This window comes from Hypomesus transpacificus, chromosome 18 (genome assembly GCF_021917145.1).
Source record: "Hypomesus transpacificus isolate Combined female chromosome 18, fHypTra1, whole genome shotgun sequence".
In the NCBI taxonomy this organism is placed as follows: domain Eukaryota; kingdom Metazoa; phylum Chordata; class Actinopteri; order Osmeriformes; family Osmeridae; genus Hypomesus; species Hypomesus transpacificus.
The window spans coordinates 8,271,274-8,410,356 of NC_061077.1; the positions used below are offsets into that span (position 1 = coordinate 8,271,274).

General features: G+C 41.2%; 14 protein-coding genes, 1 long non-coding RNA gene and 1 other non-coding gene across 27 annotated transcripts; 10 read left to right on the forward strand and 6 right to left on the reverse strand.

The window, feature by feature from the left end:
* Positions 1-630: 630 nt before the first annotated feature.
* Positions 631-7,137, forward strand: nt5dc2 (5'-nucleotidase domain containing 2). 2 transcript variants are annotated; one of them, XM_047041070.1, is made up of 14 exons: positions 631-1,244; positions 1,941-2,125; positions 2,204-2,278; positions 3,060-3,115; positions 3,357-3,450; positions 3,786-3,914; positions 4,735-4,795; positions 4,968-5,070; positions 5,195-5,296; positions 5,556-5,637; positions 5,773-5,859; positions 5,947-6,087; positions 6,332-6,396; positions 6,527-6,773. In XM_047041070.1, exons 1-14 carry the CDS (start codon positions 932-934, stop codon positions 6,603-6,605), a joined length of 1,572 nt encoding a protein of 523 aa, XP_046897026.1. In that variant the 5' UTR covers positions 631-931; the 3' UTR covers positions 6,606-6,773. The 2 variants fall into 2 exon arrangements, with proteins under 2 accessions (XP_046897026.1, XP_046897025.1); XM_047041069.1 differs by having other exon boundaries at positions 770-1,244; positions 6,496-7,137.
* A 268-nt stretch (positions 7,138-7,405) lies between these two features.
* Positions 7,406-15,105, forward strand: tbc1d25 (TBC1 domain family, member 25). The gene is made up of 7 exons (XM_047041041.1): positions 7,406-7,582; positions 8,263-8,372; positions 8,501-8,655; positions 8,744-8,868; positions 9,042-9,230; positions 9,752-10,027; positions 10,135-15,105. The coding sequence occupies exons 1-7, from the start codon at positions 7,538-7,540 to the stop codon at positions 11,857-11,859; spliced, it is 2,625 nt and encodes an 874-aa protein (XP_046896997.1). The 5' UTR covers positions 7,406-7,537; the 3' UTR covers positions 11,860-15,105.
* A 30-nt stretch (positions 15,106-15,135) lies between these two features.
* On the reverse strand, positions 15,136-15,208 carry trnaf-gaa. Its single transcript has one exon. It is a non-coding gene; the product is annotated as a tRNA-Phe (tRNA).
* A 504-nt stretch (positions 15,209-15,712) lies between these two features.
* Positions 15,713-19,095, forward strand: ndufb11 (NADH:ubiquinone oxidoreductase subunit B11). The gene is made up of 3 exons (XM_047041178.1): positions 15,713-15,955; positions 16,236-16,366; positions 18,868-19,095. Exons 1-3 carry the CDS (start codon positions 15,767-15,769, stop codon positions 18,995-18,997), a joined length of 450 nt encoding a protein of 149 aa, XP_046897134.1. The 5' UTR covers positions 15,713-15,766; the 3' UTR covers positions 18,998-19,095.
* On the reverse strand, positions 19,006-20,303 carry LOC124481267. 2 transcript variants are annotated; one of them, XR_006957629.1, is made up of 2 exons: positions 20,136-20,303; positions 19,006-19,616 (listed from the first exon to the last, which is right to left on the reverse strand). It is a non-coding gene; the product is annotated as an uncharacterized LOC124481267 (long non-coding RNA). The 2 variants fall into 2 exon arrangements; XR_006957630.1 differs by having other exon boundaries at positions 19,006-19,828.
* A 78-nt stretch (positions 20,304-20,381) lies between these two features.
* rhoaa (ras homolog gene family, member Aa) lies at positions 20,382-23,853 on the forward strand. Its single transcript, XM_047041165.1, has 5 exons — positions 20,382-20,484; positions 21,455-21,610; positions 21,752-21,872; positions 21,971-22,101; positions 22,314-23,853. Exons 2-5 carry the CDS (start codon positions 21,455-21,457, stop codon positions 22,485-22,487), a joined length of 582 nt encoding a protein of 193 aa, XP_046897121.1. The 5' UTR covers positions 20,382-20,484; the 3' UTR covers positions 22,488-23,853.
* Positions 23,058-26,474, reverse strand: tpk2 (thiamin pyrophosphokinase 2). Its single transcript, XM_047041147.1, has 8 exons — positions 26,191-26,474; positions 25,750-25,991; positions 25,579-25,642; positions 24,781-24,911; positions 24,564-24,682; positions 24,356-24,488; positions 24,179-24,275; positions 23,058-24,012 (listed from the first exon to the last, which is right to left on the reverse strand). Exons 1-8 carry the CDS (start codon positions 26,264-26,266, stop codon positions 23,966-23,968), a joined length of 909 nt encoding a protein of 302 aa, XP_046897103.1. The 5' UTR covers positions 26,267-26,474; the 3' UTR covers positions 23,058-23,965.
* Positions 26,475-26,929: 455 nt separating this feature from the next.
* Positions 26,930-29,632, reverse strand: tnnc1b (troponin C type 1b (slow)). The gene is made up of 6 exons (XM_047041175.1): positions 29,520-29,632; positions 27,966-27,996; positions 27,711-27,857; positions 27,483-27,597; positions 27,228-27,364; positions 26,930-27,064 (listed from the first exon to the last, which is right to left on the reverse strand). Exons 1-6 carry the CDS (start codon positions 29,541-29,543, stop codon positions 27,033-27,035), a joined length of 486 nt encoding a protein of 161 aa, XP_046897131.1. The 5' UTR covers positions 29,544-29,632; the 3' UTR covers positions 26,930-27,032.
* Positions 29,633-31,639: 2,007 nt separating this feature from the next.
* si:dkey-6n6.1 (uncharacterized protein LOC100170811 homolog) lies at positions 31,640-37,470 on the forward strand. The gene is made up of 10 exons (XM_047041054.1): positions 31,640-31,935; positions 32,131-32,247; positions 32,366-32,556; positions 32,729-33,278; positions 33,461-33,576; positions 34,368-34,503; positions 34,715-34,872; positions 34,993-35,132; positions 35,971-36,297; positions 36,881-37,470. Exons 1-10 carry the CDS (start codon positions 31,794-31,796, stop codon positions 37,056-37,058), a joined length of 2,055 nt encoding a protein of 684 aa, XP_046897010.1. The 5' UTR covers positions 31,640-31,793; the 3' UTR covers positions 37,059-37,470.
* An 11-nt stretch (positions 37,471-37,481) lies between these two features.
* bgna (biglycan a) lies at positions 37,482-41,881 on the forward strand. The gene is made up of 8 exons (XM_047041138.1): positions 37,482-37,715; positions 38,608-38,884; positions 39,209-39,321; positions 39,454-39,667; positions 39,826-39,936; positions 40,593-40,686; positions 40,822-40,960; positions 41,165-41,881. The coding sequence occupies exons 2-8, from the start codon at positions 38,635-38,637 to the stop codon at positions 41,360-41,362; spliced, it is 1,119 nt and encodes a 372-aa protein (XP_046897094.1). The 5' UTR covers positions 37,482-37,715; positions 38,608-38,634; the 3' UTR covers positions 41,363-41,881.
* A 132-nt stretch (positions 41,882-42,013) lies between these two features.
* dedd (death effector domain containing) lies at positions 42,014-48,526 on the forward strand. Of its 8 annotated transcripts, none has more exons than XM_047041121.1 (8): positions 42,014-42,118; positions 42,574-42,694; positions 43,012-43,051; positions 43,453-43,541; positions 44,220-44,901; positions 45,143-45,247; positions 45,344-45,481; positions 45,696-48,526. In XM_047041121.1, the coding sequence occupies exons 5-8, from the start codon at positions 44,322-44,324 to the stop codon at positions 46,097-46,099; spliced, it is 1,227 nt and encodes a 408-aa protein (XP_046897077.1). In that variant the 5' UTR covers positions 42,014-42,118; positions 42,574-42,694; positions 43,012-43,051; positions 43,453-43,541; positions 44,220-44,321; the 3' UTR covers positions 46,100-48,526. The 8 variants fall into 8 exon arrangements, with proteins under 8 accessions (XP_046897077.1, XP_046897079.1, XP_046897078.1 ...); XM_047041127.1 differs by having other exon boundaries at positions 42,032-42,118; positions 42,635-42,694; XM_047041123.1 differs by lacking the exon at positions 43,453-43,541.
* ugt5e1 (UDP glucuronosyltransferase 5 family, polypeptide E1) lies at positions 48,050-51,883 on the reverse strand. The gene is made up of 2 exons (XM_047041078.1): positions 51,163-51,883; positions 48,050-50,441 (listed from the first exon to the last, which is right to left on the reverse strand). Exon 2 carries the CDS (start codon positions 50,432-50,434, stop codon positions 48,809-48,811), a length of 1,626 nt encoding a protein of 541 aa, XP_046897034.1. The 5' UTR covers positions 50,435-50,441; positions 51,163-51,883; the 3' UTR covers positions 48,050-48,808.
* Positions 51,884-52,643: 760 nt separating this feature from the next.
* On the forward strand, positions 52,644-59,186 carry LOC124481176 (deleted in malignant brain tumors 1 protein-like). Its single transcript, XM_047041026.1, has 15 exons — positions 52,644-52,692; positions 53,214-53,258; positions 53,432-53,740; positions 53,860-53,883; positions 53,996-54,301; positions 54,479-54,496; positions 54,663-54,989; positions 55,185-55,196; positions 55,302-55,616; positions 55,718-56,041; positions 56,285-56,602; positions 56,899-57,222; positions 57,461-57,778; positions 58,022-58,339; positions 58,617-59,186. The coding sequence occupies exons 1-15, from the start codon at positions 52,644-52,646 to the stop codon at positions 58,943-58,945; spliced, it is 3,336 nt and encodes a 1,111-aa protein (XP_046896982.1). The 3' UTR covers positions 58,946-59,186.
* Positions 59,187-59,603: 417 nt separating this feature from the next.
* atp2b3a (ATPase plasma membrane Ca2+ transporting 3a) lies at positions 59,604-77,137 on the forward strand. Of its 3 annotated transcripts, XM_047041024.1 has the most exons (23): positions 59,814-60,048; positions 61,509-62,115; positions 63,373-63,570; positions 63,806-64,063; positions 64,368-64,493; positions 65,497-65,625; positions 66,372-66,440; positions 67,128-67,166; positions 67,351-67,515; positions 67,744-67,958; positions 68,166-68,408; positions 68,565-68,806; positions 69,086-69,320; positions 69,488-69,667; positions 69,925-70,012; positions 70,140-70,246; positions 70,442-70,633; positions 70,774-70,987; positions 71,095-71,306; positions 71,433-71,540; positions 71,757-71,939; positions 72,563-72,649; positions 75,817-77,137. In XM_047041024.1, exons 2-23 carry the CDS (start codon positions 61,896-61,898, stop codon positions 76,213-76,215), a joined length of 3,909 nt encoding a protein of 1,302 aa, XP_046896980.1. In that variant the 5' UTR covers positions 59,814-60,048; positions 61,509-61,895; the 3' UTR covers positions 76,216-77,137. The 3 variants fall into 3 exon arrangements, with proteins under 3 accessions (XP_046896978.1, XP_046896980.1, XP_046896979.1); XM_047041022.1 differs by lacking the exon at positions 66,372-66,440 and having other exon boundaries at positions 59,604-60,048; XM_047041023.1 differs by lacking the exon at positions 66,372-66,440 and having other exon boundaries at positions 59,815-60,048; positions 72,563-72,716; positions 75,817-76,342.
* Positions 77,138-80,871: 3,734 nt separating this feature from the next.
* Positions 80,872-97,531, forward strand: megf6a (multiple EGF-like-domains 6a). The gene is made up of 34 exons (XM_047041008.1): positions 80,872-81,231; positions 84,035-84,157; positions 85,580-85,705; positions 87,202-87,324; positions 87,531-87,653; positions 87,810-87,947; positions 88,091-88,213; positions 88,336-88,458; positions 88,559-88,735; positions 88,923-89,054; positions 89,138-89,266; positions 89,565-89,693; positions 89,793-89,927; positions 90,060-90,194; positions 90,903-91,028; positions 91,638-91,769; positions 91,959-92,087; positions 92,211-92,342; positions 92,447-92,575; positions 92,802-92,930; positions 93,323-93,451; positions 94,151-94,279; positions 94,381-94,509; positions 94,654-94,782; positions 94,871-94,999; positions 95,138-95,269; positions 95,378-95,506; positions 95,598-95,726; positions 95,831-95,959; positions 96,047-96,175; positions 96,263-96,391; positions 96,496-96,624; positions 96,745-96,873; positions 96,956-97,531. The coding sequence occupies exons 1-34, from the start codon at positions 81,069-81,071 to the stop codon at positions 97,030-97,032; spliced, it is 4,413 nt and encodes a 1,470-aa protein (XP_046896964.1). The 5' UTR covers positions 80,872-81,068; the 3' UTR covers positions 97,033-97,531.
* A 419-nt stretch (positions 97,532-97,950) lies between these two features.
* LOC124481235 (voltage-gated potassium channel subunit beta-2-like) lies at positions 97,951-117,433 on the reverse strand. The gene is made up of 15 exons (XM_047041141.1): positions 116,889-117,433; positions 109,811-109,854; positions 109,588-109,625; positions 109,113-109,192; positions 107,243-107,287; positions 106,370-106,414; positions 105,969-106,012; positions 105,799-105,885; positions 104,938-104,982; positions 103,402-103,487; positions 103,129-103,249; positions 102,898-102,992; positions 102,198-102,318; positions 101,703-101,791; positions 97,951-101,190 (listed from the first exon to the last, which is right to left on the reverse strand). The coding sequence occupies exons 1-15, from the start codon at positions 117,095-117,097 to the stop codon at positions 101,101-101,103; spliced, it is 1,239 nt and encodes a 412-aa protein (XP_046897097.1). The 5' UTR covers positions 117,098-117,433; the 3' UTR covers positions 97,951-101,100.
* Between the last annotated feature and the right edge of the window lie 21,650 nt (positions 117,434-139,083).

A 139,083-nucleotide genomic window follows, 5' to 3' on the forward strand; every position in this document is an offset into this window, starting at 1 on the left:
AGAACCACGTTTATTAGGCTCGTAGCCTAAACTGACCAAGAAAAACGAGTTTGACTGTTTAGGAGTAGGTTACGTCCGCCCACATTCCTCCATTAGGCTATTCCTTGAAGATCCCAGATTTTCTTGTTAAAATCACAGAAATTCTTGTCTTCACTTGTTTCGCTATGAAGCAGGGCCAAAGGTCTGAGCAAGCAAAATTCAAAGACGGAATATTGGCTTAAGGCCAAATACATATTTTTTTTAACGCTTTGGAAATTCTAGATTTGAAGATACAAATCCAGATTGAAAATTGGGTTTGAGTCTTTGAATAGCCTATAGTTGCCTATTTAGGCTACTTGAATATCGAGTGATCATGGACTAGGCCTATCTTACATGTTTTACAAAGCCATTTTACCTTTTTACCATGCACGAATATAAAAAGTGGGAACGAAAGTATTAAATATGTGAAAAGTAGATGGAGAGCAAAGGACAAATTATATGTCCCGAGTACCGACGTTATAACGAATAGTCTCGGCCTAACAAAGAAAAAAACATCTTTACGATTTTGACCATTTTACTTTCCATGTTTTTTGGTTTGTTTTACTACTCCAAGATTCACAACTTCCGTTCATTTAATTTGAAATGTTGCAATATGGCTAATAGAAAATTGAGGGTTATGCCACTATAAGTAAACAAAGATCTTCGTGAAATGAGAGCCATCGATGTTAGCCAATCATGTTGAGCAATCGCGACTGATAGGATGTTTAGCCAATAGTGGAATTCCAAGAAAACTCACCCCGCTTCGTCTTTCCACTGTTCATTAGTTCACATACAGGCAACAGACTTGAATCCAGACCTGGGATACCGGAGCGTATTTTATGGTTAGACCTGGCAAAGTTCCCTTGTAGGCACCAGCCATTTGTAAACAATTAGCCTAGTTTATTATTATGAAATGTCTTTCCGAAAAATACGCCAGTTAAACGGTGCGCTTGTGCTGAAAAGTGTAGTAAAAACACGTTTCAACCCCTTTAGAAGTTTTGCGGTTTCTTGTTTAAATGTGACATCAAACGGTTCAACTTTTAAATGTGGTGAAAACGGGACAATGGTAGGGTCGACACCCGTATCATCCGCATATCAGACTCACAGATCTGCTGAGGTTTCAAAGCCTGTTTCAGGACGGACTTACTGCTCCTCAGCAGCACCCAAGACTGACTCCAAAACTCACATGTGGTCAAGATACACTGAGATGAAAAGGCTTGTGCAGGGTAAGAAAAGACGTTTAAGACAGCGATTACATTACGCAACGTTTATGTTTTCTATCAGTCGTATGATGTTAACGCCTTTTGGATAAGACACCCAGGGCACTCTGCAGGGTTTGACTATTTTTTGTACACCAGCTGTTAGCAAACTGGTGGTCACGGGTCACCTGTAGATGGGGTCGCAGGAGAAGTATCTCGACATTCAAAAACGTATAATAGAAAAACAGCTGGTCGATCTAGATATGACAGAATGCTGCAGAAAATATTCAAGGCTACTGTATATTTCCTGAATTGCCCCCATTTCTTTCTAAAAATACAATGTAAAGCCAACGAGGGATGTAAACAAAGAAAACCATCATCGCTTTTCAACCAGTGGCCAAGGTCATGATAGCCTACAAGCGACCATCTCAGAGAGAGTTGTCCACTCATGCAAGCGCCTCCCTCATTAGTGCGGTGGTTAATGAGATACATTGTGGTAGGCTATTTTGATTGTCGAAAACCCACAAAAAAATATTACATCTTGAGATTATCACTCTTTTGCAATTGATTAATAGGCATAGGATCTCAAAGTCGTCTTTAGAAAGCAGAATGGAGTTGGCCAAAACAGTTAGGAAAAATCCTGGTCTACAAAACAGAAGCAGAATTCCTGCAAACCAATGTTGAATTCGGGACAAAGACTGTGCCATATTTTTCGTTCGATAGATATAATTCCCCCAGGTGTATGCAGCATTCTGAACCCCTCAACCATCTATGCCAACAATGAGGTGGACCTGGATCTAGTAGACATCTATGGCTTTGATTATGACTACACCCTCGCTCTCTATTCCAACTGCCTTGATGCCATGATCTTCAATACAGCTAAAGACTTTCTTGTCAAACAGTACAAGGTCTGTAACATTTTCAAAATAGCCTTATTGTTTCTAATGGATAAGGATATATCTAATAGTTTTAATATTTTCTAACAGTATCCTGAAGGCATCAGAAAGTATGACTATATTCCCAACTTTGCGGCACGTGGTCTGCATTATGACATTCAGAAGGTAAGTGATTTATATATCTTTTGACAGGTTTAAAGAGAATGCCTCTAAATGCTGAAAAATATAGCGTCATTCTATAGGTCTCTAAAAGTCTATCAATGGCCAGCAATTTTGCTAATTTTAGGCATATTATTCTCTAAGAAAGGCATCAGCAAAATAAACAATCATCATGGTATACACAGTACCTAACGTATCAAGCTTAATACCTATAGTATACAGTGTATACCTATAGTATACACTGTATACTATAGGTTACAGTATGTATTAGGGGTGTAACAATATATCGTGGAACAATTTATCGCAATACAAAGATTTTAAAATATGTATCGTAGAGTTATGACAATATTTTTACAATATGACGTCCGTTTAATCCTATTGCTTGAGCTTCCAGCACGCAACCTGCTCTGCACCTGCGTCATGCATGCATTCACTGTATTCACAGAAATTGCTTGAACTGAGTAAACTAAATTGTATGTACAACAAAGACAATTATTGAAAATGTTTAATGTTTTGGAAATAAGTCTGTTGAATTTCAGTTTAATTTAAAATGTTGTTCAAAATATCGGGAAGCGTATTGTATCGTACACCCAGTATCGTGATACGTATTGTATACGCAGTGAGCTGAGTTACACACCTAGTATGTATGTTACAAACATACATGGATGTTTGATGTAATGTTTTTTGCAAACTATTTTTTTTACTTTTGAGGTAGGGTATATAATCAGAGAAAATAAGAATATTGTGTATCCCCTTATGTTGACATCTGTGAGTGTTTTCCATACAGGGCTTCTTGATGAAAATTGATGCCTTTCATTATATCGAGCTTGGGACTGTGTACAGGTGAGAGGCTTGGCTATATTTTCTTGTTGCAGGCCATTCAGCTAACCCCTGGACTGTAATACCAACAATGAAGGGGAAAAGCTTTTCATGAACTGTTTACCTTAATAATTAATGAATGCTTAATATAAAAACTAATGTTTATGTGATATTTTTAATGTTAATACCACCTGTCTTACTTTTTTTTCTTGTGGTTAGCTTGTTGCTTTGATCAAAAGCCTTCAGAGATTGTTTTTTTCTCCAGAGGTTTAAAACCTGTTCCTGATGAGGAAGTATTAAAACTCTATGGAGGAACTCACCATCTACCTCTTCACGAAGTCAGTGACTTTTATGGCAAGGTCAGTACTTTTGAAGTCTATTCTGAAACCAGGTTAAATAATTTTAGAACTAGCAAACTAGCCACAAATGATAACTGGCAAGACAATGTACAGATATATCAGTAATTAAGACTGTGACTGACTTAAATTAGTTTAAACCCACTTCGCATTGGCCATTTGTCCGCTCTGTAAATGCAAAGAAGTAGTGGGTCAAAGTGACCCTAGATTGAGATTTGTTATTTTGATTGATACACTTGAGGAACATAGAATACATGTAATTAACTTTCATAGGAACAAATATGCCTGCTGGTACTAACATTTCAATGTCAATTCCTTACAACCTTTTCAACTTGCAGGGTCCTAAGATTAAACAGTTCATGGATGTTTTCTCTATCCCTGAGATGACTCTACTTGCGGTTGCCAATGACTACTTTATCTCCAATGACATTGAATATGACCCAGTCCATCTATATAAAGATGTTTCGGTGAGCAGCAGTGCAGTACATTTGTACACAATTCCGTTGGATCCAAACAAAGTAGTTCATTTGGGGAAAATGTGAAATACTTCTATAAGATGCTAGAGTTTAAGTTCTGAACTAGTCATAGAATTGCAATAATGGCAATACCGTAACGTGAGGCTTTAATCTTCCCTGGCTACTCCAAAGTTTTGTGGAGGTCTGCTCCACAAAAAAAGTTCCATTTTTGTCGAGCTGTTGATTTTTTGTCGTACTGTCTCTTTAAAATAATTGGATTCTAATGCTGTAGAGGGCCCACTAGAAACATTTAGGGAGAAAGAGAGACAAATTGTACGTCAGTAATTGCTTTCAGTCCCATCCAAATCCTCCTTTTTCAAGTAACAGAGAACAAGTTTGTTTTTTTGTCCCCAAGAGTCAAATTCTGTTTTCCAGTACTTGTCACTCACTTTGTTGGAACCTTAAGGGACTCTTTTGTGATTTTGGGCATGTACATTGCTCATTTATGTTCATACAACTGTATAAACAGTCAGAGGGACTATTGCATGTGGCTGGCCTGGAACACGCTAGTTTAACTGCTGATCTGTATGACCGGATCTTAGAAAAGCAATTATGTCAGTAATTATTGAAGTAGCAGAAATATGTTAGTGGCCTGCAATCATGTGATAACATCCCCAAACTAGGGACTAATAATAGTAATAAATACCTGATTGATCCACAAGTGGAAACTGGAAAATGTCAGAGATTTTTTTTTTTTTTTTCAATATTTGGTATTGTACGGATTTCTTGTTGATAAAAAGTCTCAATCAAATCTAAATGTATCTGACTACAGGATGCCATTGGGATGGTGCACATCCAAGGTTACATGTACAAGTGGGTAATACAGGACCCGGGTAAGCTTATTCTTATTTGTTGTAGACTCCTTACAGAAAGGCTTTAGAAACATTTATCTATTGCTTAAATGCTACAGACAATAATCATGCTCCAAGCATGGAACAAAATGTTCCTTCAGATGTGGGAAGTTTACAAGTCAGAGACATTCCTCTCCTCATCTCCCTACCCCAGAGAAATACATCCTCAGAGGACAGGAGACACAGGCAGTTTTACAACGCTTGGCCAACAGTGGCAAAAAGCTCTTCCTCATAACCAACAGCCCCTTTAACTTTGTGTGAGTAAAACTAGCTATCAGTCAAATTACTGGACCAGGTTTGAAAAGTACCATACATTTGAAGTAGCAAGCAGGTAACACTCAAAATATCTGATCAATCATTGTATTTTACTAATTGATTTAGTGACAAAGGGATGAAGTACATGATTGGGAACAACTGGAGGGACTTCTTTGATATTGTAATTGTTCAAGCTGACAAACCACATTTCTTCAATGACTGTGTCAAGTAAGTGTGACACTCATGCAGTCTATCATGATTACAGATCTACACACAGTCCTTTTAACCCAGGGGAATTATGTATTATTATATTTGTTTGAATACTGTCTTGTTTATGATATTTCACACTTGTTACAGTTACACACTGGGATTAAGCATTTTGCAGAGTACATTTTTGTTGCTACATTTGCATTACCTGTTCCATATTTTTCATGTAAAAAAAAAGACACAGTTTGTTCCAATTAACATCTGTACTTGCTACTTCCAGACCTTTTAGACTGTTAGATACCCATGGGAACCTAAAGTGGGACAAGATCAAAAGCTTGGATAAGGGGAAGATCTACAAACAGGTAAAGAACATAAATGCAATATAATGTTGAACATCTTTTAAAAATATATTTAATTTACAAGGGCCAAATATGTTATTTGTAAGCCAGTATATCTACTATCTTTGTAATGCTAATGAGGTTGTGTTTTTGTGGTAGGGAAACTTATTTGAGTTTCTAAGGCTCACGGGATGGACAGGATCAAAAGTGCTCTACTTCGGAGACCATCTGTATAGTGACTTAGCAGTGAGTGATACAGCTTTCAGTTTTATTATTGAGGATACGGATGTGTCTGTATGGTAAAGTGATGCTCAATTCCTGTGTGTTCTGTAGGACCTGATGCTACGTCATGGTTGGAGGACAGGGGCTATTGTGCCAGAGCTTGAGGTGGAGACAAAGGTGGCTAACACACACCAGTTTGCCCAGACCCTCACTTGGCTTCAGGCACTTACTGGTCTACTGGAGCGCATGCAGGTACACCTACACAGTAAACTGGCAATGATACTGCAGTCATCCAGAAAGCTGACACGGAACAATCATAATTATCCAGGTTCTTTATTTTGCACATTGAGTAAATTGAAGTCCAGGCTCCAAGTGCACCTTAACTGGCTGTGTTGCATTCCTGTATTGGGCAAAATATTGGCTACTAAGTGGCATGATTTACATTTGGTTTGATATTGATGGAATTAATGTCACCTTCATTGGCCTTCTTTGTTAGATACATCGAGATCCAGAGGCAAAAGAAGTTCGGAAAGATTGGTTGAAGGAGAGGGAGGAGCTTCTGTGAGTTTGTCATCCTCAAACAAGTCAACATCTCTTATTTTACACATTACAGTTTGAACATGTTTTGTAACACATTCTGTTTGTTGGACATCCTTATAGAGCTGTGACAAAGAACTTGTTCAACCCCCAGTTTGGCAGCATCTTTCGTACCTGTCACAACCCCACCTATTTTTCCCGCCGACTCTGCCGCTACTCAGACCTGTACATGACCTCCATCAGCTGCCTGTTGAACTATGACCTGTCCTACACATTCTACCCTCGTCGTACCCCGCTGCAGCACGAGGCACCCCTGTGGATGGACCAACTGTGCACTGGCTGCATGAAGACCCCCTTCCTGGAGGAGATGTCACAAATTCGTTGATATAGCATTTCCCACATCTCATGCATCTGTTAGAGATTTACTGAAACATAGAGTATAAAGTGTATTACTTTTTGTTGGGATGGTTATACTGTAGTTCTTTAAGTTAGGTTGTGACGGGATGGGTTGGATAGGGTACCTAGTGTAAATATGTGTAAACAATGGAGGAAATGTTTGACAGCATAGGCCCTTTGCATATTCACTAGTATTTTTATTTCAGATTAGACATTGTATTTTTTTTACCATTTTTAATTAACGGAAATATTTTAAAGCTGGATTTTATGTAAAGAAAATGTTATCGCTATTTCTCAAAATCTCAGAAAGCAATCTCATTTGTTCAATAAATGCCTCAACTGCAAACCAACACAACCTTTTGGGGACACTTGCTTGACTGAATAAAAAAATAGCATCTGCTAAATATGTGAAAAAAGCCTAACTAAGAAAGAAGAGAAAATTAATAGATATAGATGTTTTTATTATAGACGATTGTAACTGATTAGCCAAAGCAGAAACGACATCTTAAATATTAAATGGTCATAACATGATAAATAACGTTTTCATTGTGTCGGGTAAACCAGAGCCATGGCCCCTGGGTAAACAAACGTCAACAAGGCTTTTATTTTGAAGGCTACAATCGCAAAATAGGTTTTGTGCTGTACACGGAACGGTGAGGGAAAAACTACCGAGATGCCAACCGCTGTCGTTTCTTTTTAAAATGTAGTCTGTAGCTATCCAAGAAGAAACATTGTACACAAATATCGTATTTTGAGCGGGTCCCTCATCATGGCTGCCGAGGAGGAGAGGGGGGTTGTACGTGTCAAAGTGAAGGTGAGAAACAGTTATGATGTATTAGCTTTGCATAGAGAGCAGGCTAGCATTAGACAGGTTTCTATGTCAGTGTTGTCAAGCAGTTTAGCTAGTAGCCAGATAGCCGCATTTGCAATGTTAAGAGAATGACATCTCCCTGACTAATGGGTATTGGCTTAGCTAGCTAGACCTTAAAAATATAGTTTTGATGTGCTTGCTTGTTAGTAGGCTTCTAAGCTTTTAGATACACGACACCCATGAGTCAGATACTGTGTACTGGTCGCTAGTTAGCACACCATAGCTTTATTGTAAACTAGCTAAATTATCCAGTTAATGTACATTACATATAGAATCATAATACAACGTTAGATAAGATAAAATCGTAACAGCTCCCCTGGACTAGACTCATTTTCTTGTGACGTGGCTTATGACAGTACACCTGTTTTTTCCCCATGCTAGTCAGTTAAAGTGACTGTCAGCCAAATGAGTCATACCAAGTAAATATCACCATGCACACACACATTTCAGCAAAGCTGCAATTTGGCATTCGTTAGTTTGACACATCACAATCAAAGTGTAGACCTCACTGAACCCAGTTGTACAATTTGTTTGCGTGAATTCTTTGACCGGAAAATAATTTTATAGCCCAGGCGAAAGCTGTCCAGATTGGATGAGCAGTTTTCCCATTTGTCTCCCCTTAGAAATGTGAGGGAGTGCTACCAGTGGAGTTTCGTTCATTTGCAGTTGATCCTCAAATTACGTCGTTGGAGGTGCTACAACATATACTCATAAGAGCCTTTGATTTAAATGGGTAAGGGATATATGACTGAATTGGCTTAGATTATTAGAATTCAATACACCAGTTTCTGTTAGTTGTTTTGTCTTAATCTGAATTGGTGTTAAAAACCTTATGTGTGTGCTTTCTTGCTTTTTAACTAGCAAGAGAAACTTTGGAATAAGCTACCTGTCTCGTGACCGTGGAGGTGTGGAAGTGTATCTCTCCCTTCTGTCTGATTGGGATTTGGATGCTGCGTTTGTCAGTGCTGCAAAGCCTTATTTACAGCTCAAGATGGACATCAAGCCCTCTGAAGACAGTAAGATGTCTTGCAAACACTACTCTTGCTTATTGTAAAGCTCTATTAGATCTCCAAACTGTCAATCTTAATGTATTTTTGTCCATAGGTCCCCTAATGGAAGACTGGGACATCATAAGCCCCAAAGATGTGATTGGTTCTGATCAACTTCCTGGGGAGAAGAAGTCCTTGGCAGCCGCTGCTCTCCCCTTCACTCAGTCCCTGCTGTCCCAGGTTACTGTTGACCCTCTTCACCCTGTCAGCCTTATTTTTCCCCAACCACTCACTACAGCCATGAGTCAGATCCTTCTTCTAATGGAATTGCTCCGCTCCAATCCCCATTTTGCTTAAATGCCGATGGGTTACCCAAATGTAAAAAAATAAATAATCTGCCCCTCTGTTTTCAGATGGGTCGTACTTTGTCCAGAGTCCAGCAGGCCTTGAGCTGGTCTTACTGTGAGGATATGAAACCTTTCAAGCCCCCTCTAAGTGATGCAGAGTTCCACAGTTATCTTAATGGCCAGGGCCAGCTGTACCGCCCAGAAGAACTGAGGTTACGTATCTATCATGGTGGGGTGGAACCTTCTCTACGCAAGGTACCATTATGAACTACATCTAGTTGACTTTACCTACAAACACATTTTAGGAACTGTGGTTTATTATCTAATTATGCATGTGCTTACTTCCGGGACCACACTGTTTGGCAGCCTGTTCAGGAGCTCACACACTTTTGTTTGTTATTGTTAGTTTTCTTGCTGTTCATTTGCCTTTCTTTATTTTGTGATTGGAATATGCACCTGGCCGGGATGAGAAACTTATGTCTGGGGGATCGTCGGATCTCTTTTTATTTAATCTGGAAGGTTTTTTGCCGGTGCACATGACGGGACTATTGATTACAGCCACACTTGTGGAATAGACCTTGAGGCTACTCCCCATTCAATAACATTGAATGTTTCATTGTCCATAATAGGAAATGTATGTAGATTAGAAGATATTCTTACTTTCTATTACGATTAATTGTTAGCTAGCTCCGTCGCTTAGTTAAGCAAGGTGTTAAAATTAGCTACGGTCATATTCACTTGGTCTCATATGTCATCTTCTGTTGTTCCCCAAACAGGTTGTGTGGCGGTACCTCCTTAACGTGTACCCAGATGGATTGACTGGTCAAGAAAGAATGGACTATATGAAGAGAAAGACCAGAGAGTATGACCAGTTGAAGAGAGAATGGACAGCCAGGGCCAGTCAAGAAGATCTAGAATTCATTAGAGGTAATGTGCTGAAGGATGTGCTGAGAACAGACCGTGCCCATCCTTACTACGCAGGCTCAGAGGACAGCCCCCACCTCACCGCCCTCACAGACCTGCTTACCACCTTCGCCATCACTCATCCACAGGTGTGGGTTTTTAACAATAAACGTGTATTTAGTAATAAGTGTCATTTTTGGGATATGTTCTTTTTAGGGTTTGTAGCAAGGGTTAATGTTTTTATTTTGTTTTGTAGGTGTCTTACTGCCAGGGTATGAGTGACATTGCATCTCCAATTCTTGCTGTCATGGATAATGAGGCTCATGCATTCATCTGCTTTTGTGGCATTATGAAACGCTTAGAGGGCAACTTTCGACCCGATGGCCAACTCATGTCTGTCAAGTTCCAGCATCTCAAGCTGCTTCTTCAGTATTCAGACCCTGAGTTCTATTCTTACCTGGTCTCTCGAGGAGCTGATGATCTGTTCTTCTGTTACCGCTGGCTGCTTCTGGAACTGAAACGCGAATTTGCGTTTGATGATGCCCTAAGAATGTTGGAGGTTGCCTGGAGTTCCCTGCCCCCTGATCCTCCTGAAACCGAGGTGGAACTCCTAGGCCCACCCTTGGAGACGGATGGTATGACATCAAGCAATGTTCAGGACCAAGCGTTCAAAAGGGACCATGAGGAAGATTTAAAGCAAAAAGAGAGGCAGCGTAGACAACACATGTTGAGACCCTCAAGAGAAGAGCCAGATGGATTAAGGAAGATAAACATAGAGAAAAACGAGAAACTAGTCAGAGGAGCTATAAGGGAAGGTGAGGGGGACTACGATATACCTTACGTTGGGAAAGAGAACAAAGTTGCACTTGCTGCTCCCTTTGAGAAACAGGCCAGTTTTGGAGAGTTTAAATACTACAGTGCCCGGAATGAAGACAGCTTTGATTTGGAAGATCGTGACCTCACAGAAGGCCCCGTTGAATCACAGCCTGTGTCCACTCTCCCAGTCCGGCAGTCCACAGAGGACAGTGAAGAAGATCCAGGGGAGCGAGCACCACTCATTAAAGATGATGACCAATCCTCTTCTCCAGAAACAGAGGGAAGGGGGGGCTCTCCCAGTCAACAGACTATATCCCCGGCCTCACTGTTTCCTTCTGGCCTGTCCAACTGGAAAACCAGTTCCTCTCCCTCGCCTATGTCCTCCCCTTCACCAACTAGTTGGCAAGGGGCCTCAGCAGACTCCCCATCACCGATGTATGCTTCACCTCCACTATCCAATGAAAGGGCAGATTCACCAGACCATACCTCACAGGTATTAGCTTCATTTGGCCCTGTGTTCAATGGGACTGGAGCCAGCTCGCCTACGACTCCCACAGGGAAGTCCTCTGTTCCTTCTCCCTCACTCTCCTGCCCTCAAAATAGATCTTTGCTCTCATCACCTGTTTTATCCTTTGGACGAGCCCCCTCGTTGTCAAGCAACAAGGCCTCCAGCACAGGCACCAGTACCCCTAACTCTACTAAACCAGAAAACACCACCATCAAACCCTGTTCTCTGCCTCCACCTCAAGAGTTTGGTAAAGGGAATCCCTTCATGTTATTTCTGTGCCTCTCTATCTTGCTGGAGCACAGAGACCACATTGTTAAGAATAGTTTTGATTATAATGAGCTGGCTATGCACTTTGACCGTCTTGTTCGCCGCCACAACCTTGGGAGGGTATTGCAGCGTGCCAAGGCCTTGTTTGCAGACTACCTGCAGAGTGAGGTATGGGACTCTGAGGAAGGTGATGAAGTCAGCTCAGACTCCCCAACTACAGCCACAGCTGCTCTTCACTCCCCCTCCCCCCCAGCTAGGTCTTTGTTTACCCCTTTAGCATCCCCACAGCCCTCTTCCCCAAACTCCACCTACAACCTTGCTGCCACCATACTATCACCTTCTGCCTCTATACCTTCTCCAAAGGCTACAGTGCCTCTGTTTTCCTCTTGACTTGATTGTTTTCATGTCCATGTCCCCAACATACTCAATGACTATTTTGGCCTGTTTAAGGTGTTTTTGCATCGGTTGTTGCCCATCAAATTTTTGATGGCCACCCAGATTTGACTGAAACAACATTACTATTACGAAGTCGTCCCAGACATCCTCTCAATGTCGCACCTCTAGCACTCTTGGAGATAAAAGTGATGGGTGATTTGTGATAATCAAAAGTTTTCAATACTTGGCCTTTATATTACTGAAGAATGACTGATTTTTTTTTATATTGTCCCTTATAATTTGTATTTATCAAAGATTAAAAGATTGCACCTCATGAGGTATAACGCTAAAACAGGTGATCTACATCATTGGGTTTGAAATAGATGATTGCATACAACATGAATGACATATGAATCCATTTGAAATACTTATTACTTAATACTGCACAGCTACCTTTTCACATATGTTTTTAGAAGCCTACACTATGTTTCTCCTGGAATTTAGAGAAACTGAGAAATATCAAATATTTTGTGTTGTTTCCTTCTAATTGATAGCCAACGTTTGGCAGAGAAAATGCCTTTTCACACTATTGTGCCTGAATTGCACTTTGTTGGCCAAAATTATTTTTCCACATGGTCCTCTCCAGCACAGTACCTGTGTTAGATACATAATTACGCCAGCACATTACAGTTCAGCCCTCTTAGTAGGTTCAAAAAGCCTTTTATGCGCTAATGCTTCCCATGTTTCTTTTTTTCTTCTTCTTTGTAATCAATATTTTGGTAATTTCACTAGCCACATTTCACCAAAGAATATTGGTTGTGAGATGTCATTGTTAAAAACTGAACCACTATGCCTAGAATGTTTTGCATTGCGGTGAGTAACTTGACATGGTATATTTAGGGTTAGATATTAACCCAGTTAACTTTACAGCTGTAAGGGCAGGTGTGGATACTGGCTAGGGGTTTAAAAAGTACTTTTACAATCAGTAGTCATTAATTGCTTGGAGTAAACATGGAACAAATGCAATTGAACTACAATAGTATTTGAATTTAATTGTCAGGCTACTTGGACTATTCTGCCATTTTCTAGGGATCTGTTAGCTTCAGAGACTGAAGTTATTTCCAAAGAAACAATGAAAGTGGCATGGTTTAAACTATAATAATGTAACATCTTCCTTTACAGGGCCATATGGGAAATTGATGAGTATTAGTATAGTTTAATTGCCATTTAGGAGACCAAGTCGCTGTAATGTCAGGCTTTAGATCAACAATGAACAGGATTGCATTTCAGGTTTATATTTACATTTTTGTTTTGCTTTTCAGGGGGCAATTGGTCTATCAATTTAAAGGCTGATAATATGCACTAGAAGTAAGCAGTAAAATAGTTGCAACTAACTTAGCCAACAGACATAGTGGATCAAAAGGAAGCCAGTGAGTGTTCAGAATCAGATTCACATTAACTTTCCATTGTTAGCCACTACTTCTGTTGTCTCAAAATGGTATTTCACTGCAAATCTGATGTAATTCCTTCCATTGCATAATGTTGTTTCAATTTCTCATTGAGGAGTGTATAATTGTGTACTACTTTACTGAAGTGTGGCAAGAGTGAGACATCAACTGGTTTTTCAGCCTTCTTACCTCACTTTAGTTGTCAGAAAGGGTTCCTTTTAGGACATGGTTATAATTATGTCAGTTTGAACTGAAAATGTATACACAAAACCCCTTATTGAAGTATAATCTTTACTACAAAAAGGTTTGTATTTAATGCATCAAAACATCAAATCAAAGTCAAATGTAGGTTTCTACCCTGGATGCAATATCTAAAAAAACTAAAACAATTTTATAATGTTAAAGATACATTTTCAATTTCATTAACGAGGTTCAATGAAAGTTTGAAAGTTTACTTAAAACTAAATAAATATTATCTCAATAGGTATAAATGTAACCAATGTATATAGCTAATACTGTTGTAGTTTTTTTGGTGTCAATTATTACTTGACATTGGATAAGATGTTCATGCTTTTCACAGTGTCTCATGGTAGCCCTTAATAATACAGGCCAAATTTGTCAAATTAATATTTGTTGCTCAGTGTAGAATGGGGATGTTTTAGGTTGGTTTATTTGTAAGTAGAAAATTGATTAGTACCTCAGTGAAAGCAAAACAGGCTTCAAAGTGACCTCATAGGATGTATGATAATATACACAAAAGTGTACAACCTTATTTTAAAAGGAATTACATTTTAGTAATTTATTTTCCTACCCTGTGTTGACAAGTTAACCATATTTTGTATATATCTTTGCTAATTTATTGAGCAGAAAATACAGAAACATTGCATGTAATGAGTTTACAATAGATGTAAACAGTAAACACTTAAATAATTATGTATTTTATTTCCAATGAATTGGCTAAGATTATGAAAATGTACAAAACTTTGTCAATATGGTGGTATTGTAGATAGGAATCAGTTAAATTCAAAATAAGTTGAATAGCTTGATGGATACTTTTGCAAGGTCTGAAATAAAACCAAACTCAATTCTCTCATATACATGAATACATATATAGTGATATAGAACTACCTAATCTTCAGTTAAGATTAACAAACGGTCTGAGATAATTGTATATTATACCACTAACTCACCCCAAGAAAAGATCAAATAAATTAAATGTTTGTGTAGGTTTTGTATGATATGTGGAAAGAATCGGAGCAGATCAAAACTAAACAACAATGCCTTTGGGTTAATGATCATGCTTGTAAAACAAGCTCTTTTTTTTTTTTAACAAAAGGATAGTTAGGCTCGAAAAAGACAGATTCTGGCATCTTGACACCACTCAACAACGTTGAGAGGAAGACAAAATGTTATGGAGTTTTACCTAAACTAAATGGTATATCCTAACCAATTTCTGAATTTGACAACCCCAGAAATCAGCCCCCAAGTCGAACCACTTTACATTCTTTATATTGAATATAAGTAAACTAAGTAAAACTTGAATTTCGCTCTTGTCCTTGAACTTTACTTTAGTGCATATTTTCTGTTTCAGTTCCAAGGATTAAAATGACCACCATGTCCTTGTGAAACTGATTGATATTGTAGAATACTGTATTCATTGAAAGTGTTTGGCATTTCAATTGTTTGTTTTTGTATTATAGTAACGTTATATGCCTATTTCAATATTTATCATGAAACTGATTAAAGATTGATCAAGTACATGTTAATAGTATGTATTTGTACAATAAACCTAAACGTCTTTTGGATAGTTCAACATTTGTCACTGGCCGTGACAGAAGCAAAATGCCGAAACCCGGGATCGAACCAGGGACCTTTAGATCTTCAGTCTAACGCTCTCCCAACTGAGCTATTTCGGCAGTACTAGTAGTGTTACAATCATCCACTTTACACAATTCAACTTAAAATTTGTATTAATAATACAGGTAATTAAAGGGCTCTCAAGACTCACGCATTTCAACGCAACACCATATATTTCTCACGCATTTCAACCATTTCTCACGCTGAGAAGTAACTTCCCGCTATACAATTAATGGACGAGGCGCAGGTTTGTTTCTTTCAGAGTTGTAGCTGTCTCGAGTTAGGCCTGTTGGAATGGAATTCCAACATTTGGTGGGTTTTATGTTTTATTTCCTAATTAGTTAGAACATTTTAAGAAATTTGAACATACCATAAAAAATATAACTACCTAATAAACCACATCTTTGGAAATCGCTAAACGGGTTTGTCAAAAAATATCTGATATTTAGCAATAATACAATTATAGTCCTGCAAGCACTGAGCAAACACATTTATTTTATGTTGCTTTTCACCTGAAACGAGAGAATGTCTGAAACTTGTAATTAACTAAAGAATAGCAAACAACAGACATTTCCGGTTCCGGGTCAAGTGTGACATTCAGTGTTTAGACAGCAGAAATGCTCGCTCGGTTGGTGCGTCTCGGGCCTACCCTGTCCCGTTTTCGCATAAATCCGGTTCTCGGGGTTCGGTTTGTATCCCAAACGACACCGTCCGGAGCTGCCGGTTCGGCCACAGTTTCGGATTTGCAGCCTGCACATGTCAAGGATAGTCATCATGGACACGCAGAGGTCAGCGCATACGAGAAGGTGAGTTGAAACGGAAACCGTCTCAATCATGCTTTTTTCCCTTTTTCTTTGATGTTAGTGATCCTACACTAACTATTTTTCGTTGTTTGCTGGTAGTGTTTTGAGGAAGGATGTAGTATTGCTATTGTCAGCAATAATAAGCAACTAATTCCGTCTTTAGCATTTGGTCTGTATTTGTGCCTTCGTGCTAGCCTTAGGTAAGGATTATAAGCATTTAGCGTTAGCTATGTAGTATGCATCACTGTTAAATGTGCCTAACGTATCTCTCTTGACACTACAGAATCCAGATTATCATGGGTTCTCACGGGATCCTGTTGTTGATGTGTGGAACATGAGGCTTGCCTTCTTCTTTGGCATCTCTGTGGCCATCGTTGTTGGGAGTACCTTCATCCACTATTTACCAGACCATGGGTATGTGTTCTTTGGAGGCAGGCAATTTACACACAAACATTTTCACAAACTCTGGAATGCCATCTATTGTGTAGTCAAATGTTAACTATCGTAGTTTAATTATAAACACACTTTAAGAAACAATATTCTCAATATTTGCGTGACACGAAATAACTACAGAATGTTTTCCAGTAGGAGCTAAATCTTTTTTTGCGTTTTGGACGTCCATATGGACGTCCATAGACTGACGGCGATGGCTGCTGATCTTTGCATGGATGGACGGACGGCGATGCTGTTCAGAGTGCCGTCCATAGAGGGAGCAGATATTTTGGACGGCGTCATAGCCGTCCATATGGACGGCGATGCTGTTCAGAGTGCCGTCCATAGAGGGAGCAGATATTTTGGACGGCGTCATAGCCGTCCATATGGACGGCGATGCTGTTCAGAGTGCCGTCCATAGAGGGAGCAGATATTTTGGACGGCGATGGATTAGCAGGGACGTCCCTCGTGCCGTCCATAGAGGGAGCAGATATTTTGGACGGCGATGGATTAGCAGGGACGTCCCTCGTGCCGTCCATAGAGGGAGCAGATATTTTGGACGGCGATGGATTAGCAGGGACGTCCCTCGTGCCGTCCATAGAGGGAGCAGATATTTTGGACGGCGATGGATTAGCAGGGACGTCCCTCGTGCCGTCCATAGAGGGAGCAGATATTTTGGACGGCATCATAGCCGTCCATATGGACGGCGATGCTGTTCAGAGTGCCGTCCATAGAGGGAGCATATATTTTGGACGGCGATGGATTGAATGTTTAGCAGGCTGTTGAGCTAACAGAACTGCCGAAGGCTACCATAGCATGTAGCTAGCTACATTAACTTTGGATGACTCAATCTTTTGTCAAGTTAATTTGTATGAATTGCATGTTAGTGCAATATTTACGCCTTTATTCTGTTTTTTTTACATAATCAGCAGTATGATCTCATGACAATATAGACTTGAAAAACAATATGTTATGGTTTGGGTTTGCCTATAGGCTACATTTATTTTAATTATTTCGAGAATTGTTAATAAAGACTCATTTAAAAGGTTAACATTGTGTTATGACCCTATGAAATACATTGCCATTTAGGTCTTTTAAACCGTCAGTTTAAAGTGTTTTATGGGTGGATTTGAAGCCACCAGTCAGTAGCTCCAATCTTGCGCACGAACTTTGCGCACGGAGACAAACGCAAAACAACAAACACTCGCTTGGAGCGGAGACCAATGCAAAACACAATACGATGTGTTGAGCCAAACCAAAGCCGTCAAAGGCTACCATGAATGTAGCTACAGCAACCGTGGATGACTCAATAAGTTTTGTCACGTTATTTTGTATTAATTGCATTTAAGTGAAGGCTATATATTTACGCCTTTATTTTATTTTTAACATACAAAAGTAGGCCAATCAACAATATAATCTCATGACAATACAGACTTGAAAAACAATATGTTATGGTTAGGGTTTGCCTAGATATAGGCTACATATATTTTAATTATTTCGAGAATTGTTAATAAAGACTCAATTAAGATTTTAACATTGTGTTATGACCCTATGAAATACATTGCCCTTTAGGTCTTTTAAGCCGTCAGTTTAAAGTGTTTTATGGGTGGATTTGGAGCCACCAGTCAGTAGCTCCAATGTTGCGCACGAACCACTTTGAGCGGAGACAAATGCAAAACGTAATAGCCTATGGGCCTAACACTCCAAATGTTAACCTTTTAAATGAGTCTTTATTAACAATTCTCGAAATAATTAAAATAAATGTAGCCTATAGGCAAACCCAAACCATAACATATTGTTTTTCAAGTCTATATTGTAATGAGATCATACTGCTGATTATGTAAAAAAAACAGAATAAAGGCGTAAATATTGCACTAACATGCAATTCATACAAATTAACTTGACAAAAGATTGAGTCATCCAAAGTTAATGTAGCTAGCTACATGCTATGGTAGCCTTCGGCAGTTCTGTTAGCTCAACAGCCTGCTAAACATTCAATCCATCGCCGTCCAAAATATATGCTCCCTCTATGGACGGCACTCTGAACAGCATCGCCGTCCATATGGACGGCTATGATGCCGTCCAAAATATCTGCTCCCTCTATGGACGGCACGAGGGACGTCCCTGCTAATCCATCGCCGTCCAAAATATCTGCTCCCTCTATGGACGGCACTCTGAACAGCATCGCCGTCCATATGGACGGCTATGACGCCGTCCAAAATATATGCTCCCTCTATGGACGGCACTCTGAACAGCATCGCCGTCCGTCCATCCATGCAAAGATCAGCAGCCATCGCCGTCAGTCTATGGACGTCCATATGGACGTCCAAAACGCAAAAAAAGATTTAGCTGCCTCTCATGTTTTCTCTAAAAGTCTTCCATAAAAAGACACTTCCCTGTGTGTTGGATATAATGTAATGCTAGCAACTCTGTTCTGAGCATGATAAAGGATTAATGATCAATATTTAAATGTACTTTTTCAGAATGAGGCAGTGGGCCCGGAGGGAGGCAGAGAGGCTTGTGAAACAGAGGGATGCAGAGGGTCTTGCTCTTATTGAGGAGAACTACTATGACTCAAGCAAGATTGTGCTACCTGGAGCTGGAGAGGAGTAGGATGTACATTAAGATTCTGTTTATTGACAAGCAACTTATTCATCTTGGACTGTACATTTGAACTTCTTGTGTAATAAAATGTTTAACATGCCTAGTAACATGTACTCTTTTTATTTATTTATTGTTTGATGCCCACTCACCTGGCTTGTGATGTTCTTACCATGCTGTATATGCCACTTTCATATTCAGTCGTCGTTGTCGTCCGTCTCCCAGTTTGACAGAACTGTTGTGAAGAAAACAAAACTACCTTTTGTTCTTTCATGGGAATTAACAGTGAAGTTGACATTGATAGTCAAATCATGTTTGACACATTTATGAAGGTAGATCATTATTCACTTCCGTTTCTCCACACCAGTGTTCCGGAGAATTCAGTTCCACTGTTCCTCCAGGGAAATCTGTTCCCCCTGTGTTCTCAGTGTAGAAGACTGATGTATGGATGAAACTTGTTATACATAAATGATCACAGTAACGTACATAACCAGAATCACTGTATTGCTTTATAAATGGCCAGACTGTAAACCACAGTGTAAAAGACTGATGTGTAGATGACACTTATCATAGGAGGGGGGAACCTCTTTCCTCAGGCCTCCAGATAAATCTGTTCCCCACATAATGGCCACTGTAAAATACATCACCAGCATCACGGTATTGCTTTATAAATGGACAGATTGTAATATACAGGGCGGGAAGCACTTTCCCCAGGCCACCAGGGAAATCTGTCCCCTTGTATTACACATTATGATCACTGTAAATTATGAATAAAAGATTTGCAGCCCAAAATTATAACACCGATGTACCTACTTATCGTACAGTACAATAGTTTATTTGTACCTGTAACAAATCATAAGGTTGTGTGTTAAAAACGACACACACAATAATACAATTAATAACAAGAAACCCAAATTAAACATGCGTCCGAACAAGACAATGCTCACGAAGAACTGTGCATTTTCAGTTCAAATTGAGGAACCTTAGTACTCTAATTTACAGTAGCGCTACTACTGTATGCTAGACGGATAAGCACTAGCTGTTACAGACTATGAAAACAGGGACTGACTAACTATTGAGCAATACAATTTACTATACTTTAAAGCCTGTGTTTGAGTGCAAATTTACTTAACAACATCAAGAAATGTACCTTATGCTCATGGAAAGTAGATAGAGTCCACTATAAAATAACACGCGATTATAAAAATCACATTCAGCTCAACCAAGCAACAATAAAAAACGTAATGATTTCGCGCAGGAGCAAAGAAGTGGGAACAGGGGAACTGAATTCTCCGGAACACCGGCAAAGGAACCCGGTTGGATAGGGCAATTTTGTTTTAGGTTTGTTGGCTAAATTATACGTCACTCATTCATTTGAAGTCGGTTATTGGTTTGCAGTTAGTGCCATGGGCGGATGTTATCGGCGTGGCACTGTCGGGGGCGGGGTTGAAGGGTCGGACAGGAAAAGAAAAGGAAGGCGAGGACGTTGAAATACAACGGTAAAAACGCTTTAATGTTATCTCTTTCTATATATTTTACTTCGTACAGCAAGTTCAACATAATTTAACTAGTCAGTCTGAAAGAATAAAAGGTCGAACGCTAGCTAAGAAGAGCTAGCTGTTGTCAGCTAATCTAGCATTGATGACGGAAACGATATGAACAGACAAACAAGTGAAAAGGCTTGTGTTGTGTTTCGGTAACACTATACAACCTAGCGTGGCAGGAAAACGCTACATTGTCAAATCAAGTCCAGGACAGTTGGCTAGATATCTACAGATCAACAGAAAGTGCTACGCTAACTAGCTAGATAGCTACTGTAGAAGCACCGCCACACTATATCCTTGCAAACAGTTGCATTGACAGTTAAACGTAAACTACCCGGCTCTCATATCATCTATAGCTAGCCAGCTAACGATTTGTTTAGCTAGATCGTTTGTGTGACAATCCCACTCTATGCTGTATACTGTTAGTAACTGGCAAGCTATTTGTTAAAATAATAATAAGATCTACTTAGTCAGTGTGGATCGCAACGAGTTATTAGTTGGTGCTAGCGCCAGCTAGCTTAACTATCATAGAGCCACCATCGCAGGCTAGTTAGCACTAACTGTGGGGTTGCTACCATGAAAACTTAAACAAATGTTATAAACGTTCCTGTATCAGTAGTGGGACCGAAGGAAGACTGCTAGTGTGGCGAACAGAACTGTACAGATACATCACTAGCTAATACTATCGAATGGGTGCGGCGTGTTTTGTACAGAGTGCCTCCTGTCTCGTGCATACAGCTATAATGAATTAGTTAACAAGATATGCATTAACTTTATACCGGTATAGCTGCTGCGTTGATCTGAATACAGCATAGTGGAAAGGTGTTACTGAAACCCCTGATCATAGATGTTCTTATTGTCTTCAAAATAAATGTTTTAAAGTTATTGAATGTCAGTGATCAAATTTCAATCTATGTTCTTTCAGATGGCTGCGATCCGTAAGAAACTGGTCATTGTAGGTGATGGAGCTTGTGGAAAGACTTGTCTGCTCATTGTGTTCAGCAAGGATCAGTTTCCTGAGGTTTATGTACCAACAGTGTTTGAGAACTATGTTGCTGATATTGAGGTGGACAGTAAGCAGGTGAGTGTGCTAATTAGGTCATCTCTTTTATGATATCTGGTATTATTGAATATGTTTTCTATGATCTACATAAAAATAGGATCATTTCTGCCCCCACAATAAAACAAATTACATAATTTTCTCTCCATTTGTGTGTTCCAGGTTGAACTGGCACTGTGGGACACAGCAGGGCAGGAGGATTACGACAGATTGAGGCCTCTTTCCTATCCTGACACTGATGTCATCCTCATGTGCTTTTCCATAGACAGCCCTGACAGCTTGGGTGAGATTTGGCTTGTACATTTTCATATTAACATACAACGCAGTGTATTGAAACCTAATTAAATACACAGTTAACAACAATTGTTTTGTCTAAAATAGAAAATATCCCTGAGAAGTGGACCCCCGAAGTTAAGCACTTTTGTCCAAATGTGCCGATAATTCTTGTTGGTAATAAGAAAGACCTGCGAAATGATGAGCACACACGACGGGAGCTGGCAAAGATGAAGCAGGTAATTTGGATTCACCAACCCTTCAACAGCAACAAATGGCTGAGAGTTGTGAACCTGCAGGATGTATTTCTTCTCTACTGTATTTTTAGCTCTGTGGCTTTTCAGGTTTAAAGCACTACCAGCATTTTCTCATATCCAGAACACTACATAGGATGAGATAATCAAGATTTAATTCTCCAGAAGATATTAAAATATCCCTTGTTCATACACAGGAACCCGTAAAGCCCGAAGAGGCGCGTGACATGGCTAGCCGCATCAACGCCTTTGGCTACTTAGAATGCTCCGCCAAGACGAAAGACGGCGTGAGAGAGGTGTTTGAGATGGCCACAAGAGCAGCTCTGCAGGCTAAGAAAAGGGGCAAGAAGAATGCCTGCCTTTTGCTATAAAGAGCTTGGCAATGATGGGAGTGGGAGGGTAAGGGGAAACCAATCAAGCAGAGGAAAATGCTGCACCTCTGCTTAGTCTCCATGCACGGAAGGATGGAGGAGGTTCCAGGGGGAACAAGGGAGTAAAAGATTTTTAAACCAGGCCAAAGGAAACGGAGCAGATGGAGGTTAAATGTAATGAAAAAGGGAGTTCACACATTTTTATGGCCAAGGTGATTGCAATCAGCTCTCAAATGAAGAGAAATGTGCAGTTTAAGATTTTCAATTGGGCCTCAGACAACTAGATGGCTGAGAAAATACATAATATATCTCTTGGGTAAACTTTGGTTCGAGTGTAGTAGTGCCCAGCACTACTTCAGTCTCTGATGGGGTGTGTGTGTGACAAAATTGATGTTCTTGATTGGGTCCTAAACCCCAGCACTAATGCTCTGGTTAAAGAGTTCTGCATTGTCAGAAAAATAGGGGATTAGCTGCATCAGAATCCATGCACATGCCTAACTTTCTCAGTGATCGCCCTGGCTTGCAGTGTCTGTCTGCGCTTGTCTTCCGTTTCTGTCCATAGGTATTTTATTTTTCTGTTCTCCCTTCTCATGGATAGACTAACCCCTACTGTTGTGTGGACCAGCTTCTCCTTTATGAAATATTATCATTGGTCTGATCTTATAGTTGATTTGATACAAGCAGTTTTGCATTATTTAAATAGCCAACATGTTTTTATTTGCCTTTTGAATATAAATTCATATTAAATGCATACACAAGTAACGATACTAACTGATTTTCTTATATACCTATTTATGTATTGTAATCAGGAATAATTTTAGAATTTGGTTTATCATTAGTTGGACTAATAATATTAAGATATAACCTACACTTGATGTGGACTGTCGGACACACTGTTGGGTTTGAAAGGGGATATCATTTTGTAACGAATGGTATTAAGGGTTTAGAAAATTTGGTATTTTCTGCTTGCATATTGTTTTTTGCCTGCATGTCAGGCTGTTAATCAGGAGTGACCCAATACATGTTTGAATTACTTATTTTTCACTCCATGCCAGTCCACCCTTTTTACATGTCTTTTACTCCCTTTTCTCTTGTACTGGACGTTTAATCTTTTTGTGGCATTCTACTGGCTTATTATTCTGTATTAGTTCTGCATATTTTGCTAAATCTAGTAACTCTAGTAAAAAAAACTGTAAAAAATATGCTTAAACTTGAAAATTCATGAAAGGAATATGACAAGATGTCAAACTACTATTGAATGCAAGTAATTTCTTAAAGATCTGTCATTTTTGAGGGGGACATTCTTTTGTACACAGATGCATCCTCACATTTCTTTGATGTTAAATAAATAAATTGTAATAGAGAATGGCTTGTGTTATTGTCATTGTTATTCATATGCAACTCATAAAATATGCAAATAAGACATAAAATATTACACAATGAGTTCTAAAATGAGCGCCCGATCTTCATTTAACTTTTTACAAAGTTTGGTGGAGTCCTGCTACAAATTCCTGGTAATGGGGCTCTGAAACAAAAAGTTAAACAAAGTAATTGCTAATTTACTGTTAATCATATTAGGGACTTGCCAATTGATACTAATAATAAAAGTTGCTTTAATATGGCACTTTGTATTTTAGGTCATATAAAACGAACCCACACTTGAGGGTGTACATTTATTTGTTAATACATACCTGTGTCAGGTTCTATGTAGGAGTGTCTGATAAGGAAGTCTAGGACCACCATTGCACAGTTTGGTTTAAATTCATTACTGACCAGCACTTCTTTCACCTGGAAAATAAATGATTGTGACTGAATTACAACCATAATCACCAAAAAAAATTACAAGTAAAAACGGCTTGAGAAACTACCTTGTCCATTGAAAGGAAGTAAAAATGTTGGACCTCTCCATCGCCTACTCTAGGCTGGAACTCTGAAGGAAGTTCTAAATCGAACACGAATTGGCACTCAGGGAACACCCCTTCTTCGTCCTCATAGGTATAGCTAGTCAACAAGGATGGTTAGTTACAGAATGAATTACACCTTGCTGCAGCATTTAGCTGTGAAAAAAGGACACACCTCACAGTGCTCACAGGACGGGCTGTCTCTGCAATGTCTGCTGGTATGCAAGCTTCCTCTTCACATTCTTTAACCATAGTGTGTTTCACACTTATACCTGCTGCCAGACCACCAGCTGCCTGGAAACAAGCCATCACAGAACCATTATGCATTTGTCAAAAATAATATTTACCTGAAGGGTAAAATTGGTAAAATTGTCAAAAACACAGAACCGGACCAAGTTGTCTAGTTTTCCTGGGTGGGTCTGCTTTGTAATGGAGCGTCGAGCCAACCACATTCTGAGTTCACCGTTCTCATCTCGACTGTATCCATTTACATGGACTCCATATCGTTTCACTCCAAAAAGGCCTAAATGACAATTCAATGAAACCCATTTATTGACAGGGAAAACATGAGGTTCTATATTGTGGAGCTTTGCCCCATTGGGAAGCTCTGCTCCTATTTTTTTACCCCTCTTCATTCATGTAGCCAATCACTGATGCCCAAAAATGTATCCACCACCAGATGCCCTATGTAAGAGGGTGCCAATCCGCTGCTCATTCTCCGTAAACTATTGTAAAAAACAGGGGCTCCACTCCACTCACAGAACCATCGTTCTATATCGTGGAGCTCCATCCCATAGGGGAACTCTGCTCCTTTTGGTTTAGGCGGAGGGAACAAGGCCAGATATACCCCCAGCGAGACCAGGTACTAACACTCAGAGTCTCAGTGGTACATCCAGAGGCATGCCTCCCTTGTTTATAAGTCAAGATGACTGTCAACACAGGGAGGTGGCGCGTCATAGAACCCAACTGTCCATAATTTTTTATTGTTTTGGGAGAATGAGCAGAGGACTGGTACCCTCTTATATAGGGCACCTGGTGGCAGAAACATTTTTGGTCTTCAGTGATTGGTTATGTGAACATAGAAGGGTAAAGCAATAAGAGCAGGGCTCCACCCAACTCTTAGAACTTGAGTTATCTCCATAACCATAATTTTGCATTTGGGTAGTACACATTTGAGCTCCACAACTTACTTGTAGCTGATCTCTCCATACACATCAGTGGAGTGTCACAGAACTTGGGCATCACTTCATACTTCTGGAAAGACATCATTGTGTACACATAAGTTAGTATTCATGTTAGTAAAAAATATGTAGTACCCTACTGTATGGGCAATGTACAAAATGTACTTAATTGTCTCTCACCTCATCTCTCCATCCTTTTAGGCATGTCAGTGAGCCTTCTTTTCTCAAAGTCTGAAGCACAGCATCTACTGCTTCAGACCTCCGACTATATGAATCAAGATTCTGGCAAAGGGTAATAGCCCCATCACGTGGTGGATTAAACACCTCAGAATAGTGAGTCAAAATGGACGCAACTTTGGAAGGCACCCATCCTACTTGTTCTCCTGCCACTTCAAACCGAAGGCATGTGGTACAGCTGGAGCCTACCGGACGAAAATAGTGTCATTTCGGTTGAGGAGTTGCTACAAAATGTGTCAATTTGATATGGTCATCAGGCTATTTTACACATTAGGCTACAAGGTAACATACACACATCCACCCGCCACAGACGTGCAAAAGACAGCAACGATGAAACCAAATATAATGTTGGAATATATAGCCATAGGCTACTCATCGTCTAACCTGGCAAATAAAAATTATTCATGCGTCGAAGCAATTGTAGCATTTTATCCGACCAGTTTGACCAAATATTCGCCATTTAGATTAACTGTTGTCTATGCGCAAACGAATGTCACTGAGTCGAAGTAAAAGTTTTCTTAACTGTAGGCTAACTGACAACATGTAGCTGACTATGTATGCCTAGGCTTTATGTATATGCACTTGGGACACTACCACTGTCAACAGAGCTCTATCGCCATTTCTTCTTCAGTGCGCAATCGCGCATGTGCATTGCAGTGGTTCCAACCTCCCAAGGGAGGCACACGGTTTATAGGAGACACCTAGCTATTTCCATTCAAAAAGGCAAATATGTTTTACTAGCGCACACACACAGACTTCACAAACGCAAGCCTATCAGTTTAAAAGACCAATGATGTGAAGCCATTAATGAACATAAACATAATCTGTTTTATCAATCATATTTATAATATAACTGATCACCACATACTGAAACTGTTCAGGCTAATTAAATACACTAATCTTATTTACAGAAAATCTCTTTATTGAAAATATACAGGAAATGTGGGTTACCTCTTCACATGTCTTAACTGCTGAATTTAGAATTATTTTGCAAATGTAATAAAGAAATGGGTACAGCTTCACTCAACTGTTGAACCTCTTGATGTGGTTGTTAATTGTGAATGTGTCATTGCTTTCCTGGGACAAGTTGAAGGTGGATGCAGTGTAAAGGAAAGGCAAGGAATTAAGAAGGTTATTTTTATTTATACGTCGTCCAAGGTGTCCAGGGAATGATGTCAGGTGGTGTTAAGCTAGTAGAGGGTTTGAGGATGCAGCTGTGTGATACATCACTCAACCCCCTTCATGAATTCCAGGAACTCTGTGGAAGAAAATAAATAAATCACAAACAGAACAGATGGATTCAAACATATCACTTGCTGGATACAAACTGATTAAGGTCGGGTATTGACTTGAATTATTTGAGTTCCTATTTCAGTAAAAACTACTTTAATTTAAAGAAAAGTGGCACTGCTAATTCTTACCATCATAGTCAATTTTGCCATCATTGTTTTTGTCTCCATCCTTCATCAGCTCCTCAATATCATCCTCTGTGATGGCCTCACCAGTTGACTCTAACATGGCCTTCAGCTCATCCAAGTCAATATAGCCATCTCCATTCCTGAAAACAACATCCATGAGGCCACACAGCTTTATCCTTTATGAAAACGACATTACGTTTAACTTGGCTGTGGTTTCCAAAATGTCCTGTTTTTGTCTCAAAAAGTAAAGATAAGTACTTGTCAAACATGCGGAACAGCTCAGCCAACTCTTCCTCTGATTTTCCTTTGCTCTCCTCCTTCATGCAGCGCACCATCATCACCAGGAACTCATCAAAGTCTACTGTCCCGCTCCCTGTAAACAGGTTTTGTGACAGTATACGTTGTTTACATTACAATTAGTGATTAATAACCTCACATGACCCATATCAGTTTTGTGATATATAAGATGTGATAATATTAACGCACCATCTTCATCCACCTCATCAATCATCTCCTGCAGCTCCTCAGGGGTGGGGTTCTGGCCCAGCATCCTCATCACCTTCCCCAGCTCCTTGGTGCTGATGCAGCCATCCTCTGCATCCTGGATGAAGATGTCAAACGCTGCCTTGAACTCTGGAGAAGACAACAATTAAATTCAGTTAAAATGGCCTTTTAAGTTCACAAGTTTTAGTGTTTTCTTATATTGAATCCAATACCTAATATATAAAGTACCACGCTTACCATTTTTCTGCTCTTCTGTTAAGTTCTCAACCTGTCGGGAAGAGAGGGTACATTTGACATCTAATATATTTAATTATCATTTTTGCTGAACATGATAGGTCTCATTCTTTCTTCTGAGCCTGTTTTTCTTGTATACCCATTTGGACAAATAAATCTTATCATTGCTTTTCTTATGTTAACTATGACCTATTTTCTTCACTGGTATCTTGTCTTCCAGCAGTCTTTCTACCGGTATCCCAGAAGCTCACTGTCCCTGTCCTTGAACTTAGCCCTGAACCTGTTGAGACCAGCCCTCAACCCTGACCGACAGTCCCACTGAAATGTCACAATGCTTTCTTCACCTACTATTCTTGTCGTGTGGTGAGGGGGGCTCTGGCAGCAGCTCCACTGATGGACATTTGTTTTAGCCGACAGCTGTCCCCCCCTCTTCCTCTTACTAACTGTCCTTTGTTCTATTGTTGTCAGGCAAAGAAATGTCAGATATGTCATACAACCTCAATGAACACTATCTTAGAGCTCAGGGAAGACAGCACTGAGACCCAATGTTCATAATGTTATGACTGATTTCAAGACTGTGTTTAATCTTTTGATCTATTGTGACAAACCTCTCGAACTTACCCTTGGTGCATTCATACCAAGACTATAATTTTTTAAATAATTAATTACAGTATATTTAGTCTGCTGAACCTCAGACAATCCTTTTCTTAACTAATTGCTGTTAATTTGGACATAGACATGTCAAATTGTCTCGTGGCAACAATAGATAAGACCTGGAAAACCTCAATATACTTGGTACTGTCCTCTATAAAAAGATGGTGTTAAATGACACTTGCACATGAGCTTCTTTCCCTTCATCTGATCATGTTTAGTTTTGGCTTCAAACACTCAGTTGTTGTGATTTACTCCGTACCAATTAATGGCAAGATTCATTTACATGCAATACTGTTCAGAACCCATTAACACCTTGTTTGTCACTGATAAAATGCATATATTCCATCCCTACTAGAAACAGAATCCCTATTACTGTTTCATGTTTCTCTCCTTTGGTGCTTGATAGTGGATGAGAGGTTATTTACATTGTCCATATCCATGGAATTCTGGTTCACCACTAAAGATGGTTTCCCAATGGTCTAATAACCTGTAGTCACCTCTGGCACATGTCCAGATTGTGTTTGTCCTGTAGATAACATCCTTGTACAGCCATTGTGTTAACAGTGTTAAAGTTAACACCTCAGTCATGATGGGTTGTTATTTTCACGTCTTCCTGTTGGTCCTTTCGAGCATTATATACTCATCCTCAACCTGAGCCAAAAAACACCCTGAGATAGTGCAGAGATTTCTCTACCCATGTTGCACCTCATCCTCTGTCAACAGGTACAATAGGACATTGAGATTATAGCACAACTGCAACTCCTTAATGTTTCAAATAATGACACAGTTAGGCATTTATAAAACAATACTGTCAATACATCAATAATGATGCAGAAGTAACTAGTATGAAAATATCTTTACATTAACTTTGTCTCAAATCAAGTTGTGTCCTGTATGACTCACCGCTGCTTTATATACATCATCCATGGCTGCTGGCCTGTCTCTGTCACCGTTTCACACACACACACACACACTGATTCTACTTCAGACACAGGACAAAGGCTGGAAGCAACACCTGACCCAGCCTTTATTGTTGGAGGAGAAATAACTCTGTCCCCCACCCCCTGCGTCATCCTACTGTTCTCTTTCCAAGAGAGAGAGAGAGAGAGTGCTATAAATAGAGGAAGAGGAGAGATGGTCCAACAATAGGAGAGCGTAGGCCTCACCACCAAAATTGGCGACATTGTCTCCCAGCTAGTTCTGGAATGAATGAGAGTCATGGTAGAATCTAGAGTTCACCTCAAGGCCAAAACATATAAATTGCACCAATGCACTCCTTCAATAAATGGAAATCACATTGTTTGAGGTGGGCCTCTACAGGTGGATAGCACAAATTAATGTATTCTGGGAGACTGGATCCCATCTCTTCCATCTCTAGGTTCAGGTTACAGAAATTTTTAACATACACTGTGCAATAAATATGGTCTTACTGTTCTCATAAGAAAACATGGTGTCCAGATAAACGTCATCAGACAAGTTCAATTCTGAGACAAACAATTTGCAAGAGCACATAAAGCAGGAGCTTGATGATTAGTTTAGTTCCCAGGCTAAAAAGAAAATGAGCCCTGTAGCATATGTATGGGCAGTCATTACGGCAATAGACTTGCAGATAAATCTATTTTGATGCTTTTTGTCCTTGACTGAAAATAGCTTACGTGCACAAACATCTCAGCTGTCGGGGAGATAGAGAGAGAGAGAGACAGACAAACAGACAGAAAGTGAGTGACAGAGAGTGAGAGAGATGCAGTAATAAATCTTTACTTTTCTTCTGGATAGACAGGCAGCACCTGCCAATTGGTCTTATGGATTTACTGCAGGCCACAGGTCAAGGTTCATGTATTTTACCATTAACTAAAATATTGAAATAGTACACGCAGTGATCCTTTATAATGCCTGCCGGTATATATATATATATATATATATATATATATATATATATATATATATATATGTATATATTATGGAACGCTGTATTTGCTTTTGTCAATAATTCTCACATGGATTCAAACGTATTATGTTTTGTATGTCAAAGGTAATATCTGCTTCTGTATTTCAAACAATAATGTTCTCAAAATAGAACACATTCCTCTGAAACTGACTTTTTCTGGTTTATCTGGTTTTTTTGTAGATATTCAGATGACTTGTTTGAACCCCACACTGGGTCTGTTATGCTTCATGTTGGCCAGACAGGCCCACAGGTGTCAACAGCAGGATGTTGTAGGAGTGTTTGCTATTTACTCCCTTTCAGTGGGTTGTGTTTGGGGAACCTTTAAAACAATCAGCAAACAGGATGTGGTAACCACAATGTAAAGTAAAGGCTTTAGTATGTTTTGGCATTTTGAAAAAGTGAGTAAAACCAGGTCAATGTTTGAATTTGTAAAGAACTGCAAAAAGGGAGATCCCCTGGCCATTCCAGGTGATTTCAGAGGGAAACAAAATGTATTATTTTGTATGTATGAAATATGAATATTATGGTAAATGTGCATGGTATCTTATTGAAGTTACTCACACGGTGTGTGTGTGTGAATTTATGAGGCTAGCCCATGGTGACAGTGTAGTGCATGAAGCTTATGGTCAAACAAGAATTTCTCAGGAGTGTGGGCTCTGTGACTCTGTGTCTTGCTGGATGGGGAAAGGGCACAAAGCAACCTTTCATTCAAACTGTGCTCATGTTGGAGAGTTTGCCTTGCTGCAATGTTTTCTTCCTTCCCCAAAACTGTACAGCATTCTACTGCTGGCACACATCCAATCGAGAGCAGATAAACTGTCTATCTGTGTCTGTCAGAGAGTTATGTAGGTTGACGTCACAGTAATACTTTTGACCAGCAATAAGTATGTTCTGCCTCAAACACATCTATTGATTTGTTTGTTTGGAACCACAGTTTGGTGGAGCCAAAAGAGAGGGTGAGGAATAGAGGTAGGTGGTTGCTAAAAAAACGAATGAAAGAGGGTCTTTGTCCAAAAATGTTTTCTCCCCCCCCCCCCCCCCAACTCCCCTGCTTCCTCTCTCAAATCCTTTTAGGTCGTATCACCTTTGAGTTTTTTGTGTGGTCAGAAAGCCTTTCTGGAGGGACAGTGGGTATATAAAGGTATTTCGTGATTCCAGATTCCTCATAGTCATTGGAAAGGCTTTCTCTCTCTCCTCTGACTGCCCTGGGGATTCAGTGTGAACTGACCATGGCTCGACTAGGGCTATTCTATCTCTGTATATGTGCAGCTGCACTCACTGATGGGAGAGCCGTCAGCAGCTTAGAAGAGAAGCGTTCACGCATCAAACTTAGGATAGCTGCTGATGCACCTGATGACTCTCTTCTCCCCGGTAAGTTTTACAGACATCTTGTTTAGAGCTTGGTCATGAAATAACATTACAAAAATTATTGAATTTAGATGAAGTAAAAGGCTGGAAAAAGTTGAATTGGCTATTCACTGCTGAGCAATCACAGTGCATATTTGTACTGACTTTAAATAAACGGTGTTTGCTGAAAAACATTGGTGCGTGGATGTGTGTCTGCAGGTCAGTGCCGGGTGAGTGGGATAGCTTTGTTTGATGGGGCTATGTGGTCGCCCGAACCCTGTTCCGTGTGCCAGTGCCAGAAAGGAACTGTCAGCTGTCACCCAGTTCCCTGTGCTGGTAGGCTAACAGCTGCCAAAACAACTACACTATGGATGTCACCAGTTAGATGGACTACTCTTTCCATCATCAACTATGTGATGGTTTATTCTACTGAAAAGCATTCTTTCTCCCTCAGGTATAAATAGCCATGTGGGGCAATCAGGTGCTCATAAAAGCAGAAAACCCTCACCTGGTGCAGTTGAGAAAGAGAAAATCACAGATAAAAAGAAGAGTCTCCAAAGGAGGGGGGGAAGTGCCAAATTGGCTGCTATACCAAGAGCACAGGAAATTAAACAGAGGAAAGAGACTTTATCTCCACCAAAAATTGTGAGTACTTATGTAGGACAAACGTGATTCTTAATTTGAATTGGCAGCCTAACTGTTTCACTTGAAGTAAGGATTGGCATTGAGGAAGTACTTTTAAATCTGAAGTCTGAAGATTTGGAAGTTGCAAATGACAGTTCAATAAAGTAGGTTTGAAAGCAAATGTGTTTTCCAGGTTGAATCTGCTGTTGTTTTGAAACCTATGACCACAAAGAGGAACAAGCAAGATGAGCCAGTGAAGTCGAAGATAAGGACATCCGTTGTACCTGTAACCAGACGACCAGATCCTGTGCCAGACCTAAAGATGACCAAAGACAGCCTTCCTTACCGGCTTTCAGATGAGGATGATGATGATGACGACGACAATGATGACCCTGATGATGATGATTATGATGATGATGACTACATTGGGAGAACAGCAGGACAATCTACACTGAGAGACACTGTAAGGCCTGCTGTGAGAGCCACTATAAGCCCCCTTTTGGCAATCACAACAGGTAGAGGGCTTACCACAGCAGGTGGTCAAGCAGTGCTGACCACCACCCGGAGACCAGTGCCCAGAGCACCAGGCCGGCCGGTAGTTACGTTCCCTCAGAGACCCAGCTTCATGGAATCTTTGCCTGCAGGATGTCTGCTGTCCGAGTCGTTGATAGCCTGTGGCAGCACTGGCATGTCCCACATACCCATTCTCCATGATACAGGGGTTAAGGCCCTCTACCTAGCAGGTAATTAGATGGAGAGATGATACTGTATGTATCATAATTTGAGTCTATCAGACATCGGTGCTTGGACTGTTAAGCAAAGTCACAGCATAGACACCGATAAAAGCAGTACACATTTTGTCTCATTTATCTGACAGAAACAGAAGGTTTTGTAAACTGTTTAACCTCTGCTTTTTCTCGTCCAGACAACAGAATAAGTAAGATTCCTCCGAGAGCTCTGGCTGGTCTGCCCAACCTTGAGTGGCTGGATCTAAGTAAAAACAAGCTGGATGACTCCTCCTTCGACCCAGGCCTCTTCCAGGTCAGTGATGGCTTGGCCGTTGATCCAGTTAGACCACTACTACACCGCCAGACCCACACTTACGCCTACAGATAGCAACCTTGTGTTAATGTAGACATTCTCATGCTGCACCTGGGAATGGTTGGACATACTAGGCTGCCATGCAATATAACACTGTGGTCTTGCGAAATGTTCCCAAAAATCTGACTTTCACAATCCAACAAGCATGTCACACTGATGTATGTGAGTGTGGTATAATACAGTTCAAATTTTCACACACAACAGTCATAAACTACGATATAGATCTTGTAGTTCCATGCTCAGGCGTCAGCTGTCTCCTTCAGGCCTACTCTGGCTCCCTTCGGACGAATCTCACTTACCTGTTGCAGAGAATATGAGAATATTGTCAGTCAACAGACAACCCACAACTAAAAAAAACTATAAATATTGGCATTTGTATATTATCACTGGGGTGTCAGAGTAGCTATTGCCAGTGGCATGCAATGATTCTAATTGAACACCTTGCTCATGTTACATTGTGCATGATGTTTACTGAAAATGGTTTTCAAGGGAAAAACTTTTTACAGTTCAATGAAAATAAAACCTTTGCAAAAAAACTATATGCCAGAATGTTCTTTTGGTTTGCACCATTCATTGTAAGGAGGACAAATCTTTACGGAGGAAGATTGTTGATTGTGAAAGTCCATGTTAACTTTGTAATGTTTGTGAAAGAACACAGGAAAGATTGATGTAATCATATCACAAATAGGACTGTTGTTCAAGGTGGGTGGAATGTTTGCTTGATGTTTCAGAATCTGACCAAACTGAGAAGGCTGATTTTGGATGGCAACAACCTGACCAAAATTCCTATGTTTCTCCCGCCATCTCTGCTGGAGTTAAAGATGAATGACAACAAACTCAGTGGCCTCACACCTAGCAGCTTTAAAGGTATGTGGTGTGCTTCATTTAATTTAATCTTTTTGTAATTGTGATTATTAGTAGAATTTTTACAAAATTGCATTTTTTTGTCATTGCAATGTACACTGAGCTGCACATAAATATACTGTTCTCTATTATTTCGCCCGTCTGCCTACCTGCCTTACAGAATAATTTGTTGTTGACATTGTAGTGTTGTCCAGTAAAGCATTTCACACTTAAGGTTTGTCCAAACTACTGACTCTGGAGCTTGAAGACAACCGTTTCCATGATGGGAATGTGTCCCCTTTGACCTTTCGACCCTTGAGGAAACTTATATATCTTCGACTGGAGGACAATAAGTTTCGTGCCATCCCCTCTGGCCTTCCAGTGTCACTTCAGGTCAGTAGTGAGTGGGACCTAGACCTCTTCCAGTGTCTTGACCACATGGCCTGAGGGCTGAGCTTTTAAACTGTTTTTAGATGCACCAGTTGAAGGCTGTAATGTGGCTTGTGTTCCTAGGAGCTTCATCTGTCTGATAACAGAATAGAGGAGGTGCATGCAGGCATTCTCAACAAGACAGTCCATCTCAGGGTGTTGGACCTTAGCCATAACCGTATCAGAGAGGACCGTATATCCCCAAGAGCATGGATCCATCTGCTGTAAGTGTTCATAAAGAATAACTCCTTGTTCTGAGACAAAGAACCTCACATACACTCTAAAAATGCAGTTCTTTGTTTGAATTTGTAATCCTTGACTGCCACCTTGAGGGCAATGTAGTGAATGTGGATATTCCCTTTTTTTGTAAATAACATCTATAAATATTAGTTAGAAATGTTGTGACATTGATTGTTTAACATTGAATATCACTCCTTTTAACGTTGTTTACACAAAATACATTTGGTTTAACACTATATGTTCATGTGATCCTCCTGGCAGATCTGGTAGAATAGAGAGGGAAATAAAATGTCTGCAGCACTCGGTGTAATTGCATCTTAGAAGAAAGGGGAGAAAAGAAAAACAAGATGGAGAGAGTGAAAAGAAATGGAGGTTTAAGGCCTGCTGATGTGGCTGAACACAGAATGGACAAAGTCCAGCTTTATGAGAGGTTCCAGAGGGAGGCAACCTCAAAGGGAGGAGCTGTTGGCCGTCTGACTTGATCCACAGGATCCTAGTGGCAAGGAAATGAGCTTTTAAACTTGTGCTTTTATGATATATTTGTGGATATCATATAATGACTCTAAATATGTCATTTTATGTTTTGACCCCAGAGTAAAGGAAGAGCTCTATAATCCTAGCATCGGAGCACCAAAGTTTAATGATTCCAAATGAAGCCTTCAATACTATTTAAAGACTAATGTCACAAAGTCAGAATCATAGTGTTTCACTCTCAAGTCAAAATGCTTAAATAAGACTCTGAATTTGGCTTCAGAAATATTAATTTTGGTCCACTGTAAGAGCTACAATTAATTTGTATCCTTTCTGTACTGTACGTGTCAGGAATCTGGAATTGTTGGACCTATCCCACAACAAGCTAGTGCACGTTCCGTCCTTTTTACCTGTGGCACTGCGTCAGCTGACCCTGCACCACAACCAGATTGAACGAATTCCTGGATACGTGTTTGGTCACATGCGACCAGGTCTGGATCTGCTCCACCTATCGAACAACAGGCTGCATGATGATGGGATCGATGATGTGTCCTTCCTGGGGCTGCATGCCTCTCTGTCAGAGCTACTGCTGGACCACAACCACCTACGCTCAATCCCCCGCGGCCTGCTCAAGCTGAAGAACCTGCAGCTTCTCCGCCTCAATCACAACCTGATCAGGTAGTCAAGGAAATCTTGACATGTACATGTGGGCACTTTCTTTATGTTAATGCCCAGAGCAACTGTCTCTCACTATGCTGTCCCAGGGGTTACGCTGCGAAGAACCTGGGGTGAGGGCAGGTGGGGGTACAAAGATCTAGATAATGATCATAATGTTCAATAACGGCCTTTCTTGAATTTGTGATTCACATAAAAAGCAATACAACTGCCTCTGGCTTCTCCCAAGGGCCACTTCCCCTCTGGACACTGTAGAAAAAAGAGATGGCCACCTACAGTAACTAACTATTGTGGCATATCCACATCTGAAATTGGTACCTTGAATTTCACTATGTAATTTCTGTCTCTTTCTCAGTAGTTATCGCTTTCAAAGTCAACCAGAAGTCCTTTATCATGTCAGAGCACCAGTATCTGTCTGTTGTGACTGTGTCTGCCTATCTGTGTGGTAGAACTTCAGAGAAGTAAACCGGTCTGTCTGCTTGTTTCTGTGTCTGTCTGTCTGTCTGTCTGTCTGTATGTACATATGTATGTATGTATGCATATCTGTGTATCTAACGGTATGTCCCTTGTCTTTTTCCACCCTCAGCTACATTCCACTCAATGCCTTGTGTGACACGCACGCCAGTGAAGACTCACCCTTGGTCTCCGTTCACCTGGAGTACAATTTGATTGACAGGCGCCTCATCCCACCTACAGCGTTCTCTTGTGTCAAGACCTACCATAGCATTGTTCTACGGCCCCAGAGTCATGAGGACCATGAGTAGTATCATTGTCTGCCCCCTCTAACCCTTCTCCACCGACCTGCCTTGTACATTGACTCAGTAGTGTCACATACCTTTTACTACGTTTTGTTTGATTGTTCTTGACATGTCTTGACAGTTTTTCATTTGTTAAACTGGTTCAGTCTGTTAAACCTTGTGATGTTCTTCCTATTTCCTCCTACAGGGAGATAGAGATGCAATGACCGTATAGTATTTGTCTTTTTAAGGCATTTGTATGAAGAAATACAAACTAAATTAATCAACACTTTGCAATTCTTACTCTGTGAATAGCTCCTCTCTCCTCTTTCTCTCTGACTCTCTATTTCACTCTCTCTGTGTTTCTCTCTCCTACATCGCACATGCGCACATCACCCACATCACCCACAAAAGAAACAAAAAGGGGCCTGGACAAACTGTTGGTCATAATTTAAAATAGATGTATCCTCTGAGTGACTACGTTTGTGGGTCATAGCAGGTATTGTGCAGAGCTTCAACTCAACTGGCAGACAGGCTCAAACAATCAGTATCCTCCCATGGAATGCAGTATAAAACGTAAATGAAGGTGGCTTGCTTAGATTTTTGAAGAACATATTTTCTGTTCTTGTTAATCTTATTAACTTTTAAACCAAATTTTTGTTTGTTTTTTTTACTTCTGAAACGGTAGGTGTATTTTGGCTATGATAATTGTTTCTCTATAGTAGACCTAGGATTACACACAAAATAATATATTAATGTTTTGAAGCAATGTACACTTAAGTCTAAAACTGTAATAGGTAACATATTTACTTTGTGTTTTTTGTTTGGAACATGGTAAAAAATAAGACATCAAAGTTATCTCATACATTTGTTTTAAAGAAATGTGACCCTGTGTTGACTACTGACAGATTTGGGAAAGAGTGACCGTATTACAGTAGAACTATAAAAAACTTTGCGGGACTGGCGAGTTATGTGGCTCTCTCTGTGCCTTACTGTGGTAAAGGGTGTGGGAGTTTGTGTCCTGAGAGAAAAAGAAAGAGTGGAACCAAACCATTCCCAACACGTGGCACTGAATTGGTAACTTCCAATTGTAGCAGAAATTTTCCACCTAAATTATCACATTTAAAAGTGATAATGTCACTAAGGACTGCTATCAAACAGAATAGACTTACATGTTATCCATTCAAAAATAATTTGACTTGTGCACTTTTATTGCACATGTCTAATATGTAAGACTAAAGAAGAATTGCATTGGGGACAGCTTTAACTCTTAGCAAATTCGTGAGAACAGATGTCATGATTTCAGACTCAGTGACCACATTATATTCACACTCCATGATTTATTTGCCTTCCAACTGTAACCACAAAATTGATGGTGCGTAAGATGTTTTTTTTTAAGTGACAATGACTTTGACATGAAGATAGATCATGTCTACTCTGGAGTCTGTATCAAAATAGATTTATATTATGCCAGATCTACGTGTGTCATTTAAATGTTAAAAGACAGTTTTTACTTACAGTGACTTTAAAGTGAATATCACTGTGAAACGTACTCTTGTTTTTATTCCCATAACAGGGTCACTTCAAGACTAGAGACCAAGCCATGCTTCCTTTCACAGTTCTACTTCTCCTGCTGTATGTCACCCCATTACCCATTTCATCTGTGGCCTTACCATACAAACAACAAGGCTTCTTGGATTTGGGGAAGAATTTTAATGTAGAGGGTTTAATGATGATGATGATGAATGATGAAGAGGAGGGTTCAGCTTTTGAGGAAGTACACCCATTAGAACACCCAACTTGCCCATTTGGATGTCAGTGTAACCTTAAGGTTGTGCAGTGCTCTGACCTAGGTAAGTAAATTAGCAGCTTAGGTCATCTGCCTCCATAATTATGTGGCAAAGACTCACACACAGCAACAATGTGCAAAACATATGCATTCAAAACAAAACGAACACACTTCAGAATTATAGCCTGATGATAAACAAAAGGACAGTAACATCATGCCCTTTAAATTGAATTTGAAACCGTCTGAAAGGACAGAAGTCATAGGGGGTGGTCTGCTACTAACTACTCAAACTGCATTATTTGTCTGACTTCTTAGTGTGGATCAATTGAATAAGTAAGCTTGTTGTGTGGTATTTGGGTGGTTTACCAAATGTATGTTGAATTTGCAGGTTTAGCCTACGTCCCACATGACATCCCTCCTGATACCAGACTTCTAGACCTACAGGGCAACCAGATAACAGAGATCAGAGAAACTGACTTCAAGGGACTGAGTAACCTTTATGTAAGTACCAAACTTTGTATTCTTCTTTTCAAATGGCAAGTACGTAACCCTTTGTGTCCCTTTCATTTTCCTGTAACAGAAATGTGTGGTTGGTTATTCTACTAAATGGCCTGATGCCATACCTTTATCTAGGCTCTGGTGTTGGTAAATAACCAGATCTCCAGGGTCCATCCACGGGCCTTCGTGCCTCTTAGAAGGATGCAGAAACTCTACTTCTCCCACAACTTGCTGACGGCTGTGCCCAAGAACCTCCCTCCCTCCCTGGTGGAACTTCGTATTCATGATAATAACATAAAGAAGGTGCCTGCTGGGACCTTCTCAGGCCTGGGCAGTATGAACTGCATAGGTATGACATTCATGCTTTCTCTTTTTTCATGAAGATGCACAGGCATGATCAATCAATCAAAAATTACATTAAGGGTTGGTCAAAAAGCTTTCAATAAAAAGCTTTCACGTATTTTACAGTACTATCACTATGTTGGCCTTCTGTAAATCTTTTCACAGAGATGGGCCGGAATCCTCTCAAGAACAGTGGGTTGGAGCCAGGAGCATTTGATGGACTTAAACTGAACTTTCTTCGCATTTCAGAGGCTAAACTAACAGGTATCCCCAAAGGTAAAAAAAATACTTATTTGTTATGTTGGCATATTAGATTTTATAATAATAATACATTTTATTTTCCAAGTCACCTTTCTTGGCACTCAAGGACATTGTACAGAGGTATATAAAAAAACATTAAAAGCAGTAGAAAAATTTGAAATACAACAACATTAAAAACAACAGAAGGAAATGCTCTACTCCCCATGGTGGTGAGACGGGCACAGGGGACAGACAGGTGTATGGAGGAAGAGGATCTTAGGGAGCTGGAGGTCGTGGGACCCTGGAGGAGATCAGACAAATATGGGGGGGTGAGGTGGTGGATGGCCTTAAATGTAAACTGGAAAATCTTGTATTGTATGCGAAACTGGACCGGGATCCAGTGGAGCTGTTGAAGGACAGGAGTGATGTGGTGGATAGAGGAGGTGCGAGTTATAATATGGGCAGCTGAATTCTGGACCAGTTGAAGTTTATGGAGGGATTTGTTAGGGATACCAAAAAGGAGGGAGTTGCAATAATCGCAACGGGAGGTGACGAGACTGAACAGGAGGTGACAAGACTTTATGTTTACAGTATGCACATGCAACATAATGTTTAATGTATTTTGCAATAGTCAGCCTCAAGCATATCCACTGGCAGGTCATACATTAAACTCATTTTCCCTCTCCTCTCAGGTCTCCCTGACAGTCTACATGAGTTGCATTTGGACAACAATCAAATTCAAGCTATTGAGCTTGCTGACCTGAGGGAATGTGAGCATTTGTATAGGTGAGTTCTGACTCATGCTTGCTGTTGTAGTTGCTGCCCTACAAACAACTTGATGGGCTTGTTAAGTTCATTTAACACATCCAAAATATATAATAGATTCCCTTGTGTGTGTGTGTGTGTGTGTGTGTGTGGTAGGTTGGGCCTTGGGTACAATGAAATTCGCCATATTGAGCATGGCAGTCTGTTTTACGCACAAAACCTCAGAGAGTTGCATTTGAACAACAACCATCTCCCCAGCATCCCTGCGGGTCTGCCTGAAATGAAGTATCTGCAGGTGTAGTATGAAAGGGGGTTTTGAGGTCCCATCATATGCATTACATTTGTGTATCAATGTGGCTGATAAGTGATGGTACCATGCTTTATAGACTGCAAGACTAGACTGCCATTTCAGAGGCTTGATACATTATGTTCCATTTAAGAAATTGCATCAGATCCAATGCATACTATTGTTAAACTTGTCTGTTGTTTTTCAAAACAGGTGGTCTATCTTCACTCGAACAACATCAGCCATGTTGAGGCGAATGACTTTTGTCCTGAAGGCTTCAGTATGAAGAGGACTTTCTATAATGGCATCAGTCTCTTTGACAATCCTATTAAGTACTGGGAAGTGGACCCCTCTACCTTCCGTTGTGTCAACGATCGAATGGCCATACAGTTTGGCAACCATAAGAAATAGTGTACAAGATTGTGGTGGAACTCAAGCAACTCAAGGGGAGATTTGTATTAGAGATCTGAGTCCTATAGTTAATTGTTATGGAGTGTTGAAGGAGAACCTAGGCTTCAGTTGCCAGACAAGTACAGATGATGGCATCAAAAGTCTGGGCAAGCAGGGAGGATCTGATTTTATGGTTAGGGTTGAAGGTTTAGATATACTTTAATTAAAACTTTAAGAAGTCTCTTTTGCATGCATGAAGAATATCATGGACATGATTATATAAATCATTTGAATATCATTAAGGGTTTAGATTTGTTCTAATGCAACTTTTTTAAATTAAGGTGTTGTAATAAGACAGTGGTTAGTGATTCGCGGTTTTCTGTGTTTTTTGTTTGATCTTTTATTTTTATTTTTTATAATTCTTCCGTTTGAGTAAAAACTTAATTAAAACTATTTCAGATTCTTTTTCAAATTTCTTGAAAAAGTTAATTCTAATGGATTGCAAAAAACTCACTATTTCTATTAAATATGAACATTCTGTTTTGTTGTTTTGTTTACATATATATCCTTGACATTTTGGAAATTTCATTTTGGTTATCATTTTATCTAGCTGTAGATGATAAAGGTCTGATCAAAAACTTTCATGCCACCGTCAGAAAGTGCTTCAAAGAAATTATAAGTAGAGCAACACGCCCTATTGGAGAGTCTTCAGATAAGGAAGCACGTTGTTTTAGCTTTGACAGATCATAGCAGCTTGCGATGGACTTTCAACAACAGGTGAGCATTAGAACCCAGGCTACTCATTCTTTATTTTCCTGCAGTTTTTTCCACATTATTAATTAATTTACATATTTGCCAACATATAGCCTATCACTGATGTGCTGTAGGTTAAACTAAAGAGCTCAGGTCATTCACACACCTCCGTATGGTTAAAAAAAGATTACTATAAGATTGGCTTCAGTAGAATCATATCAGAGTTTCGAAATATACAGGGACCACTTTGCATAGCTTTAATTATGGTATTGTAATTTAGACAAAAAGTCTGAAATATTGATTGCTTCAACTTTACAACCTTTTGTTGTTATAAAATGTCGGTAACATTTGTGTTTAAACAAGCCAGCACCTTGCTCATTTCACTTAGCTCGATCTTGTGAAACCTGCTTTCAAACTGGAATGGTGGATTTATCCAGGGTGGAGAATGGAATGCACTGTTTGTTGTTCTGTGTACACAGGTTGATGGAATTGAATCCACTGCTCAATTTGGAGACTTGATAGAATTTAAATACCCTATAGGATACTCACATTGGGGTGTATATGATGGAGATGGATATGTGATCCACTTTTCGGTAGCAGGTGAGTGACATGTTTTTGATAGAAAGGAACCTAAAAGTGAGGCACTATACATGTCTATCTCACTATCACATATTCTGACTAAATATAGCTAATGTGCTGTGACCTGTGTGTTAGTGGCTGTGGAACAAAGCTGTGTTACAAAAATAAATCAATTTAATTGCACAAGCTAGTCTTTATCAATTGTTGAAACATTGTCCACACAATAAACTAAATACAAGAAAGTTAGATGAGATGTTTGTGAATGCAATATAGCCTACGTTTTTCTTAAAACCGCCTCTAAAATACATTACATATACTTTTCTCCCATGATTATATAGATGAGAGCCAGTTGATGAGTAACATTCAACTATTCAAGAGGTAATCGTGGCTACCAAACCAAAACTTTTTTCTCACTGGAAGCGTCAACATGTTTATCTATAATTGTGCACTGATGAAAATCCCCCTAGATCATTTGCACGAGTATGCTTCTGAGAAAAATCATTTGTGATAAGTGATACTTAATTCGATAGTTTAGAATAGATTAATAGGCGGAGGTGCCGTCTGACGAGAGGCTAGATAACGCTACCAAAAAGGCTATGACGCTGCTGCATTCTGACGACGACAAGATTTGTCAAATTTCATCGTAACCCGGATGTTCATTCAAAACTGGACCGGATGTTCTTTCATTTTAGTTGAGATCACGAAAATGGGCATGTTAATTGTTAGCGTCCGTTCAGACAGCACAATTACTCAAAAATTCTGTATTTTCTATCTTTAAGAATTCGTGACAGGTTATGTAAACAGAAGGTCTCTTCAACCAAGAAACAAAAGAATCAAGCTAACAATTACACCCCCTTGGCAAGTTAAGGTAAACATCGTTTGGCTACAACTGCTGGGTTGCTAGTTAGCCAGCTATCTTGTAGCTAGCTACCACCACAACAAGAAATATATTTTCTGTTTAGCTAGCGTTACATTAACACGCATAGTGGCCAGACCAAACCGTTGTCGGGCAATCAGCTAGCTAGCTAATGGTGATTTGTTATGAGTGAAATCCATTCTAGCTAGGACTATAACGGGCGAAACTAAGGAATGTTCGAATAGCTAGGTTATCATGTTATAGTTCGCCTAGCTTGCTAATTAGATGGCTTGTGCTAGTAGATTAAATCAAACCTAGCTGTCATTCTTTTCGAAGCTTCAGTGTTGTTTGCATATCTCCTCCTAGCTACAGATGTCCATGACCTGATATGAAGCATATTCTGTTCAAACCGACATCTGCTCAAATGTTGTGTCGTGGAAGGTTCTCTAAAATGTCATGTGAGCAGTCTGCCCAAGGTTCAGTAAATCTGTCTTCTACTTAGCAAGCTAATTAGCCAATAAGCTACTGCACCATTTTCAGGTAGCTACTTTTATAGCTTTGTTTTTATGTGATGCCTGATATTGCTGAGGGTGAGCCATCTGCTAGTTTTGCTGTCAACTCAATAGGAAGTCTAAACTATTACCTCTATTTGTGGACGTCGGTGTTTATTCATTATTTTCTGTTTCTTAGGAAAGTTGTGGAAGTTCCTACCTCAATACCACACTAGTGATAAGTGAATTTCACACCGTCATCGCCCTCACCGTGTGATTTGTCGACCCCTGACACAAAGTGATGACCTCACAGCAGCACCCCCTCCCCAATGCAAACGTCAACCCTCCCTTGCTTGTCCCTCAGAACTCTTCAGCTCAGCAGGCTAGGCCTCACATTCACCCCAACCCGCTGGACTCAACCCACAGCAGTTCTGTGACTGCTCACTCTCTTCACCACAGAGGTCTAATGGGTGGTGTTGGGTCGTCATCTGTTGGAACCTCCAGTGGAGTGACAGTGAATCGGAATGCCTCATCCTCTAATCCAAACTCTGCCTCATCCCGGAGGCCCTCATCTGGTCGATTTGAGCCCTGGCCTGAGGAGGCTGTGGACAATGCCTATGGTCTATACTCACTTCACCGTATGTTTGATATAGTTGGAGCCCAGCTCACTCATCGCGACGTTAGAGTTCTGTCCTTCCTCTTTGTGGACGTTATTGACGAATACGAGCGAGGAGGAATCAGGAGTGGGCGAGACTTCCTATTGGCCCTAGAGCGGCAGGGTCGTTGTGATGAGACCAACTTCAGACATGTGCTGCAACTGCTGCGTATCATTACACGTCACGACCTGCTGCCCTATGTCACTCTCAGAAAGAGACAGACTGGTGAGTGAGGGTTGCGCACACATGAATACTTTTTTTTGTATTTATGTACTGAATGTATGTCTTTATATGATCAACCTCACATATACAGTGGTTTACCAGATCAGACCAAACTAAAATCTAAGTTTGATAACAAAAAGCCATTGGAAATTGCTCCTGAATTGTAGCTAGAAATACACCTAGCAAAAACTCCTAGAGGTTGTTTGCATGGCGCAATACAATTCTTTTATATTGTGTTTCTTAGTATGCCCAGACCCAGTGGATAAGTACCTTGAAGAGACATCAGTACGTTATGTGTCTCCAAGGGGAGGAGCTGAGAGCAGAGAATCTATACCACATAGAAGAGCAGGTGGGTGTGCAAATCTGCATAATACTAAGTTTATGTTGATCCTCTTAAACAATCAAAATGTAACATGCCTGCAATATTTGTTTTGTTCCTCATTAGGCCCCCAGCCAGTGATTTGCTGTTCCCCCTCGGGGCCCCAGGTTGGCCCTTCTCGTACAAAGCCAGCTCCCCCAGGACCTAGTCGCAAAAGGAAGAGAACCCACACCACAGGAGACTGTAGGGAGAAGCAAACTTGTGGTAAGGCCAGGATAATCCATTTAATCTAAGTCTTACATTTTCAGACTGTTAATAAGCCAATGATTTATTTGAATTAAAAAAGGCTGTTTTCTGACAGGTGGGGTATTCAGTGAGTGACCCTTGTGTTTGACATTGTGATGTCTGTGACAGAAAGCATCTACTTATATCTCATACCTTTTTTACTCACCATGATTCTCCACTCTGGCTCTCTCAGATATCCGCCTACGAGTGCGTGCTGAGTATTGCCAGCATGAATCAGCGCTCCAGGGCAACGTTTTCTCCAACAAACAGGAGGCAGTGGAGAGGCAATTTGAGCGCTTCAACCAGGCCAACACCATCCTAAAGTCCAGAGACCTGGGCTCCATTATCTGTGACATCAAGTTTTCTGAGCTGACCTACCTAGACGCCTTTTGGAGAGACTACATAAACGGCTCTCTGCTGGAGGCTCTGAAAGGGGTCTTCATAACAGACTCTCTCAAACAAGCGGTGGGACACGAGGCCATCAAACTGCTGGTTAATGTGGACGAGGAAGACTATCAGGCTGGTCGTCGTAAACTTCTGCGTAACTTGGTCACAGGGGGCAGCGGGGCAGGAGAGAGCAAAGAAACTGTGCCCTAACTTGTCAGTAACAGCAAATAGACCCTCCTTGTTCTGAAAAGAGAACTGCAACTTGATGGTGTGTGAAATCTTGGATATCTCTTCAATGGCTGTGAAGAGAGCAAGGAAGAGTTTCAAGTGAACATTTGGCTAATTGAGAAGTAAGAGTGGGCCCTACCAGACGTTGTCTACAGAGAAAATGGATAATAAAGTCATCAACACTCGTGTCAATCAATTATGGACCACATCACAGAACAGACAGGCGATAAGTGTTTCTTTTTTTTCTCAGAAGGAACAATAATAATATTGTAACTTGTTATTTGAATTCAGAATAGGATTAACATTGTCTTTTGATATCACCCAGGTCTTTGACCCAGTCATTCTCAAACTGACACCTCCTGAGGTTGAACTATTGCTCCACATTTCTAACAATTGAATAGTTCTTGTTTTAATCCCCCTAAACAAACAATTACTTTTGAATTTAGACACCATTTGAAATGAACAAATATTGAGTGTTTTTTTATTCTTTTCAACTAGGCTTTGACTGTTGAGACAAACCTTGTTAGAGTGGAGACAAAAGTGTGCATGTATGATTTGAAAATGTTTTATTATAATCCTGAGCTGACATTTTCAGCCATCATCACCATAATAATGCCGTTTTGCTTTGCATCTGCACCATTTACTTTTTTAAATGTACTTTAAAGTCACTTATTCTTAAATATCCCCAATAGTTGTCCAGACGTTTAGTTTATCATCTGACTTTCTCTGCCCTCATATGGAGTGAATCTGTGTTACCCACTGTATCTAATGCCAAAACTGACCCTCTTCCATTCTTCCAATGTAGACACACTCTCACTTTGGGTACCTGCAACATCAGCTTTCTGACTCCTATTTGCTTGACAAAGTTAAAAAATATCTAAAGTCAACACAATATCTGGATAAAAAGGACAGTATCACAAATGTAGGTGTGTTCTGTTATTTTACTCGGCATGTTGTTGCCCTTGCTAGTGTGCAAGACCAGAGTCAATTGGACCAAGGTTTGAGTAATGAAGTATCAACAATATTTGTTCTGTTTTTTTACTATTCATTTTGATGTGCTGCATAGAAATGAATCATAACTTGAAAAAATAAATCAGATCTTATACCACAGGTAGCAACAGTATTCCAGTGGTATATGTGACAATGTTACCTGAGTTAAAGAGCCACCAGTACTTGCAAAATGAGATGAGCATCAATGCTATTTTGACTGTGTTTACTTCATTCATATATCGGGTTGTGTTTCTGTAAGTGAAATGGTTGGATTAGCAATCTTTTTCAGTAGGACTCATAGCTTCTTGTAGTCCAGTGTGGGAAGAGGATTATGTGGATGTGATCACTGAATGTCAGGGAACATTGTTAACATTGCAAGAAAACATACTCTTGTCTCCTAGATTGCAGTTGTCCATGTCTATTTAACAAGGTATATTTTCCTGTTTGTCTACTACCAACCGACAATAGATTTCTCTCACATATGGTAGTATCAATGGGCAGAATACATCAGATGATTGTCAAGTCAAATGAATTGTAAGTTTTGTGGTTTAATTAATTTAATGTACACATTTTGACCCCTATTTGACAACTATTCTATATCATTGTAGGCCATTCACACCTGAAGCAGGTATACGATCCAGCAATTAACTACATTATTTTGACAGAATTCCCCCAAAATTAGTTAAACTCAGTCAGTAGTCCAACTATCATTGATTGGAAAAACAGGTTTAGAAAATGTCAAAAGAGTTGGATATTTTTTTGATGTACTGTCTCTAATTTTAGTATAGGTTTTTAGAAAGTGAAACTTCTTTCTCAATAGGAACATCACCATAGAAAAACAATTGAGCCACATGCAAGAAGCATGTCTCAAAAGTCCACTGTTACTATGGTTTTAAGACCATTCTCTATTTCCCAATGGAATAGAATGCAAAGTTGCAACTGGTATCTATTATATAGGTTATGTTTTAAGCGTCTGTCAGTAGATTGCATGTAAGTCATGATAACCCCCAGATACATAAAAAAGAAATGCAACTTCTGTAACCTGTAGATAACTCAATAGGCTGTCAAAAAGTCTAACTTTTAAATGCCATTATCTAGTAAACTATTGTAACTGTTGATGGATACCTTTTGTCAATTAAATACAGCAGATGGGAAGGAGCAATACTAATTTCAACTGTTCTCCTGTAGCAAGCAGTTAGACCCACCAATTAGGAAATTACATGAAAGCAAGAAATGCAGCAGCACATTGTTTGCCCATACTCTCGCCTTATGTTCTTTTAAATCATTTTATTTGTGTTGACCAAGAAAGAGGTTGTGGTATTACGTGAAGATGTACATGGTTATAGTTGATTGGCACATCTAATGTTTGTACAAATCAAAATTAATTTGTTCAAAATCAATAAAAATGTTCTATAATCAGTATTGAAACAATACTGTCTTGATTTCACATAAAGGTATATATTGACCAAACATGCCATAATTATAAATAAATATATCAAATATATGTATACATATTTATTTTTTAATGTTCATCCTAAATGCATTAACTAATTTTCATGCATTTCTTTATTTCTTTCAGATTTGGTCCTCCATAGGTACAGTGTTCAAACATGTAAGATCATTTTTTATGTTGATTTCAATCAAACACTCACAGATATGATAGATAGTTCACAGAAATGTTATTGAACATAGTTACTGGAGTTACTGCAATTTAACTTTTTTCTTGCTGATTATACCTTTAATCACTATCTTACAAGTCAGGCCAAACAACAGCAGTAGACAGGCCATAATACTGAGGAGGAGTGCAAACACGTCCACGTTGTGGAAGGCGTACCAGGGCATCTTATAGGACTCAGTGCGTAGATGTGATGCCCCCTTGTGCCTCATAACATATTCTAGCCAAAAGAGGGCACTGTCCATTGGTTTCATAGGCTGATCATGATGTAGCTTTGACATTCTAAGCATATTTTTCCTGTAGGGCATCTTCTCATTGAGGATGTCTCTTAGAGACTGTGTCAGAGTTTCCTCCTCTAATGCTGTCACGTCTAGAACCTTGGCAACCCCCCTGGACTTCAGACGCACCATGTTATCAAACTGGTCAAAAATTAGGGGAAGCCCTAACATTGGAACCCCGTGGTAGATCGCCTCATAAATCCCATTGGTGCCACCGTGCGTGACAAAGGCTTTCGTTTTAGGATGGCCTAGCAGATCATTCTGAGGTAGCCAGTCTACTAACATGGTGTTGTTACCTAGCTTAGATGGCCTCTCTCCCAGGTGTCTCCAGATTACCTTCTGAGGCAGGCGAGCAAAAGCCGCTGCGATTATCTCTGAGATTTCAGGAAGGAGGCTCCCTAGCAAAGTCCCCAAAGACATTACCACTACTCCATATTCCCCAGAACTCTGCACGAATGCCTCTATATCTGCTGGCAAAGGTTTAGAGGGCTTACACTGGAACCCACCTATGTAAACCACATTGGGCATTGTTGGGCGTGGAAACTCAAACACAAAGTCCACACGCATTAGCCAGAGATCAGCCCCCTGAATAAGAGAGTAAATATTGGAGTTTAGGCCTATGAAGTTATCACACACTCCCTGGTAGAGGGGTCTTGTTACAATGTAATCAATGTACAATCCAATGCCATAATGCAACATATTTTTCAGTCTATTGACAAAGCTCATCTTATCTGAAACCAGGGATCCAATAGTTGGAACATAAGACAGTGGTGAGGGTGCAATCGCAAAGTGTCCATCTGCATTGGTGATCCAGCGAACATTGAACACTATTGGTAGCTCTAAGTACTTTCCTACTATAACTCCTCCTGCAAATCCAGGATCAGTCAACATCAAATCAAAGTTTGTTTCCTTTAGTTTAGATACCAAAGCTTTGTTCTGTATAACCAAATGGGCCATTTCAGCACTGGCACGATGGGCATCCTTTAATAATTGAATTGCCTCTTTTTGGAGAGCAATGAAGGAAAACACTGAGCGTTCTCTTGTCCAAATCTCCAGGTTTCTCCTCAGGAACGAGGCCATGTAATCTGGGTCCTCCAGGTTACTAGCCTCCGAGACTGTCACAGTAACAGAGGTGTAGTGAGGAGCTTGCTCATGGACATACCAGCTTGTGGATGAGCGGACCACTGTTATTCTGTGGCCCCTCTGATGGAGATCCTTCAAGAGAATGTTCATGTTGAGCCAGTGGCTTCCATCCACTGGGTAAACTAGGATCTTGCCAGCATGACTCTGTGTCGGGAAGCCCCACAGAAGCCCAACCAGAAGAAGAAGAGCTGGTTGTGTGTGGAAGCAGGTTTCTACCCGAGAGAGTTGCATGATGTCTCTTGAAATGAAAATGGAAGCAGATGAGATATAAGTAAATAAGTAAGTAAATACAGAAGTTAAATTGATATGTTAATATGTACACTGTATTCCCTTGCATGCATACATTCTCACACAAATGTATACTCACAATCACACCCACCCACTCAACCACACACACACACACACACACACACACACACACACACACACACACACACACACACACACACACACACACACACACACACACTCACACTCACACACACACTCAAGTCTCTAAAATGTTGCTGGTGCTCGAAAGCCTCTTAGACAAACCACTGAGCTCTGCAGCTGCACACAGAGTAGGCTGTCAATGTAATCATGGACAAACATGGGGCGGGTGGCTCATTGGTCAAGTGCACATACCAAACAGGCCAAGGCCTTACAGCAGGACCCTCCCATCTCTCTCTCCTTTACATTTCATGTCACAGCAGAAATGCCCTAAAAAATCAATTTAGTCCCATTCAACATCTTGAATGTTTTCCCTCAAACCTAACCTGAGGTAACCTAAACCTATTCTGAACCCAAAGTCGGATCCTAAATCAAATCTTAGCTCCTTACCCCAACCCTTAATGTAATTCTGGTCACTAATCCCTATTAAAACCCCTGGAAATAGCATTTTCCCTAATTTACCATTCTTGAGGGGATTTTTGGTCACCAAGAATAGTTAAAAGAAATAAGTAAACAAAGGCACCATTTACCTGGACTGATAAAAACTGAAAAACTGTCTTGTTTTCTTCACTGCAGGTTTGGTTCAAGCATATTCAAATGGCTCGGAAGAGAGCTCTAAAGTTTTTCTTTTTTTTTGCAGGAACTGGTGAGTACAAGTATTAATGTCCACATAGGAAATCCAAGGCAAATATTGTTGTTTCAAAGGCTTCCATTTATTCCTTCCATGTCATATACATATTCTTCTGCAACAAAAGCTTTCAAAGCTTATACTTGAAGTATGCTGTTTTCGGGCGCAATGCAGGGGAAGTTAGCTCAACCTTTGACCAAGGCATGTTTTTCATGTTTCGACAGTGGGAGGTGCTTGATCTGATCTGAAGCATGTGTTCTAGAAAAACAATGCCTGCTCACAAATACAGATTATTCATAGGAGATTAGTTGCGGTGCACAAAAATAATTTATGTAATTGTGCTGATTAATAGAGATTCATCCTGCTACCAGCACATTCACGTAACATTTATTTTTATTTTATAGTATTAATAAAACGTAATTTGATTATAACCATCAGATGCAATCAGATTTTGTACACAAAAGCTAAGGTGAAATCCAGCTCTTGCCCAGAATATTCTCCCATCTGTGAAATTATTGACAATACATGACACTGGCATTGTACTGTACAAAAGCCAGGAATACCGCTATCATGCTCTTTACATGTGTCATTTGTTCTCAGCACATTTACTTTAACGTGTATTTTGTTGTCATTTACAGTAAGTCCAGAGGCATAGGTTTGTTTTCAAATGTGGGTGGGACAGACTTTTGGCTGCGGCCATTAAATGTAATTTTGATTTCCTATGCCCCACCCATGTTACCTACTCCCCTGAGTAAATCCCAAATGGCATCTTGGTGAATCAACATTTTCCTGTAAGTTTGCTTTTGCACAATTTGACTTTCTTGTTGGTTTAATTCCACAACCACAGAAATTGAATTCCGACTCAGATAACTTGAGGAACTATATTTAGATCAAATCATGCATTATCACATTATGGACTAGACACAAATCACTCAATGGCCGTCCTATTGAATGGCCATCAGGGAATTAAGATTTTTTTTTCTCATGGATTTGAAAAGGGAACTGAGTGTTCATTTAGTTATCTTGAAAAATATAATAGTTCTAGAAAAAAGTTGAACTATTGTAAATGTCTTGTTTGTGTTATCTAAACAGCTCACGTTGCCTCATGTGCCTGCTTATGCAATTTGATTCCAGTATATAAAGCCTTTTGTCTAACTGTTCTCCATTGTGCTTTTTATCTAGTGCACGCATATCTATGTCCAAAGTATATTATGTGGTTCCCCATCTATGAGTAATCTTCTTTGGAGTTTACACAATAGGTGTCCTTTTCTCAGATATCTTTTCTTCTTGTGAGAGAATGTGGTAACATGAGAAAATAAACAAAATCTGAGTATAAAAGGACATCTACACAATTATGTGTTCATTATTTTCACAACTTTGGCAATGGCACTTAGACCAAAAGAAAAGTGTTTTTTCACACTTCTGATTACAGGTAAGCAAAATATGTAAAGAATATATACCAAATGTTGTTTTGATGGATACTATACATAGCACACATTTATATCTCAAAGATGTTGTTGCTTGTATGTCTGCATTCCTTGACAGTAGAGAACCTTCTCCACATGCACTATAGATGACACTAGGCTTACATAAACAAACTGACCTAGGCTAACCATTATCATACTAGAGGTGCAATAAATGTGTTTAACCTTATCTGTGTTGAGTGAAAGATATGATCAAGTCTAGGGTCAGAGAACTCTTTAAGTTTCCACGTGCACGTGCACTCTACCTCTGGGATTGATCCCATTGACAGCTGATATTCAGGGGAGGGGACTTCTCACCGATATGTTTAAATGGTCTTACATGAAAACTTGTGAACCAGACAATTTTGTATTGCGATCAGATTTGTCTCCTTGCCGGCAAGCATTAAACTATTGTGCTTTCTTTGAATCCGACGACTGTGCATTACTTAAAATTATCCTAACAATGTAAGTCCTGTTCTTTTTCATAAAGTTATTTGCTACAGTGAGGGAATTCCTAACGGCCCCCAAAATGGATGTAAGTAAAATGATAAACATTTCATTTGGTTGTTGAAAATGTGTTTATTTCTTTTAAAGAAATGTTAAAAAAATAGAAATAACATTAGAAATATTTAGCTACCCCTACTGTGCAAACACATTTGAATAATAAGAAAATACGTTTTAGATTAAAATACCTTTTATTGTCTACAGTCGATGTACGTCTAGTGGATGGTCCCAACAACTGCTCTGGAAGAGTGGAAGTGTTGTATTCAGGCCAGTGGGGTACAGTGTGTGATGATGATTGGGATTGGATGGATGCAAAGGTGGTGTGCAGAGAGCTGGGATGTGGAGAAGCTCTAGTGGCCCTGGGGGAGGCTCACTTTGGACAAGGAAGCGGGGAGATCTGGTTAGATGATGTTAGCTGTACTGGGACAGAGGAGTCTCTGTTTGGGTGCAACTCTCGAAGATTGGGGTCACACAACTGTGTACACTTTGAGGATGCCGGGGTCAAATGTGTGGGTATGTATATAATACATACATTGATGTGCTCCTGAGCTCCAATTGGTTAAAAACCAATCGTGTTTCCTGGAGCTGACGTAAACTCTGTCTCCCTCTCTTCTTTGTATTTTTTTTTTTAGGTCCATCACTCCAAAATGTTCATTGTGAGTTATAAAATACATATTCTAATCAACATTGGATAAACTGTTCAACACAGGGAATGCTATTGTTTTGATCAACACTGTATTCTTGTTTCAATATAAATTACTCAAAAAGCTGAGAGAGTGCGCCTGGTGGACGGACCTGATCTCTGCTCCGGGAGGGTGGAGGTACATCAAGACGGGAGTTGGGCCACAGTGTGTGGCCGTAACTGGGGTTTACTTGATGCCAAAGTAGTATGCCGAGAGCTGAGTTGTGGAACTGCTCTGGGGGCTCATCCTGAAGCTTTCTCTGGCATGGGGACTGGTCCAATCCTGGAGGTGGTGTGCATAGGAAGTGAAAGGTCTCTACTTGAATGCAGATCACAAGAAATTGGAATAGCTGACTGTGACCATGGTGAAGCTGCCAGCGTATCATGCATGGGTATGTCAGCCAACAAATACTAACAAATAGCAAATACAACACCTATTAAGAATCAACTTCATCTGTATTTCTTAGGAAAATCTGTGATACATTGAACTCCAAATGTCTGATAGAAAAATTTCCTTTTTGAAATAATGCCTCTTTCTTCTGTTTTCATGACCATATGGATATTCAAAGGACCCCCAGGCAGAAACAGTGAGCTCATGTTGTAAATCTTATTTCATTGAATCAAGCACTTCACTAATGAGTTGGTCATGCTATGCTATATGAAAGCTACAGTATGTTTGTGTTCACTGTTCTGGATCCTGTAGCACTAATCTATATATTTTTTTACAAATAAATTAAATCCTTTTCTTTCTAGTGATGTCAGATGGCCAGTTGATCCGACTGATGGCGGGTCCTGATCATTGTTCAGGAAGGGTCGAAGTGTATCATGCAGGCCAATGGGGTACAGTGTGTGATGACGACTGGGATTTGAGGGATGCAGATGTGGTCTGCAGACAGCTAAACTGTGGGTTTGCAAGGGAAGCCCCTAAACAGGCATGGTTTGGAATGGGAATTGGTATTCCCATTCTGCTAGACAACATGGGTTGTGTTGGTGGAGAGGATTCCATCTTTGACTGCCAGTCCGAACCTGTAGGTCAGCACAACTGCATGCACCATGAAGATGCAAGTGTTGTTTGTTCAGGTAAGATTGTCACCATGTTGCTTAGTTTTGGGAACATTCTTTGATAAAAACGTTGGCATCTATAAGTAATAGTTTAATAACACTCAAGCACTTACATTTACAAAAGGCTAAATAAATATTTTCATGACATGCAGCTTTAATCTATTTGATTAATCAAATTGTTCCCCTTTGCTTTTACATTTCTACAATTACCAGTTTCACACATATGTAAGTATATTAATTAGCATTGATTATTTTATGTTCAGCCAAAGCACTAACAAGTGGCGTGTAAGCATTGACAACATATAAACAAGATGTCTTCCTCTAAAAAAGCTGGATCTTCCATCCGTTTGTCCGATGGCCCCAACAACTGCTCTGGGAGAGTGGAGGTGTTGTTCTCAGGCCAGTGGGGTTCAGTTTGTGATGATGGCTGGGATCTGCGGGATGCCCAAGTGGTGTGCAGAGAGCTGGGCTGTGGAGAAGCCCTAGAAGCCCTTGGCCAAGCCAGGTTTGGTCAAGGTTCTGGACGTATCATTCTCGATGACATGCTTTGCATTGGTACTGAGGGATCACTCCAGGACTGCAGTGGAAGTGAACCAGGAGTGCATAACTGTGGCCATAGTGAGGATGCAGGGGTCATATGTACAGGTAAGTGGACTTATAAAGATGAGGGTGACTGATAGACAAGCAAATGTATTTAAAATAGACAATTAAACAGATTATCTTTATTTTGTGTCGTATAAATTTAGATGTTTCCTTTGGCACCAGAGTGCGCCTGGTCAATGGCCCCAACAACTGCTCTGGGAGAGTGGAGGTGTTGTACTCAGGCCAGTGGGGTTCAGTGTGTGATGATGGCTGGGATCTGCAGGATGCCCAGGTGGTGTGCAGAGAGCTGGGCTGTGGAGAAGCTCTGGAAGTCTCTGGAATGGCCCAGTTTGGACAGGGGACTGGCTCCATCACCCTGGATGACCTGGCCTGCTCTGGTTCTGAAGACTCTTTGCTGCAGTGTCCCCACAACGGCCTGGGGAACCATAACTGTGGCCACCATGAAGATGCTGGCATCACATGCACTGGTAAGTGAGGTTCATGTTTAATCTCATGCAGTTAATTTGTCATTAAACCTTGTGCTAATAATACAGATACTATAGCATAGATATTTAGGTTGACGATGCATTATTCCGTCTAGATTTCATCCCAGTTCATACAAACACCTACTGTATGAGGAAGACTACAGTACATCTTTTCTTCAGATTGTATGACCCAAATGTTTTATTTAACGTCTGCTGCATCATCCTATTTCCCGTTTGTTACAACAGACAGTTTACCCAGAGTACGCCTGGTCAACGGCTCCACCAACTGCTCTGGGAGAGTGGAGGTGTTGTACTCAGGCCAGTGGGGTTCAGTATGTGATGATGGCTGGGATCTACTGGGTGCCACGGCAGTGTGCAGAAGGCTGGGCTGTGGAGAAGCTCTGGAAGCCCCACACCAAGCCTGGTTTGGTCAGGGTTCTGGACCTGTCTTTCTAACTGACATGCTTTATGATGGCACAGAGGGATCATTTCAGGAACATAGTGGAAGTGGACAAGGGGTGCATAACTGTGGCCACGATGAGGATGCAGGGGTCATCTGTACAGGTCAGTGGACTCAGGAATAAAAATAAAATGAAGCATTTTCTTTTAACTTTTGCGCTGTGGGAGGTCTGAGACAGATCAATGGTTAAAAGAAAATCTTTCACTTCATTTTTGTATCAGGTAAAGTTGTCGCAACACGACGGTTGGTCACACTGACTAAAGGGTCACATTGACCCGAATGTTACACAAGGGTTGAAAAGACAATAATTGTAAAAATATTAGGTGAGTGTCAAAAAATGACACAAAAGATTACACCTATGTTAATTGTTTTGGCTCTTTTTCTCTGTGTTTCAATATAGATGGTTCCCTTGGCACCAGAGTGCGCCTGGTCAACGGCCCCAACAACTGCTCTGGGAGAGTGGAGGTGTTGTACTCAGGCCAGTGGGGTTCAGTGTGTGATGATGGCTGGGATCTGCAGGATGCCCAGGTGGTGTGCAGAGAGCTGGGTTGTGGAGAAGCTCTGGAGGTCTCTGGAATGGCCCAGTTTGGACAGGGGACTGGCTCCATCACCCTGGATGACCTGGCCTGCTCTGGTTCTGAAGACTCTTTGCTGCAGTGTCCCCACAACGGCCTGGGGAACCATAACTGTGGCCACCATGAAGATGCTGGCATCACATGCACTGGTAAGTGAGGTTCATGTTTAATCTTGTGCAGTAAATGTGTCATTGAACCTTTTGCTAATGATAAAGACACTATACATATTTAGGTTGAAAATGCATTTTTATGTCTATATTTCATTCCAGTTCATACAAACACCTACTGTATCAGGAAGACTACTGTAAATCTTTTCTTCAGATTGTATGACCCACATTTTGTATTTAACATCTTCTGCATCATCCTATCTTCCGTTTGTTACAACAGACAGTTTACCCAGAGTGCGCCTGGTCAATGGCACCAACAACTGCTCTGGGAGAGTGGAGGTGTTGTACTCAGGCCAGTGGGGTTCAGTATGTGATGATGGCTGGGATCTGTGGGATGCCCAGGTGGTGTGCAGAGAGCTGGGCTGTGGAGAAGCTCTGGAGGTCTCTGGAATGGCCCAGTTTGGACAGGGGACTGGCTCCATCACCCTGGATGACCTGGCCTGCTCTGGTTCTGAAGACTCTTTGCTGCAGTGTCCCCACAACGGCCTGGGGAACCATAACTGTGGCCACCATGAAGATGCTGGCATCACATGCACTGGTAAGTGAGGTTCATGTTTAATCTCATGCAGTTAATTTGTCATTAAACCTTGTGCTAATAATACAGATACTATAGCATAGATATTTAGGTTGACGATGCATTATTCCGTCTAGATTTCATCCCAGTTCATACAAACACCTACTGTATGAGGAAGACTACAGTACATCTTTTCTTCAGATTGTATGACCCAAATTTTTTATTTAACGTCTGCTGCATCATCCTATTTCCCGTTTGTTACAACAGACAGTTTACCCAGAGTACGCCTGGTCAACGGCTCCACCAACTGCTCTGGGAGAGTGGAGGTGTTGTACTCAGGCCAGTGGGGTTCAGTATGTGATGATGGCTGGGATCTACTGGGTGCCACGGCAGTGTGCAGAAGGCTGGGCTGTGGAGAAGCTCTGGAAGCCCCACACCAAGCCTGGTTTGGTCAGGGTTCTGGACCTGTCTTTCTAACTGACATGCTTTATGATGGCACAGAGGGATCATTTCAGGAACATAGTGGAAGTGGACAAGGGGTGCATAACTGTGGCCACGATGAGGATGCAGGGGTCATCTGTACAGGTCAGTGGACTCAGGAAGATGAATTTGACTGGTGGAAAGGTTTTAAATTACTAAATAGCCTGGTGGAAGCAGCACAGCGTTAATTGATACATTATTTCGGTATATTGTAAAAATGCTGTTTTCCAACCCCAAATTAGGTGTTAGTTTACAGAAACTGTTATGGCTGAATTGTTTCAAAAATACAATAATTGTACACATATTTGGTGAGTATCAAAATAATGACTCAAAAGATCACACATGGGTTAATTGTTTTCATTTTCTGGGGGTTTCAATATAGATGGTTCCTTTGGAACAAGAGTGCGCCTGGTCAATGGCCCCAACAACTGCTCTGGGAGAGTGGAGGTGTTGTACTCAGGCCAGTGGGGTTCAGTGTGTGATGATGGCTGGGATCTGCAGGATGCCCAGGTGGTCTGCAGAGAGCTGGGCTGTGGAGAAGCTCTGGAGGTCTCTGGAATGGCCCAGTTTGGACAGGGGACTGGCTCCATCACCCTGGATGACCTGGCCTGCTCTGGTTCTGAAGACTCTTTGCTGCAGTGTGCCCACAATGGGCTGGGGAACCATAACTGTGGCCACCATGAAGATGCTGGAGTCACATGCAGTGTTTAAGAATAGTATTTTAAAATCCTTTAGATCAGTTACTTTTACAATGATGAGTCACACTACTGAAAAAGGCAATTCATTTGAGAAAGCATGTACTTTCCTGACAATAACATCCTGTTAAGATCTATATCCTGACCATATAGGTGTTTTTTGATTGCATTACCACACCTCCTGTAGTCACCCTTTTCCTAACTAATATAGGCAGAAGGCAATAGTCTCTGTTTCAGTACAAGTATATGAATTTGAATGCCTCGTCTTTGAATAAATCTTAAATAGCAAGCCCCCTTTTTCATCTGACTCAGAATCTCATAAAAATGTACCCGGTTCCCTTACCCCACTCCTGTAGCATGAGCAATATATTATTAATTGGGATGTAGCAGGCTGCATGGCTACCAATATTTATAATGAATGTAGTTAAAAAGACAACTTGCTAGAGAGTAAAAGTATAATTATGTAAATTAAGTGTTTAGGCCTCTTGAACAGTAGATGTAAGGATGTTTCTACAACATTGACTTACAGGCTAGGCCATATATATTTTCATTGTAGTCCTAAGATAGAGGAGGGGTTGTAGAGGGAGGGATGGCTACCAGATCGTCAAGTTCGGCAGTAGCAGCATCCATCCTCCATCCTCCACCCCTCCCCCTCACATCCGTCGCATAGAACAGCCCATTTTAACGGTGCCATCACCGAGTGCGGTAAACGGAGCATCTTTTCAACATGTAGACTAATTCTTTACCTCATCTTTTGGAACGTGTCCGTTTCATCTGTAACACTGTAAAATGAGCGCAACCATGACAAATTCATCAACAGGCATTCTAATAGCCTAAGAAATACCGGCGGTCCATAATTTAGGCTATGCAAACACGCAAATATCTAACCAGCATCATTTCATTTTCTTCCGCATTAGAGGAATTCCATACAGCCGTCTGTTCCACATCCTTTTTTTTTATCTCCTGTCTAGAAACAACAGATGGGACATCACGTCGATAGGCTTCACATCATGCACGTTTTTTCCTCCTGAATTTGAATTTAAAATAGAGCGAACCATAGCCTACTGGAATTCAGTTTTGTTTGTCTTAAAACTCCCCAACGTCCTTGGATATGGCCGGGTGAGTATTATTACAACCGATTACATCCTCATGATAATGGGAAACGATTATATTGACTCTTCATGTCTGTCATTGTGATTGAGATTATTTTCAGAATATGTGATTATTATTATTAATACGATTATTAGGCAATTGCTCCTTCTTTGGAAAAAATAATAGGGTTGGTTACTGCACATATAGCTACATTATGAATCAATGCAGTTGACAATGCAATAGATTGTGACATGTGAATCGCATAACGATGTAAAATGTTGCTAAGCATTTTATTATAGGCTACATTGACTAAGATAGTTATCATCACCTAATTGTATCAATAGCCTACGTTTATGGTGTGGTTTGCAATCGGAATGGGTCATGATTAGAATTGGTGAAGACATTGGCATGTCATGTAAGGAAAAAATGTCAGATCAGGTTTGTTATTCGGAGTGAGGTAAGCAAAAGTAATCTAAATGTCTTAAATGAATGAATCAGATCACAGCATGGAGATGTGTTCTGCTAACCGGTCTTCGGTGATAACCTTGTAGGCCAGCCTTCATATTCAATTTGCGCGTGCAACATTTTATGACCTTTTATCACAAATACATTTATTTTTATCTTAGTTGGTGTGTTAGCATGCTCGTACAAATAATTCATAATGTTAGCCTATCTGCATTAAATCATATTATTCCCTTCACAGTTATAATCAAGTAGTTATTAACAGATATAATGTGTTGATTATGTCTCTTATCTTGCAATACAGTCACCAGTAGATCGTTTACACTCAGATTTCAAGCACACCAAGGTTAACAACTGATATCTGAAGGTTACAAGCAAAGGGCACCATCACCGTTTTGGCTTTTCTGAGAATGATACAATTACATCTGATATCAATAGGTTACTATATTTAAATGTGGTTTTAGCATGCAAATTACTGTAAGTGTAAATATGAGAATCGTAATTATGTTTCGTGGCATGATGGAGAAATTCTCGCATCACTGAGATGACAGTATCCCACAGCTGTATGTCTGATCGCAGAGCATCATGGCTGTTGCGTGTTGCCTTGGTAAAACCTATTCTGGGATCGGATTGGCTATTCCATGTAAGCATCACCACAGGATTTGTGCATGGTTAGAAAGCGGTAGGATACTAAGCTGAAATGTCCATTATGGTGTCCAAGCCTGTACAATTGGCGTTTGAGGGCCACGATGTTTAGAGGGATCTTATTAGTGCACGTCAAATAAATAAAATGTAATAAGCACGTATTCGATGTGATTTTTAACGATGTGTTAAATAGGAGATTCCTTTTATACATTTGTGCAAATTTGACTGTATCTAAATTGTTTTCCGATTGCATATTAGGAACTTGCACTATACCTCTGTATATGTCAGTACACAATTTTCTCCAGAACCACCTTCTTATTTGCTTTTTAATTTTAAATTTCTCATCAGTGTTTCAAAATTCTCTCATTCCCGATTTTTAGATTATTCAAGCTGTAGAAGTCTCTGGTTCCACACCTCAAAACAAGCCAAATTGTCTCCATTTATTTGTATTGATAGGTTTCCCCCTAGTCATTTGGCTTGATAATATATTAGGATTCAAAGATAAAAGGAATAAAAACACATCAGGTCAATATATCTGATGCAATAAACATCTAACAAATCCTCCCCTAAACATCAACATATGCTTGCTGACACATGCCTTGGTATGGGGAATCCTAGAAGGAGTAGAAGAGGGAGTGACATGGGGGAACACTAATCCAGAAACCACATAGTCACTTTCTACCTGCCCTACACTGACACAGGTACATCAGAAGATCGTAGCTGTAAAGAGTTTTAAAGAGAGCTCACACTTATATCACCTAATAGCCATGGGGGACTTAGCCAACAGTTCTGTAGAGTTCCACCCCAAAAAGCAACAAGGTAGTGTAGGTGGAATGGAGATCAACCATGCGGGAGACTTTGGGGCCACCCTGGAGGATCTGCGGACACTCATGGAGCTAAGGGGTGCAGAGGCCATTCAGAAGATCCAGGAGAACTACACAGACACAGAGAGCCTCTGTCAGAGACTAAAGACTTCTCCAGCCGACGGTGAGTGTTATTTTGGCTTGTCTGCTTTTATGTCATCATCTAATTGAACCTTACAGCACCAATTTTTAGAGTCTTGATATTTCTATCCTGCCTATGTGCCAAGGGTCCTAAGTGGCAGGAAGATATAATTACTGTATTTAATTCAGTGTGAACTTAACACCTAATGCCACTGATGCTGTCTGGTTTGTCATAGTCTGAGATGGTGCGCGGGTTTATATGGAGTGAGATGTTCCATTTTTTGCTGTCGTCATCTACCATCCATTCTCTCTGTAGCTTTATAACAAACTCTGTCTTCCCAAACATTCTTTAATTTTAAGTTGCTAAGCTACAAAAGCAATCTGGTGGGTGTGAGGCAGAGATATAGACACCTCCTCTCATTCATCATACTGCAGCGCATATCGAGCAGGCTTGAGAAGAAATGGGGATTTGATTTGTCCATTTGCATACGATTTTACATTTGTAACTCCTGCACTCTTACAAATTTCAAATGAATGTCTTGAATGTCTTTGATTTAAAAGATTTTTTATTTAACATAATCTAATTCGGTAGAATTATTGTGCTATAATGATTGTGGAACACAGCACACTCTTTTGTTTCAGTGTAGGCTGTTTTCCGTTAAAAAGCCATATGTTCATGAACATATGATTACCATGGCAACTGACAATATTACCTGAATGGGTAAAGGATGACTTTTGAGGTGAATATTAATTGACAAAATGTATTTGGCCTTAGTAGTTGTGCCTGGTCTAAAATTCAATTGTTTCACTGTTTCACACATATTTGTGAACTTGGTCAAGGTTGATACAAGAGAGACCAACCCATCAGATATTATTGGGTTAAAAGAGACAGAGAGAGAGTACAGAAATGATGACAAGGTTGCCAGTAGCAGCAGGTGACGTTTGGCAGGGGACGACATGAAGAGTGTGTGACAGTCTGCCTGAGTGTGTGTGCCAGAGCACACACCCCACAGTGCAGCAGACACACACTGACTTAGCCATCTGTGCTCTTCCACCCCATCCATCTAATTTCACCAAGAGGAGCCCATAACCCGTGTCAGCACTTCAGTATTAGCATGTCAGTCATGTGACTCATCAACGTTGACAGAAACATGCATTTAAATCAATGTGATGATACAGTACTGCCTGCGATTATTGTAGTTATGTTAAGATGCATTACACTACCATCACGAGGATACTGGAAATGAAAAAAAACCCTCTCAAAAAGCTCTAATTCGTTTGCTTGGTTTCCTTCTCTAAGGCTTGTCCGACAACCCAGCTGACCTAGAGAAACGCATGCAGGTGTTTGGACAAAATTTCATCCCTCCTAAAAAGCCAAAGACCTTTCTACAGCTGGTGTGGGAGGCCCTTCAGGATGTCACCCTCATCATTCTGGAGATCGCTGCTATCATCTCTCTGGGCCTCTCCTTTTACCAACCTCCTGGAGAAGAAAGTGAATGTAAGTCTAACAATGAGCTAACCCAGCGAGCCACACTCCTGGCAACAGGTTCTTTAGAGTTCAGCTCAGGTTTACAAACACTCTCAATCCGCACTGTTGGTGCCAAAAAAGGGAATGGATAACAGAGAACTTGGGCTGATATTGAGTTAATAGGTTGTATCACATGGGATGGAGTATTAGATGAATGGCCTAAAATCGATGTCCTGCTTCTCTCTCCTTTCAACTTCCTCGGCAGCGTGTGGAAATGTGGCATCTGGAGCAGAAGACGAGGGTGAGGCGGAGGCAGGCTGGATTGAGGGGGCAGCCATCTTGTTGTCTGTAATCTGCGTGGTGTTGGTGACAGCTTTTAACGACTGGAGCAAGGAGAAGCAGTTCCGGGGGCTGCAGAGCCGTATTGAGCAAGAGCAGCGCTTTGCTGTTGTGCGGAATGGCACTGTGATCCAGATTCCTGTGGCAGACATGGTGGTTGGGGATGTAGCCCAAGTCAAGTATGGTGAGACCACAATCCTAAATGGTGCTAGAGGGTTTGGAGTGCCTTGAAACAAAGTGTATCATGTATCACACAGACAGTACTGTAGTGGAATGCGCTGAACAAGGTCACGTGGGCATTGATAAAAGCTTCTATCTTCAACTAATGGCATACATAATTAAACTAAATTCAAGTCTTCTTTTGTAACTCCATTTGCAAAAACGACAGATTTACAAGTAGATTTTGATGAGGAAGCCTTCCCCTCTCCCCAACCCCACATTGCATCTGTTCCTCATCCTTGTGTGATCCCTCTCTTGTTGCCCCCCAGGCGACCTGCTGCCTGCAGATGGAATACTGATACAGGGCAATGACCTGCAAATCGATGAGAGCTCGCTGACTGGAGAGTCTGACCACGTACGCAAGTCTGTGGACAAAGACCCCATGTTGTTGTCTGGTAAGTTGTTTGGACACAGTAATCAGGTTAGAGTTAGAATCTAAGATGGTACTAGAATGTTTGTTTGGTGCCTTCTGACAATATACATGTATTTGAACAAGCTTAATCCATTCATTAATGTGTATGTACCTATGTGTTTGAGTATACTTTAACTCCACATACATGTGATGACATATGCATGTGACTGATGGGCTGCCTGATTACATGCCATGTCTGGTGTGTCTGTTTGCCGGTTGCGCTGAGGAACAGAGAGAAGGGAAATCTCATTGCCTGTCTCGGTAAGGGAGTGCGTCTGACAGGGGTAATGGGATTGTAGCCTCTAGGCAGCTTCCTGAAGCACAGGGTCACACAGCCATTAGATCCACATGGGACCTGAGCTCATCCTTCTTTCAATAATGATCCCCTGGCCAGAGCTGCTTGTGACAGGTTCACTGGCTCCTTCACTGACTTCTTACTAGCTTCACATCTGGAATCTATTTGTTTGTGGTGACTTATGACTTAGAAGCAATATAGTTTACAATACAACAGGATATGACTAGCAGCAGTTTTTAATCTAGTATCTGTATATATTGTTTCAATGCTGTAGTTTTGAGCAGCCACACAGGATACATGTGAAAAGCCATTGCAGAGATTGAACTGTATACTTGCCATTCCTTGATGTACTGGTAATTACCGAGGGCAATTATACCATAGTTACTCCAGCAGAGAGCTCTGTGAATAGTGTCATCAGCCAATGCTGCCTCTGTGTGATGCTGTAGTCTAATTAATGGGAACATAATGGAGCTCTTTTGTACAGAAGTAATTAGATCACTGCTCAGAGGAGAAAAAAGGAAAGAAAGTGAGAAAAGGATGGTGATCTTTGTATTTGCTGCTCTATCAAAGTTAGGAGACAGTACCCTGCCTATAACAAAAGTCTACACCATGATGCTGTGTGTGTGTGTTTGTTTGTGTGTGTATATGTATGTGCATGGATGTGTGTGTGTGTGTGTGTGCGTGTGCTCAGGAACACATGTGATGGAAGGCTCAGGGAAGATGCTAGTTACTGCCGTTGGAGTTAACTCTCAAACTGGAATCATCTTCACTCTTCTGGGGGCTGGAGAGGAAGAGGAGGAGGAGAAGAAAGACAAGAAAGGTAAGACAGAATTACACTGAAGCGCACTCCTTCTAGATGTTCACTGTAATCACTGCTGGTCCTCAAATGTACATACATGTATATAGGGATCTTTCTGAATGTTGATAGGCATTAAAATTCCAATATATTGCCATTTATTTTTCAAAGTGCACATTTACAGACAACAATTACTGTGCATCGGCAGTCAAAATAGGAGTTATGAATAGAAACTGTAGCATTGAGTCATTCAAGATGTGAAGAATAGAGTGGTTTTAAGCTTTACAGTGTGCATGTGGGATGACATGGTAAAATAATCAGAAGAGGGAAGAGAAAGAACAGAACGTGGGAGAATTAAAGAAAGAGAAATGGGGGGGGGTACAAATACCTACTGCATAGTCCTCCTCATTCTCTACCCTGTCTCGCCATCTTCCTGATGTGAGGAGAGTGGTAGCTGTTTAATAATTCTATCCAGTAAAAGCATTGCAGTCTGCAGAGCAATCAATAATTGAATGGAAAGGGAGAGCAAGATGAAGCTGAGGTTACACAGGAGAGGATGCTTTGGGTTTTAGGAAAGCTTCAGTAAGGATACTAGCATCAGTTATAAAAACATATGTATTATTTACTGCTGTTCATTCATTCATTTTTATCCATTCTATTGTTTTCTGTTTACCATCCTTTTAAAATGTTTTAATTGTTTTTATACCTTAATTTAAAAATCTCTTATTGTCCTTGTCCCATCTGAAACTCCCACACTACCTCCCTGTCAGAGGGCAATAGTAGCTCAGCTATGCAGCAACCCCCTGCAGTCGAAGCAAAACAGATCCACATCACTAATGGTAGGTGTCTGTCCTACTAGTGAGATAGGTTTACTGAAGGGCCACACCCTTACTACAGGAAACTGTGAGCCCTTTGCACAAGTGGGTTGCATTTTGTTTTACAGGTTAGATTTTTAACTGGTATTTACGGTTTATATAATAAATATGTTAACTATTTAATCCAATAGTTGTTTTGTTTTGGCTGTATTTCTATTCATCTTTATCCTTTTAGTATGGGAGTAGTTACAATTACCTATTTAGTTTTACTACATTAAACTGTAAATATTTGATGAAAACAAGATACAAAACAAGATTTAAAAAAAAGATACAAACATTCCTGTCTCTCTACTGAGACAGGAATGTTTTGACATTACAGTGAGATAATTATACTGACGAAAATATCATTCTCACTCTAATCTGTCACTTTCATTTTGTCTTTTAATTTATTTTTGATTACTTTTAATGTTCTGTTAACTTCCTTTGCCATATTTCAACTCTGCGTTAAGTCATCCCTGTTGAATTCAGTCTAATGATGAACAGGGACTAATGTAAACATCAGTGCATTCAACGTTCTTTCAACCTGGATTTACCCATTTACTAATTTAAGTGCAATTTCATTTCAGCCCCTACAGTGAGTGACTTTTTCTTAACCCTGTTTGTCACATTCACTGTGATCTAAATCAATGCATTCACCTATCTCTTACACAGGCAAGCCAGATGGTACATTGGAAAACAATCAAAACAAAGGTAAGAAGGCCAGTATTTTCTTTTACCACTAAATATTGTTTGCATCATATTTATAAAATATTCTCTACCAATGATCCTAATCTGGGTAGGGTGTGTATACAGTAATAGCAGACATTTTCTGTCCATTTTTGGCCTTTTATGGTGACCTAATCACTTCCCAACTTTGTGGCACCCCGGACCCTAGCCAAGAAACAGGATGAGGCTGTTGCCATGGAGATGCAGCCCCTGAAGAGTGCAGAAGGTGGGGAGGTTGAGGAGAAAGAGAAGAAGAAGACCAATGTTCCCAAAAAAGAGAAATCTGTCCTTCAGGGCAAACTCACTAAACTGGCAGTGCAAATCGGGAAGGCAGGTGAGGCAAACTTAATTCAATGGCCATCATCCCTTTTCTCCTCGCTGACTTATTCACTTTCATGTGCTGACTAAGTATTCACTTTGTAAAATGTATTCCAAAAGTTTGCTGACTTCAAAAATGACCTGATGTAAACCATGTTTAAAACATTCCTTGCTCTAAGCATACAGTACCACATTGAGGAATTCATTTTGAATTAAAGCTTTCTGTTTGTCTTCTCTCCCTTAGGCCTGGTCATGTCAGCCATCACAGTTATCATTTTAGTGGTGTACTTTGTGATTGAGACATTCGTGGTACAGGGCAGGGAATGGCTCCCTGAATGCACGCCTGTTTACGTCCAGTACTTTGTAAAGTTCTTCATCATCGGTGTCACAGTGCTGGTAGTAGCTGTGCCCGAGGGGCTTCCCCTGGCTGTCACCATATCCCTTGCCTACTCTGTAAAGGTAAGGACACAAAACTGAGTCAAAACTTGGTGTGTGTGCGTGTATCAGTACGTATATTTCAGCTCCTCCCCCTCCCCCCCATCCTGCAACTGAAACAAGCACACAGAAACACCTAAACTCAATTTATTCATAAAACTGTTTCTTAATTACACCGAAAATGTAAGACTATACATGTGCCTCTCTCTCTGTGTTTCTGCCTGTCATTAGAAAATGATGAAGGATAACAACCTGGTTCGTCACCTGGATGCATGTGAGACCATGGGCAATGCCACTGCCATCTGCTCTGATAAGACTGGCACCCTGACCACCAACCGAATGACTGTGGTGCAGGCTTATACTTGTGACCAACACTTCAACAAGGTCCCAGATCCTGAACAGCTCAATCCAATGGTGCTGGAGATGCTGGTTAGCTCGATTGCTGTCAATAGCGCCTACACTTCTAAGATTATGGTGAGACATTGATTACCTATGAACCCAATCAAATTATTTGATATGGAAGCAGTATCCACACCCTTTCTATTCCCTCGTAATGTAATTTGCCTGTGTCTATGCACGGTAGTCTGTTTCACATTTGCAAACTAGGATTTTTAGCATGTCTCCTTCTAGCCTCCAGACAAAGAGGGCGGCCTGCCCAAGCAAGTGGGCAACAAGACGGAGTGTGCGTTGCTGGGTTTCGTGCTGGACTTGAAGAGAGACTACGCTCCAGTGAGGGAGCAGATCCCTGAGGAGAAACTCTACAAGGTCTACACCTTTAACTCTGTGCGCAAGTCCATGAGCACCGTGGTTCAGCTTCCTGACGGGTCCTTCCGCCTCTACAGCAAAGGGGCCTCCGAGATCCTACTCAAAAAGTGAGTCTTGAGTACAAACCCCCACCCTTAAATATATACTAATTGAGCCACTCGATGTATTTGTGTTACATCGGTGTTGTGTTATCGAAGCAAGTGAGTCCGATTTTGGTTGCATTTGATTAAGTTGTATTTAATCATGTCTATTATTGTGCACATTTTCTTGTGAAATGTGCTAGAAAGATTTGATTCGTGGCTACAGGATTGATGAACTTATTTCGTACTGAATGTGTCATAACTTCCATTACCTTCACCATTACCCATTTGATTTCTGTCTGTCAGATGCACGTCCATCCTGGCGGCAGGGGGGGAGAAGCGGAATTTCCGTCCACGGGACAGGGATGAGATGGTCAAGAAGGTGATTGAGCCCATGGCTTGTGATGGCCTGAGGACCATCTGTGTGGCCTACCGGGATTTACCTGCAAGTCCTCAACCTGACTGGGAGAACGAGGCTGATATCTTGACTGACCTGGTCTGCATCACAGTAGTGGGCATTGAGGACCCTGTCCGCCCAGAGGTAGGTGCCAACACAGATCAAATGAGAGGCCAGGAGAGTTGGGTGCAGCTCACCATAGTTTGATATGTTTATTCTACATCTCCACTGTAGTAGGGTTGACAATTAAGCCATTGGCAACTTGAAATTAGCATAAAACTACATTGTGACAAGATGTCTTTTCCAACCAGGTCCCAGATGCCATCAAGAAATGCCAGCGTGCAGGTATCACTGTGCGCATGGTGACAGGTGACAACATTAGCACGGCTCGTGCGATTGCTGCCAAGTGTGGCATTATCCAGCCGGGGGATGATTTCCTGTGTATTGATGGGAAGGACTTCAATCGACTAATCAGAAATGAAAAAGGAGAGGTACTTTCTCAGTCTTTTCTGTCACACCTTCAGGTTGTGCAAAATGCTTCTTCTAGGATCATGACTGGAACCCAAAATTATGTATTTTTGACCTTATATCAGTAAATAAGTGTGTATCAAGGTTTTCAAATAGTCTGCTTCTAATTATTTTTACTCTGAACATCATATTAACTATTACAATCATATTCTTGACTCAGGCATTTGAAAATATTTGTGCGGATCCTATGCGTTTGCCTTATCCACTCTAATTCTTCCAGGTTGAGCAAGAACGCATGGACAAGGTTTGGCCCAAGCTGCGAGTTTTGGCTCGGTCTTCCCCAACAGACAAACATACTCTGGTCAAAGGTGGGCCAGAGTGTAGGACCAGGCCTCCATTATCTAATTTTGATATAACTTTGTAAACATGGATACTGTATTGTTGCTAAACACAGTGAATCATTCAGAATAAGAGCCCAGCTATCTGTTCATGCAGGAATAATTGACAGCACTGTAACGGAGAAACGGCAGGTTGTGGCTGTGACAGGGGATGGGACAAATGACGGACCAGCCCTCAAGAAGGCTGATGTTGGCTTTGCCATGGTAAGAGATGGTGATTATGATGAAGATGATGATCCCTTGGAAAGTTATGTCAGATATTGCTATACTGGTACAATCTTACTAAAAAGCTAAAAATGTAAGAACAGAAAAAGATCCACATCTGTTGCTGCCTTACACAAATGCTTGCTCTAATTAGTCTGACAAGCCAAGTGTGTAACTTTTTCTTTCTCTGTGCAGGGTATCGCTGGTACTGATGTTGCAAAGGAAGCCTCTGACATCATCTTGACAGATGATAACTTCTCAAGCATTGTCAAGGCAGTCATGTGGGGGAGGAATGTCTATGACAGCATCTCCAAGTTCCTACAGTTCCAGCTGACCGTCAACGTGGTGGCTGTCACTGTGGCCTTCACGGGTGCCTGCATCACACAGGTACTCATGATCTAACTCAATTCAGGAGTATACAGAGTTATATGTACTAGGTATTGTCGCTACAAAGGGTTTCTCTAGCTTACTCTTTAAGATGTCTTTGTTCATTCACTGCACCTTTTTCTCCCTACCCCTCTACCCAGGACTCTCCTCTCAAGGCGGTGCAGATGCTGTGGGTAAATCTGATCATGGACACCTTCGCCTCCCTAGCCCTGGCAACCGAGCCCCCTACTGAAGCCCTGCTCCTGAGGAAGCCCTACGGTCGCAACAACCCCCTCATTTCCCTCACCATGATGAAGAACATTCTGGGCCATGGAGTCTATCAGCTCATCATCATCTTCACCCTGCTGTTCGCAGGTATGTGCTGGCTAGGGATGGGGAAAACGTGGAAATGATATTGAAAGGGCATGGAACTAAGAACCCTTGTTTAATTGTGTTTTTTGTACTCATTCAACATATTTTAGGGGAAAAGATCTTCAACATTGACAGTGGCCGCAATGCCCCTCTGCACTCTCCCCCCTCTGAGCACTACACCATTATCTTCAACACTTTTGTGCTAATGCAACTATTCAACGAGATCAATGCCCGAAAAATCCACGGAGAGAGGAACGTTTTTGACGGGATCTTTTCGAACCCCATCTTCTGCAGTATTGTTCTTGGAACTTTTTTAATGCAGGTGAAAATCTTTGGACGGTTACATTACCTTTTTCCTTCCTTGAAAGATTCAAATGATAAGTTAGATAGCGAGGAAACATGATGCAGTATAATGAACCATATTAACCTTATGTCTGGTTCTTTCCAGTTTGTTATAGTGCAGTTCGGAGGGAAGCCTTTCAGCTGTGCACCTCTCAACTTGGAACAGTGGCTCTGGTGTCTGTTTGTGGGATTGGGAGAGCTGCTGTGGGGACAGGTACTGCCCTAGAATTGCACCTTCACTTTCACTCTAGGGTTTTATTAGTCTTTTTGCATTTTTACTGTGCACTGCACCATATATACAACTAAGTTCTATAATTACACATTTCAGTTTGTGATTTTGGCTCTATAAATTGCACATTGAGTAATCATTGAGTAGGTCAGATATTCAGAGAAACAGCCACCCATAGCAAACCTGACTTTTTCGCTGCAGGTCATCACTACAGTACCCACCAGTCAGCTCAAGTGTTTGAAGGAGGCAGGTCACGGGTCAGACGAGGATGAAGTCATTGATGAGGACAATCCGGAGGATGAGGATGAGATTGACCATGCAGAGCGTGAACTGCGTCGAGGGCAAATCTTGTGGTTCAGAGGGTTGAACCGCATCCAGACTCAGGTACAGTAGTTTGGGCTCAACCATTCTCTGATTGCTGTCTGAAATATATAGAATTTGCAGTAATCCCCTTCAGTTTAGTCTGATGTTAACTATACTGTATCATGTATTTCACCATTTATTGGGTTTCGTTCATTATAAGATATTTAGCTTTCTTTTATATAACGTACACTTCATCTGCTATAACATCGGGTACAATATAACAGTGTAATTTAGATTCCCTTCAGTGTTACACATAAACATCATTAATTAATTTCTCTTAAACTGTATTTCTCATCTTTTCAGTATGATCTCAGATTCATTTACCGATCACAGGTCTGGTTCCCAACCATGTTTGGTATCTCTTCACACCTTTGAACCAAGAAAGAAGTGATTGAACTTTAGACAAAGTACAACCTCTTTAGATAAAAAGCATAATATGACAATAAAAGATTCATATAAATTCATTGATCCTGAAGAAAATGGAACTGATAAATACCAGAGACATTTGAAGCCTGTCCCTTGCCATCTTCATGTTCATGTTACAGCCCCTTTTATGTGCCCTACAGAGCCCTTAATCGTCTCAGTCAGTATACTTCGCCTTTGTCTTGTCCTCCCTGTAATGTCCATTTCTCTATCTCCAACAGATGGAGGTAGTGAGTACCTTCAAGAGAAGTGGTTCCTTTCAGGGTGCTGCACGCCGCCGTTCGTCAGTTCTCAGCCAACTCCATGACGTAACCAATATTTCTACTCCCACTCACGTAGTTCTCTCCACTGCCAATTCAACTGGTGCGCCTGGGAGTGAGTTTCTGCCATCCATTAACGGAACATAACAAAAGCTATCCACGCATCGTCCTGAAAATGAGCATGTGTGAAAATGTCCATGTAAAGTTGCACATTTGCCTGCCCCGAAATGCAATGAAGCATCAGAAAGATAGAGTGAGAGAGTGTGTGTGTGTGCCTGTGTGTTTGTGCGATTCACACTCTAGTGCTTGACCCACTGACTTTCTCATCTAGTTTCCTTCTTTCTTTCCTGTCTTTTTAAATTCTTTTTTACCGCCTTTTTACTACCTCATGACCTTAATCTGTTCCTTTTTCCTGCTGCTTTGTTTGGCTTCACACATTCTGTGATCAGTCTTTCAAACATGTTCATCTGCTCAGAGCTGGAAACATCCAACATTGTGAAACATCCAAGGTTATAAAAATGTAACAATCAATAAAAACAGTCAATAAGGTTATTGTGAAAACAGGCATTAGAATTTGTATTCATAAAAAAGTTAATTCCTACTGGAAAGACAGTTTATAAATCAAATGGACATACCCGTCACTGGTGTTGGTTATTTACGTTTACATTTAGTCATTTAGCAGACGCTCTTATCCAGAGCGACTTACAGTGAGTAGAGGGACATTTTCCCCGAGGCAAGTAGGGTAAAGTGCCTTGCCCAAGGACACAATGTCATTCGGCACAGCCGGGAATCGAACCAAGAACCTTCTGATTAATAACCCGACTCCCTTACCGCTCAGCCATCTGACCTCCGGGCGTGGGATATACAATCATCACAGCATTGAAGTTTATAGACAGTAATATACGTGTCATTTTTGCTGTCCATCGTTGTAAACAGTTCTAAACCTTCGAGTATACGCCTGCAACAGTTTTGGCCTGTTTGAGATGTTGCTATCACATCTTCTTCTTCAGGTCATTGTCACACATAGTTACTGTTAAACGCAGATACAGTACATTTATACAGTTGATTTAGAAAATAACCAAGTGCATAATTTGCCCTCTCGTGTTATCTTTCTTTTTATTCCTCTCTGTCTAGGTTCAGCACTTGAGTCAAGACATTAATCCTTCAAATGTGCCTCTGTTTTCAATTTTTATTCCTGACTTAGTTTCCATCCTGAATGCTGTGGATTCTTTTGGTTTATGGTTCTATTCTATAAACTGGATGTCTTAGTGGCTTTTTATCTCAGTGAAGTCATTGATGCCATCCCCTCTTAAGTCAATATGATCTAATATCAGAGCCACACTTTCCCTTTTCTTGGATTTTAGTTTAGCAACTTCCAGTTTCCCATCTAGAACAAATCAAAATATTTCTATCTGTTGTACTTAATGTAGCATTTTGTGGAAATGAATGTTCTCACACACCTTGTTAGTAGCAACAAGTTATTATTAAGGCCTACTTTTTATTACTGCAACACATTGAGTATTTTTTAATACTTAGGGGTAAATGCCAAGATACTTAATTACTGAGTTTAATTACTTTGCTGAATTGACACAGTTCAAATACATTGAATTTAACGCTGAACTGTTACTGATATGCTGTACATTGTTGTCATTAACCACATCTGTCCTCAACTTCAACATCCTCTTCCTTGTCCATTGTCATACAGTCACTTTACTGATTCATGTATTTAATCAACCTCCTTACCATTAACTTTGCCCTCTTAATCGCTGGTGGTTTTTCCATCCAGCTTCCTCAGTGGCAGTCAGAACTAAGCTAATTTGAACAGTTATGTTAAAGAGTTGTTGGCACTATACTCGAACGTTTACGACCTCTACAAGATTGAAGAATTATTGTCATGAAATCCAATTAAATGTATTTTTCTAAACGTATCTGAAATTGAAACAAGCAGGCTCCTTGGAAAACGACAAACTGATATATTTTATTAATCTTTTCTCTGTACTGTCTGATCTCTCCATTCCAAAGTGTAGTGGGTCGTGTAACTTCTTATCCATATTTAAGAGAAGTCTCTTGAGTTTTCTTAGACAAAAGGGTTACAATTGCTCACAGAATTTGTCTTATTGGGTGCATTGCTGGGAAAATTAGCCTTTGTAGCTTTGTTTGCTATGCTTGAGAAATTGTATATTTGCTTACTGAGATCCCATGCGCATACAAAAAGGAATCAAGGAATCATACTTACGATGTGTTATCTGCATATGCAAAACCTTCTCCTATTGATCTTAATGCATGTTTTGCATGCAAATGATTGCCTAAAGGTAAACAACAGGTATACCAAAAGTCTGGTTTACACTTCTAACTTTTGTAGAAAAAGATAATTTATTGAGCCATATTGGCCATTTTGTGGGCGTGACTGATCCTACCATTACCATTGTCTTTTCATCTGCTTGTATTTGAATGTCCTTTCTTTCTACAGCATGGCAGTGAATGAGGGTTTGAGCTCACTTGATCTGTCTCTGCATGCTCAGTATGCTTTTGGTTCTAGATTGGTCTTTTATACCCTTTGTCAATGTATTCTTGTCTCACTTTGCCTACTTTTCTCACGTGGCCTTCGTTCAGTGTTCAGTAATCCAAAGGTTTTCATATCAAATGATTTGTATGTGCTGTTTGCGTTTTTGTATGCAACAATTTTTGTTGTTGCTCATCTGTTCTATTGTTTTATGGCCCTCTTCACCAATGAATAATTCATTTGGTGCCTATATTGAACTGACAGCTGATTTATTTTGTGTGTTTAAGTTATATTTTTCCATCTTTACACTACTTTCTATAATGTTTTAAGAGTCTCCTAAGCAACAATATCACTGCACATACTATAAAGATGTTACACCATAGCATATACAGACATATTAATATCAATTCAGTAAAGTAAAGTGATTAATTGGGTTACAATTAATACTTAGAAGAGAAAACTTAACAGTTATCGTTGGCCATTTAAGTACGAATTATTGGTAGGCTAACACCATTATTAACCGGGAGGCAATCTGTTGTTTTGGCGTGAGATAATTACAAACTTTTACAACATATTTTTTTAGTTACGCCAGTTAAGCCAGAGTTAGCTACATTTGTAATGGCTCAAAATGCTAATAACATGTTCACTTCTCTGCCCTGCCTATTCCCTTTTGTGTTTGTCATTTTCCCATTATGTTTTTAACTCAACATAGATCCGAGTGGTGAAAACATTCCGTAGCTCCCTTTATGACGGTATTGAGAAACCGGAATCCAGGAACTCCATCCATGATTTCATGGTTCACCCGGAATTTCTCATCAATGACGTGGTCCACAATATCCCCTTAATTGACGAAACAGACATTGAGGAAGACTCAGAGCGATCCAACCGCAACCATGTTGGCCTGGTTCTTTGTCAAGCTCCTCCTTCCACTCAGTCTCCCCAACCTCCACCCCGCTCTCACCGCACCCCTGCTCGACCCTACCGCCAGCAGAGCCTCCCTGTTACCCTCAACTGCAACAACAACGCGGTCCAGAATGGTGTCTCCCTGACCCCAGAAGATGCCTCTTCTCGTCCCATCAGCCCGTTGCACAGCTTAGAAACATGTTTATAACTACTATGTTGAACAGGATTTAAAAGGCATAAAATAATACACCATTGACTATGATTGACATGGATGAAGACCTACATGGATTGAATGAGGAACAACTTGATATGGAAAGATAAAGTATTACCTGGAAATGGCATTGACAGGATGAAATATTGCTTCATGAGCCAACCCTTACCCCCCACTGCTTTTAGCCTGCACTCTCTGCTTCAGACCACACTGCTACCCTCTCCCAAACTCCACAGTCCAACAACACTAACCCTATCAGACTCTGGAGACACTTTTAAAATGTATGTCTATAGGCACGCAATAGAGGAGTGATTGGTGTTGTATAGTCAAGAATGAACTGGAATCAAGTCTTGTCATTTCAGTGACAATTGGGAAGTGTGATGGGGTTAATTCATTCTGCTTTTTAACAATGTAATTGTTCCGATTACTACTGTTGTTATTACTACTGCAATTACTACATTTATTACCACACTTATATATTCCAGTTAACAATGCTTCATTAATTAGCTTTATCTATCCATGTATGTATGATGTATGTTTGTATGTATTGTTTGTCTGTTCGCTTAACTGCTGTATTTGTCTCTTTGTTTTTCTGTTTTTATATACTCCTTCTGGTCATGTCCCCTATTTTCCTTTTCCGTGTTTACATGTGTTGTGTCTTTAGAAAGAAAAAGATATATAACTATACAAATGAAGTTGATACGTATGATAACTTCAAACACAAATGGTAATGAAATAGTACATATACTATAAAAAAGTACAAATGAAAAAGAACTGCTCATGGTCTGGCTCTTCTTGTCATGTAGAGATGTCCTGAATTCAATCATTGAATTGGACACCTCCATGACAAAGCAGAACACCTGAGAGTTTTTGAAAAATTACGTTGTGCATAAAGATTAAAGTAATTTATTTAAATGATTATTTTATTTAATCCATGTGTATTATCTTCATTTTGCCTTAATGAGACAATGATATTTATGGTCCCTTTGTCGACTTAAAAAGTCAAATCTTCATCTGATATTTGACAATATGTCAATAGAGACCGCTGCATGTTTGTTTGTAAATGTGTTTTTAGACCGATAGAATACTAGAAATAGACCACAATTTCCAAAAAAGGTTAAATATCACATGACACACATGGTGATGTCTGATTCTGTTCACAATACATCCTGCAGAGGGCACTCAAGACTTACTCATAGTGTTTACTCAGACTGAGTGCTTCTGCATGAGTGACAACTGACAAGGTCTGTGAATGGCCTGGTGCCTGCATGTTTTATTCACTGGGTCCCTAAAACACATTTAGTTTCTATGTATGTATGTCTTAATTTCTCACTAGTTAATTGTCACATCAGACAAAACTTATATGGATGCTAACACATTAAAATCCATAACAAATTTCAGACAGATTAATTTAGATCACATGTTGAAATTGTTTTTAAAACTATTTAGCAGCTACATTAGCTGTAAACAGACAGCTTTTTTTAGATTTAACAAAGCATATGCTACAGTTTATTGTATTTTATATGATGTATAACCTTTGCAGGTGTCTTTTCTGTAGCTGTATTTTTCAGGGAGCACTTTTCAACATCAACACAACAACTAAAAAGAAATCTGAAATGTGGACTGCAAATGATGGATATTTCAATTCCTTAAAAAGTCAAACACTGGGTCAGGTTTAGATTAATATAATCCCAGCCACTGTTGGTCCACATGAAGGTCCAGGGATCACCAAACCAGATTTCAGTGCCAGGGTGTCTCCATGCTCCAGCACCTTACAGAAAGCCTTTGTTTCCCTTAATCTTCCTAAGTCTGAGCTACCGTTGGAGTAAGTGATTTGCCTCGCCTGACCCTACTACAACAGAGCCTTAGATGACATCTGGCTGCTTGCACCTGGTCCAAAGAGACTGTTCTACCATTTTGAAGTAAGTAAGGAAGGGATTAAGGGGTAATAACTCATACTAACTACACAATGCTACCTGTCACTCTGTCATGGTTTGTTCCCCTTGAACTTGTAAAAGACTGTGAGGGTCAAGAAATCCGACAGACATATTCATATAGTCATTTAGCAGACGCTCTTATCCAGAGCGTATATTCACTGACAATACTCGCTCAGACAACAATGTGCTAACAGTGACTTCTTTATCTGCGCATATCAAACTTGGATGTGTTTCGTTGAACTCAAATAATGGCAAACCAGGAATTGTTTTGAAAAACAGGAAATGCTCGGTTTCAAATAGTGATTTCTGCAAAATACACTGCACACTAGCCTCTAGTAGAAAGCGTAGAAGTGTGAGAGAAGTGTTTGTGTTCTATTATGTTCTAAAATGTCACACTCAGGACTTCCTTCAAATTCAGAGCTTGTAATACTTGTTCAGGCCCATCACAATAATAATGAAAGAGATTACAAATGTGTATTTCAGTCAGTTTGCAGTATTAGGAGCTAACACAGTAAGCCATAATTCATTCTCTTCATAGCCAAGCTTCTGAAAGTGATATTGTATGTAACCCCGGAGGACTACAGTATGTAGTTCATGCATGTTTCTCCCCATAAATCAAACGAACAAGCACATTTGTTGAGCTTTCTGATGCCAGGAAAACTATCAAATCTTTTCACTGTGACAGAGACTTGGTTGCACTGACATCCTCGAAATGTATGTCTGTTGGTCTGTGCTGTCGAAAATATCCAGACAGAGCTCATTTTCATGTTGAGCAAAAGTTACTCAGTGTAAGAAACATTTGGAGAGACATTGTTATAGAACAAGAATTATAGCATGAAAGTAAAACCCAACCAACAGCTGTTTTCCTAAATGTCACCTATAGTCTCACCCATGTGGGTGATTCCTGTAAGTACGTTTTATTTAAAAACATCAAAAATCATGCCTTACCTTCTATTGACCTGAGAGGGAACCTGTCACTCAGGTTAAGAATACACTGAATTCCCCAAAGGAGAGTATTTTTGACCAGAAAATACTTGGCTAACATGTTAAGCACACACAATTTTTCTTAATCGACAATGCAAAACAGAGATCCCACATTAACCTTCTCACGGGGTTCAGTTCATTTAGGGTGCATGGATTGGTTGAGATATAGGGGAAAAAATAAAATAATGTCCACCACAACCATACCTACATTTGGAAACACCTTTTTCTAAAATGTCAAACTCAGAGGCAAAAAATGCTTATAAAAACAACATTCCAGAGGACAATGAATCCATGTCTTGGAGACAAAACTCCTTATGCCAGTTTGTACTTGAATACTACAAGTTAAAGCAACTCCCCAGAGGAAACCATTGTTTTGGGCCTCAAGTAAAATTGACACCTTTTTAGTTTTTTCTTAGTATTGTGTGTTCTGTTAGCTATATTACTTAGTTTGGGAGGGTCGATTTAGTAGTAGTAGCCCTTTACTCCTATGACAGTCAAAAAGTTGGTCCCCTCCTATTGAACTGAAGAGAGAATGCAGAGATTTGCAAAGCCGTTAATCATTAGGAATTGCGAATTTCGTGACTCCTGGGTGGTTTATATTAAGTCTTGGCTCTTTGGGTTGAAGGAGTGTTTTTTGTCTTGCCCTCAATAATAACAAGCAACCTTCAGGAGTCCTGTCTACATGCTCGTTTTACCAAACCACCAGTGCACATACGCGCACACAAACCAATCCATGTGACTGCTATAAACTTTCAAGCTTTCGTAAATCAATTCAGTTACCCTGTAACCTACAGTACAACTCCTGCTCTTAGTTCAATGTCAAACACTGTATCAGTTTTGTTTTTTCTTGCTGCATGATGCAAAGAAAATGCTGTGATGGTCAGTTTGACTGGATTCTCACTAGTTACTAAACAGAACTGCTCCCCAGTGCACTTTTAAAAAATAACTTTATAAAGGGAGGTCATAAAGAAGAGTCGACAGTTAGAAAGAGAAAGAGAGAGAGAGAGAGAGAGAGAGAGAGAGAGAGAGAGAGAGAGAGAGAGAGAGAGAGAGAGAGAGAGAGAGAGAGAGAGAGAGGAAATGGGGAGACAAGGCAATTAAACAGTGTTGAAGAAGTCCAAACCTGCTGGCCTGAGGACAGACCTATAAAAGACAGGAACCTTTTATCCCCAGAGCCCTCTGCAACTATGGAAAAATGATTATTGAATCAAGACCGATATCAAATCTTCAACAGCTTCACCTGAAAGCAATCTCTAGTCTGATCCATGAAAGTCTTTGGCATGAATTATGACTCATTGGAACGTCAGTCTCCTCTTTCCAGTCATAAAGACTATGCATGGCGATGTACAACATGACTCCTGTGAGTAAAACTAAACATAACATTATTTTCTGGATGGCATGGTAAAAAAAGCTTTTTCTCTGAAATGGTTTCCCATGGCTTTTCTGAACAAGACACCACACACAATAATAGATTTGCTAGATAACTCTAAGTTTATCTCAAGATCAATCCTAAATTAAATGTAATAAAGTAATTGTAATGAAAGTTCCTCTGGAGCAATGTGGCCATGCACTTCTGTTTGTAGTTGAACTGTAACTGCAACAGTAACTGTACCTGAGGGGAGAAAGGGAACGACAGGAGGAACAAGGAGGAGGGTGGACCTGCACTCAGTAGATGGAAACTGAGAGAGAGAAAAAGGGGTGGAGCTCTAAAGTTAAAGAGAGCAACAAGAAAAGCATGTCTGTCAAAGCTAAGAGAGAACAACTGAGGGAGACTTGGTAAATCGACCTGAAGTGCCAAAGAAAATTGTGTTATTACCGTGCACAGACTGGTCTCTGGCCTTGTGATTATCCTTCTCAAACAAACTATGGACAGTCCTGCAAAGGTTTAGATTTTCATGCATTATTTTTAAACATTGTAGCAGAGTGACCATGACCTACATTGGATGGTTCTTGCTACTTTCAGTGGGCTTGTTGAGTCAAAGTAGCCCATGTTTGGGAGCCAATGGACTGAACAGATACAGATACAACCACAGGAACTGCTATACCTGCTTCTATGGACACAATAGCTACAATGTGGGAGATACTGGTTCAGGTGAGTTCCATGTCTGCATGACCACATTTTTTATATTTAGCTCCTTCCATCTTTTTGGAGTGAGTCAAAGTCATCAAGGCTTTATCAAGGATTTTACATATCCATCCAGTTCCAAAATATATTAGCTGATGTAAATGGAAATCTGTCACCTGTCAGAGATCTTGGGGAATAAATCATTTACTTACAAAGTGAGTAGAGGAGGAGAGAGAGAGATTAGAGAAATAGAGAGAAAGATGACTGTGTTTCTTAATGTTTTGTTATTGTCTTATAAGTAGTGGATAAAACAGCATAGCCACACATACTGTGAAGACAATGTACAGTACTTGAACATGAGCTGGTGCAGAACATGATTCTGCAATGTAACCACAGATAACTACAGAGTGTGGTTCCACCTCTTGTGGTGATCCCACTGCATGTAAATACTGGCTCTGTGTGACCTTGAGGAAGCTCCCTGCTGGGCCCTGTTCCACAGACGCTTCAGGCCAGCTGTTAAAGACATTCAACAGAATGTTGTTGTGCTAGTCGCTGTGAATTTACTGATTTGTGATGAGAAGTCACTGGCACAATGATATCAAATTTAATGTAAGATCAGGGGAGATATCACATCAAAGGTCATTGTCCCTGAACCATAAAACATTGTTCTGCTGCATTTTGCCACATTTTAGTTTTATTTTGATGCATTCCTTTACTGATAACGAGTTTGAACTAAGGACAGCAAAATGGCACACAGCGTCGCTAAGTCTCTTTGGACTTCATCCCCACTCACTCCCAAGGGTATAAATACTGTGTGATGCTGCTCATTTCCTGATTTGTCTGCTGTGTGCAGTCTGTTTTCCATCCCTGTGCTGTCACAATCAGATTCAGAAGGGATTTTATTCGCCATGAATGTTTGCACAAACAAACATTCATTTGGCAGGGAGGTGCATACATTAAACATATAGGAATATTCTAACTTAAATTTGTGGACTAACCATACAAAAGGAGCAAAGTCTAGCTAATACTAAGGGGGGTCTAGCTAATACTAAGGGGAATACAAAATAAAAAACAAAATATAAGTAGCCATAATTTACAATTTATGCTAAAAGCTAGCAGATTCATCCCTACAGGCCTAAAGGATTACGAATGTTTGCAGATCCCTTGGGTAGGTGGTCCTCACTACTGAGTAATGTGGGAGGCCCATTGTTAGTGTATTACCAATTGAGGTTTTCATTTAGTGTCGTTATTTTTGACCATGTTTTATATTGTTAGTTACAAATGGGTTTGGATGTGTTTCCATTTTATTGGGGCTATGGATATGGATATTAAGGCTTTAACATGTAGATGTGTAATCCATTTGATGTGTCTGCTAATGTTCTTATGGCTGTGATTTATTATAAACAATGTCATGCATGAAGGAAGGGGCTTCTTTAGGCACTTTTTAATTTTTGTTCCAGACTGGCAGTCTTATCCCAGATGGTTATGGCCTTCAAAACAATATTCTCACCAAATTATGCTTAATACATCTGCCCCAATTGCAAATACTTACCCACAACATTAGAAAAACTCTTGAAAGCACGTCTGCTGCTAAGAGAATGTTCTGTAAATGTTTGTGCCAGAGCAGCCAGAAAGACATTTCAGCCCAGAGAGATGATGGACATCTTCAGGCCCTCAGGGGTCACCATGGCTCTTCATCTCCAATGGGAGCTCGGAAGCCCTTTAATCAGGATCACAGGAGGACTTTTCCAGGGTGCAGTTAGGCCCTTTTATCACAGGCCCCTTCTGAGTGGGCCAGACTGTCTGATGAGCCTCTTGGACAAGTACCTCTTCCTCCTTCAGAGATATTTGCTCCCTCTAATCAAGGTTGAAGGGACTCCTTCACTCTTTCAATACCCTACCCTGACCAGCCGTGGCTAACACAGCTTCATGGGAGTACTGCTGTTCATAACGATAGACATTGTTGTTCCTCAAGTGTTACAGTTAGAATGTAATGGCCAATTTGTGGATGTCAAGGCTATTGAGAAAACACCAGAGAGATGTGGATGTGATGTGTGGTATTATTAAATGTACATTATTTTAGATTCATTTGAGGCATTTTTGATAGATAAACAGTTTGTGAGATGCTGTATTGGATTCAGAAACATAGAAATTGCACATGTCCTAGAGTACAAGCCCTTATATATAAAAGGTAAGACTTATTTTTAGCTCCCATCTCTTATGGTTCCGCTCATTGGTCCTAACATTTCTTTGTTTTTACACTCTCCCTCTCCCTTCACCGGAATTACACCTCTAAATTGTTGCTTGGCTGTTAAGTGTAGGAGCCTCTATAATTTACAAGTTACAAATGGGTCCCATGCTCCACACCTTGGTTTACTGCTGTGAGAAAACAGATGACGTTTGGTCTCGTAATATCAGCGATGCTGGCATCAATAGAAACTTGGTCTTCCGTTCGTTTGGAAGCATTAAAACCCCTTGACTTCATGGCTGCCCTTGTCAACCACTTCATGTTCAAAGGGAACTTTCTCTTGTAATATGACCGAAGGTGTTCTCAAATTAAATTGTATAGGTTTTGTTGCAAACATTGCGTGTGCATTTGTTTGTTCATAAGCCCTCTGGTGTTTGCGTAACTAAATCCCCTGGTTTTGTCCATCTGCCTTCAGTTTCTGCCTGGCACCAGACAGGCATGCAACTATATTTCTTGCTGATTGCTCAGTATGTTTAGAGCTGGCCTTCACTGCAACATCGTGCTATAATACATTACTCTCCAAGAATGTACAGTACCACTAAACTGCTAAATCAGTGTCACTTGCTTGTTTTTCTCCCACAGATGTTGACGAATGTCAGGTCCATAATGGGGGATGCCAGCACCGTTGTGTGAACACCAGAGCTTCTTACTACTGTGTGTGCAACCCAGGCACCCGACTGCATAATGATGGACGAACCTGCATTGGTAAGACACAGGGTAATTGAAGAGGTCAGTTAAGGTTATGCTACTTCCACCGTTCTTGGTAAGCCGTCCATCTGGAGCTTTCCGAGGCTTGAAGCCACATCAAAGCAGAAAATGTGGGGTCCACCTTTCGCTTGTGTCAAACGGGAATCAAAGAGGCCATTGTTTTGGTAGGGGCAGAGGTTTCCCAGTATTTTCCAGTCTTGTCAGACCGTGTTTGTACTCTGGCTTATGAAGTACCACATTGTCTCTCACTTTCACTCTGCTGCTTTTGTCCATAAATCCCACTATCGTTCCTTCCAGCTTCAGCAATGTATCACAATATTTAATTCTCCATTCTTTCCTTATTTTGTACATGGACTCTCGGTGTACATGTTATAAAATAAATGTAGTTCTCAATAGGATAACCTGCTTAGATGTTAATGAAGGTCAATGTGTTAATGTGGCCATGCACTAAGCACCTGCAGTCACTGTCCGCAGATTACCCGATGAATAAAGTACCAACTACTAAAAGCGAGCAAACAATATGAAATAAAAAGTTATGATTTTCTCTATTACAAAGTACATTCATTTATGTTATTTAATTTGAAGTATGAACTTCAAACACTCAACCCTGTCCACATGAAAATCCAAATAAATCAGTTGGGGTTTCCTTTTCCCCCTTTTACACCAGAGTGTATTGTCCAAAGCCCTCATAGGCCCCGGGCATCATTCCTGTGGTTTGTGCTGAAGCCATACTACTAGCACCCCCACACAACTGTCAAAGAGGGAGGAGCATCAGGGAACTCTGAAGTCTCGTAAAAACTAACCAGTCACAGACCATGATAGGATTGTTTTTATTTTAATTTGAACAATCTGTCATCTTGATCACACATAACTGTATGGCATAAAGGGAGCAACAATAATTTAGCACAGTAACCATGAATAATGTTAAGTTACTAAGTCCTCCATCCTATACACACTTCTCTGAACTAAATCAGATGGCTTTTTCTAATGAGCCAGCAAGAAAACAGTTTGCTCCAACATTATCCTCCATGTTATTATTGGGTTTCTGTTCCTAGATGGAGCACCGAGAGGAAAACAGAAGAGTCTGAGGGTCGTTGAATGTTACATTCCAAAAAGGGAGTAGATGGAGTTTGTTAGGAAAAGTTTTCTTCTTTTGACTGTACCTCCCTTATTTGAGTGCAGTGTTAATAGCACTCATATTGTATTGGAGTTACAGTGTGAGGACCACTACTCTGGACAACTCTAGGATTTCTGTCAAAGTGAAAGCCAGTGCCCAATCATCTATCGTTATTGTGTCAAACCAGGATGACATAATTTAGAGTTGACAGGGCTGGCCTGGAATACAGGGTTGGACACCCAATCATGCACTAGCAAGCACAGTCTATCCTTGGTTCATATTTTCGTTCCTGTTTGTCTTAGCCGTCCTCTCTTGTGCCATCAACAATGGGGGTTGTGAGCAGGACTGTATCCAGCTGTCCCAGGCTCACTACCAGTGTCGCTGTAGACCCAACTACCAACTCACAGAGGATGGCAAGAACTGCAAGCGTGAGTATTAGATCAAAGTATGTATACAAGTGTATGCATACCTGAATGCAGAATGTTTGTGTATGTGTGTGTGGGGGGGGGGCAGGGGGGCATACAGTGACAATTTCAATTTCAATGTATCTATTTTGAAACCCACCAGCTGACTTATTTGCATTACTCAACTCAACTGTACGTGTTCACATTGGAATCCAGTCCTTGATAAGAAAAAAAACAGCTGATAAAAAACACTTTACATTACATAGTCAACCTTACGTTTTTGTCTCGACCATGCCAAGAGTATGAAATAAAACAGAACACTGGTCACATTAACCAAGCTTTGACAGCCTGTCCTTCTGCAGAAGGGGAAAACAGACTGATGTCATTCCTGCCAATAGAAGTCCATTTTAAATGGTTATGTCAGGTTTTGAATGTTCTTGCTTGGATGAGAAGACTTCAACTGAATTACTCACACAATTGTCAACAATGTTGTAGATCCAACTGAATTCAATAAGACCATTAGGTGACTGATCTTGAAAAAGACATGCATTAGGCCAATGTTAGCCACGAAAGTGAGAAAATACAATCATAGTAATGTATTAGGATGTGCAACAGAGCCAGAAATGTTTGGCGTTTGAACTGTAATAACAACAAAATTATTTATTGCTGTGTTTTTTGGCTGGCTGAAAAATTCCTTCACAGTCAACTTGTACTGTCTGACACATGACTCTACTTCTGAGTGTAGCCAGAGACAGGCTGGCTATCGTCTTGGTGCGTGCAGTGGCCCTGTTCTGTCAGATAGTAGACTGGTCTGGTCAAACTGCTTGTCTGAGGCTCCTTGATCAAGGATCCTTGCTATAACCATGATACAACCATAAGCTTGGCGTGGGCTTACGTGTATAAGAACCTGTGTTGGATCTTACTGCAACATAATTTGAAAAAAGACATAGGGTCAAATAAGCTTATCCAAATGCAGAAGCCCAACTATGTGCAGTATTTATGTTGTTTTGTCAGAATTGTCTTTTGTATCATCTAAGACTTAGTATAATTTATTAATAAATGCAGTTTTTGTTTATTTTATATATCGTTACAATTATAATGTACTGTAGGATTAAAGTAAAACATTTAAGCAAGAGCATGACATGAAATAAAATACATACAGTACTTTGTGTACTGATGAAGGTTTGGTTATTTTATATGTACTTTATATGTACGCCAAGCGGTCTTCGTTTCATATATGAATTTACAATAACAGCCGTTTTTAAAGACCAAGTGAATTCCATTACAAATAAAAAAATGATCTTCAGTTCAGCTAAGTGGAGCTCCGTTTGCAAAGCCCATCCCAGGGGCACAGACCTGGAAGTGATTATGGGTCATTGCTGTTTAAGGAAAATAACCACACACTCAGTTAACCCAATTACTCTTTTACTCCCTCCAAATCAGTGGGGAGAGAACTGGTTTGTGTGTGTGTGATGGTATGTAGGCTACTCTACACCGTAAACTGGTTTACTGTATTTTAGTGAGAAGTCCTTGTGCAGAAAGGAATGGAGGCTGCCTGCAAACATGCAGGAACATTGGAGGGCGAGCTCAGTGTGACTGTCGTCCTGGTTACCTACTGGGCCAGGATGGTAAAAACTGCCAAGGTAAATAAAACCACATTTTATAGTCAGACACATCATGTGCTGATTATTGTAACTATTATTTTTATAACAGTGATAGTGATGATTAAATACTGATGAGAAGATTGAGGATGATGACAGAACTATCATTGCGCAGCAGTGGTAATGATCTGGACAGCAGCGATGATGATGAAGCGGATGGTTCTACAGTGATTGTATGTGTTTTGCAGACATTGATGAGTGTGAGACAAGCCAAGCTGCCTGTGCCCACAGTTGCCACAACAACCATGGTTCCTTCACCTGTCTCTGCAACCCAGGGTACGAGCTAGGATCAGATGGGAGGAAATGCTACCGTAAGTCAGGGCACATTTCTTTAGCTCTACAGAAACCAAAGAAGCAACTAAAGATACCAAAAATATACAAAACAGGTCCAGTGATATTACTGTTTGTCCAAATATTCAAACTCCATGGGAACACACAAAACAGGTGTCCATGTATTTCTTTCGTAGGCATTGAGATGGAGATCATCAACAGCTGTGAGAACAGAAATGGAGGATGTTCTCATCAGTGTCAGCACTCTACTGTCGGAGCTGTCTGTAGCTGTAACCATGGATACCACCTAGCCGAAGACCTGAAGACCTGTGTGGGTAAGAAATAAGCTGCCTTAGTATAAGGATATATTGCTAATCACCATACAATATCTACAATATCTACATGTAGTTTACATGTTTAGTCATTTTGCACTTTGAACCCCTCTAAAGAGACACTCATGTGTGTTTGTGTTTGTCAGACTTGAATGAGTGTGATGCAGGAACCTCATGCTGTGAGCAGGACTGCACCAACTATCCGGGGGGTTATGAGTGCTACTGCAGGGCTGGTTACCGTCTCAACTCTGATGGATGTGGCTGTGATGGTATGATCCTGTATTACCAATCTTTGATCTCTGCTTCAATTAAATGTATGACATGTGTTCATCATAGGAACACATACAGAACACAGTAGCACCAGATCTTCAGTCTTTCTGTTTCTTCACAGATGTGGACGAGTGTCTGGTGGACAATGGAGGCTGTGAGCACACCTGCCAAAACACAGCTGGATCTTTCCAGTGCTTCTGTCGTCTAGGACACCGTCTTGACGAGGACAGAATGTCCTGTGTTTGTATGTAAAGTTCAGCTCCAACTGGAACTCATCATCTGGATCAATAAAGTGTTTGTTTTGATGCTTGGTGATCAGCTCAGTGGTTCTTTCTTCCCTCCAGCCCTGCAGGAGGCAGTAGAGGTTTTAGGGTGGAGTGGCCGCCTGGCTGTGGAGCGCCCCCTGCCCCGGATCACCTTGCTGAGGGACTTTGTCGTGCAGCCCCTGGAGCGCTACGTTGACTACGAGGAAGACAGCCTGGGAGAGCTGCGGGCCCAGAGCACTCTCACAGAGACCTTTGGTATGCAAACAACCTGTTAACACGCCAGCGTAACATTTAAAAGATGTGAGTTAGAGTAAATAAACAGCTCTGATGTCACCTTCAGTGTAAATATCACCCCCTTGTCAAATCTTACATTGAAGATAACTAGCGTTTTCTTTTCAGTCAGACGATGGCACAACCCCACATTGTCTTCTCTTTCTTTCAGTTTGCTTGAATGAAACCTTCGGCCCTGACTGCAGCTTGTCGTGTGAGGACTGTTCTAAAGAAGGAGTGTGTAATCTGGAAGAGGGAAGGTGTGACTGCCCTGATGGGTGGACAGGGATTGTCTGCAACCAAAGTGAGGTCACAGCTAAGGAGGAGACGACAACAAACAGTAACAACCTTGAAAGTTTGAGTGACTCTCCTCCTCTTTCTGCCCAGCTTGTCCCGAGGGCACGTTTGGCAGGAACTGTTCCTTCAAGTGTAAGTGTAAGAATGGTGCCAGCTGCAACCCTCTGACCGGGCACTGCCACTGCCCACCTGGCATCAGTGGGGACATGTGCCAGGATGGTGAGTGTGGATACATTTCAACTCAATGTAATCTATCAGGTGGCTGAGCGGTTAGGGAATTGGGCTAGTTATCAGAAGGTTGGCTGGCTGTGAAAAATGACATTGTCCTTGGGCAAGGCACTTTACCCTATTTGCCTTGGGGAATGTCCCTGTACCTACTGTAAGTTGTTCTGGATAAGAGCGTCTGCTAAATGTAAATGTATTATAAACTTTAAGCGTTAGAAGCTGTTCTCCTTTAGAAAGTGTTGTAACCTGCGTTTAACTTTGTTATGTCTCTTGCCCTTTTCATGCTCTACAGGATGCCCCAAGGGTCTGTATGGGAAACAGTGCAATAAGAAGTGTAATTGTGCCAACAATGGGCGCTGCCACCGCACCTACGGGGCCTGTCTGTGTGACCCAGGACTCTATGGGCGCTTCTGTCACCTACGTAGGTGCCCCTCCATGTTTCCTTTTGTCATTAAAGCCATTACACCTTTCCCCTTTCACAGCCCATCCTGTTCACCCTTTACATGCCATTCCCTTCCAGCTTGTCCCAAGTGGTCATACGGCCCAGGCTGCTCTGAGGAATGCCAGTGTGTCCAGCAGAACAGCCTAGAATGCCACCGGCGCCACGGGGCCTGCATCTGCAGACCAGGCTTCCAGGGCAAGAGGTGCCAGGAGGGTTAGTGGTCCAAGAAAAATGTGCATGCTCACACACACACACACACACACATATGCACACACACAAACATATGCCCTGTGCATAATAATTCATGGCTTGACCATTGTTTGTGGTTATATGTGGCTCCACTAGAATGTGAGAGAGGCTACTATGGCCTGGACTGCAAGAAGACCTGCCTCTGTCCATCAGGAGTGACCTGCGATCATGTGACAGGGGAATGTAGGCCCCTGTGCCAAGCGGGGTTCCATGGAGATAACTGTGCTCTAGGTGGGTAAAGTCCATGCTGGCCTGCACCACAGTCCCATAGGCCTGTCTGTTCTATCCCATGTTCTCAGACTGTGCATTGAGCATGTGGACAGACAGCTGTTTGAATGTGCTCAACACCGTAAACCTTTAAAACCTTGGAAATTGGAAAGTTCTTGAATAGAGAAGGTAACCCGATCTGTCTCTTGGGACTATCTTTTCCCTGCAGTATATCACTCATTCCTTTAACCTATCGCTCTCACCTTCCCATTGAAAACATGGACCCAGCAGAATATAAATAGTATTTTTTTTGGCTCTATATTTACCTTTTTAATTTACTATGTGTGTATGTGTGTGTATACACAGTCATGCATGTGCAGTTGTGACCGTGCCTGCACACCCTGTGTAACGGATGGAAATAACAGGAATACTTTTACAACAGCCACCTGGTTGCCGTTAAATGATCAGAATCCAACATCTGCTATAAATTTGAAACATTGGGGATGGGGGAATTGTCCAGGCCTGGCTTCCCTCAGTCTCCCATCGCTCACTTACTGTATGTTTAGCAACCTTTCCTCTTTGTTTTCATCTGGTCTTTCCAAGTCTTGGGTTTACATGGTCAAAACGGATGCAGCATTTCAACTCTTTGGCCTCGCCACCGTTGACACACTTAACCCCCAACCGCTCTGTAGTGGCCTGGCCTTGCCTAATGTGCTGTGTGCTGTTTCCCAGAATGTCCACAGGGTCGATATGGATCTGGATGTAACCATCCCTGTGAGTGCTCTGGGGCCCTGTGTGACAAGGTAACAGGGCGGTGTCACTGTCCACCAGGGCTCACAGGACAGCACTGTCAGATGGGTAAGCAAGGCAAGAGGGAGAAAATACAATGTCTACTGAGTTTGTCAAATGATGTATGACTGAAAAGTATTTCATGACTTTTCAAACATAACTTTTTATGTTTGTGTAAATTGCGGCTTCCAAAAGAACCAATCTGTTGAGAGGCAGTCTAGCCAACCTTTAAAGTAGATAGCCAGGTATGAATAGAATCCATTATCTTGGCATTTGGATGTGGAAATAACTCGTCTTTGCACCATCAGTGCCTCTAGGACTTCTTGAAATCAACATGTAGCTGGAAAGAGATGTAGTGTATCATGTTCAACTATGTGACCGCACACAACTTTCCACCCTCCAAGCAACCATGGTAAAGAACATGCTTTGATTGTGCTAATGTCTTTCCATTCTGGTCTATTTAAAGTTCAGGAGACTGTTCTGAAAATATACACCACTTAGAAGAGAGTTTGGTACAAAAAGAGCTGACTTTAGTTCAGTAAATGATCGAATTTGTTGTACACCAGTAAAAACCAGTTAATCTTAATCTAAATCTGGCACATACTATTTTGTTTGTATTATTTGGAGCGTATAGATACTATATCTTTGTCTTTGTCAGTTTATCCTGATATTTTTCAGAGTGTGAGGAGGGCCAGTGGGGGCTTGGCTGTGCTGAGTCCTGTCCTAATTGCCTGCATGGGGGAGTGTGTGACAAATACAATGGAACATGTCAATGCCAACCTGGGTACATTGGCACCCTGTGTCAGACTGGTAAGAGACTGAAAATAGTAACATGAAAATGAAATACATACACTCTCTCGCTCATACTTGGACACACTGCTGCACGTACTCACACTACACACAAACACACACACACACACACACACAATCATTACAGTCATTGAAGTCAGTCACAGGGTTTTCAGGTTTCACTGTGTGCTTTTCTATGTCGGTGTACAGTGTGCCCAGCTAGTAGATTTGGCCATGGATGCCAGTTGCGATGTCTGTGTGAGAATGGTGGGCGCTGTCACTCAGTGACTGGACGCTGTGTCTGCACTGAGGGCTGGACTGGACCCAGATGTAGCAGAGGTGAGACAGTCTTTTTGCTATAGTATAGTACCTGGAAATACAATACTTCAAGTTAATGGGCATGCTATTTAGTATTTCATACATTGTACAATGGTGCGAGGATTGTATTCTGTTCTATTGCAGCATGTAAAGCAGGTCGCTGGGGGAGGGGCTGTGCCAACGTGTGTGAGTGCCAGAGCAGTGATGGGAGCTGTGACCCAATCACTGGCCAGTGTGGCTGTGAGGCGGGCTACACAGGACCACGCTGTCAACAGAGTAGGGGGGATCTCATAACCAGTGTACACGCTTCTGAGAATCACGGTCTTGGTGAGGATGATCACTGATGCTATCCATTCATATCTCTCTCCTGACTGGACCAGAATGCCCAGAAGGCTCCTTTGGTTTGGCCTGCAGACACAAGTGCCAGTGTGCCAACCTGGCTGCCTGTGAGCATGTGAGTGGAGCCTGCACCTGCCTATCTGGCTGGACTGGCACCTACTGTGAAAAACGTAAGTCCTAGGAATGATGGCGGTGTGTGTCCTGGTTCCGATTTAGTTTTAAATGGTTGTGAATGTAGTTTAGATAGGTATTGTGACTGTATGAACAGGAATTCCGATATGTTTAATGTATGCACCTTCCTGCCAAAGTAAATTCCTTGTCTGTGCAAACTTTAATGGCGAATAAAACCCATTCTGATTTGATTCTGATTCTGAATGGACGTGTGTGTCATTGTAGAATGTCCCGATGGCTTCTATGGGATGGAGTGTGAGCAGAAGTGTGAGTGTTTGAACGGAGGGTCATGTGATCACCTCACAGGATCCTGCATCTGCCCGGCTGGCTGGGTCGGACCACAATGCAACACCAGTACGTTCTTACAAACCAAAAGTGTTCAACTAATAATAAAGAATGAAATAAACCGGTGGTGCTATATTTTATAAGGTGGTAGAAATTTTATGAGTAAGCTACATCCTGTTAGGTGCTTTCACTCAAAGTGAACTCATGGTTCTCGTAGCTTAAGGTATGTCTGCCTGCATTTGCCATTGCATAACTCCTGAGATAAACACATGCAGTTTTTGGATCTGGACTGAAAAAAGCTGTGTTAGTGTCTGTTTGTGCCAAAGAAGTCTGTATCCACATCCTGCAGCTGCTCCTGTGGTAGGAGGAGGAAAACGTGGCATTGTGCTTCAGACTGCTTTTATTAATATCTTTTGTAATAGTGTTTTTCTTTCTTGGCCACTTTCTGTGTCCCGTTCCAGCATGCCAGGAAGGGCGGTTTGGCCAAGAGTGTAACCTCACCTGTCAGTGCCACAACGATGCCAGATGTGACCCTGTCAGTGGGCAGTGCCAGTGTCTACCAGGCTGGACCGGCTCAAGGTGTGACAGAGGTACTAGAATCCATTAGAATCATATATGCGTGTTTGAACATGTGTGTCTGTATGAATCTACAGTTCCATGGGTGTGCACGCAAGCCTACTTCCTACATTGGGAGAGAATGCCTTCCTTTGCTTGTAGTCACTATGGGGCTCAAATAAGAAACCATTAACACATAACAAGGTACACTTAGCTCCTATTATCCTCAACATCTGTACATTTCATTCCTTCCCCACCCCTGCCGACTAAATGCCATTAAGAGAACATATTCATAAGCAGCCTTCTACAGTGGAAAGCTCTTTTTGTCCCTCCAGTACATAGCATCTCTCCATACAGAGAGTACCGGTAGTTCTTTATCTCCTGTCAGTTTACAGTTACATGAATAGCCACCCGATGGTTCTTTTTGCTCTCAGATTATTATGAGAACCCCAAGGCTCTATTCCCTTCCATAATAGTCCACCCTCTGAGGAGAAACAGCTCTACCCACGGACTTGAACAGTGGGAAATAGAAACAGCTGAGTCTACAAATTGTTCAGATGTAGGGTTCGAACAAAGAACTGATATAAAAGATGTTCACCGCATTCTAAGATCTGTGAGACGTTTCTCTCCTGCTCGTTAAGTGCAGTTTGACAGACTGCACAGTGTGTCTACCACTGTATGTGTGTGTGTTTGAGTGTGCTAGTCTAATATGTGTTCATGTCTCCACCATTTAGAGTGTCCATCCGGCCTCTATGGGGCGGACTGTGTGCTGCAGTGCTTGTGCCAACATGGAGGGTCATGTGACCGGTTCTCTGGGCGCTGTTCCTGTCTCGCTGGGTGGACAGGGGTGGCATGTGAGCGAGGTAAATGCTAGGTCAGGATGAGAGGGTAAAGAGCATGGGGAAGAAGTAGCTCATAGAAATGCCTACCCTACCAAGTTCTTACTCTATATGTCTCTCTGTAGAGTGTGCACACGGCTGGTTTGGCAGGGACTGTGCACAGCCGTGTGAGTGTGTGAATCAGGGGGTATGTGACCGTCGAACTGGAGCTTGTAGCTGCCCTCCTGGTTATGTGGGGAAGCACTGTCAGAAAGGTGAGCACCCGGCACTCAATTACGACTCCCTTCATGCATGTTCAAGTGTGTGTGTCTGTGTGTGTGTGCTTTCTTGAGTCTCATCGGGCATGAGTTCATGGTGAATGTATATAGTAAGCACGTATGTTTGCTGGTTTTGAACAGAGTGTGCGGCAGGACAGTTTGGTTCTGGGTGTGAGGACCGATGTAGATGCGCCCATGGTGCCCCATGTGACCATATTTCCGGAGTGTGTGTTTGTCCTCCTGGCTGGAGAGGACCAACATGTGACAGAGGTAAGTGACCCCCTCTAGTGGCAAACTACAGAACTAGTGTCTTGTACATACAGTGTGTATAGCATTTAAATAAATATGTTCACCACAGCGTGTCTGCCTGGCTCCTATGGTAAGGACTGTGCGCAACACTGTGACTGTCCTCATGGTACTTCCTGTAACCATGTGACCGGCAAGTGTGGCTGTCCCGCTGGCTTCACTGGCAACGGCTGTGAGCAAAGTGAGTGAAAAAAATGAATAGTTAGCCAGCAGTCTAAGTTCTCTTATTCTGGCATTTGCAGAACACCAGCATGTTGAACAGAATGCCATGTCAGAACGGTATCTTGTACCTGGCGCTTTATTACATTGTCTTTGCCAGCATGCAAGCCTGGCACATATGGTCTGAACTGTAACCAGGTGTGCCAGTGTTCTGGTGCCAACCAGCTGTGCCACCCTGTCATGGGTCTCTGCTACTGTGCACCCGGCTTCCATGGCAACAACTGTGATCAAGGCAAGCTCCTCCCTCACCTTTCTTTACTTGCTGCCGTACTTTTTAATTCCCATAGATATAAATGGACCATAGACAACCATAGAGTGTTTTTTGTGTTTGGTATTACAGAGTGTGAGGATGGGCAGTATGGGCCAAACTGTGAGCGCTCATGCCAGTGTCAACACCAGGGCTTGTGCCAAACCACCACTGGCACCTGTCAGTGCCCACCTGGATACATAGGAGCAGACTGCAATACTAGTGAGTTTCCCTCTAGGGCGACCGGCCCAGGGTTAATACAGTAAATGTTTCTAAACGGATCTGAAAGATGCTCTTCTTTGGGTTCTGGCAGCATGCCCCGCCGGCCGCTATGGACAGGACTGTGTCCGGGTTGCACTCTGTGGTGAGGGGGCAGGCTGTGACCCAGTGACCGGCAGGTGTGTGTGCGAGGCTGGCCAAAGAGGAGAAGACTGTGGGCAGGGTAACCACACACACATCATGCTCCAACATGTTTTCAATACATTGTAATGAATGCCCTGTTTATATTTGTGCTTGTGTGTGTTTGTGTTTGTGTGGGGTTTCCAGGCTGTGCTCGAGGCTGGTTTGGGAAGGACTGTGCCCAGCGTTGCATCTGCAATAACGGGGGGGTGTGTGACCCTGTATCTGGGGTGTGTACCTGTGGATTGGGCTGGACTGGACTGAACTGTGAAAAAGGTGATTAGGCTACCATGGCAACAATGGAGGGAACCATATAATAATTACACTTGCTACATGCTGTGTTCCTTCTGCTGTGTAATCCAGTATGTTCTCCTGGGAGATATGGAGCCAACTGTAGCCAACAATGCAGTTGTCAAAACAACGGGACGTGTGACAGAGTCACAGGAGAGTGTCGGTGTGACCCTGGATACTATGGCTACCTGTGTGAACATGGTGAGTCGTGGAATAGATTTTTACAACAAGTGTTTTGTAGACCTCCTGTTCTCCATGTTAAGCTAACACTCCACCGTTCTGTCTTAGCCTGCCCAGCAGGTTTCCATGGTCCCCGCTGCCAGCGTCACTGTAACTGCAGAGGTCGTGCTTTTTGCGACCCGAGAACAGGACTGTGTCTTTGCCCCCCCGGTTACCATGGATACCACTGTGAGCAGGGTGAGTGGCTGTCAAGTCAATTTATAATGCTCTTATCTACACACATGAACTCAAATGGCTCCTGTCTTCAATAGTTTCTTTTCTAACCATCATCTGCCTGTCAGAATGTGACCAAGGCCACTTTGGAGTGGGCTGTAGCCAGTCATGTGACTGTGACGGGGACACACCATGTGACCCTGTAAGTGGCAAGTGTCTGTGTCCACCAGGAAAGATGGGCGTGCGCTGTGACACAAGTAAGTGTGACCACAGTCCTAACCTTACATAAACTCCTTAACCTGTTGGTTGTTACTGGGATACAGTGGGATTCAATGACATGTAAATATAAATGTCCCATTGCTTGGTTGTATACATAGGTTGTGCTGCGAACCGGTATGGTCCAAACTGTACAGAGACATGTGAGTGTCGAAACGGAGCACAGTGTGACTCCAGGAACGGCCGCTGTACCTGCCTGGGAGGCTGGGTAGGCAATGCCTGTCAGGAGGGTAAGAATCTGAGCAACAGTTTCACACACTCACAGTTGATAAGGATTTGATTTAACCAATTCTTATCTTGTCTTTTACACAGGCGGACCATTTACTTCTCCAATACAGCCCCGTATAAACCGAATATGGAATTACACACATAGTCTGTCTTCTGTATAGCACCTTCTACTGGCCAAAAACAGATACATAACAGATTGGGGCTCACTCCTCAAGGTTATAGAGCCCCAAAACGAGATGAAGTTAACTACAAACAACTGCAGAATTAGAGTTGTCGTGGGAGTCATGCACCATGTTGTGACCAACCAAAGACCAGTAGGTGTCACCAGAGAGAGAATATGAACACAGACATGGATGGCAGTGGATACAAAATTCTTAATGTTCCCCATGTCACATGTTGTTCATTCACGTGTAATGTAACAGGGTTAACTCTCATTGATTATCAGAGAGTTACTGAAAAAAACTAGAGAGCCTTTGTCAACAGACCACTTCCTGGGTACCAGCTGGACATGGGGGAGTACTGTATGATTTCAGGAAATAATTATACAGTGTGTCCTCAAACTTCATAAAGGACACAAGAAGACTGTGGTTCTAATAGTAATTTACTGTAAAATGCACATTTTAGCTTTACCGTTGTTATTAAATATGTTGTTTTTTTCATTTTTGAATACGAGTCTTCACTAAAACGATACTTTTTCTTTACAATCTATACGACAGTGACACCAGTGTTTACAATTCATGCTAATGAGCATTAACAATGAGAAAAAAGGAAATATTGAATGATTGATTCAATTATAGCATTTATTTTCAATTTGATAAATTCAAGCTGTACAGAATATCTTTTTATTCTGCCTCAGTCACAATTCAGTAAGCAATGCTTGCAAATAAACGGAAAAACTATGCAAAGGCAAAAGTGATAACAGCCATATCAATCCATTATATACACAGTTTAAACTATGTACAGATAATTAGACAATCCATAATGTATTTGAAATTGCAAATGTACAATTAGACGACTATTTTACAGATTCCACTTAGTATGAGCACAATGTGGTTTAAAAAAATAAAACCATTGACAATGATACAGTTTACCATCAGTACAGTTTATGAAAAGCAGTAGCATTCTACATTTCATTTATTACGTTTACTCTTATCTTCAGTGATTGTTTGTGTGTCACGATGCTTCAGCTGCCTTGATCAGTAAAGGATGGTGTATGGTCATTTAGGACAAACACATGTTGTTCAGTTAATGTGGAAGACACACATGAAACCTTTACTTAACAGAAATTGTTTATATGGTTATACATGTCAAAATCTTAGTGTTTCTTGAATCTTTTATATTTCTGTGACATAGTGGTCATCATCATCAACATGCCTCTGAACTCCACAGACCAGGGCAATGAGTAGTGGTTTTGAAAAATGCAACATGCAACAAATAGAACTGTTGCCCTACCAGTTTCCGTTACTACAGTATACTCAACACAAAACATGGCACACACCAGCCATATAATACACAAGGGCATACATATGCACGCAGGCACACACGCTCACTTTGTGTAACTCGGTTTTGAGCTTTGCTGAGAGCAAAGAGGGTTTTTGACTACAAGGCGATCAGTAACAGTACCACCTTCAACAAGATTTCATACTGTAAGTTATAGGTCTGTTGGACAAACTGTATCAAACATTTGCACGTAAGATAAATAAGACGGCTATGCCATGCCCCAAAAATGAGTGGTCCAAAAAGGACTGATCTTGTATCAACACTACAATAGCGACGGTGCTACATTTGAGTTGTGTACCATTCCACAAACTAGTTCCAACAGTTGAGTGCATGGTTTTAACCTCTCAGTTGAACAGTAAGCTCAGCTAGCCTAAAGGCCTAATCAGAATGTTCATACAGCACCTGAGGCCCAGTGGTCAGCTCATTTCTGTCTGGAGCTGGTGAATTGGAATGGCAACTATTTTACTATCAAAATGGGTAACAATATTGTTAAAATGCTTATTTTCTTCTTTTTACTTGGTAAATATTTGGTAACTATAGATCAATTCCAAACTAGTTGTTTAGTGAGGATGTGATAACAAGGTACCTTCTGCAGTACTTGGTACAACATTACTATTGGCAGAGGTCAAGCAGTATGACATCCATGCTTGCTTTTCCATAGCCTTTAGAAAATGCGGCAGATTTGTGTTGTCAGTCTCCAATCCATATTCATTGGTTTCCCACTTTGCAAAATGTCCTTTTAAATGAGGTAATTTTAAAATTGAGTGGGACATGGATCAGGTTGTGTAGATACAGTACAAGTTAGTGAGTACTGTCCACAACATGACATAGTCAGTTTATTGTCATATACTGTATGTGTTAAACTACCAGAAGAGAGAATAATACTAAAGAATTGTTCATTTATTTGAACAATATCACGTAAGCGTGATCAACCTCAATCAGAAAAATCCCATGATTGGTTCCCGTCCTCATGAAAACGGGAACCACACACAATGCACTCAACAGATGTAAATCAGATGAACACATACACTGTATGGCCCAAAGTATGTGGAGACCTATATGAACTTGTTACTGAATGGAAGCATATCCCCTATCCATGTTACAACATCTACTGAAAAGCCTTCCCAGACGAGTGGAGACAGATGTAGAAACAACGTGGGGACCAAATGCCTATCAATACCCATGATTTCGGAATTACAGGTTTGACAAGCAGGTGTCCACATCATTTTGGCCATATACACTGTAGTGAATGCTTTCATCTTAAACACAAAGTCTTTCACAACCAACTTGTTGCAAATTTCAACTTTTTCAATTTCACATGTAGTTTTGTATGCACAAGTAGCCTGTTAGGGGCGGTACGTACATTATAAAGGGAATTTGTATTATCTTTGGCTTTGGCGGTGTGAACTGTTTTCATGTCCGGTTATAGCAGTAACAGAAACTCTACAGGGAGCTAAACACACACACACAGACACACACATACATACCTAACTGCTGTAAATGAATTACCAACAGCATACATTTCTTTCTCTCATCCATCTATCATTTTGTGTCTTGATTAGATTTTGTTGTTGTTGAAACTACAACAAATAATGGGACTGTACCAATGTATGGAAACTTCACAAGGAATCAAAATCTGCACTTTTGGATACAGTAAATGTTGAAAAACTAAATTGCACATGCAAGTACCCGATACACAGTTTTTTATAGAAAGTGACAAGAGTTATTGAGGCAAGAATGTGCTCACTACGTGCTCTGTGAAAGACAACACTGTAGCACACTGTTAGTTGGTCCACAATCTTAGGGTGAGTCGTGGAGCGTGCGCTGGACACTAAGAGATGGAACAGTGGGGATAGAATGACAAAACAGGACACATCACTATCAGACCATTTCAGTCAGTGGTAGGGTTTCAACATTACCCTTTCCAATGGGGTGGTTTTATTTTCAGTTTCATGTATTTGAGCTATTTTATGACATTACCACTAGGTAAGAATGAAACTAGACACACACCTGTAAAAGCAGCCACGTGTAACAGGAAAGGGAGGCTATGGCAGGCCAAATGTTGAAACAGTTGAAACTGTCACTACAACACTTCAATGGATGTTGTGGACTGTATGTGCATTAAATATCAAAGCATACCCATGCTTGAATGAATCATTTTCTGGATGCATGATATGCATACTACATGATACTTACAGTACTTCTTTTTTAATCTGCACCCTATGTAGGCACATGGCCAAATACAATTTACTATACAGAATAGTGCATTGCCACACATTTTGTTATCTATGGATTTTTCATGGTGCAGTTTAAAAAGCTTTGGTTTAATATGAAAATAACTTCCTGCCTTGGTCTAAAGTGCTAGATTGACTGTTGAGGAACTACAGCAAATAACTTTTGAAAACCTTTCTTGGATATATATATACTATACTTCATTGTTAAATACTTTCATGAAGTGCATTTAAACCCCTGCTTTACAATGAATCAAATTGTCTTGTAAAGAAGCCAAATGAAATAATTAAACAAACATATCTGCTTAATCCAATGGTACAGAGAGTACCCCACTTCTGCTCTGTGTCTGGGGTTGGGAGAGAGAAAGATTTCTGCATATTCTAATAGACATTCCCACCCTGTTCAATGGCTATATGTTTCCTGCTGTTTCATTCAAAAGAAGCTGGGGCGAAGACAGGAATAGGCAGCCTGGAGCTCCGTCCATCAACAGTCGAACTCTAGGATCTGTAATCCTTTTTACTGTAGGGCTTGTTGCCTAGGATACTGTCCACCTCATGCGCAATGGAGGAGGACAACTTTGGAAGAACCTGAAGGTGAGAGAAGTGGAGGTTATGTAAAGAGGACATCAAACTGACACTTCAACCATTATATTTTATAGAAGGACCTTGGAATATTGACATGTGGGGGCTAATTGAAAAAGCTACATTTGTGCATGTCAATCACAATCATATACAAATGCATACAGGTACAGTAGAAGTTCTTGTACATCATTTAAAATATATATTTTTTTGTTGCACATTCAAAATGGGGCTAACAGTGGGTCTCGGTACACACTGCTGCATACCGTCTTTAAACAAAAACAAATCGCTTCGCCCTAGGGGGGGGGGGGGAGATTTCCCCATCTGACTAAAAATAGAACCAAACCTCCACCACAAAAACCCTGAATGTTCTAGAAATGAAATACTTTACAACTTTTACAGTATCAAGTATCAAATCCCTATTTGTGCTATACTGATTGCTGATACATAACAATTCTATCAAAATGCCAGGTTCAGGTTGTTTTAATGATGAGATACACTGTGTGTGTGTGTTCTCTCACCTGTATTGCTCCTATATTTTCCATCAGCTGGTCTACGCTGGATGCTCCCAACAAAACAGAGCTTACTCCTTCATTCCTCAGACACCAAGCTGCAGGAAAGAGCAATACCACAGGACAATGAAACACAGCAACATCAGAAACTGTACACTTTAACACAGTAAAGACAACAAAACCTTATTGACCCTGTGTGATGGAGGAGGACTCTCGAACGTTCTCATCTCCAATCCCAGTCATTACAGTAAAACCAAAAGCCAACAGTACGAACACGACAGTTGACAGATGGACCCTGACCTCCCACAGGACACACTGAACAAAATGAGACAGTGTGGACTTCCTGAGGGACAGGACAGATATGATGGACTTCCTGAGGGACAGGACCGACAGTGTGGACTTCCTGAGGGACAGGACAGACAGGATGGACAGGACGGACAGGACGGACAGACAGACAGAAAAAGAGAGAGCAGCAGGTGTTTTTCTATTTTATTTTATTTTTACCGATAGCGAGCTGGGGCAAAGTGCAGCCCAGTCGCTCTGCGATGGCCTGCAGCTCTTTCAGCTTCGCCTGCTGACGACGCCCCTCCTCACTCAGGATCTTTTCCTTCATCCACTGGTAACCCTGTCACGGACACACAGCACACCCGCTCAGGACTATAGGACCCAGAATTCACCCACCATTGTGTTTTTGTATACCGGTGACTGCCTAAGAATTCCAAAGACTGAGGTAGTGGACAGTTACTTTGTACTCATTCCCATACTATGACAGCACCTCTTTGAATACATGTGTTAAAAAATACACCAACAAATATGAATTCAAACACACCATGAAAAACTAAGTTGATTGTCATCCCGAAGAAGCAGAATAAAAATCTTTTTTTGCTTTACTACTTTATGTTAAAGATTCAATTATGGATTCCGTATCCCTTAACATCAGTATACTGTGTTCCTCACCAGTGATGTTTCTGGTATAGGTTTAATGAGTACTCATATATGTTGACAAACTGTCCTTCATGGGAGTAAATGATATAGAGGAAATCAATCCATGTATGGCCAAACACTCTTTCAGACACAATAATGATGATTTAGTAATTACCAATCGAAAGGACAGAAAGCTTCTACCGCACACAAATCAAGGGCAATTAAGAGGCAATAAGTCAACCGATACACATGATGTACAGGGTCAGAGGTCAAGCATTACCTTAAGCGAGGCCCGTGAGTACGGGGGTACCCCGCTGTCGTACTTCCCTGAGATGATACCACAAGCTAATGGGGACCACGTCATCGCACCTACACCTGTGCAAGTGTGGTAATGAATAAAACACAGCTTTATTATCCCACAACTGGTGACCTTTTTACTGTGGCAGGCGCCTCACTGGCTCGACACTCTTCTTAGCGAGTCAGCAGATGTCGGTGTTAAAGCCAAACTCACCTATCTTATGGAAGAGCTCTGGGAGCTGCACCTCTACCTTCTCTCTCTGGAACATGTGGTACTCTGCCTGCTCGCAGATGGGCGGGATCAAGTTGAACTGCCGTGCCACAGAGTACGCCTCCTACAGGACAGACAGGAGTATCACAGTCAACTGATGAGCAAATGACCAAGTTCAATCTTTAGAGTATTGTAACTGATTGGTATGCAGTACATAATATGATGTGTGTTAAACTTTTTGACACAGTTTGACAGATATGCAACAGTATGGCTAACCATGATTTCCATGGAGCTCCACCGTGAGGTGCCCCAATACATGGCCATCCCCTGGTTGATCACATGGGTCATTGCTCGTACAGTCTCTGTCAATAAAAATGAAAATATTTAACCTGGGCCCAGATATTCAATATTAACAGCGGTAAGGGCCACATTGAAAGAGAGGATCAAGGCTTCAGGAAGTGTTAACTGAGATGGAAAGCAAAAACAAAAACAGGAATAGAAGTGGAACAAAGGAGTGCACAAGAACATAAATGCCTTTCCCATTATTTTATAAGTGCTACAATGCCATATGACCATGAAAAGCTACATATTTGACTGACAGATTAAAAAAGACAAATGTATCCAGAATAATGAGTTTTTGTGTTGCAAAAAGTAGAGTAGAGTACAACGTAACAGCTCATGAAATCGTGTTGCGAGGCAAAGTTTTATATAAACTTCTAAATGGCACACTCCTTTGACACAGGGGGTTAAGAGGGGTACAATCTGAGGAAAAGAACATGATAAGGTGTACAAAATAAGGTCAATTATACAACTGAACAAGTCAACATGGTTGGAAAAGAGAGAACCATGCTCTGGCAAAGGAAATACACTGCAATCAGGACAAAGAAGGGCTGTAACAGGAGCAGTCATCTTGCAAAATAACTTGAACCAGGCTATCTGTAAGAGAAAAAGGGGCCCAGACCAGACAGAAAACCCCAATCTCTACACGTGTAAAGATCAGAAAGAATTGTAAAGGTACACTAATATTCTGCTTCTAATCTTTTGAAAAGGTGGCCCAGCTTTAGTTTAGCTCTAAAGTCCACATTAATTTGTACACCTCAGCATTCACTTGAGCATCGTTGAATGGTGTCATAAGTAGTTGTATTCATTTTTTATTAGAAACAATGACAGACAGGCAAGAAAAATGAAAGAAAGAGATAGAAAATCAAAAATGGAGATACACACTGTTTGGTATGTCCTTGGTATTTACTGGCACAGTTGTCACCAGAATGTGATCATGGTAATTTTTTCCTGGAGCTTACTTCTATGAATAAGTAACGTAGGCCTACTCCAAACCATTGGGCAACTACTGTAAACAAAAAGTACCATCTAAAATCCATCAAAAGTAACTCAGATGTAACACTAAAAGTAACACTGTGAGTTACTAGTAAATATAAATATTCAGTGACGTGTAGTCCTACTACTAACATAAAGTGCAATTTAAGAAGAAACAAAATGAAGGAAGGTAATCTTGCAACGAATACGGATAAAATGAGAAATGAGACGCAAAAAATAAATTAAACAATGAATGAGCGGCCCGTCAATTCAGTGACCTTCTCCAAAATTAATTTGCAAGATATTTTTATAGATCAAACAGCCCGTATCAATCCCTAAATCTAAGGTGCTTCACCTTCTACTGCACCACTGGGAGGGAAATACAGCATTTTATGGACTCACTGGAGTTTTCAACAGGTATTATTTATACCAAGTCTCTGCCATAAAATGCCTTTTTTGGAGAGGTTGTGAATATTTTTCACTGAGGGTACCATGTACCTTCTATGATGAATGTTCTGGACTTTGATGTGTAAAATGGGTCTCCTGGTGACGAAAGCAAAACAAAAGGATTGTGAAGAGTTTGACCATTCTGTGAATGAAAAGACAGAAAAAAACTGGGCTACCCATCATGCACTGCAAGAGAGTTTTAAGATTTTTCATAAAAAATAGAAGATTAGAAAAAGGAATCGAAATGTTGCTCCTTTGCTTGAGATTTTTTGGTGGATGCAAGGCTTCAAGCAATAGTGTACCCTGATCAAGGAAAAAAATATTTCCTTCACTACCAAGGGATCCAAGCATTCCCAGGCTTGTTCTAAAAACTAGATGCATACTCCAAAACTATGTGCCTCTGGCATCCAATTAATCAGAATGCAATTTTGGCAGCAGAGTCATAATCATTTCACATTCAGCCCGCACGCATCCACGGTACAGAACATATAATGCTATCTAATTGGATACAAATTCTTACTATTGTATTTTTACTGTTGTAGTCAGACATGGCTACAACAGGATGTACTGTATCATTTTTACAGGCGACACAGATGTCCATGCATGTCCACAAACTGACTGTGAGCACATTTGTGTCACATAAAAGCACGTTTTCATTTTCTGTCACTCAGTATTGTGTAAGTATGATGTGTTCTACTAGTCTTTAATTGGACAGAACTGGAATGTGACAATCAAGAAAGTGATGATGCCACACATGCTCCTTCTCTTTGTCATGTTGCAAAATCATGGAATGTTGCCAGCATGCCCAGCTGGATGCATGAAGGTAATTTCATGGGTCATGATGTCAACAGACACTGAAGCAGGAAATAACTCAGTATTGAACAAACTGCCATTCAGACTCGGGGCACCTACCTTCCATAGGTGTGTTGGGGTCTGGTCTGTTGGCAAAGACTACATCCACATATTCTAGCTGAAGTCTCTCTAGTGATGCTCTTAAACCTGTCAGAAACATACACATCATTGCATCTGTTTTTGTGGATTATCTGTTCATTGTCAAGGTTCTAAATTACAAAATGGCTTACCTTCAATAATGTGTTTTCTCGACAACCCTCTTTCAGTTTCTGCTCTGAAAACCCAAAACAGAATTATTGTTTATTTCATTACTAAATGAACCCAATTACTCTATTCACAACCTACAGTTCAAAATACTGTAGTACATTAAACTGTAAATTATACTTGAAGCTCACAGTAGGAGATTATGAATGTGTAATAGGTTATAATGAATAATCCTGCTTCCTGTCAGTGCAAGGCCAGGACCTTTCATTTGTCCTCCCTGAAAGGGCATCCAAACAGGGGGTGGATCACACCAGCTTCCTCTCAGGAATCAATTACAGTGAAGCTCTGCTGTGTCTCTGCTGTAAGAGCCCCCCACTACAGAAGATACACACACACTAACTAACGAGCTAAATAATTGAGTACATACTTTCCTCCCCAGAAGATTTTGGTAGTGATGACCAAACTGGACCGTCTGTTCAAGTAAAAAGTAAGGTTATAGAAATGTCATCTGGTTAACTCTGACACCATAAACAATTCCCTTCACATATTTTCATTCAAGGAGTCATATTCATATTTCATCAAAGGTATTTTGCCAAAAATAATAATTACGTTCAGTAATTTTAATTCTGTAATCTTTTCCCTAGCTCCCACAAAATAATTTGAATGAAAAAAAATGTACCCTAATCTAATGCAATGGTGTGATTTATATAATTACAGTATAGTACTATCCAATTATAGAAACAAACAAAGCCACAGTAAAAACTAGCACAGTAACAAAGAGCTGTATTCCTCAGATGAGCAGATGAGCTACAGCATGGGCAGCGTTAATCTTTCGCCTAGCTGCTTCCATGCCATTGACTGTCTGTGCCTAATAGCCCTGTAGGCAATTACTACTATAAGTAAGTGCTCTACTTCATTCATAAATAGTGCGTTGTAAAGAAGTAACAAACAAAGCGAGTCAGATCTCACTGACTCAACATTTCCACTTAATTTTTTTTTTATGTACAGTTAAGAGGAAGAAAGATTTGGGACAACTTTCCTCAGAATGCTGTCCTCTATTGAAAATGCTCTTTTAATCTAGTAGTAGGCTCTGTCTTGGTACATCACACTGATTTGAGCTAAATTCAGTGGTGCAGAAACACTGATATGCTAACAAAATGCAGCATTTGAACATTGTGTGGGTGGGCATTTCCTTTTTTCTTTTAAACATGGGGAACACCAAAAACAGCCACAGGGCAAACTAGAAAACTGTTCATGCACAAAGGAGGAGAAACATGCAATTCATGATGAAACATTTTACCTCCATCCTTTCTTCTTAATGATATTCCCCAAAACAACCTCAGCCCTGGGAGACAAAAACACCATTACAGGTAATTACTATAATAGCTGGCTTAATGAATAGATTGCTAAGGGCATGTTGCACAATGAGGTTTAGATATTACTTTGAGCTTCAGAGCACATATTTGCAACATTTGAGAGAAGCTTGGATTCCTCAGTCTGGGAGGAAGAGGGTAATGAAGCAGGGTATTTATGAGGCACAATCTTCCTGGCCATGTTCCATCATTTCTTTAGCCTGTTCCTTTCTCTCAGTCTTTCTCTCTCTATTACTATTCTTTACCCTCAGCCCAATTTCTATATAATATGTTTTTCTCTTTTTGGTGGATTATGTGCATGTGTGTGCCCGCACACGCGCGTGTGGAGGGGGGCTTGCTGCCTCTAACGACAGATGTTACATCTCTGCCCCCAGGACCAATATGTTCTTCATGAATGGCTCTCATCATTTCCCATAAAGCACATCTGACTATATGTGACAGCTCCTATCAAGTAGCTCTGCCCGGGTTGTGTGGGGGGGGGTGTGTACAGTAAGTGTGTGACGTGTGTGTTGGAATCTTTCTAGCACAAAGTAAGTCTTGTAAGTCGCTTTGGATAAAAGCGTCTGCTAAATGACTAAATGTAAATGTAAATAAAGACAGACACAAACTCCTACAGTGATGCTCAGCTGTGTATGGATGGGGTATCACCCTAACATAAACCAACAACAACTAAGCTTGTGCTGTTTCATTGTTACAGTACTTCATTCAGTGATTAGAATTGTAGAAATTCATTGTACAGTATGGATGTCTAGTTTTTCTGAACCTAATCTATTGTATCGCGTAGTGTCAAATTGACACACAAACACACACACACATCCACTGCACCTAAGGTGAACACATAACATGATGTACAAATGGCTAAGTCTTGCTTGACATGTTATACAATTAACGTGTGGACAGAAGCTAATGTAATTCCAGTATTGATTTGTCTCTTAATTGATGATTTGTCAATGCAATTTGTCTCACGTCAGAGTGACCTTTTCTGTTCTTAAACCATTTGAACTGGTGACATGACTTTAAAGTAAAGATCACAGTGTCCTCAATGAAATAAGGAATTCATTTTGGCACACACACTCAACAGTGCACTAGAATATCCGCTCTGCAATGCAGGTAAAGATGTGCTTGTGCAATATTGTTTTAAATGCCGTCTTCTCGTTTCCTTCCTTTCTGAGATGGCCTATAGGGACCTTTAAAGGAGCTGAGGCAATCTCTTCCTCTGGACCTGCAGTAGACTGCATTTCCTGTGTCTTTTCAACATACCCAAGACTCAAAGGTAGCTTAAAAGTAACTCAACTCAGTTCAGTGATGTTGCTTTGACATCACAGTCCAACACTGAGACGAAAATATAAAGTAACAGTTTTGGTGCAGCGTGGCAATTGTTTCAACAATTTGAAAAAATTTATGAATTGGGTTTGTCATTTGTCAAATATACAGGTAGTACTACTAGTACTAGTAGTAGTCAGTCAAAGGGGAAATTGCGGCCTTGCAGCAGGCAATGGAAAATGAAAGAAAAATAGGAAAGGGAAAACATATTTAAAAAGGTTACCAATACAAATGAAAAAACATCAGCAGTATGAGCATACTGCACAAACTAAACATATAGAAGTGCTATGGAGACCATACCACCTTCATATGTACCTTCATATGACCTTCATACAGAAAGGGACAGCAAACAGCCGAGAACATACTGTGGGAGTGTGTGTGCTTAAGAGGGTGTGTGAGCATGTGTGTGTGTGTGTGTGTGTGTGTGTGTGTGTGTGCCTTTGTGTGTCGGGGTATAAAGATAGGTGGACTTACTTCCCTGCAGCATAGACCTCTGCTGTGTCAAACAGATTGATCCCGTTCTCGTATGCCAATGTCATCAGCTCCTCGGCCACCTGGGCAACAACAGGAGAGAGAGATGTGTTTGAGACCGGAGACTGACGTGACATGACATCATCTGTATTGAACTGCTTTGCTCGACTACAGCTGACCTCTATGGACTGCATGTGAGCCACTGAATCATGCGCTGTCACTCACTGAGTCACTGGATGGTGGGGGTTCGTGGTAAATAACAGTAGGGAAGTCATCATGTTGGGGGTGCACCGGTGGCTCACCGGGTAAAAGTGCATACAACATAGGCTAAGGCCCTCCTGCAGGGGCCTGGGTTCGATTCCAGACCTTTCGCTGCATGTCTTCCCCTCTCTTTCTATCTGCTTTCATGTCTCTATCAATATAAATAAAGCTGAAAAAGGCACACAAATCTTTTAAGGAAGTCATCATTGTGTCTCACCTCATCTGTGATCTGACCGCCAAAGGTAACCCATGTGCCTGTGTAAAGAGAAGAGACAGTCAGAGCACTAACTTTGTGTTTGGGGAGAAGAGGGTGCACACATTTGTCAGGTGTGTGCCGGATGTGTCTCTGCTGATTTTGGTTTTCTTTGTGAAAAAACTACAATTTTTTTAATAAAATACTAATCAAGGCATGTGATGGATCACTAAGCCTGCACCCTCACCTAATCCCAGACAGGACACCCTCAGTCCAGACTTGCCCAGGTTTCTGTCAACAAAAACAAGAGAGCATGAACATGAACTCTGGGCACTCAGATCAAAACGAAAAACAGGTCTAAGTCAAGATGTGAGCTTTGTGTTGTGGGAGGATGCAGTGTCACAGTTTGATACAGAGATCCATTGATGCTGTGCTGTCAGCTGATCTCCCAATGGAGTTTGAGTACAGGCAGAACATGGGCAACAGTTCCTCATAGAAAACCTTGTGTTTAGGATGAAAGTATAAACTTGTTAAAGAAAAGTTAGGAACTTGAAGTGAGGGCTCATTCTTGCCTTTTTATTTGGATCAACTGTGTGGACCTTTTGTTTAATCAATGGCATTAATGTTATCTATCCTTCACCTGCAGCATTCCCTCTGACCATGCAGCACCCTACAGCCCTGGATGTAGAAAGAAGTGAGGAGGAGGCTGTGGAGGCATGTTTTATTCATCCTTCAGATTGACCAAGATCCAAGGTTACAGAGCTCTTCTCTCATCCACCCACAACATGAGGGCCACCAAGTCATGCACGACTCCATCTCTCTTCCACTCTCTCTCTTTCCCACTCTTTTCACTCTGCCACTCTCTTAACGTGAGACAAAAATAACAAAGGGATGTTTGTCAGTTACCTTGAGAAGCGAAGAGGACTAAATGGATTGACTTGTGTTATGTGAATGCAGAGAATTATTTCTTGCCTGAGCTGAGGTATTCACAGAGTTGCAACCAAGGTGAAATGTTGCTGTGCTAGCTATTCTATTGATTTAGTTCTGTATGGAAACATAACCTTGTAGGCGCCTGAAATGAGTGAACATGAACATGCAGATCTGAACCCACACACACACACACACCCTACCCCATCCACCCACGCCAGACTCCAAAAACAGTCACTATTACACACTCATATGCTGTCTTGTCAGTGAAAACACTCTCACACCTCTACACTTGTTTTAAGCGCCCTGCAGTAAGTGCTATATGTTGCATAAGTGTGGGAGATGGAGCTGTTAAAGTGGAGTAATTAGAACAAAAAAGATATGTTTATCAGATCACATGAGTACAGTAACAGCAGATGAAGAAAACCTTACATGTACAACAGTGTTTTATAATCCAAAATAACACCAATGTCACCTCCAGCTGGATGCACCTTCCTGCCACAGTAAAGTCCTTGTTTGTGTGAACTTACATGGCGAATAAAACTCATTCTGATTCTGAAAGGCACTTTTAGCTCCTGGGGCAATCAGGTGATTAAAGTGTAAGGCTGGGCGTCATCCTGCCCCCACCTCTCATACACTGACATATGGAGTTGCTGGACGTCCCTACTAGATGGGTCTTACACCCTTCATTGTGTAACGTAGTGTAGTTGGTTAATGTTAATACACCAGTTTCCCCTCTTCCTTTAAACATAGGAAAATAATTTAGGTTGTTTGCCCAAATACTAAACCCCCTACAAAAGCAAATTAGCGGGATGGTTGTGTTCTGTTTAGCGCACTGGTCTGGTGATTCATTTCTAACTGTTGGGTCTAGATTAGGTTACTGGCGGGGGGGCTGGATGGTGAAGGTGAACCAGACCACCTGCTGGCTGGAATCACTCCAAAGAGTTAAGCCCATACTTTAGGAGTCTGGGCCTGCACAAGTAGCACTGCACACAGGCAGTCAGGAGCTGCTCATGGGATTTACCAACCATTATAGCATTATTGCACAACATGTTTCATAAAAAATGTTGCTTTTCTAATTAAAGCTACATTGGTTGACACGGTTGTCATGGACTCACTAGAACAGCATGTTAAATGAACTTCACCGACCGACACATGTTGAATGACCTCACACAAGGCTGGAGCCAGGAGCAAAGGTTGAGGGTCAGTCTGTAGTGTCATGTTGTTGTTGAAGACTCACATGTAGGCAAGTAGGAACATCATATGCTCTTTCTATCAACACTCACCAGGGCAAGGGTACAAAGATATGGTGCATGTGACAGGTGAAGAATAAACACACACACACATCCACACACAATCTTTGCAATATATTGGAATCATTAAAACATGAAAGGAAAATCGCATGCAAACTAGTAAAACATGTCACCAGTGAAAGTCGATCATCAATCAAAAGCACAGACACGAGGTCAGTTTAAGAGTCATCACTCTAGTAGTAAATAACCCTGTCTCTCTTTAACACCGTGGTGCTGGTGGGTTCATGAGACTGGGCCTGAGGTGAATGTCTGCTGAAGGCCAGGGCTGTATTTGGCCATGGCTGGTATGAGAGGGCCTTTTATTGGGTGCTGACAGCAGGCATCCTGATGGAGGTATTCCATGTCCCGTTATGCAGCCATGAAAGCGATCTCCTCAGCAGGAGCCAATAACATGCTAGCTGTGCTTGGAAAACCACCGACCCATTTCCCAGTGGTCACACTCCAGCCCAAAGCCAATTAACCTCCTTCTGGGCCACTTCACTATTAAGTCAAATGGAATATACAATGACACGCATCAAATGTGCACAAATACACACACACACACACACACACACACACACACACACACACACACACACACTCTCCAGCACACATGTAGTGCACACACATGAAGATCACATCCTCCCTTACAGGACACAACAGTATTTTCTCTGAGTCAGATAGCAAACTTCAGTTGTATTACCGTATCAATAACCTTTCATGAGAGAATACACTTATACAGTACATTGGTGAAATACAACCAGGTTAGGGGCTTTATTGGACAGTATGTACAGTACTGTGGTATTCTGAGTGCACGCCTTCCCAAGAGACCTCCAAGACGTGTTACTACTGACGCAAGCCCTTCATTAATGGACATTTGACGAGACCTGTCAAAGCACATCAAAAAAGCTTTCAACACAAGTAGCATCCACTTGCACTTATACCAAGCCATGCTGCAGCAAGTGTAATGGTAGGCTAGACTGTGCATTACACATCATACCATACACTAAAATGCTGCTGCAATGCATTACTACGAGGACAAGTCAACTATTTTTGAGTTCAAGACCTCAGACATTATTGTTCCAAACACATGTCAAAAGTCAGATGAACTATGGAAGAACCACAGCACATTGTGGACTCCCTCTCTATGGAGTGCACAGTGATCTGCAGTGTCGATTTATTTATTTATTTTTATTGCAGGCAGTTCCTTGTCAGTGCAAACATCAAAAACAAAAATTATGAAATATATGCATTGTTCCATTTCCATCAATCACACTATATAATAATTTAACACTTCCAAAACCATTTTCTTTGTATCAGTCTGATCAAAAACATACAGTATCTGTGGGGGACGTGTCACTGTGAAATCAAAAGCTAATTAGTGGTGATTCAACTCCCTAACTGCACACGCACATCCACATGCACACCCCCACCCACAGTTACCCCCTAGAGGCCCAGCCACACCAAGAGGGCAGCGCTGTTAATTAAGCTGTTTCCCTTACGCATGTCCACATTAGGCAGGCAGATGACTCAAAGCTGCTGGCTGGGCTGCAACAGGCCTGGCCCAAAAACCCAGGAGCAGTAGAGGAGACATGCAGCCGTGATCGTGAGCAACATGTAGGATATCAATCAAAATGCTCATGGTTCACACACCAGAAACAACTCGCCTGCTTCATCTGACAAACCACATGTCTATCAAGAAACGTGTGAAGCTATGAATCTGTATATGTTGCTGGTGCACTGTATATGTTAACTTTACATGACATGACATGAAGAGAGAGAAGGAAAGATACACGTAGAAGGAATTCACATCAGATACACGTAGAGGATGAGGGAAGATGCTTGAGGCGCAAAAAACATCATGGATGCCAAGGACCTAGACACAGACACTGCCCGGGGTTACTGAGGTGCAGACATTGCCCTTTGCTATTCCCAAATGCAACACTTTGCATCTTGAAAAAAAAAGTATCTTTTAATAGCAGTCTGGGAAATTTGGAAATCAATGTGATTCCTCATTCCTCTCTGGTTCTTGCCTTATATAGACTTCCAATTGTGTACACAACCAAGGCCAGTACAGCAGTTCAAGGGCAATTGATATGTGTGAGTGTGTGTATGCTGGGCTTTGACTAATAAGGCAAATGAATAACAAGGTTAGATAGGCGTGACATTTAAAGGTTGTGCGTATGCCTTGTACAGACACACAAAGCTCTGTGTAATCACATAGTAAAAGATAAAAAGAGGTCATGAACAAATCTGCTTCCTCAAACCATTCATGTGCTTGTGTGAAAGAGGCTGTGTCAAAATCGTAACCAAAAAGGTCTAGTAGTTTATCAAATGTTTCCTTCTATTGCATCTCAATCCCTTCCTTCCAATGTAGATCCAAACAGATCCAGCATGCTGCCCAGCAGTGGTAGGAACCCAGGCAGCACCAACCCCAGCCCTTCTGTAGTGTGGCCAGGGGCTCTTCCTCTTAGCCTGGTGCACAGACTTGTGCTTCCATTCTGTTACCAACACTGTCTCACTGCCCCCCTTAGATGATCTCTCTCTGTGCCTCAGACAGACAGTGCAGAGTTACGTAACAAAAACAAGGCTGTGTGTTGTTGTCCGTCTAGGGTTTCTCATGCAGGAAAAGATTTGGAAATCCAGAACGCGTAGACAACTACTGACTACTTATGTAATCAGCTTGTCTCACATTGTTTGGAAGGCGAAGATAATCTGTTTTCCATCCTTTTTTTCTCTTTTCATGTCATTCTTCACCTTCATTGTGCCACTCACTGGCCTCGCAAGACACCTCTAAAATTAAGTAAAACAGTCTCATTTTTTCCCAGTCCCACCTGAAAAAAAGTTATACTATTCAGACTCTCATATTCAGTTTATCAACCTTGCAAGCCTCTCTCTCTCTCTCTCTCTCTCTCTCTCTCTCTCTCTCTCTCTCTCTGTCTCTCTCTCTCTCTCACACACACCTGTGGGGCAGAGCAGGATAATCCCTGAGTTATTCTACAGAAGACCCCCATGAGACCGAGGACTCAAGAGCCTGAGTGTGTGCCTGGGCACACTCAGTCTTTCTGGGCACACCTGTGAGAGCCTGTTAGACCACCACAATAGAAACCACTCACACCCACTTACGAAGATTCAGTTAGACACATGTCTGACATTCACTTTCTGCCCAACTCTGAGAAATACGAAGGACCTTATCATGTTTGGCTTGCTGTCTTCTATTGGTAAAGGTTTGCAAATGCATAACATTGTGCTTGAGTGTGTGTGCCTACTGGCTGTGGGTCTGTAACTGTGCGGGACTGTGTGTGGCTCTATGGTTGCCCAGTTTTCCCTTGGGTCTATAGCATCTTTAGTGAAATACTCATCTGAGCTACTGGCTTCTCTCTATTCCTCCGGCTGGTGTGAGGGAGATTCATACTGACACAAGAACAGTTTTCACCCCGCCCTCACCCAGAGGTTCTATCGAACACCTTTCGCATACGTACAGACATATATATACTTCACACATAATACAAACAAACCATTTTACTGTGGAACAAACATGACCATGATCCTACACATTATTCTAATTATGGTAGATACTGTAGCATATAGTAGACAGACAGACACTGTGAGAAAGAGCAAAATTTCATAATGTTGTTCTGACTAAATTAACATGATTGATTACGTAAGTAGATCCATTGAAGTTACAGTGCAGTGTTGCAATGGGTGGATGGCAAAGATGGTGATAAAAATGTTAAATATGATGGCTTTTATATTTAATAAATGAGCATGTGTGTGTGTGTGTTTGTGTGTGTACATCTGTGTGTTAAACAATATCTTAACTGTAACCACTCCGACCCACTACAGTATGGGAGTGAAAATGGAGTATGTTAATATTTTTGATCTAAATAATTAATCAAAGTTATGCTTGCGGGTTCTCAGCAAACAAAGAGGCCCTTTGGTTTTGTGACATATTTGTGACGTAGTTTTGTGACATAATACTGTCACATACACTGTAATTACTTATTGTCACCTGAACCTACTGCATAATAAGAATAGTATGCATTTATACATTTATCCCAGAAACAGTGTGAAATGTGAACTCACTGTAAATGCAAGTTTGATCAAATTAAAAGACAATATTCTGTTTGTAGAACAGATACACATCACACATTCCCAGACTGATCTTTACACTCTCGTGTGTGTATTCTATGGACTTCATTGTCAGCAGGATCAAGAGAGCGGAGAGACTGATGGCTAGCTCAACTGATGACCCTGCATGCCTCTGAGGTGTTGTGTTACACATTAGGAAAGTGGAAAAAACGGTTTATTACATTATGCTGGGCAGTGGTTATAGAGTGCTTTTGATGTACCATTACAGACATGACAGGGTGGATAAGCAGGAAGGAGTGGTATCATGGGAAATAGTTGTAATTCTTGAAAGTAGGAAAAGGTGTTTGGGTTGAGATTACCTTCAAAGGCCCTGCGTAGAATTGGGACGCTCAGTATTTTGGGAATTTTAAGACGTTCAATCCTTTGGTCTTTGCCTTCTGAAATATTTGCTTTGTTTGTTACAGTAATACTGTGTGCATGTTTTAAGCTCTATTTCCACTTCAAAGTCAGAAATGGGATTTATTAATTCAGTTTGATAAATGCTCAGCCTATGCTGCACTGCATATTCATGTAAGAACCAGGCAGTCAGAACAATCCGAATCCTTCCATGTCTATTTGTAGGCTTACATTTTTCCAAATATCCCTTTTCACAAAGCAGCATGGTGGCACGACCCCCTGACACAAGGGTTCAGTGAGAGGGAGGTATTATCGTTATCATGCTCACAACGTGCTTTGGTATTATGTCTTTTTCACAAGGTAAAACTGTCATCTTCTGCAGTGTACTGTCAAACTCACAAGAGGGGAGGAACACAGAGTGGCATTTCTACAACCCTACTACTCAAATCTGTTATCGTGGGTTGTCCAATAACCCTTTGAGGAACCAAGGATGGTCTACAGTTCATTAAAATCTACTCTCTCTTAAGCAATCCTGCCTTGAATGCAGCTGCATGCTTCAGCACTCTCCTACTACACCTACGCTGTGTCATCACACGGATGCTTCACGGTATTTCCTACCTATATTTCATGCCGGTGCGTATGCTCTGGTCGCTGGAGGAGGGCATGTTCTGGACTGACAGCTGGCCAAGGCTGCGGGCAACCATGGCCACGGCTCGGAACTTGCTCTTGGTGCTCATGTTGGGGCTGTTGGCATTCTGCCGGTTCAGTCTTTCCTCCGTGCTCCGGTTAACGCCCCGGTGGTCCGTACACACCAACGACACCTGCATAGCGTCAGATGAAGGGTCCGGCTGGACAGCTTTGGCGTGAATGAAAACTAAGAAGGAATGTCCAGTTGGTCAAATGCTGTTGTCGCGGAGGCCACAGATGTCCGAGATAACGGACAATGGGTCAGCACCTGAGCACCTTTTCAACTGGTTCACAAATGGTACTGTGGCTTTTCAAAGGAACGTCAGGAAATATCAGACACAAGTTCTAAATAATACTCCTTTGCAAAAGAGTTACAAAGTCTTCCACTTCCCCCCCCCCCCAAAAAAGGTAAAAGTTCAAACTGCTAGAAATTCCAAAAGCCACGCTTCAGAGGACGGGATGCCAGAGGAGAGGGGGGACAAGCAGAGTGGAAGAGATAAGGTGATCTGCTGCAGCTCAGGTCCGATGTTGTCTAGTCAGCGCGATGTCACTCTGCACAGGAACCCTCTCCCTCAGGAACACATGCCACAGCCTCGCCAGAACAACCCAGGGTGACAAATCACATCAACCCTTTAACACCACAATCACGCGTGTCTCTGGAGCACTCCACGAGTCCTAGTGAGGAACCAGACCCCTTCCTATCCTCTCTCTGTCACTGCTTCTCTATTTGTCTTTGCCTCTGTTTCTCTCAGCTAAGGCTGCATGTGTAATCTGGCCCTTTGTCTTCCAAGTTAAATCCTCTGACTCTCTTGTCTGAGTTACCATTCACGAGTGATGACCTACTGCTTTTATATGTGAGAAATAAGAGAGCAGGCAGAATGAGGGAGGGGATGTAGAGTGAGTGAAAAAGAGAGGGAGAGGAGGGCGGAGGGAGGGAGTGTTGTCGGAGAGTGAGGGAGAGAGAGAGACAGACAGAGATTGATCTCAGTTCATGTGAAGAAGTATGGTCTTCAACGCAGATCAGAAGAAACAATCACTTCTTATATCAATTAGATTATACATGGCCGTCAATAAAAGTAGCAGAGAAAATAGAAAAAAGGGAGTGCATGAAAAGAGAAAAAAAGGTATTGTAACATTAAGTCTTTTAGGACTTTTCGCACATTTGATCGAAATACAGTCGACTTTCTGCAACAGTGGTTGGAGGACTGGTTATAAGTATAACCGTTAGAACGTTAACGTATCCAAGCTACGGTTGGCTTGTGCAGAATGCAGGTTATGCAACCTGACCTGTATCAAAATAGTCTCAGGTGACAAGTGATTCAGGGAAGTGTTTTACACACATTCTCCCCCATTGCCTTGTTTCCAGAGAGCCATTTATGCCCAACTAAGCATCACTGACATCATGTGTTTAACATCATGCCAATGACAAATATATGACAAATAGGCAAATAGAGCTGATATAATACATAATGACACAAAATCATTCCTGAGCAGGAGGAAAGGTTTGATGGCAATTTGATAGTAATGGATGTCAACCAAGTGTTTTATGGTTTCGAAACAAACACAATGTAAAAACTGCCAAAAATATGCCTTGAATTCTGTGAAGGGCAATTTCAGGTAAACATAACAACCCCACCGCAACCAATCATCAATCAGTAGAGGGTGCTTGGCACAGGGGACAAAATTGCAGGACTATTTTTAGAAAGCCTCGAGGCCAAGTTGGCAAAAATAAGAGCAAGTAAACGTGAAACAACCAATCGGGTTGGCGTGGACCCATCCAGAGAGAGAGCATTGTCCCAGCATGCATCGGTCCCCTGGACCTGGAACTCTCACTGGAGCAGGCCTTGCCTCTGGCTCTTACCAGGGGAAGCCATTCTAAAGATCAGAGGGTGGCTGTACAGCCCCTGTCCTAGCTTTGCTGTACTAAGAGCCCTGGGACCTGTCTACAGTTCTATCACAGTAGGCAGGACCTGTCAAGCCCACTAGCTCATCTTTCATCTCCTCCCCCATCACATTTCACTGACAGTGTGTGTACTGTAGGTGTGAAAGAGAGAAAATGCATGCAAGTAGCACTCTTAAAATCCCAGTGCAGAATACAGAAACAGTCATATGTTGAAAGTTTGAGCGTGCGTGACATGGTAAGGCTCTGAGGTATAATCCGACATCTATTGATGGTTTGGCCCCAAGTCAACACACGTGCGGTTAAAACCCCTCACTTTGAAAAAGACACATTTCAAAGCAGTGTTGTCTTGCCATCACCTCCTCCCCTCTGCACCACTCGCTCCCCGTTTTCTAAATACTGGGATGAGTTTATTCTGAACTGTTCTCTCCAGCATGAAAGTTACCATTGGGGAGAGATAGAGCTTAACTCTCACTGAACGGTAGCTGTACTGTTCACGTGGCATAGCACACAAAACAGCTCTGCAGCAGGCTTGATAGGCTTGTGTATGTGTGTGCACAGTATGTGTACAATCCAAACGTTAATTGTGCAGGGTTCTCGACCCTGACTCAACCAGACTTTAGCAGAATCACTGACTGGTGTGACATCCTGACACTGCACAGCTCTCTCCCCCATCCATAAGGTCCCCTGAAAGCAGTGTGTCAACATCCATTTCGATAATGTGTATTTCTTAGTTCACACAGAGCAGCACCATTTTGGTTGCCTAGTCAACAACCTTCTATGTCAGATTTTTTCACATACAAATATGGCTTTCTTCCTCCCTGTATCTATAGGTCTGTATGGTCTGTGCTAGATGATGTACAATTATTGTGTGATATTTTTCCTAATCTTGTAGGGCTACACTGATTGCTGTTGTGCTGCCAGCTCTCTCACTCTATCTTTCCCTTCTTTGCAAATACTGATGAGGCTGTCAATTCAAAAATCTAAACCTTGCCACACACACTTTGCAAAAGACAAAACCATTATGCAAATCGGTGTGATTATGTTAACCTAATCTGCCACGCTTGCACACATGGCCCATGCATTAACGCACAGACAAGCAAACACACACGCACACACAGAGAAGCTTGATTTGTAGCTACAGTATACAGAAAATGTTCATTGCACTCTTAGTCCATACTACAACCATGCAGTTTGTCTATGTCCGTATGTGTATGGGACTTTGTGTTCACATGTGTGTTTGGTGTTTGTGGAGCTTGAATGACCAAATGAACTGAGACAGAGAGAAAGTGTGAGGTCAGTGATGAGCTCAACATGGAAAGCTGAGGCCAGCTGCATCTAATGTTGAATCATCTTCTCACCTCTAACTTCAACCCAAACAAGTACAGCTTTCAGCATTTGTTTTAAAGGTGTGTGAGGAACATGTCAGTGTCATTTCACAGCATGTTTGTGATATGATACAGTATGTGTGTGTACAGAGCTATATTATACTACTCTGTACAGTAATTATTCATGTGCATGTTTTGTACATTGCTCTAGTCCATTCGCGTGCCGTTGAGAGTCTGCCAGTCAGCTACTATAACAGGTCACAAGGCTGCAAGACAGCCAGGGCACAAATAATTACAACGGCAGATTAAACTGCCCTGTTAGACTCAAGCAGCAGCTGTAATTGGGTTGTCAATCAAAGCCAAGTGGAAACCCTAACCCAACTTGAGATCTCCAACCAGGTGCCAGGGGGGTGTCTGGTAAAAGCGGAGGGGTTAACATGACCACAGTGATGATTAGCTTAGCTAGTAGGGCTGTTAGGAGGCTGTTAGATCTGGCTGTGGAACCGCTGCCAGGTGGGAAGGATGTCAGGGTGGCTGGAAGGGTCATGAATCAAACAGTGGCTCAAATCCCTGTGTGGGTGTAAGGCATACTGCATCTCCTGGTGCAGGGCTTCTTTTTTTCCATGACTCTCTGATTTCCATTGTCGTAGGTCTGCTGCATGTTATTGAAGCATGCTAGCCATTTGCGAGCTACATTTAAAGTAGGATCTTCCTAAGCTACGGTATCGAAAATCTGCTGAATTAATAATGATCATCTTGAAAGCATGCAGAGAGCACTGAGAGCACAACTTGGGAACCTGTAATGATGAAGAGGAAGAGAGCTGTCTCGAGCTCGCTACATTACCAGAATTACACAGTTGGGCTGTGTATGCCTCACCAGTCAGAAATATATTATGACATGCCTAGTAAAGGAATGGCTAATGAAGGTAAACAGAGGGAGAGCCACATGCTTGATCCTCTTGCAAGTGTATATTGAAACTGACAGACAGTAAATGTCAGTTCTTTACAATAAGCCTGGGGTGTATAGATCATATAAAATTGGATCAATGTTTACAGAATCAAACTTGAGACTTGGTTTCAGTCGGCTGCCTAAACGTTGTTCAATAGGGAGGATGATCCTCAGTGACATGGTTTTAAATGTGTAGGGCAAGTCTGGGTGAAAGGTTGATAAACACTTCAATTCTTAAATCACAAGTGGCACGCCACATTGAGGAAAATACTTTTAAACAATGGTACAGGAGGAAAATGTTTTGTTCACTACTCAACCAGTAACCAGAATTGAGGAGCAAAACACACAGTAACACCGTCCAGCAAAGTGGCTCAGAGCAAGGGAGACGTGAACGTTCCCTCAGTCTGTTACTAGTGTGTGCACAGCTAAGTGTACTGACCCTGCACTCTCGTTCTAACATCAACATAGTCACAGTGTTTCTGTCCATATCAGTGCATCTTCCAGGCCAATTCCCATTCCAGCACATGCATGTTCGTATACCCTCACAACTGTGGGAGGGTTGTGCCGAGATCTCACAAATTCAGAGCCAGAAATAGATTTTCCTCTAAAGGGGCCTGGGGTTGGCTGGGGGTAAACAATGCCAGCCATGCCTGTCCTATTCACTGGACTCAGCAGCTTCATTCAGTCCAATGTACCGCAAGGAAGTGCTGGGAATTCATAAAGTATACATACTGTACACAGACGCTAGTGTGCATACGTAAGTAGAAACACACAAACACACACAGAAGGCTCTGCCTTGCAACGAACAGCCCAGGGCACCATTAGCCAGCTTGCGTGATTATCAGGACCTTGAATGGCTTTGCCATCACCCAGTGCCTCATTACGTTCCAAGGTTTTTGTAAGACAGACCTTGAGGGGTTGGGCACTAAAGACATCTGTCTATCTGGAGACAGCTCCTGTAAAGGGTTAGAGCCTAGGAATGTCTGTCCTCAACATCTTAGAAAGTCCAAATGTGGACAGTACAACAAATATGTAACTTTTTTTCAGTCATACTTTACTATTTTCTTTTTTGCATATTGATTATATAAATGTTGATACTTTACATTTAGTCATTTAGCAGATGCTCTTATCCAGAGCGTCTGCTAAATGACTAAACTTGAACCAAAGAGTTGCTGATAATCTGTAATCATCAAGTAGAGTTATCAAGGTTTTCCCCCTAACATGCCACTCTCAGGTTACAACAGTTTGAATCAAAAGGTATCATCAGACTAGTTTATCAATACTGAATTATGTGTGCTGATCAATACCTTGATCACCGTTTGAACATAAGTCCAAAATCCACAATTATTACAGGAAGTATGAACAATAGTCCTTTTAGCAATAACTGTTGTTATGATGGGTGATAATGTGTGACATATTTCTGACAGTGCTCTAACATGCAATTAGAAGTACATGTCTTCAAAAGAAGCTTGTTTAACCTATTCAGGTTATTTAAGGGTAGGAGAGAGGCACACACAGGGATGTTTGGATTTGCGTCACGCTAGAAAAAAAGGATATACCCCCAATGTGTTCATTTAGATTGTGTTATGTAAGTGTGTCTAATAGTATTCTCCTAATTCAATTCAATCCAAAATATTCTCCCCAGAGGCCAATCAGCCATTTAAAAATGAAAGGGAAAAACAGTAGGGGGAGGAAAAGAGCTGGAGCTTGTAATCAAAGTCCAAGTAGAGAAGAAAAGTGGAAGGAATCGTCAGCTCTTCCATGAAGATAAGGAAAGGAGGACACTCATAGTATATACTGTTGGGTATGTTTTATGTATGTTAACATAAAGCAAAAAGTAATTCATACAGTCTTAGGCAGGGCCATTTTATAGATCCACAATGTGTTATGTCTATTTATAAAGCACACTTTGTTATAAATGATGAGTATAGCATGCGATTTTTGTAGTGGGAGGGTCTGGAAGTCAAGGGTAACGCTGATCTGATCTAAATATAAGTCTGACCCATTGAACATGGCCTTTGTACATACTGCCATCTGCTGGAAAGTAGTTTCAATTCATCGAACCTGACAACATTTTGAAAAGAAAGTGCAGAATCAAAATAATGTTTTCTAATTTCATAGTTTTGTCATAGGAGGTAGGAAGAAACTACTATATGGAATTAAAATAATATATACAGAACCATACATTAGCATAGTGTGAAGACTTATATGAAATTGGCTTGGCATTAATCATCAAAGATTCATTATACTGTAAAACATAAAATAGTTTGTTGTCTTGAAGAACAGTTACCCAATATATATGATGTATATATATATATAGAGAGAGATTTTTTCTTCAAGGTTTATGGTAACACAGCATGGCTGTCAATTATTTATCAATATAGAGCTGATGACAGCATTAGAAATATACTTAGCGCTGTGCTATAGCTCCAATTACAGAGATGACTTGATAACAGAAAGTAATTATAGCCTGGTAGAGGGAGACTTCAAAGGACGGCCAACAAACTGCTCACAAGCCAACCAAGTCAACTGTGTCTTCATAAAAAATATTACCTTGGTAACATGATATCATGCTGACTTGTCATTCTTGAGCAATCCTTCATAGATGAAGGGTTCAGCTGAGACCGTGTGTCATAGAGACAAAGTAGCATTTGTGATACTCTACACCACTTTTCATGAAACACAACGACATCTGTCTTTTGGAGGTTGAAGCAAAAATGACTTATGGCCTCCATAAACAAAGGCATGCTTTCCATAAAGATAATAAAACTGATGTCTTATTTAAAATTGCACTGTAACATCCTTAAAAAAGTATTGATGATGATGTAATGTTTCAACTTAGGACTTCTAAGCTTAACGTAATATGCATCTACAGCATCAAGCACTGTAACTGGAGATAATTTGATAAACACAGAGAATTCTAAACTTCATTCTGTGTCATAATGATGTTAATGGAGTTGTTTCAATGTAAGGTCATCCCATGAAGGAGATAGAGAGCTCACTAACCCAAATTCTGAAACCTGGCCAGCACCGACAGCATGGTATGATCAGACTCCAAAAATGACTCGCTATTTTTTGACCGGCCCTCTGAAAAACAACATTGCCAGAGTAGAGACAGACATCAAGATGGACAAACAAATCCAAATACAGCTCTAATATACTACAGTTCAACACTGTCAATGGGCAAGAGCAGAAAACAAAGAACACCTTGATGTTTTGAATCTTCATGTAAAATATCCTTAAGGAACAATAACTACATCACATTTGCTCGTTTCTGAGACAGGACCATTGTAGTTAGTCCACTGCTCCTCATCAGTGTTATCAGAAATGACATTTACTAATGATTGGTCAAAAGCTGAGTCAATTTAGTTATCCAGTAAACACAAATCGCGCCAAATAACAGATACCCTTCTTGTTACTTGATCTCTCTGATCAGTTGATCAAAAACCAATTTAACTTACTGCAAGTACTGCGAGATGAAAGGTGTGGTCAGACAAACCAATGAGGATATGGTTCAGTGGTACGTGGCCACATGATGGTTGCAGTGTGGTTCCATGGGATCTTTAGACTCAATGGAACTTGAAATCCTAATTTGGCATTACCCAGAGAACATCTGAATGTCTTCAAATGTAACCTCCACTCAGTCTCATGTCTGAACACCATCATCCAGATAAGCAGTCAAGCCATCAAGCCAGTTCAAACTGGTCATCTAAGACACCCTTACTTACCTGTACCTCATCCCTGTGGTATAGGACACACACTCCCGTAGCGAGACGGCGTTCATCTTGAGGAAGTCCTCCAGGTTTTTCAGTTGGGCAGCGGCGCGCACCTCTCGGAGGCGCTGAAATTCCGCCAGCTGGTCGCTGCGCTGCTGCCGCTCCTCCTGTTCCAGGGCCTGGTCCGACAGGAAGCAGCTCAGGCCGCTGCGCATGCTCTCGCTCATGGACGACAGGGACAGCATCTTGCCCCCGGTGCCGCCACCGCCACTACTGATGCTGCTGCTCCGACGAATACCTCCGCTGTCCCGACCAGGTGGGGCCCCACTGCCCCCTCCGCCTCCTCCTCCAGGCTTGGGCATCTGGAGGTTGTCAACAGGAGGGGCACTTAGCTGGCGACTGAGGCGGCGGCCTGCATGGCCACCTCGCACCTCGCTCAGGCTGCTTGCAAACATTCCCCAGGGCGCTCGTTCCAAACCCGGTCAGAGCCACGGTCACACAGGTGTGTGCCCACGGCAGATGGTGTGTCAAGCAGGGAAGGAAGGAGACCGATGAGTGGACAGAGAGACAGGCAGACGGACAAGACGGACGCAGCAAGTGTTGGTGCCGTATCGATGGTGCTGAAGCTCGATGGGAGTGTGACAGAGATGTGGGTTGAAATAGCACCTGTTACTTGGCCCTGAGTGGGAGGCGGGTGGGCGGGTGACAGGACAACCCCCACCCCCAACCACAAAGCCCCATGCATCAGCCTGTAATCAGAGCTGCTTCTCACCATCCCCATAGCCCCCCCCCCCCCCCCCCCCCCGCCACATACACACACTTCCACCTAACCCCATTGTGAGACACTAACAATGGCTGCTTGAAAAACTGATTGGGATGGGTCTTACCGGTTGTGTCCATAAATTGTTGAAATAGTATGTGTGTGTCTGTATGTGTGTGTCTGTGTGTGTGTGTGTCTGTATGTGTATGTGTGTTCAAGGTTTTCTCAACGTTGTGACCCATCTGCATGCACAGAGGCATATCCGGTGGCAGTGACAACAGTTTGAGGGTGCTGTGGCATGCCAAAGGGAATGTTGGGCATTGCTCTTCGCCACTTCTGGTGGCAGAGCAGGGATGCGTTGAGTGATATATTTCTTGAATTGAGTCCAGTTCCCAATAAATTAAAGCTTTTTGCTAACTTAGGGTTGTCAGAAAATAGATAATGCAAGAGAGATGAGCGTTACCAAGGATGAACTATTCCAGTATGGAGATCCAACGGTGAACCACAAATGTCCATTCTGTAACCACACTAATACCATGAATAAAAATAAGTCTTAATGTAAAATTGGTTTATGAAAAGCCACATCTTTATATTGCTGTAACAAAAACATTAAATGCCTTCTATTTACTTAAATCCCCCAAGCAATCTTCACAAAATCTGTGGTCACACAGCGTAAATGCTGAAACAGTTCAACTTATCAAATCACCGCAATAAAAGTAAATGTAAGGATGTGTAAGGATTATGACGAAGCACATAATCAAGACCAAGAGATGCAACAGTATAACCAATCGGGATTACTCATGTCCCCTGTGAACACTGAATAGAACATGTGTGTTCAAGTAAAACACAGATCTTGCCTTAAGGAATAAGGAACATCATGCCATTGTCCTAAATCGGTACCAAGGTGCAATTTAACATGGAAAAAAAACTATACAAGCCCATGTTAATGACTCCTTTCTCCACAATGTCTACAGTTAAGTATTTCTCTCTCCGTGACAGCCTCCATATTCCCCACCAGCTGCAACCTCTACAGTGGATCCAGAGCTACTCAATATTTCAGAAGCTCTCCTTCTCTCCTTCGTCTTGATGACTAAGATAGAAAAGAGCATCACGCGGCTTCGACTGAGGTTTGCAGGGATAGAGCTGCTAGCCCTGCAAAGATCTGATCTGACCATCCTTCAGCATCCTGCTGTCCCTGCCCAGGGTACTGTGCAGGTCACAGGGTAGGGTTCACAGTTCAGGGGCAGCATCTCCATGCAGCATCCATCCATCCATGCAGCCCTCCCTTCCTTCCTTCCTTAATTCCTTCTTCCCAACTTTAGAGCTTGTCTGTCTTCGACTTACCCTGGACCTAGGAGTCCGGCTCATGTAGGGGTTCTGGACCACGCTGCTCATTTTGAAGGCTGAGGGTGGCCAGGTTTGTGAAGAGGATGCCCTTTATCCCCTAAATTGGCCAGACATGAAGCAGTCTGAAACTGCTGCTCTAAAAGTCTGGGATGGTTCAGGCAGCATACCAGTAACAGTCTCTCCACTTGCCGCGCCCCTTGTATTACATGGTACACAGGAAGTCTTCTTTGTGCCAATCAGAGGCTGGGTTTGTTCTGCAAACCCCAGCAAATACTCCCGGAAGTAAATTATTTAGGTAGCTTGGCACTAAAAGCTTTTGATTGTCTGAAAAAATACTAAAAGCCCTCTTTGCTTGTCAAAGAGCTGTGTGTATGTGTGAATGTATAGTATGTGTGTGTTAAACACAAACTCGTGTACATATCGTTGCGGCTACACAAATACGCATAGCAAAGCAAGGTTTGAAATAGAAATACAGGTGTGTGTATGTATGCGTGTGTGTGTGTGTGAATGTTGGTGTGCAAAAATAAAATTATTTTGTCTGTTATTGATATCTCAATATTACTAGATGACCTATGTAGCTCAATATTACTAGATGTTGGTACATACGGTAGTTAAAAACTATTGTAAATGAGACCGTAGTCAAGGGTGTCTTTCTGTGAAAACACACAACACATTCCTTCTCAGCAGAGATCACCATTATTGTTGGACACACGTTGTGTTGTGTCGAAAGGTTTGTATAACCAATGGCTTAGCCTCTCAGATGCTCGTCTGAAAACAGAGCCATCTATTATTAAATGTAGACCATTGGCCAACAATGTCACTTCAAACCTAAATAGAAAACTATTGATATCAATAGGTTTACTGTGGGGTGTGAAGTAATGGAATTTTTATGGAAAGCCTCTGCTGTCAGAATGTGTCAAGAGGTCTTAACCAGTGTTTGTAGGTAAAGGGAGAGGTTTATGGATAAGACTGGAATACAATACCAGAATGTTTTTGTTAGTCCAAAAGCATATTGTATGATCTGTTTGCAGGTTCTGAGAGTTTATGTTACTGCAGGATGCAGAAGAATAACTGACCTACCTGTAAAACTGCAGCTGTCGTTTTGGGCTCCCATACCGTGCACTTCAAACAGGAGGAAAAGAGAAAGAGAGAGAAAGAAAGATAGACAAAGAGAGAGAGGGAGAGATGGGTTAATTAGTGCGAGGCTCAGTTGTATGAAAGCTTATTTGTTATGGGCTTGCTTTAACCTACTGTACATATGGTACTGGGATGACCTCAAGCAGTATTTGATGGCAGGGATTGAGTGGATTAATAAACACAATATGTTTTCCTGAGTGGAACATTAGATCACTAAATCTAACCACACTGTGTATGACTTAATGTAAGTCTTTACAGCATGTGAATGGTTAGTTACTGTAAGGTGAAGAGACTGTGTGATGTGTGTAGCATGTGACGTGTGAAACTAAGCTTACCTGTAGATCATGCCTGGGGAGGCATGTTGTCGATGGGAGAGGCGTGCTGGGGAGTCTGTGGTCGATTCAGGATACATGAGTCCCTGGTGAAGAGGAGCAAACGATGCCTGCTGTGGGGGGTCACACTGACACTTGTAACCCGTCTCACCTGGTGATGGAAGAGCAAGCAAAAGTGTCGGTCCAAATAGAGCTAAAATGAACATCCACTTATATTGCAAAGTACATCCAACCCTGTATTCTAAAAGGTTCTAATATCAAACAATTTCACCCTATCCTTGCATCACAACGTAGTCACTGCACCAAATGTACTGCTACCAGGTTTTATATGTGACATGTTTCAATCATGTTACAAAATGTAACAATCTCTTCTTGATAAAGTATTTTACATCATGAGTGGATTATCATCCCAATCCACTCTGGAGATTATGTTGTTTTAAACCCCAGTACACGGTCTCTACATAGCGGGTGGACATGTACGAGGGTAAGTTAGGGGAATAGATGAGTTGGAGTTTTCTTTTGTATTTTCCTCATACATCCTATCTGTTGACAGAGGAAAACTGCAATCCTTAAGGCATTAAACAATTGTCTGTGTCTGTGGTGATCTGTAGGCTAATACATTCGATATACACCATGTCCTTGTGGAAAAGGTGCAAGACTGCTTTTACTGTGTCTCCAGCTCTATAAACCCACTCTGTGTGGTGTAGCCAAGGACCAGGTCATGAACACACCCGTGATAGAGTAAACTAGAGAAAAACGATATGGTGACAATCCTCTAAATCTCCTTTGAATTCAAGGCAAAAGTGTCCCCAGAAATAATAAAGATGTGGCCCTTTTCCATCCAGCAGTCTTCAAGATGGCTGACGTTGACATTCACATCTCAGCTGAGAAAATAGGTCACAGGGATTCCAAAATGTTCACAATGTCCTTGAATGCCATTGGGTGCCCTCTCAGCGTGCTACTATTCTAATAAGTATAGTGTGTGAAGAAAAAAACAATACCGTTCAGGCAACGCAGAATGAGCTCTATTCCATACTGCAATCTGACCAGTAGATGGTGCACTCATTCAACCACAGATGACACAGATGAGGGACAAGGAAATGACAACAGCTAAGGATGGCCTCGAGGTCTTTCACCTATGGACTTATATTATTTCATTATTTGGCTCGCCCTAGACTGATCTGACCTCAAGAATTGGGCATGGTAGAGTAGTTTTACAAGTTTATCTGCATCTGTTTGTACACAAGTTGGTACAAAATAATAATAATAAAGACTGTAATCAAGACTTGACATCTGACAGACAAGAACAAGATGTTATACCTTGTCAATCTTCTTTTGCACAGACACCAATGCAGAGTGGGCATTCAATTTTAAAAGAGACAGTAACCTGATTTCTGATCTAATAATACCACATTCCCAGGTGTCCTCTCCATTTTGTCCCTGCTCTGTGGCTGTTTGATTGTGTGTGTGTATGTGCATGTGTGTGTGTGCGTGTGTGTGTGTGTGCATGTATGTGTGTTCACACTAGCAGAGAGCCCTGGGAGGCCAACCTGCTCCTGCCTCTTGCCTGCCTTTTGCCTGCCGTCCTTTTTACAGCCAGGAAAGCAGAGAGACAGCCAAGTGGAATTTTCCTGATAGAAAATGAAAGCCAGCAGTGTAGACACTGCAATAAAACATGATGAGGGAATGGAAGCAGGAAGGCAGGAAGGTGCATTCTGTCCTCCTCCCTCTGAAACTGAGGGCAGTGAGGGTGTGTTTGCACCCACTGCATGTTGGTTGTGTGACTATTGCAGGATGGCTGGTAAAAGATTAGAAAGAGATGAGTGGTGTGAATAGAGTAACACACAAAGCCCAGCCACAGATAAACAATGTATTTGCAGAGTATTATTCACATGGCTGCCTTCCTGACCTAAAGTAGCCTATCACTGCTGTGAACATCTTAGGTAAATAGAGTTTGGAGACAGTGTGTTATATTCTCTATTGGCTAACAATGCCATTGCTTAGGACTGTGTGAAGAAGAAATACAGTACACCAGTAAGATGGGCATCATCGACAGCGAGGATACCCAAACACAGGGTGCTCTGCAGCTTGCTCCCCTCCAATGACAGTGCTGGGAGAAAATTCAAGTAGATTTGCTGAATGTCCCTAGCTCTCACCCGTGAGCAGAGAGAGGACGCCTGATGGATAACCCTCAGCTCACATTTCTGCTGCCTCATGCCATCATCATCTGCTCTCAGCAGGAAAGGGAGTGGAAAGCAGGGAGGGAGAGAGAAAGATTGAGAGAGAGAGATCAAGAGAGAGCTAGGCGAGAGAGGTGTAGGAGCCATAAGCAACCCTGTGAGAGAGAATGCTCACGCAGCAACTCTGACTTGAGGAAGTTCATTTCATTACCGGGAGAAAAGCCTTGATCATGAATGAATTCATGTAGCAATACAGAGTCTACAGGAACATTTAATCATCCCAATCAATGGTGTGCTTATTTATGACACAGATAATTGTGTAATCACTGCGGTCTACGACATCGCTTTATTCGAATTCACAGCTATGAATATCAGCTGCAGTGTTGAAAGTCTCACACGCTCCTCATGCTAGTGACACTCGCAGGGAAAGGGTGTAAATACAGCTGGGATAGACGGATGCTTCCAAACAACAGCCTCTCCAGAGACACCAGAAGTTTGAGGGTGAGCTGCACAACACTCACTCACGTACAATGTGTAGCCTTAACATAGAACTTATGCAACTATGATCAAGCAGCGACCACATCAATCTGAATATTGCACTTTGAAATACACTGAATGCATTGGAACAGTTGCAGAGAAATCAGATTTTGTCTAAATAACAAAACTACATGACATTTCAATTTCACTTGACAGAGGCTTCTCAATGTGCATTTTCTTCCCCCCAGAGCCGTGTAACGAGGAACTGTAACGTCTCAGAGGAGTGTCAGGGCAATGCCAAAGATATTACAAGCCACTATGTGCCTACAGTATGCACTTAACTGGTGCACTGATAATCATTTCCGAGGTAGTTTTTGCTTGGTCAGCACCACTTGCCTATGAGACATCTTTCTGTACAGTCTGTACCATCTCCTCCTCTACAAAACGTGTTCCATATGAGTTCCATATGCTATGTGCATATGGTGAGTCTTTTGTGTGGCTGGCTAGAGACTGCAAGTCCCAAAGGCAGTTTAGAACGGCTGAATGGTTAGGGCACTAATGCCATGTTTCATCAGTTGTTCTAGATGCTTCTATAGGTTATTTGTTCCCCTTCACTTACATACAAATCAATTATAGAAGGTCTGTAATCCTGGCTTGTGGAAAGATCAGTCATTACACAAGCAACACTGAATCCTACACATCAGCACTGGGCAAGCAGCAATGGCATCCCAGGATGGCTTGGACCTTTGTTAGAGCTGATCATTTTTATGTAACATTTGATTAAGTAAAAAAAGGCTATGAGAGAATAGGTCATGCTCAGGGGTAGCATTTGATTATAGATCAAGATGTCGCATGGTCAATTCCCCTGTGTATTTCACTATGGAAAAAATACTAAATTAATACAGTAGAAAATTGTACAGTGGTTAAAACAAGAGTGATATGAGCAATACACATTCTAGACATTGAAGTTACAGTACATTTTAGTTCCATCCTAGCATCAAATACCATTTTTGAGGAATGGAGCTATAGCTGTAGCTATAATATGTGGCCATTGGTTACTTTGACCAAATCAAAAATTGTGTAACCATTTTATATTGTCCATGATTCTGTTCACATAATTCAATATTTAATGTTGCTAACTGAAATGAAAACAAGAGGACATGTGACACCAGAGGAAAAACACTGAGGGATGAGATGGTATGACAGTCAATGCAGGAGAGGAATTTTCAAGCAGCAAGGCTTGCTTAAATGACACTTTATATGTACACTTTAATACATTTCACCTGCAATTCAGGCAAAGGTGGTACAGCGAATTACATAACACCCTCACATACATTACACTGTCAATTATATTCTTACTGTAGCTTGCATCATACTGCTGGAAGCTGTAAAAACCTTCCCCTATAAGTGGGGTAAAATCACATCCCATTAGAGAACAATAAATCCATGACCCACAATGTAGCCCATTAGCTTTAATGGTTGCTCCTTGAAAAGAACAGTGCCATCATCTTATATCTGTCATTAGCCAGTGGGTCTGTAGGGCCCCAGGTGCAGTGGGCCCTTAATGTACTGCCAGAAAGAACCAGGCTCGTGAAGAGTACGGGTTGCGACCTTTCCCGCTTACATCTTCACTGGGTGCATTGTGGAACTGTTCAAAGAGCAGTCCTTGTAAGTGTGTGGAGCACCAACAGCCAAATCATTTCTCTTCTGATGAAACTACAAACAGCTGTGCCAAATACACTTGCCTCGGAATTCAACAGTACTTTAAGCACAATCCAAAGCAGAAAAACAAACAAAATCCAAACGGTTTGAGGAATAGGCTAGATATCCCCATTTAAACCAGCCTGCTACTGGTTTTTCAAACTCTCCATTGCCTTGTGCCAAGCTTCTAACCATACAGAGAAAACAATGTAATGGAGATATGTAATCAATGAAGGTAATTGTTTTTCTTCAAAGAACTTGGCTATCAAAACGCACAGTCCTCCCTGTGTTCAACAGCTTACTGCACCAAACAATGCAACAGTCGCAATCCAGATTTGGACTGATTCCCAATCTCACATCCAATGCGCAAAAAAGCTGAATAAACCAACCACTTGGTACCAATTGCAGTGTTTAACTGCATGCACAACTTCTAGAAATACAGTCAGCATTTACAGGCACCCTTGTAAAGACTATAAAAAGTATACTATAGGCTAGAACTGGGGTGTTGTTTGTCCTTGAACAAATAAGCATTTAATTCACCATAAGCATATAAAGTACAGCAATATAAAACATGTCTATGCTATCATATGACCATCAGACCATCTCTGACAAAGGGGCATACATGCTACACCACACACTGTTGTCTGTGTTTAATATAGCCTAGTAGGTCAGGGTAACGTAATGGTTTGACAAATCCCTTTTAAAAAAAAAAACACAGGAACCCTACAAGGACAACTTGCTCTAAAGCCAAAATATGCAGCATTCCATCTCCATACGTCCCCCAGAAACATGCCTGTGCTTTAAAGGAGACAACACACGGTTGTCATTGAGTTGTTTCAGCACCCACCTGAGTCCTCTGCAGATGCCTGGAGCACTTTCACTTCCAGCCAAGATGATGGAGAAGAGGAGGCAGGACAAGATCACCTGAAAGAGAACCAATGATGTCCACATGAGGCTAGCCTGCACTAGCTGTGATTCGTCTCTCTTTAACCAGGGAGTCAGACTTTGTGGCTAGCAGCATAGCTCTTAGTGACTGATTGAGTGTGTGTGTGTGTGTGTGTGTGGTGGGGAAGGGATGAAGAGAGGTAATGAGACCATGTGATGGTGTAAGAATGGTGAGTAAGTGCAAAGAGTAAATGAGAGTCATGAAAGAGGAGCGTCTCGCTTTACCTCCCCCATCCCTCTGTACACAAACACACGCAAGTGAACATGTTTCGCACACTGTATGCATGAACACACACAATACGCACAAGCATATGAGATCACACAAAAAACAAATTTCCAAATTAAATATTTTCTTGGTTCATTTTTTTGCATCTCCCCTGTTAGTAGGTATGATGCTGTTATTTAACTTCTCTGTTTTAGCCAAGTGCCCAGTCAGTAAACTCACTCAAAGCTGACATAAGACATAATGGGCTTAGGCTAGTTAGCACAGTGGTTGGACACAGGCTGAGCATTGCAGTATGTATTGGCATAACTCAACCCTGACTTCCTAAAAGAAAAGTGAATCTTCCCCTCAGAGGGACTTTAAGGTTGAATAACAGTGTTTCCCACAGATTAGAAAACTATATGTGGCGGGGGGGGGGGGGGGGGGGGGGGGGGGGTCGAAATAATTCACAAAATCAACAACAACAAACAAATAATTTCTGCATATGCAGGTAGCGACGCTGCATACAGGGTGCTAAATAACTATTTAACTGGTCGGCTCCATGACGCCGGGTAAGTAGCTAGCTCTTGAAACTTCTCACCAAAAGAACGAAGGGGAACCTTCGATTAAGACATGTCCGTCGGTACCTAGCGAAAAGTAGCCTCAACTTTCCTAGACCTTTAGCTACGGCACTAATGCTGAAGGCTCGCTGATGTAGCTGTCGGTCTCACTAGAACGGCGTATGCATTGTTGCTAACGTGTGCTGACGTAGTGACTGTGTGTGTATGTGAGAAAGACGCGTGCGTGAAAGAGACGGAGGGAGAGCAGGGAAAGGAAATGCAGCTGAACGAATACGCTGCGTGTTTTTACCTAAATAGCGATAAAAAAAATGTTTTACGTAACGCAATGTGTGGCGGCCGGTGTTGATTCTGTGGCGCACCGCCACAAATTAGTCTATGTGTGGGAAACACTGAATAAGATCATCTATCAAAGCAGGGTCACTAAAAGGGAGAGGGACCATTTTGACAGGCAGGCTCCAGTTTCTGTCACAGAGTTGTATATGGTGACATTGCTTTGAGGGGCTTAGTCCACGTGACTCAGACATTCAGCACTTTGCTGAAACTCTGCTCTACGGAAAGGTCACTAATGTCAAAAGAGGAGAGTCAGTAGAAACCCAGTAGCCCTGCTGTTTCCTCTAAAACCCAGTGATAATCATGTACATTTGACACTTCACACAAGGGGTCTCCGTTTCCTAGGTGATGCTTTATGTTTATTAAAGTTCAGAGGTGTTTCCTTACATATTTGACATTGAGGTTGTAAATGTGTCATGTGCATGTGTGAAACACGGGTACAAGTAGAGAGATGTCACAGCTTGAAGTGTAAAAGCCTCAGCATGTTGAGGTGGCAGATCATGCGGGGAGAGCATCTGGTGCAGGGGCTGTTGGGCTATGCTGCCAGCACTTGGCCAGGAACAAGCCTTACATACCTTGTGTTTGTCAATGCTGCAGTCTGGTTTTAGGGGAAAGCCTTCTGTATCAAATATGTAGTTAAGCAATACTGTATTTGAAACAAACCCTTAAACAAATCCTAGTCCACATATTGTTTGCCATCATTCAAGGGCAAATTATAGTAAATGTTACTAGCAACAATGACTATGGAAAAACAAGATTGCAGGTCATCCTTTAGGACTGGCATCAAAGAGCTCTCCAGCAGGGAATACGGTTTGAGTTTTTCCTCAGGACTGCAATGCTGGGGTGGGGGTGGGGGGTGGGGGGGCTTGGGGTAAACTAATACACTGAGGTCTCAGAGTCAAGTTGAAAAACAGATAGTGTTCGGCTGTGACACTAAACTAATACCTATCTATCTGTTTGGAAGCAACATGAATACCAAAGTATCGAATTCAAGTAGGATTTTCCTTTCCCCATCCTATACAGAGGCCTCTATAGCAAGCCTGCAATACTGGAGGGGTGGGGGGGGGGGGGGGGGGGGGGTCAACATAAAGTGAAGGTTTAGGGTTCTCTTGTCATAGACAACTGTATTTGGATATGCACTGGCAAGCCCATCTAAATAAGAACCAACCTATGTGCTCTCTTAATTAAATTAGTCTAATATAGACTACATGATCAGACCGAGGTTTATCAACTTCAGCACACATCCAGCCACACTGGCAACCCAAAATAGAGCATAGGCTTTGATGAATGTAGCCTAATTAATTATGATAAACGTTAAGTTACACAGTAGATCTACAGAAAGCTACAGTTCATCATCAGATTTCAAAAGCGAGGCGATTGTAATTTCAAAAGTGCATCTCTTAACATCAAAAGGTCAAATGTTTTCAAGTAAAATGACATTTTCCCAAACATCCACTCTGAACGTACAGCTTAGAAGTAGGCCTATAGGCTATAGCCTATGGCACTATATCCCTGCATAAAATACTACTACAAGATTAATGTGCATTGGTAGCCAAGCCTTTGCAGCCTGAGTTGTAATATTCTCCTCTAAACAAAAAGGTATTATCGGCACGGCACTTACAACAGACAGCCGCGTTTAAATTAATTTCCTTTACCTTTGATGTCAAAAGTCTGGAGGAATCTTGATGCTGATGAACGTTGAGGGGGTAACCCGGCAACGGAATTCCCGACCCAGTAGCTCTCTTGCTTCTTTTACCGCCTGTTCCCATCAAGATTTGTAAAGCCTGCCCATTTGAGGCTGTAACGCGGTTTTACAGCCGTGGATGTATTACCATTGGTTGATCAAAGTATAGCTACATGCATTACGTTTTTATGATTGGTTCAGAATGCTGTCGATACATGACTGAACATGATTTTGCCTCAGTGTGGGTTCCACCAGCCGATGCTTTGCACATGACTGTATGTCGTCGTGTTTTGAAAGTGTTTGCATAATAACGACAAATTTACTAGGTTCATTGTACTGTATTCTTAAGTTAGGTTATCATTTTTACTCTACTTTATCTACTTTAAGAAGTAAAAGGAGAATAGTTAGAAGAGTACGAGCTACTGTAGCATAGTCCAGCTACAATTACAATAAATACGCTAGAGTAGGCTAGCCTACTGCAGGCCTGTGTATAGTAGCTTACTGCACAATTTACAGATGTGTGATATACGCAAAATTATATCAGATGGCCTAATAATATGACAAAACAGTCAATTTACTACGGAAATCACATCCTGGGTAGGCTTAAAACATTTTAGGACAAGCAAGTTCATTGTATTTGCAGTTTCTTGTCTAACATCCTTCTCCATAGGCTCACCTGCATGAGGACGTGTCTTTTTGAAGGGGTGTGACAATAGCGTCCTCTGGAGGAAAGGTGAGGACACAACGCAGTCAAGTTTCACTAAGATTATTTCTGCTACTGAATATAATGTTCTACATTTGTACCCCCCAAAAACATAGGGCAACTGCCGAGAGTCGTTATTTCAACTAGATAGACGATTGGGCAGCTTTCTTGATAAGTAGGCCTAACATTTGAACATGCCTTACAGGAAAGTTTACTGGAGTGTCTTAAGCCTACTCTAAATATCCCAATTTTGATACATTATTTCAACAGTGTAGATACTGTGGATGTTATTCGTGACTCATGATTAGACGGATGGGATTAAAGTTGCTGCACGCTCCACAATATTACAGAAAATAATTTAACTTGTATGCCTCTAGAGGGCAGTATAGGATAGCTAAATCCTGGAGCGTGTTAGCAGTCTCGTCTCACAAAAATGTTGCCTACTACCAACTGTCTGCGATCTGATACTCTTTAATATTTTACTAATGTCCTGACAGTTTGGCTGATTCAATTTTACTTATATTGATAAATAGCTGCATGCCATATAATTACCAAATATGTGTACATTTCTCTTTACTTGGTCTATTCCCTAAATCTTCTTAATAATAAAAAAATACTTTTGACTGGTATAATAATTGGTACACAAGTTTTTACATGTTTTTTTAATCAGTCTGGGATTACGTGTGCACTACAATAAGAACCCCCAACAACATTTTAATGTCACAATTAAGCACATATAAATACATACCACCATATGATAAAACCATAGTCACATCTATAGGCACCCTTAAGCTACTAAGAGAACAGTGTATGTTCAACTCAAACACACCTGCAAGGTCTCACTCACCAAGTCAATGTAAACTCCTTGTGTAAAACCCAGTGAGCAGGCCTGCTGGTTTAATAGAATGTGTCCTTTTTTAATACGCCTCTCTGCATTATACTGCACTGATACATTTTCATATTTGTGTTTCTTAAAAGAACCCAATAAAACTACGGATTAAACAAAGATTTGGGCTGCTGCAGCCAGCCTATTTCCATCATTTCTGTGTGCAAATCCACCAGGCAGCCACGATGATTACCCAAATATGCAGCTGGGATGTCTTCAACCCGCTGCGCAGCAATACCCCTGCTATTCTCTCCTAAACAGAAACTTCTTTTCTCTCCCTCGTTTATTTATTTTATTGTGCACAAAAGGAGCTTATAATGTGCATATGATCATAGTGAGTGAACGCTTATTAAACTTGCTTGTAAACCAGGTAACCTTGTAAGAATGGGGATTAGGTTGGAAAACACTGACGATGCAAATTCACCCACTGAGCCATCTGTGCTGTGCTGCAAAGTTAAATCAGGCATGGAGCGCACATCCTCCTAAATATCCCAACTTTCTCTTCCAGTCCTTCTTTGTTGTTGTAAAGCAGGGAAAAGCCTTTCCAATAGCTAGGAAAAAATAAACAAAGGCGCTTTTATAGACTAATTACTCTCCGGGCTATTCTTTTGCTTACTCTTCACCTCCTTTTATGATTAATTCCCTTTTTCTCTTCCAATGAATCGGGTTACAATCCAATTCAGTTTTGTCTACACAAGTGGATGTTAAACAGCAACTGCTATGATAGGAATATCGTTCAGTATTTCAGAAGAGGTATTTGTTCTATTTCAGATTTTTGACAAGCTACAGTACTGTATTGGTCCAGTGAAAATAGCATTGATGTACTGTGGATTTAAACTAAAATCCACATGCATGAAGCAAAGATGATCACTAGACACAATAACTTTGGTCTAAAGTTGAGTGTTTATGCAGAGTCTTGATACTTGTTTACTAAACTGTCTAAAGGCAGCAGTAGGATAGAGCAACAG

Bases quoted from the DNA above. Each gene is read 5' to 3' on its own strand.
- nt5dc2 (XM_047041069.1), top strand. From the start codon at position 932: ATGTCTTTCCGAAAAATACGCCAGTTAAACGGTGCGCTTGTGCTGAAA. The intron at 4,796-4,967 runs GTAAGCTTATTC...TCCCTACCCCAG, and splicing joins GTGGGTAATACAGGACCCGG to AGAAATACATCCTCAGAGGA. The intron at 6,088-6,331 runs GTACACCTACAC...CTTCTTTGTTAG, and splicing joins GTCTACTGGAGCGCATGCAG to ATACATCGAGATCCAGAGGC.
- tbc1d25 (XM_047041041.1), top strand. From the start codon at position 7,538: ATGGCTGCCGAGGAGGAGAGGGGGGTTGTACGTGTCAAAGTGAAG. The intron at 8,869-9,041 runs GTTACTGTTGAC...CTCTGTTTTCAG, and splicing joins CTCAGTCCCTGCTGTCCCAG to ATGGGTCGTACTTTGTCCAG. The intron at 10,028-10,134 runs GTGTGGGTTTTT...TTTGTTTTGTAG, and splicing joins TCGCCATCACTCATCCACAG to GTGTCTTACTGCCAGGGTAT.
- ndufb11 (XM_047041178.1), top strand. From the start codon at position 15,767: ATGCTCGCTCGGTTGGTGCGTCTCGGGCCTACCCTGTCCCGTTTTCGC. The intron at 15,956-16,235 runs GTGAGTTGAAAC...TTGACACTACAG, and splicing joins AGGTCAGCGCATACGAGAAG to AATCCAGATTATCATGGGTT. The intron at 16,367-18,867 runs GTATGTGTTCTT...GTACTTTTTCAG, and splicing joins CACTATTTACCAGACCATGG to AATGAGGCAGTGGGCCCGGA.
- rhoaa (XM_047041165.1), top strand. From the start codon at position 21,455: ATGGCTGCGATCCGTAAGAAACTGGTCATTGTAGGTGATGGAGCTTGT. The intron at 21,611-21,751 runs GTGAGTGTGCTA...TGTGTGTTCCAG, and splicing joins TTGAGGTGGACAGTAAGCAG to GTTGAACTGGCACTGTGGGA. The intron at 21,873-21,970 runs GTGAGATTTGGC...TGTCTAAAATAG, and splicing joins AGACAGCCCTGACAGCTTGG to AAAATATCCCTGAGAAGTGG.
- tpk2 (XM_047041147.1), bottom strand. From the start codon at position 26,266: ATGGCGAATATTTGGTCAAACTGGTCGGATAAAATGCTACAATTGCTT. The intron at 25,992-26,190 runs GTTAGACGATGA...TTCGTCCGGTAG, and splicing joins GAATAATTTTTATTTGCCAG to GCTCCAGCTGTACCACATGC. The intron at 24,912-25,578 runs GTAAGTTGTGGA...ATTGTCATTTAG, and splicing joins TATGGAGAGATCAGCTACAA to GCCTTTTTGGAGTGAAACGA.
- tnnc1b (XM_047041175.1), bottom strand. From the start codon at position 29,543: ATGGATGATGTATATAAAGCAGCG. The intron at 27,598-27,710 runs GTGCGTTAATAT...ACCTGTTTACAG, and splicing joins TGATGAGGTGGATGAAGATG to GGAGCGGGACAGTAGACTTT. The intron at 27,065-27,227 runs GTAAGAATTAGC...TTTCTTCCACAG, and splicing joins TGGCAAAATTGACTATGATG to AGTTCCTGGAATTCATGAAG.
- si:dkey-6n6.1 (XM_047041054.1), top strand. From the start codon at position 31,794: ATGGCTCGACTAGGGCTATTCTATCTCTGTATATGTGCAGCTGCACTC. The intron at 32,557-32,728 runs GTGAGTACTTAT...TGTGTTTTCCAG, and splicing joins CTTTATCTCCACCAAAAATT to GTTGAATCTGCTGTTGTTTT. The intron at 34,504-34,714 runs GTATGTGGTGTG...TTCACACTTAAG, and splicing joins CACACCTAGCAGCTTTAAAG to GTTTGTCCAAACTACTGACT.
- bgna (XM_047041138.1), top strand. From the start codon at position 38,635: ATGCTTCCTTTCACAGTTCTACTTCTCCTGCTGTATGTCACCCCATTA. The intron at 38,885-39,208 runs GTAAGTAAATTA...TTGAATTTGCAG, and splicing joins TGTGCAGTGCTCTGACCTAG to GTTTAGCCTACGTCCCACAT. The intron at 39,937-40,592 runs GTAAAAAAAATA...CTCTCCTCTCAG, and splicing joins ACTAACAGGTATCCCCAAAG to GTCTCCCTGACAGTCTACAT.
- dedd (XM_047041121.1), top strand. From the start codon at position 44,322: ATGACCTCACAGCAGCACCCCCTCCCCAATGCAAACGTCAACCCTCCC. The intron at 45,248-45,343 runs GTGGGTGTGCAA...GTTCCTCATTAG, and splicing joins TATACCACATAGAAGAGCAG to GCCCCCAGCCAGTGATTTGC. The intron at 45,482-45,695 runs GTAAGGCCAGGA...TGGCTCTCTCAG, and splicing joins TAGGGAGAAGCAAACTTGTG to ATATCCGCCTACGAGTGCGT.
- ugt5e1 (XM_047041078.1), bottom strand. From the start codon at position 50,434: ATGCAACTCTCTCGGGTAGAAACCTGCTTCCACACACAACCAGCTCTT.
- LOC124481176 (XM_047041026.1), top strand. From the start codon at position 52,644: ATGGCACTTAGACCAAAAGAAAAGTGTTTTTTCACACTTCTGATTACA. The intron at 53,884-53,995 runs GTGAGTTATAAA...TTACTCAAAAAG, and splicing joins ATCACTCCAAAATGTTCATT to CTGAGAGAGTGCGCCTGGTG. The intron at 57,779-58,021 runs GTAAGTGAGGTT...TTGTTACAACAG, and splicing joins TGCTGGCATCACATGCACTG to ACAGTTTACCCAGAGTACGC.
- atp2b3a (XM_047041024.1), top strand. From the start codon at position 61,896: ATGGGGGACTTAGCCAACAGTTCTGTAGAGTTCCACCCCAAAAAGCAA. The intron at 65,626-66,371 runs GTAAGACAGAAT...CCTCCCTGTCAG, and splicing joins GGAGAAGAAAGACAAGAAAG to AGGGCAATAGTAGCTCAGCT. The intron at 67,959-68,165 runs GTAAGGACACAA...GCCTGTCATTAG, and splicing joins CCCTTGCCTACTCTGTAAAG to AAAATGATGAAGGATAACAA.
- megf6a (XM_047041008.1), top strand. From the start codon at position 81,069: ATGACCTACATTGGATGGTTCTTGCTACTTTCAGTGGGCTTGTTGAGT. The intron at 92,088-92,210 runs GTGAGACAGTCT...GTTCTATTGCAG, and splicing joins TGGACCCAGATGTAGCAGAG to CATGTAAAGCAGGTCGCTGG. The intron at 92,343-92,446 runs GTAGGGGGGATC...TGACTGGACCAG, and splicing joins AGGACCACGCTGTCAACAGA to AATGCCCAGAAGGCTCCTTT.
- LOC124481235 (XM_047041141.1), bottom strand. From the start codon at position 117,097: ATGCAGGTGTCGTTGGTGTGTACGGACCACCGGGGCGTTAACCGGAGC. The intron at 109,193-109,587 runs GTGAGACACAAT...GTTGTTGCCCAG, and splicing joins GCGGTCAGATCACAGATGAG to GTGGCCGAGGAGCTGATGAC. The intron at 106,415-107,242 runs GTAAAATGTTTC...TTACTTGAACAG, and splicing joins ATTAAGAAGAAAGGATGGAG to ACGGTCCAGTTTGGTCATCA.